General features: G+C 35.3%; 5 protein-coding genes, 1 long non-coding RNA gene and 2 pseudogenes across 11 annotated transcripts; 3 read left to right on the top strand and 5 right to left on the bottom strand.

The window, feature by feature from the left end:
• Window positions 1-11,538: 11,538 nt before the first annotated feature.
• LOC18423969 (Pentatricopeptide repeat (PPR-like) superfamily protein) lies at window positions 11,539-15,835 on the top strand. Of its 4 annotated transcripts, none has more exons than XM_020676545.2 (3): window positions 11,539-12,890; window positions 13,521-15,168; window positions 15,245-15,835. In XM_020676545.2, exons 1-3 carry the CDS (start codon window positions 12,515-12,517, stop codon window positions 15,276-15,278), a joined length of 2,058 nt encoding a protein of 685 aa, XP_020532204.1. In that variant the 5' UTR covers window positions 11,539-12,514; the 3' UTR covers window positions 15,279-15,835. The 4 variants fall into 4 exon arrangements, with proteins under 4 accessions (XP_020532204.1, XP_020532202.1, XP_020532203.1 ...); XM_088854761.1 differs by having other exon boundaries at window positions 12,173-12,890; window positions 13,516-15,168; XM_020676543.2 differs by having other exon boundaries at window positions 13,521-15,835.
• A 677-nt stretch (window positions 15,836-16,512) lies between these two features.
• Window positions 16,513-22,564, bottom strand: RAD51 (RAS associated with diabetes protein 51). 2 transcript variants are annotated; one of them, XM_020676199.2, is made up of 9 exons: window positions 22,282-22,564; window positions 20,609-20,753; window positions 20,399-20,509; window positions 20,194-20,285; window positions 19,731-19,825; window positions 19,532-19,645; window positions 18,554-18,683; window positions 17,899-18,020; window positions 16,513-17,042 (listed from the first exon to the last, which is right to left on the bottom strand). In XM_020676199.2, exons 1-9 carry the CDS (start codon window positions 22,387-22,389, stop codon window positions 17,036-17,038), a joined length of 924 nt encoding a protein of 307 aa, XP_020531858.1. In that variant the 5' UTR covers window positions 22,390-22,564; the 3' UTR covers window positions 16,513-17,035. The 2 variants fall into 2 exon arrangements, with proteins under 2 accessions (XP_020531858.1, XP_020531854.1); XM_020676195.2 differs by having other exon boundaries at window positions 16,513-17,110.
• Window positions 22,565-25,945: 3,381 nt separating this feature from the next.
• On the top strand, window positions 25,946-43,836 carry LOC18423967 (proteasome subunit alpha type-5). 2 transcript variants are annotated; one of them, XM_020676542.2, is made up of 10 exons: window positions 25,946-26,127; window positions 26,281-26,343; window positions 26,590-26,671; window positions 26,768-26,848; window positions 29,042-29,155; window positions 29,235-29,336; window positions 32,447-32,505; window positions 43,036-43,138; window positions 43,232-43,297; window positions 43,471-43,836. In XM_020676542.2, the coding sequence occupies exons 2-10, from the start codon at window positions 26,330-26,332 to the stop codon at window positions 43,561-43,563; spliced, it is 714 nt and encodes a 237-aa protein (XP_020532201.1). In that variant the 5' UTR covers window positions 25,946-26,127; window positions 26,281-26,329; the 3' UTR covers window positions 43,564-43,836. The 2 variants fall into 2 exon arrangements, with proteins under 2 accessions (XP_020532201.1, XP_006828624.1); XM_006828561.4 differs by having other exon boundaries at window positions 25,946-26,053.
• Window positions 43,837-47,611: 3,775 nt separating this feature from the next.
• LOC18423966 (alanine aminotransferase 2) lies at window positions 47,612-64,145 on the bottom strand. Its single transcript, XM_011630183.3, has 15 exons — window positions 63,918-64,145; window positions 62,523-62,573; window positions 60,928-60,978; window positions 60,440-60,505; window positions 60,288-60,349; window positions 55,872-55,950; window positions 55,653-55,757; window positions 55,226-55,336; window positions 54,088-54,225; window positions 53,586-53,660; window positions 53,326-53,446; window positions 49,162-49,316; window positions 48,891-48,965; window positions 48,411-48,614; window positions 47,612-47,909 (listed from the first exon to the last, which is right to left on the bottom strand). Exons 1-15 carry the CDS (start codon window positions 64,029-64,031, stop codon window positions 47,793-47,795), a joined length of 1,524 nt encoding a protein of 507 aa, XP_011628485.2. The 5' UTR covers window positions 64,032-64,145; the 3' UTR covers window positions 47,612-47,792.
• An 8,389-nt stretch (window positions 64,146-72,534) lies between these two features.
• On the bottom strand, window positions 72,535-73,014 carry LOC148778971 (3-ketoacyl-CoA synthase 6 pseudogene; annotated as a pseudogene).
• On the bottom strand, window positions 73,001-74,302 carry LOC18423960 (3-ketoacyl-CoA synthase 6 pseudogene; annotated as a pseudogene).
• A 6,422-nt stretch (window positions 74,303-80,724) lies between these two features.
• LOC148778972 (uncharacterized) lies at window positions 80,725-81,542 on the top strand. The gene is made up of 2 exons (XR_016046749.1): window positions 80,725-80,865; window positions 80,947-81,542. It is a non-coding gene; the product is annotated as an uncharacterized LOC148778972 (long non-coding RNA).
• A 47,632-nt stretch (window positions 81,543-129,174) lies between these two features.
• On the bottom strand, window positions 129,175-135,554 carry LOC18423935 (putative pectinesterase/pectinesterase inhibitor 35). The gene is made up of 2 exons (XM_006828550.4): window positions 134,147-135,554; window positions 129,175-130,430 (listed from the first exon to the last, which is right to left on the bottom strand). Exons 1-2 carry the CDS (start codon window positions 135,462-135,464, stop codon window positions 129,733-129,735), a joined length of 2,016 nt encoding a protein of 671 aa, XP_006828613.3. The 5' UTR covers window positions 135,465-135,554; the 3' UTR covers window positions 129,175-129,732.
• Window positions 135,555-144,179: the final 8,625 nt, after the last annotated feature.

The raw sequence follows: 144,179 nt of genomic DNA on the forward strand, positions 1-144,179 counted from the left end.
ATTATAAAATATATTATTATTAATACTTGAAATTCAAATTTTCTTTCGTGTTCATACATATTGAAGTAGAGATGATTAATTGGAGGGTTTTCTAATAACAAAATAACCTTTTCCGGAGAGTTTTGGGGTGCACCTTACTTATACAGTATAAGGTTGACACCTTATATAAACTTTTTTCTCCTACTGTGAATGCCCCTGGCCAATTCCAGTGTTTTTAAATCTCAGATAGGTGGGGTGGATCGTTCATCTATAGATCCTTGTTAGATTGTTGGATTAGCGATTTGGAATAGGTATAGATCGCTTTTCACTGGTGATCTAAAAAAATATTAAAAATAAATAAAATTAGAATTAAAATAGCAGCTTATAAGTTGGGGATATATAGGGGATCTAAAAATTATTAAATAAGTTATATATATATATATATATATATATATATATATATATATAGTAATGATCCTATGAACCCTCTCCCACTTAAGTGTGTAAGATTTAAAATGATCACCATTAAAGTTAGTACGAATCTCTAGAAATATTATCACATGGGTATGAGACTTGACTTTTCTACACATCCGTGTTAAATTTAGTGGTGATCTTTTAGGGTCGTACATACATGAGTGGGGGAGGGTCCTATAGGATCATTTCTTTTATATCTATATATATATATGAGAAAAAGATGGGATTAACCCACTAGCTCATATGAACATATGAGCCCAACGTTCCAGATTGATTTTGGGCCGATCTGACGATCATGAATGTTCTGTAGTATTTGAATTTTAGTTTTTTTTTCTACAAATCCAAATCACTTGAAATTTTAGGTGTGTATTCATCAAAAATAGGTGAATCGTAGAAAAATATCAAAAAAATATTTTACATGAAATAAATTGACCAAAATATCCCCAAAAAGTTTCGAGGGGTATTTTGATCCTTTTTTCGTGAATATTTTTTTATATTTTATTCGATGCTCCTTGATGAGAAGAACGCACACCTAAAATTTCAAGTGATTTGGATCTATAGAAAAAAAAAAAAAATTTAAGTACTATCGGACATCCGTGATCGTCAGATCAGCCCAGATTCAATTTGGGCCATTGGGCTCATAGGTTCATATGAGCTAGTGGGTTAATCCCATCTTTTCCCATATATATGAAAAGATGATATTAGCCCACCTAGCTCATATGAGCCCAACGTCTATATATATATATATATATATATATATATATATATATATATATGTGTGTGTGTGTGTGTGTGTGTGTGTGTGTGTGTGTGGGGGGGGGTTGGGGGTGGGTTAATGGTTCGATTCTGACCGATTCTCATTTTGCTTGGCAATCTGGATCGAAAGTCGTCCGGTGTTAAAACACTGGCTTTGGCCCATGAATCCATCTAAGTTTTTTTATAGATTGAGGAAGTAAGATACATTTGGACCACGTAAAATACACTTTTACCTTAGATTCCTCTTTTTGTAGCTCCAAAAATATTGCAAAATTGATGATGTGTAGAGAAGTAAAACGAAAGGTGCATTTCAAAAAATCTTTGTAAATTTAAAAAATTATTTACTTTTTATTTATATAAATGACCATCATTGTCGAGATTTTGAGCTCTTTAAATCTCAGATACCAAATCTATCTCTTAGACGAATTTGGACTACGAAGTTATAGCTTAAGACACTACCTCAACCGTTTGAATATTTAGAAGTTTACTAAATGGGTTTAAAATTTGGGAAATATAGCTTTTGCAATTATGAGGAACCAAGGGAAATCACCTTGAGATAGATAGTTTATAAACTAAATGAAATATGGTATAAATGATTGATGGCTATAATCAATAGAAATCATAAGGAATATCGATACATTTTTTATATTGTTAAGGGTAATTCTATATTAAATAAACATAATTCGTGTAACCACTCATAAGTGCTTAAGGAAAACATATGGTTCAATTTTAAACAAGAACTTCAATCAAGTGGCAGTTGTAAAAATTGGAAGCAAGTTCAAGCAACTTTGTGTCGTCTTCTCTATAAGAAATTTCTCTCATGGAAGTAACTTTGTTGTTCCTTATAAATCAAAAGTATATTTTCTTTCTAGATAGTGTAATATGAAACTATTTATTGTTGTTACAAGAAAGTCATCCCGCTTGATTTGAAATTGGTAGCTACTAACTAGGGGTATCTTACAAAAGTTTAATTTTTTCCATTTTTTAACTTTTTAGTGTGGTCAACAGCATTATGCCAACCTGTGTCTAAAAACTCTTATTGTATCCAAAATAAATGTGTATTATTTTCCATTTCAAACTTGTAGCTTATAAAAACGAAGCCGACGTAGTCTGAAAACATAGAGAAGAAACAATCAAACGGGAACGGGTCGGGGGTCAGGAAGCATGTAGGTGCCTCAACATCATGTTCTAGGTTCCATTTCCATTGTTAACATTTCAAAAGAAAAAATCAAACATAACTTTAGAGCAGTCAACTATAAATTAGTTTTCCTTCTAAAGTTATTTAGTTAGGACAACCACATGATAGCCCAAAATCCCATATGGTCAAGACTTGACTTATTTTTAATATTTATCTGTTTTAAACAAATAGCTCTACACCTATAATTTGCATTGCAAGTTCAACACTATGACCAACACTAATATTCCGCCAGATATTCGATCATTGAGTACAATAGTAGACGTTCCATGCTCATTATCTAATGGATTGGTTTGTATCAGGTTGACGCCCTAACCAATCCAAATAAGGCGTAATTTGTATCAGGTTTACGCCCTAACCAATCCAAATAAGGCGTACCTTCAAATAGTACCAAAACATATCGTTTTAGTATAACAAATCTTTGTAACAATATGAAAATTCATTTTCATCTTTAATTATAAAATTTAAAATTTAAAAAAATAGTGTAGATCGAGCATATCTACAAACACTTGAAAATCTTAAAAATTGTCAGTCTAGATATAATACATTACAATATGCACTATTTCCAAGTTTCTTTGTTTGATAACTTTTGGGATATATAGTAAATATCTTATATTTATATTTACATAGGTAATAATTTACATAGAAATATATAATATTTATAACATACTATAATATATGATATACTGTAATTTATATTTATTTTTAATATATATATAATATAAATATATATTTTATATAATATATATAACATAGTATAATATATAATATAGTGTATTTATTTTATTTTATTATATAATAGATATTATATAATAAAATATATTATATTACATAAATGTATATAATATATATATAACATAATAATGTATTTTTTATTTATTTTATTATATAATATATATTTATATAAAATAATTTAGTATATTGTACATTGTATTCTATATTTATTCTATTAATATATATTTTTATTATATAATATTATAAATATCTATTATATAAATAAATATATTATATATTATACCAAAAAAATATTATATATTATACAATAAAATATATACATATATCATATATAACATACTGTAAAATATAATATATAGTATTTTATATTTATTTTATTGATATATATTTTGTATTATATAAGATATATTATATAGTAAATTATTTTATTAATCTTTATTTTTTATTATATAATATACATAAAATAATATTATAATATATATAACATAATATTGTATTTTTTATTTATTTTATTATATAATATATATATATATTTAAATAAAAATAAAAGTATATATTATACGTTATATATATATTTATTATAAATATCTATTATATAAATATAATATAATATATATATCATGGACAAAATAAAAAGTTCCATTTTCAAGTTACATGGTTACCATGGAACTTTACTCAAACCTAAAAGGTGGAAACTTCAATAGTAAAAGGGAGTTTTCATTTTATCTTCCACTTTTTATCAAACACATAACATGAACAGTAATAGATAACGTTCCTTCTTTCTCTTCTAACTTCTTGTTATTAAACACGTTTTTAGTGAATCCTTGAGGTGCACCTTAATTTGATTATTTAAGATTTCTTAGGAAAATTGTTTAGTGCGTCCAAACAAACCTGCACCTGTTACTATGCAGGCTTAGATATCTACACCGTCTACCAAAATCGGGTCTCGTAACTAATAGTCCTTAAAAAAAAAGAAGTAAAATCAACTGTTTAAATATTTTCTCAAAAAAATATCATTTCTAGTTTTTAAAATTTATTACTTTTTACTATTCAATTTCAAAAATAATTATTAAGAGGCACGCATTCCTTCATGTGAGTATGTGGGCTTATAAAAAACTGTGTTTTTTTTCTTATCTAATAAAAGTGATGTCAATTGTATTTTTATATTCATTTTTCATATGCCATCTGCCATTGTCATAAAAGGCAAGGTCCTCTTAGTTTTTTTTTAAAAAAAGAAAAAGAAAAATGGCCGTTAATTCCGATCTCTTTGTGCACATATCTCTATGCTCCCTGTCATCATCTACTTTACTCACTCTCTTGAGAATTCAGACCTTTTTTTTTTCCTTCTTTTCCTTATTTTATTTATGTTTTTTTTATTAATATGGGGCCCACCACACCAATGTCTACACACGTGAGAGAAAAAGCAACGATGGAAAACGCATAAAGAACACACAGGTGTGATTCCATGCTCGTGTGAACGAGACGACTCAACCTCAGCCTCAACTTTGCACGTGAATGCCCTCTTGACTTCTTTTTGGCGCAAAAGATTTGGACGCGGGGGAGCGTGTTGGTAGGGGATCGGACGGCTGTGATTTGTAGATTGGGTCTTGGGGGAGAGATCGCGGGCGTTCACGTGTCTGTTCTTTTAATCGAATCGATGCGGAAACCACGGAGATTATTCAAAGGCGGTGGGAGAGTTTTGTTTCTAGAGGACTGTGGAATCATTGTTAGGAACATGGTTAGCGAGTTGTTTTTAAAAAAAACGATTTAAATTTTTTATTTTTTATTTTTTTTAATCTGTTAAGAGCTTCAAGTTTTTTAAAATATTTTTAAAAATAACACATTTTTTAATGGAACCGATATAAATATGTATTTTACTTTTTTTCAAATAAAATTTTCGAAAATATTTCTTCCCTATAACTTTATTTCTTTTACTTAATATTGTTGAATTTTAGATTAAAGAAAAATATATTAACAGTAAGAGTAAATTAAGAATATTGATTTAACAAAAAATTTTATAAAAAATTTAACCAATAAGTTCTTTTAAAAAAGTGTATGAAAAAATACGAGCAATATATTATTAGCGAAAAATTAAAAAATCAAGACAATCATATATCTCAAAATAATAAGTAGAGTTAGAAGACTAACTCAATGAAAAATCTTTTGTATATCTTTTAACTCATAATGCCTTTATAAAGAGAAAGAGAGAGAAACAATAATATTAAAGATTTAGGCAGCTAGGAATTCAATATGAGATTCGAATCTTCTTAAGCATTTTGTTGTTTTCTTTATGCATAAAGAAATTTTTTAATTTTATATTTTTATGTTTTATTTTATTGGTACATACAACATAACATTTTGTATGGACCACTATTTTACATATGGGATTGTCTACAATGAGACAATTTATATTTGGTACAGGGAGGCCACAATTACTTACACCATTCGATGTGAAATCTGATAATTTAGGTGTGTCACATGTGAGAAAATGTATTTATGTATAATTGGGCCTTAAGGGCCCATGAAGATGTATTATTGAGCTTATCAAAGATGTAAACAAGATCCCCAATTTATAGGGTTAAAAAGTTGTTTACAAATAAAGAAACTAGTATATGTAATGAACGATCTTCCTAATAGGGTACACATAAAAGGAAGAAAAATATTGTTCCTAAACATCCTATATTTTCCACATCACAAAGTTCCAGAAATTTATTTTGAAGTTTGAGCTTGGTCAATGACATAAATGCAGTCACTCAATTTCACATCCAACGGTCAAGATTAATTGTGACCACCTTTTACCAAAGATAAATTGTCTGGTTACATACTTTGCCTTTACATATTTGGGTCTTTTTGTTTGTTTTAATTAATTACAATCCTACACTGAGGATCTTTTTTGTTTTTTTCTTTGAACAATAATCCTATGAGATTCTATACAATGAGACAATTTACCTTTGATACAAGGTGATCACAATTCCTTGCAACCATTTGATGTGAAATTTGATAGCTTGGATATGTCACAAAGCTAAAAACAATTTATTTTGAAGTTTGAGCTTGGTCAATGGAATAATTGCAACCACCCAATTCACATCAAATGGTCAAGATTAATGTGACCACCTTGTATAAAACGTGAATGATCTCATTCTATATTTTCCCTAATCCTATACCTTGGTTTATAGTTCTTGTTATCTACAAGTTCTTGTTGTTTCATCTTATGCTCCCAATAAATCTATTATATGTTATGTATTGTGACAAATAGAACAATAATTGTTGCTGGATTAATTGAAAGTTTAGACAAAAATTATGAAGTATTACTCTAATGACACTAATTAAGGCCATAATATTATTGTTCAATAGCTTTAATGTATCTAAAATTAACTGCAAATCTCCTATATTGTGTCATCTTTATATACCTTATTTTTTCACATTGTATTTTTAGCTAAATCCTAAACATTCACGATTTTATTACTGGCCTCATTTTTTGGCGACCCATGTTGTTGATCTAATTTTTTCCTCCGACTTTTTAAAACAAAATTAAAGAAAAAAATTTCTCGTACACCCTGTTTTGAAAACCATTTCTCAAGAGACCTAATGTTTCAAAACTTTTCTAACTGCATGAAGGATTCAAATTCTTGTATCCCCATGCCGTCATGAAGGTTTTGAAGACTTGGGTCTCTTGAGGAATGGATTTTCAAAAGATGGTGTACGAAGAAATTTCCTCTTAAAATAAAGCCGATTTATTACTAATATTTTTGTTTACCAGTATATTATTATTCACTGACTTGCTAACTATAGTTGAGTTATGGTGAAGTCTCTCTCCCCCCCTCTATGTCCCTTTCCCTCACTCTCTCATGTACTTATAGTCTTGTTTCTTTTAGGATATAATTTTTATAAGCCCTAGGTTTTATATAAAAAAAAAAAAGTGAAGTCTCACTTTAAACTTTTATCAGAAAAATACTTTGCGTATAAAAAATATTTGTGATGGTTGTAAAATCAATTTCTACTATTAACTATGAAATTTGAAGCTTAAACATGAGTCCAGATCTTGCAGCTCATGGACGCTCTAAATAATATATTGTAATGTACATTATTTTTATGGTTTGAAATCCTTATTTTTACTAACAACCATAGTAGTCAAATTCGAGATGATTGATTTGAAAGTGAACTGCAATTTTCCGTAGTTTTGATGTGAGACTACACTTTTTCCCTTAAGGCCTAGGCCTTTTATGACCTTTTTCCTTTCCTAAATAAGAAAAAGATAATTTTCATATGGATAAAGTTTATTTAAAGCATCAACCTTATACTGTAGAAGTGAGACGCACTTCAAAAATCTATCAGGAAAGGGTATTTTGACATCGAGAAACCCTCAAACTGATCATCTTAACCTCGAGATGTGTGGATGTGAATAAAAAAGGATTTCAAGACCTAAAAATAACGTATTTTGTATTTCAAAATTTTAAAGTGTTTATAGGTCTGCTTGATCTGCATCAGTCTTAGAGGATAAAGATAGTTTTTTAGGCCTAAGGGTTTTCTCTTTTAACAAAATTCATAATTGTGCCTTGCATTGATTGTTATGCCATAATTTTTTTGTTAATTTTATATATTTTATATTTTATGCCATGATTTTTTTGTTAATTTTTGTTAATTTTTCTCCCCAAATTATCCCATTTCTGGTACGTGAAGTGAAGGAGTGCATCAAAATTTTAAGGGTGCAATTGCCATACGAATGCATCCATAGGTGTAGAGGTAAGGTGCACCTCCAAATTTTATCATGATGTATAATTTTGAAGTAAAATGTTATTAGGATTGTCTCAAAATCTATTTTATATCTAATTATAAAATTTTAAATTTAAAAAATAGTTAAAATCAAGTAGATCTATAAACATACAAAAATCTTGAAAACGGATGGTGTAGATAATATGTTGTAAAATGCACTATTTCTGATACTTGAAAAATTTTTATTTTTCAAAGTCATACATCTTGATGTCGAGATGATCAATCAAAGGGTTTTTCAACATTAAAACTACCTTTTCCGATGGATTTTTGAGGGGCATTCGTAGTTCTACATTATAAGGCTGCATCCTTATATAAACTTTTTCCAAATTTTAAAGGGAAGTTATAAGAAACCCCCAATTTAACTTTTAGGCAACCAAGCCCCCAACAGTTCTGATATCATACTTCCTCTACAGCATAGAAGATCTATGCTTCTCCTACCATCCAGCCATCCAATTTTGAGCAGGTGAGCCACTCATCGTTTGATCTTAGATCCAATGTCTCAAAGTATTTTATTTTTATTTTTTTATACAAATTGTATAAATATGAAATTTGGTACTTGTCATCTTCTCATTGGGGCGCACCTATAAAAATTATTAAAAATAATTTTTCGATAAAATATAATGACCAAAATACCTCTTGAAATTTTCTGAAGTTTTGGGTCATTTTATTTTATTGAAAATATTTTTTTTTATATTTTTCTCTAGTGCGAGTTTAATAGAAGATTGGACGTCCAAAATTTGGTATCATAATAGTTTATATATAAAAAAATAAAAATAAAATAGTGTAGAGACATGACATTGTGATTGAGGCATTCTTAACCCTTCATTCAGAATTGACGGTTGGATAAGGGGAAGTATATAAGTTTTATGTTGTAGGAAAAACATAAAAAGCTTGCCTTCCTATTTAAACCAGCACTATTTTTTTTTACAATCACCCTCAAATATAAAGTGAATTTTTCAAACCAAAATAACCCTCTAGCCCTATTTTTTTTGGAACCAAAATACCCTTTTTTTAGGCTACATTTTTTACTCTCTCTCCAAGAAAGCTTATGCCGGACATCAACCTCTGCTGGGCGTCACGTTTAAACCTACTTAGATAGAGAAAGTAGAAAATGTGGCCTAAAATAGGGTATTTTGGTTCCCAAAAAGTAGGACTTTGGGGTATGGTTGTAAATATAAAATGTTGAGCATGTATACTACGTTCCAGAGGGAGTAGATTGTGCATCTACTCTCTTGTCCAAAGCACCTATTTAGGAAAAAAATTTAGTCTAAAATTTTGCGAAGCAAATAAGAATTATTAGATGACTATTTTCAAAAAAAAAAATTGAATTTTGAGTTTTGTGACTTTTAGATATAGCCTTTCAAAAATTGGACGGTCTTGATTCAATCTTGAGGCATTAATTTTTTCACATCAAGATTGTATTTTGGAATTTTTTGAATTGAGATTAGTCTATAGAATGTAGAGATTACGTCCCCAAATTTTGAGACCTAAGAGGTATCCTTAGTATATGTTTTGCCCAATAGAGTAAATGGAGAGTATACTTTCATGAGAGTAGGAAGTCATTTGGCTAAAAAGTTTTGGGGTTATCTGTATGATTTACAATGTATTGAGGGGTGGCATGCCTAGAAAGTAGGCTCATGGGGTATCTATAATTGTTTCTAAAATTAAAAGAGTCCAGATAATTTTATAATTGTTTTTAAATTGGACACGGCTTGTATGGGTCTATGTAGAAATGAGTGCCCTCTTAAAATTATATTTTTGAGATGGATTTTTTGACCCAATTTTTAATAATATATAATGAACATGGAGATCATGAATTTGAAAAAATAAATAAATTAAAAAATTAAAAATAATGATTTTATGAAGAAAATATTTGGACTATTAATTTCAACTATTTTAAGATGGACCACTCATTTGCATCTATCTTTAAATGGAAACTTTATCTCTCGGGGAACGCAAATATAGAAATGCATCTCCCACTCTTGAAACAATTTTCCTTTTAAATTAAAAGAGTTAGAATAATTACCTCCTTTTTTTTAATATTCACAGATGTCATTTTATTTTTTTTCACAGATGTCATTTTATTTTTTTAACATTCACAGCTATCATTTTATTAATTATACTTGTATATAACAAGACATTTGAAGGTACAAAATAGAGTTTGTAGGGTAATTATCGCAAATATACCTATATTTTAGCTTAATTGGGAAAAAAAGTCAATTTAAAAAAACCTCGTCTATATCCTTTTTCTTCATTTTCAGTTTTTTTTTTTTACGAAAATGACCTTCACAATGGTCGTTTTACCATAATTTATATTAAGTTTTACGGTAATTAAAATACTGTAATAACTTGAAGTAGTATTACGGTACTTTGAGTACCGTAATAGATAACATTTTCTTTACTGCATTTTTTCTACCATAATTAAGCACCATGTATGGCTTCCTTCTCGACCAATGAGGGAGAGGCGAGAGAGATGAGACTTGAGAGAGAAATGGGTTTTACGTGTAAGAGAGAGATTTGAGAGAGAAGTGGTGTGGAGAGAAAGAGATAAAGTTTAGGAGCAGATGGAGATGAAATAGAGATAATGACCGGTAGGAAAGTTGAAAGGGATAGAGATGATTTGTTGGGAGAATTGAGAGAGGTAGAGGGAGAAAGTGTTGAGAAAGATGGGTATGTGGGATTAAAAGTGCTATATAAAATGAGTTAAACATTACGGTAGTTAAAGTACTGTATAAAATGGAAACATTAATTACGGTAAAACGACTACCGTGAAGATTATTTTCGTTAAAAAAAAAACCCTAAAATGAATAAAAATGGTGTACGCGAGATTTTTAAAAATTGGGGTTTTTTCCAATTAAACTAAAATATAAGATTTTTTTTTCCAATTAAGCTAAAATATAAATATATTTGCGATAATTACCCTACAAAATACAACACTTATTCATCCCACTTTCAATATCAACAGCTATACTCTCTAATACTCTTATTTACAATTAAATTTGGAATCATTACATCTCCAGCTAAAGCATCAGGTTCTTTGTTCTTCTATCTCAATTGCTCTCCCTCCCCACATTCTTGAAAGAGGTTTTAATCTCATAATGTGCTCCCTCACCAGCCCCACCTTCCCTCCATAAAAACCACGATAGTAACTTTATAAAGTAAAAGATTGATATGCTCCCATTCTTGTCGCCCCTCTCTACCCCCCACAAAGCATAATAAGAGTAATTTTATAAGGCAAAAGGTTTATATGGTCCTCCCAGTAAAAGCTCCCTGCATTGTTTTTATAAGGCAAAAGTTTGTATACTCCTCCCAGTGTAGTCCCTCTTTAGGTAGAAAGCCCTCTAGGAGTAGTTCTTGGACCCCGAATATGGCGGATGGAACCTCCTCAATTTAGTGACCAGCTTCAATTAAAAAAGTTAAAAGAAGTGTTGAAGTATTTTTTGCCTTAAAAAAGTATCCTCATAAGATTGAACAGACCTAATTTTCGAATGGTCGGATTTAAATGCTGAGAAACTCAAGTCATTTCTCTTTTATTCCAAAGTAAGTAACCATTTAATGATTGTAAAGTAAATCTCAAAATTTTACAGCTTATTTTTTCATTTCGAAAGTGAAGGATACAACCTTTTTTTTTTTTATACAATTGCTATTGTTGTACATTTGCCCACCTACAAAACAAACCTCACTAACCAATACTCGGTTAAATTATCATTTTTTAGGTTTATTCTATTGAACAAACTCAAAGTTTAAAAAAATATCTCGAATTTTATGATACACCCAAGTTATTAAATTTCACATCAAATGATTGTAAATAACTGTGACCTCCTCATACCAAAAGATAAATGGTCTCGTTGTATATAATCTCAATAAGTAATATTGCCTCGATATGAACCAGCCCTTGACTTACTATTAAAAAACCACAGGCCACACATCACACTCACTGGGAAGGTAGAGTAACACATCTCTCTCTTTAAAAAAAAAAAAAAGATGGTATAAAATGAGACTATTAACTTTTAATAAAAGGTGGTCACAATAATCTTGACCATTGGATGTAAAATTGAGTGGCTGTAATTATTCTATTGACCAAACTCAAACTTCAAAATAAATTTTCTCGAATTTTATGATACAAGCTATCAAATTTCACATTAAGTAGTTGTAGGATTTGTGACCACCCAATTTATTTCGTGTACAATAAAAAAAAAAATGGTGTCACAAACTTTATATCTATCCCTTTCGTCTACACACAAGTCAGTTTACAAAATTACTCTGAAAATCAAGAAAACATGGATAAAAATTGTAAAATCTTTTTTCCTGTTTTTTTAACCTTTTTGTGGAGCCTGTACCAAGTCCTGAAAGATTTTCCTAAGGGATAGCGATAGTTTTCCAAGAGGATAACATGAGTTGGGGTTGCTCTTCTTTTCATGTACATTAACTCCACTACCTAAATAGAAATCCATTTAACATATTTCCAAACCAACATTTTAGCAGTTGCTTGTACCTAAAATTCAAGTTTTGATCTCTTCACCAGCTTCCATTGGTACTCCAATTCCATTGTGTTTTGAAGAATGAAGCTCCATTTATAGGTCTTTCATCATAGACAATATAATGGAGATTTTACCTTTGCCTTTCAAGTCCCATACAATCAGAGACCTGCAACTAAACCAGTTGTGCAGTCAAGGCAAGCTCAAAGAAGCCATTAAAGCACTCAACTCCATCCCACAACATGCTTTGGACCCAAGTCCAAGCACCTACATTTCATTGCTCCAAGCTTGTATCGATGCGAATTCAGTCTCTCAAGGGAGAGATATTCATGCCCATATCCCTCTCTCTCTCAAAACCAATCTCTCTCTACAAACCAAGCTTGTTAGCATGTATGCAAAGTGTGGGAGCTTGGACGTGGCACGCCAAGTGTTTGATGAAATTGGAGACAAGAATAGTATTTTCTTGTGGTCGGCCATGATTGCAGGTTATGCGAGGGAAGGTACGTGTATACCTTCTCCTTTCCATTCTCATAAAATAAAATAAATGAATGAATTAAAAGGGCTTTGAATTGTTTAATTATGTTGTAAGTCATTGCTTTGAATTTGCGTTGGGTTTTGAAGAATTACATGCATATATCTAAATCTTTCTCGGACAGTGCATGATGTTTAGGAATGTATCCCATAATGATGGGGACATGGAGCCGATCCCAATTAATTGGAGAAAGGCTTTAATGATGATGACGATCCCGTACTACTACATTTTGATTTCAAATAATACCCTGCCATCTTCTTACCCAATTGAGGTCAGCAATGGACAATTGAGTGTCAATTCTCTGCTCAAAGTCCAACAAATTTATTCACAGGCTGCGAGCAATATTTATCAAACATCTTTCTCAACATTATGTGGTTGAGGAGAGTTAGGGTATTGTTTGAAACTATAGCAGTAGTATACTGACCCATTTCTGTAATGTCTTCCTTGCTCAATGTCCAGGCTTCCTTTTAAAACACAAGTTGCTTCCTTTCAAGAACCGATTTTTTATTTTTATTTTTATTTATTTTTTTGTCAATCTTCTGCTAGTTATCTTTCCCTGATATTATTTTTTCTGCTTTTTTCTTTGATGCAAGGGAAGGCATATGGGAAGAAGTTCTCATGCTTTCCGTCTCTATGCAACAACAAGGTGTCACTCCTGATTGGTTTCTTTTCCCAAAGATTCTACAGGCAATCAATAACTTGGGTCTTTTAGATAAAGGCAAAGAAACCCATTCTTCAGCTATCAGAAAAGGCCATATCCTATCAGTCCATGTAGCTAATTCTTTAGTAGCAATGTATGTAAAATGTGGTGAGTTAAGCTATGCTCGTAAACTCTTTGATGGCATGACTCAAAAAGATTTGGTATCATGGAACTCCATTATCTCTGGGCATTTTAAAAATGGTAATACTGAAGAAGCCATCAATCTCTTCAAGCAAATGCAGGTAGAAGGAATAAAACCAGGCGTAGTCACCTTTAACATTATGATCTCAAGCTATAATCAAATGGGAAACTGCGATTTAGCCTTTGATTTAATGGAAAAAATGCAGTTTTCAGGCATCATTCCTGATGTAGTCACCTGGACTTCGATGATCTCAGGGTTGTCTCAAAATGAAAGAGAAAACCAAGCTTTGCATCTATTTAGAGAGATGAGGTTTGAAGGAATCAAGCCTAATGGAGTCACAGTAGCAAGTGCTTTGAATGCTTGCTCTAATTTGAGATACATCAACTGGGGAGTTGAGATTCATTCTATGGCTGTGAAAGGCGGGTTTGCAGAGGAGTTATTAGTAGGTAATGCCCTGATAGATATGTACTGGAAATGCAGTGACCTAGAAGCTGCAAAGAGGGTTTTTGATAAACTAACTAGGAGAGATGTTTTCACTTATAATTCCATGATTGGAGGTTATGCGCAGTCTGGGTACTGTGGCAAAGCCCATGATCTCTTTATGGAAATGCAAAGCTCGAGTGTCAAGAGAAATACGGTAACATATAATACCATGATCTCAGGACATTTGAAGAATGGCGATGAAGATCAAGCTCTGCAACTCTTTCAGAGAATGGAACTGGAAGGGGTTCTGAGAAATACAGCTTCTTGGAATGCTTTGATTTCTGGGTTTTTGCTTAATGGTCACTGGGAAGAGGCCCTGGGAGTTTTCCGAAAGATGCAAGCTACTCAAATAAGACCCAATTCAGTCACAGTTCTAAGCGTATTGCCTGCTTGTGCCATTTTAATGGCAGCAAAGAAGTTAAGAGAGATTCACTGTTTTGTGATTAAACATCATCTAAAGGCTGAGATCTCTATTGTGAATGCTCTAATAGACACTTATGCCAAGTTGGGTGATATAACCTTTGCCCAAACGTTGTTTGATTCTATGCTAACAAAAGACATTATATCATATAATTCAATTATTTCAGGTTTGGTAATGAATGGCAAGGGCAGAAATGCTATAGACATATTTGAGCAGATGAAGTTACTTAGGATTGCACCAAACCAAAGAACAATTTTGAGTGTGATCAATGCATTTGGGCTAGAAAAGATGGTGCCTGAAGGTGAGAAGTTATTCTCTACCATGGCTGAGGAATTCCAGTTGTTTCCAACCATAGAACATTGCTCAGCCATGGTTGGCCTTTTGGGTAGGGCCCGTTTGCTCAGAGAAGCCATGGATTTCATTGATAATATGCCTCTTGAACCAGATGCCTCAATTTGGTCTGCTTTTCTTTCAGCCTGTAGATGTAATGGCAATATCAGGTTAGCCACCCATGCAATTAAAAAGCTTTTGGAATTAGAACCCGAAGACCCTTTGATTAATCGGATTTTGTCACAGATATATGATGGTTCGAGGTCAAGAAATCATGTGAAGAATCAAGCCATGGTTAAAGCATTCGGGCACACCTGGATTGAAGTAAAGAACTTGGTGCATGAATTTGTTGCAGGGATGGTATCCCTTCCATCCTCAGATTCTCTCTCTATTAAGTTGAAAAGCTTGGCAGAAATATACAAGAGTAAAGGACGCAAGCTTCCTGATGCAGGGTTTCTTCAATTGGAAGAGGAAGAGAAAGAGGAGATTATAGGCACCCACTGTGTGAAGCTGGCCATTACTTTTGGAATCATAAATATACATGCACCCCAAAGCATTCGAGTGGTTAAGAACATTCGGGTGTGTCAGGAGTGTCACGATTTTGCCAAATTTGTCTCCAGAAACTGCAGTCAAGAAATTCTTTTGAAGGATCCAAAGACCCTTCATTGTTTTAAAAATGGACAATGTTCTTGTAAAGACTATTGGTGAATCCAAAGCGTAAGGACTTAGGGCCAAAAGCATCCCATCACTCAAGGTGGTTGTGTTTCTTCGTATTCAATCAGCATATTTGTTACCGAGCAGTTACTCTCGCAGAAATATTTTAAGAATTTGATTTCAGTCTGATGTGACAAGGAACATAAATTGCAATAACTGAAAAGGATATCAATGTCCATAATGATAACATATGACATATTGGGGGCGTGACAATCAGACTTATATATTTATTCTGTTAATGTGAGATTTATAAGGTCATAAATATTGTGGATTTTTAGCATTTCGAAGAAAATTTACAGACATTAGGGTTGCACAAGGGAGAAAAATATTCAATTCTCATTGAATCTGAGAAGTTACTTTTAGAGAATGGAAGTGTTCAAATGGACTTTGAGAAAGAGGCGAGGCTCACAGTGCATTCGATATAGATTGTAATGAGGATGTGCTTCGATAAACTAAAGTTGTGAAATTAACAGAATTTAAAAAGGAATTAGTACTGGAAATGCACCAAAACAGGCAATGCTATTTAGACAGAGGAAAATATATTGTAATCCAATAGAATATAGAAAAAGAAAACCACAGTCCATAGTCTTTTGGGGTCATCAGCATCCAATGAAAGGACTAACAAAAATTGGGAGACTGGGACTCACCAGAAAAGATGAAAAGATGCGACTCTAATGGTGGGTCACACTTTCTCTTCATCTCCAAACATCAATGCATCAGATGGTGATAAACTTCACCGTAGATGTAATAAACTTGTATAGTACAAATAATGCCAAACGTCACTATTCAATATAACGACATTCACAAGCAGTATATTTTCCCATTCCAGATCATTTAATCACTAACAATCCAAAGGTTTAAATTGCTATCCTCTCAAGAGCCCCCATAAACATAAAACAAGCCACATTACGTTGCCACAATCTACACAAAAATCATGATTGTCATATCATTGACAAATATTTGCACTTTTATGAGTGCATTGGAATAAAACCAACAAAAACTTCAAAGCTGTCTGATACTTGACCAAACAAGAAAAAGAGCTACCAGAACCTTCCATTTCTAGAGCTTCTACGGGCAAAAACTGCCTTTCTTACCATGGATCAAAAGAAGTGCTCTATCATAAGTAACATAGCAACATAGCCACATGGAGACACCCAAATGTTTGGCTCTTGGCTGGTATATGAACCAATTAGGACTTGCAATAGACAGGTAAGAGCTTATATTGAAGCTAAGAAGGAAGCAACACTGGAAAATGGATTGATTTACTTGTGGGTTCAGTCCTTAACATCAACAACTCCTTCTGGTGAAATCTGAAAGCGTGCCTCAGCTTCTGCCAAGCAAGGAGAACTTATTACTTTACATATGCGTTCCTCCCCCCTTCCCTTGCGAAAAGCAAGCCTAAAATGAAATTAGAACATCACAACATGATTATAGGCACTAATTTCATTGTAATTACTCCAAAACTCAAACGTCTTTGCAAAGATTAGAATTATGGAAAAACCTTTGTTGTATATGGGTATTTGTGTCAGTGTCAGAAATGGGTATGCTTCATGCCATAAGTAGGATTCGGCATTGGGCAACACGGCTATATCACGAAAAGACAGCCAAATCCAAAAATGTTTTACTAACATTCCATTTCATGATGAGAGGCAAAAAATAATCAATTGTATATTATTGGGCTGGATCTCATATTTTCAAAGTCCCATTGATATTTTCAAAGTACATGTCCACTCAAAAAGAAAAAAAATATCGGCATTAAATGATTTGATCAATAGATTAATATAAAAGGAGAATCCAAAGAATCTGTGTTGGTATGTGTGTCAAAATGGTGTCCAACACGAGTATACTACCAAAACATAAGAATCCATGTGAAAATCAAACAAAAATAAAAGAGGAGATCCTGGGGAATAACCCATAGAAAATGAAATAAACCTCTCTCTCTCTCTCTCTCTCTCTCTCTCTCTCTCTCCTAACCATCAGTCATGCAAGTGTGAAAACATAAAACCATCATCCTGAGTTTTTCAGTGAGATTGATAGTTGAAGAAGCTGCTGAGTCATGTAACAATAAATCAAGACAAAGGTAACAAACAAGAAAAGGCAACTGAGGAAGGATTAGGAAGAAGTGAAAATTACAATCAGCATTGGCTCTGGAACCCAGAAAAATGCATATCAGACAAAGACAATACCTGGTGGTAGAAGCATGTGCCATTATATTCCCACCAATAGGCTTTATTTGTGGCCCAGCGAACATAGCAGACCCGTCCACTTGTGCAACAACTTGATTGGTAAGCACCACAGCTACACCAAACTACATTATACAAAATTATATTAAGATGGATGGAAGACTATTTTGGTGAAAAGTAAACTTAAAAAAAAAAAAAAACTCTCTTAGTTTATCTTGTAGGAAGATTATATTATAATCCAGTGGACACTTTAAAAAAAGGTTGGCCAATGGACTTCACCATCCAGTGAAATGATGGATGGTTATTGAGAAAGAATGCAACCCATCGGTAGAGGACTTATCGCAATGATAGTCCTACACTCCATCCCCATCCATCATTTCCTTGGACACTGATATCCCATGATATATGGTTTTTCCACATCGATTCAAATATAATGTACTTTATGTTTCCTGTTCTTGACCTAACTTATCTATATACTCTACAAGTACAGAGGAAATTCACTGTTTTATTGGAAATTCAGAGCAAAATTTGTATAAATGAAAGCTTGATAGCATCTTAAGGTTTTCCTCTAATCTTATGACAGAAGAAATTGGCCTGCAAGGTTATAAAACATAATTATTGATCAAAAGAAAAGGCTATAAAACAAATTTAAGGTTACCTCGTCTGCCAACTTTTGAAGGCTCCTGAGAAACTTTGCAAGATGCATCTGCCTGGCTGACAGCTCCCCCCTACCTGAGAAATCTGTTCTGTATAGAGCAGTAGCACTGTCCACTATCATAAGAGCAAACCTGTTTAATGTATAACAGTATGTTAAGAAACACATAAAGGACATATAACAGTATATTCAATAACACAGAAGTACATGCATAAAGATTATTTATAACAATATCATTTAAAGGAAAGGCCCAAATTCAGTGAATGCTTCAAAATATTGGCAGATTATTTATAACAATATCATTTAAAGGAAAGGCTCAAATTTAGCAAATGCTTCAAAATATTGGCAGATTCTAAATACCCTTGATATTAAACTTCCAGCCCAAATTTTTGGCAATTTCAACTTAAATTTCAAGTAATTTTTCATGTATTAGACTATCTCCAACATTTTGAACATTCTGAGCTGACTGCTTTATATTGCTTTAGATAGAATAAATATCGACTTTTTGGCAGCACACAAATATCAACTGACATTTTGGTCTCATCCAAGCCAAATTTAACTTGAACAGCATTGTAATGACAGTGATTAGCTCTTGTTTTTCATGCATACCAGGCAACAATAAAAGATATAGGAAAGGAACAATCAAGCCCTCTCATCCAAAACACCTACTTGGAGATGAAAATTGAATGGACAATTTCAGTCCTTGCAAATTTGTATCCAGCCAGTTATGCCATACATTTCTCAGCATTAATCTAATTACATTAATAACAAAAAAAAAATGAACGAGAAAACAGATCACAACTTTACCCGTTAACATGTCAAAAAGAAAAATGTGATATACAATAACTGCCAATCAAAAAAGAACCCTCAAATATCATTTTTACCGAAATGGTGAGTGGTTTAAATATATAGAGAGAAGGAAAGGTAAATCAGCACGTGTTGAAAACGAGTTATGGATACAACAAGATGGTGAATTTTCACCTGGCCTCAACCATCATTGAAGCCGCTTCCAGCAAAAGCCTTGATTGATGATCAGTATTATAGGCTCTAGCATAAGCAACATTCTCCAATACATCAGCACCATTCAAACCAAACCTGCAATTGTAAAAGCATATATCATCAGAAGTACTGGTGGCTTAATGCTCAGGATTCTTTGGCTTTAAATGCATGGTCATCAAACCTCTCTGCTATTTGTAGCAATCTCTGTGGCCTGAAAGTTCCCTCTGCATCAATATACATGGCTTTCCCTTCGCCACCTCCTTGATCCAAAGGAAGCTGAGAAGTTGATATCAAAGTGAGGAAAAGGTTTAATGGAGTGAGACTACATCACTCCATCTAAAGATTTATGAATGGAATCATGTCAACAAAAAAATAGAGGTAGAGAGGGAGGGATAGGAACAGAGAAAGATGGGGAGGTTCATAGCAAATTGGCATAGTGTTCTTCATCCCGAACTCTTAAAGAGTCTAGATTTTAGGGGTTTTGTCATTCAATATAAAAGAAAACAAAGAAGCTAATAAAAAAAAACTGAAAAAGAAGAAGCCACCTTAAAATACAAAATTCTATTCTGATAGCTTATATGTAATCTATGAGAATCATACAAGCACTCTAGAAACGAAGATGTGGTCACCTCGTTTGTACTTACCTGACAAGTAACACATAATGTGTGGCACAACTGTGTCTTTCCAGAGCGAAATTCACCATAAATTTCAGTTATAGATCCAGTTTCAATGCCTCCTGCCCAAGAGCCCATTACATTCGAGTAATTTATATAAAAAAAACAAACTGTCTAGTGCTATATCTGAATTTGTTTGAAGGCTCACATGATCTAAATAAATTTTCTGACTCACCCTCTAAGATCTTATCAAGTTCTCTTGATCCTGAAGTTATTTGAATGATCTCAAGCCGTTGTGCATGGAGTTGGCTGGCACTAGTGAAACCCAATGGAACAAGCTTTGAAGCTATCAAAATCAATTTTAAACAAAAAAAGAAATAAATAACAGTGACAAATCATAAAAATAACGTCGTAAATTACAAGTACACCAGCAACAAGAACATGCCTGCTTCAATAATCTTATCAACTTTTGCATCACTGATTCCTTTAATCTGCAGAAGATCCTTCCTGGGAGAGTAAGCCACAGATTCCACTGTGCATAAACCAGCATCCTTAAGCTTTTTCACATCCAAAGAAGCAATCCCAGATGCCTTGAACATGACAAGAGAAGGAAAAATTAGTTAGATACAGAGAACAAGTGGCAAACTTTGAATCATAAAAATAATAATGCAAATTTATCTGCGGATTAACCAACTTAAAGTGCCATAATTCAATGAAAATAAGACCAGACCCGTGAACCCCAAGGTAAGGTCATCCAAAAGTAAAAAACATCGAAAAAAAAAAAAAAAGAATATGTATTTAATTTTAAGCATCTCAAATTCCATGGAGTGTGGTGTAGACAAAAATTGGCTATATTGTTTTGGGTAAAAGTTTATAATTTTCCAAACAAAAATTGATACTGTAAGAGATAAAAAGGTCTTAAAGTATCATAATGGGGGAAAGCCTACAACATGTGAGCAGGATGCACAGCGCACATGCTCATCCATGGGAAGGAACAAACAGGTTCAAATGAATAAGCATGACTTAATATAAGTTCGTACATACACAAACCAAGACATCTTCTCTCTGTTACACGCAAGCATTCTCAGCCTAATAATTAACATATAAGACATGAGTATCGCATAAGTAGAACCAGAAACTCCCAGAGAATTGAGGAAAATGTATGTTTGAGCATTCCTGTATGATGGAGAAAAAACAATCTTAAAAATCCAAAATTAAAAGAAACCCAAGTGCCAAATGGGGAAAAGTTGAAGCGTATCAGTCCCACTTGAAATTTATGGAATCCATTCATCTCACTAGAAAAATGAAAACTGCAATAAAATGGGTTGCCTTTGTTAATATAATTTTTGGAAATAAGTGCTTGAAAGTGTAGGGAAAACACATGCCAAGTACTGGATCTAGAGCTAACCCCAATTCTTGAAAATGAAGAAATTAGAGAGAGAGGTAGAGATATAGGTCAAGATTAGTCCAGTATTTGAGAATGTAAGAGAAATCCACATCAAATACTTGAATCTGGCAAAACCCAATTCTTAAATATAAATAAATGAAGTAGAAAGAGAAAGAGCAAGCTTTACATCAAGATTAGTCCAGTATTTGGAAATGTGAGAATGACTCAGATCAAATAACGGAACCTGTGTCAGACCCAACTCGTGAATTTAAAGAAATGAAAAAGAAAGAAAGCGTAGAGAGAGAGAGAGAGAGGGAAAGAGACAAACAGAGAATTTTGGGACACGAATACTCCAGTATTTGGAATGTAATAATGATCCACATCAAATACTTGAATTAATTCGAAACCCAACTCTTGAATTTGAAGAAATGAAACACAAGAAGGGCTGAGAGATATAGAGAGAGAGAGAGAGAGAGAGTTTTAGGGAAAATTGGTCCAACATTTGGAATGTGAGAAAGACAGATGGAATACTGGACTCTAGGTCAAAACCCATTTGTTTAAATTGAAGAGAGAGAGAGAGAGAGAGAGAGAAGGAATTTTCAAGCGTTTGGGAATTTGGGAATGACCCAGATGACATACTTCAGCTTGGGTCAAAACCCATTACTGTAAAATTGAAAACAAAAAATGGGGGAGAGAGAGAGTGAGAGAGAAAGATGACAGAGGGGGGGCACCTGGAGCTGTTCAATGGGGAAAGGGCCATGCTGCATGTCTTCTGTTTCATCTGCTTGTTGCTCAGCGAACTTCTGCTGCTTCTGATGCATTTGCTCCATCGCTGCCATCAACAACAAGAGACCCTTTCTTCGCAAAATCCTCAGGAAATAAACACACGACACGATTTCAGACAGCGAGTGCTCCTCTGTGTTTACACTGCACTTTATAAGATGATGTGATATGATATGTGGGCGGGTTAGAGCTGACAGAGAGATTCAATTTTTTTTCAAAATGGACTGTGATGGCGCCAGAAGACATGTGCGCATGACACTTCCCGTGTAAGCTTGGACTGACATCTGGATTAGGGCTTGTTTGTTTTGTATGCAAACTTGCATCATGTTTTCAAGAGATTTGGATATGTCCGATACGGATCGGTTATCGTCATGGCTATTTCGGACCTGCAAATAAAATGGGATCCGGCCATATTGCTATAGTGAATCGCATGTATGACATCACGGATTAGCAAATCACCGAGTCCGTGAAACTAGGGTATTTTAAAAAGAATAATTAAAACTGAAGAAAGTAGCCTAAAAAAAATAGTGAGGATTGAGAATTAGAAAAGTGAAATATATGAATCAGGCCTTGCTCACTAAATGGTGGTGGAAATTAATGAGTGAAGATGGGATATTTTGAAAATATATTTTACAAGCCAAGTATGAGGTGGATAAACATAATTTATAGAGAGGTAATGGGGGAAGGGATAATTTTAAGTCACCGATTTGGAAGGGTATTCTCCAAAATAGGTTTTTCTTTATTGGTGGATGCAAGTGGATTTTGGGTGAAGCGGGGGAAGATATCTTTTTGGCATTGCAAGTGAGTTGGGGATTGCAGCTTGAAATTGGTATATCCGTTAGTGTTTGGGGCAACAAATCAGCAAAATATTTTGGTGTCGCAGTCTTTTGATAGGGAGACAAACGATTGGTCTATTAATTGCAGGTACAACATGGTACCTGATTCGCTATATTCTACATTGCTTAGGGATATCACTGATTTTAGGCCTCACAAGGAGAGTAAATATGAGTTGGTATGGGACGCTGAAAAAGACTGGCATTTTTTCAGTTAAATCAGCATACAATATGTTGTTCCATGACATGATCCGGTGGAGTAAGTTGTTGTTAAAGAGAATTTGGTGCTGGAATGTCTATTTCAAAATTCAAATATTCTTGTAGATTATTTTCCAAGGTAAATCGCTCACTGTTGACAATGTTATAAAAAGGGGGACGGTTTTAATGAATGTATGCATTCTATGTAAGGATAATGATAAAAATGGGGACCATCTTTTCCTTCATTATCCTTTCTCTTCTCATAGTTGGTGTTGGGCCTTTCAAATAATTGGACATATGGTAATAATGCCGAGCAGTCATATGAATATTTTGAGTAATATAGAGTTGGATTCCTTACCAAAGGTGGGCAAAATAATTTGGGAGATGGTAAAAGCAACTGTTATATGGGAGATATAGATAGAGCGTAATAGGATGACTTTTGATAACATAGCTTTGGAAGTAGATTTGGTCAAAATAAAAATCCTGCAATCGGTGTGGAGTTGGTTCTCTATAACAAATGAAGGGTTTGGAGTAACCAAAGTGGATGTGGAGATTAATCCGCATAACTTGATGCTTCATAATGTGTCAAAGGTCAAACCAAAAGGCAGATGGACCCCTCATGTTATCATGAGTATCAAACTTAATTTGGTGAGAGCTCTTAGGAAATCCAAACCGTTATAGGTTTGGAGGAATTTTGCGTGGTGCTGATGGAGAGGTGTTATTTTGTTTTGTTGGATCATGTGGGGAGGCAATGGCTAATGAGGTGGAATTGGCTACATTGGAATGTGGAATTTGGCTTCTACAGTAGAAAAACATCAGGATGCCATGTTTTGTGGAGGGAGATTCATTGAATGTGATTAATTGGCGTAAAAAGATGTCCAGGCCGTCTTGGAGGTTGAGGAGGAAACAACTAGATACTATGGATATGTGCAATGATCTACAAATATGTTTTCAATATGTGTATAGGGAAGCTAATGACATTGTTAACGGCTTGACAAAACGAGGGGGTTCTTTGCATCAGGTAGTTATTTCAGATGTTTTTCCTTTCTGGCTGGTTGTAACCTTTGATTGATTAATAAAGCATAAGTAACATTGTCAAAAAAAAAAAAAAAGTGTTGGAAAGCCTTTAAAACAATCATATTGTCGTTGTGGATGCGAAAACATTAGAATTTAGATCTCTAAAAATAGTGTCTATTGTAATATATTATCTAGACTATCTATGTTCATAGATCCACAAGTTCTATACCCTTTTTTGAGCTAAATTTTTTATAATCAAGTAGATTTTAGAGCCATGTTAGATATTCTTATAAAGGTGAGGCCCTAAACAATCAAATTAAGGTGTGCCTCATAAATTCGCTAGAAGGGGGTCTTTCAATACCCAAAAATCCTCACATCGATCATTTCAACTTTAAGATATATTAACATAAGAAAAAATAGATTTCAAGTATTGAAAATAATGCATATTGTAATGCAATTTTGGACAATCAATTTTCAAGTGTTCATAATTATGATAGATCTACACTATTTTTGAAGCTTTAAATTTTATAATTAGAGGTGATTCAGGCCATTATAAAATTTTATAGTACTGAAACGACATCGTCCGACACTATTTGAATGTGCGCCTTACTTTGATTGTTTAGGGCATCGGCCTTATACAAACCACAACCTATTTTTTTATGGAAAATGGTTTGATAGGGCTGCAGCCCTATCATAATAACTAAAACCTCACCTCATAATTCATCGAAAATTGCAATTCAAGTATTCAAAAACCTTTAAATTGATTATCTTAGATTGAATATTGTGGTTGTAAAAAACAATTAGGATTTCAAATTCTAAAAATACTATATATTGTAACAAATTATCTAGACTGTTTATTTTGCCCTAAAAAGGAGTGTTCAAAGATCCGTAAGATCTGTAATATTCTTTGAGTTTCAAAATTTATTATCGGTGTTGAAAATTGATTTTAAAGCAATTTCTGTTGCCGAATATGCTTTTCAGACAAAAATTTGAGATAAGACTTTATTTTGTTTTCATAAACCCTTGGGTTTATAGAAACAATTTTTTATACCTGAATTATTTTCCAAACAAGCTTTCGAGATGAAACTTTATTATTCCTTTTTTTTTTTTGGGTGCAGCTGGCATCAGATGCATCCGTAGGTGTAGAGGTAAGGTGCACCTTCAAATTTTATCATGGTATATAATTTTGATGTAAAATGTTATTAGGATTATCTCAAAACCTATTTTTATATTTAATTATAAAATTTTAAATATAAAAACTAGTTAAAATCAAATAGATCTATAAACATAAAAAAATCTTGAAAATAAATGGTGTAGATAATATGTTGTAAAATGGAGAGACAATCATTTAATTTTTCATAATCATACATCTCGACATCTCGATAATCAAACAATTTTTCAACATTAAAACTATCCTTTCCGATGGATTGTTTAGGGCATATGTAGTTCTACATTACAACGTTGCATCCATATATAAACTTTTTCCTTTTAACCTACGCGTGAAAGTAAAACCCCGGTCCCGTTCTTCAAGTCTTCAAACTCTCTCTCCCTTCTTCAAGTCTCAAAACGTAGAAAGGGCCTTTTCTCTTACCAACAAGCGAGAAAAAGAAAAGCCCTTTTTCTCTGTCTAACAGGCGAGAAAAAAACACTCTCCTCTTTGCTTGAATCACAAGTAAATCTCTCTCCCTCTCTTTCTAAGTTATTTTCATTACAATCCATTCTTTCTATTCATTACATCTCTTATCGGTAGGCACGCATTCTGGTTTCTCTGTATCTTCACCTATTCTTTTATTTTCAGATCTTCATTTACTTCCGATTGCTTGTTTCCCTGTTTGCTTTACTCGATGTCATGTTTTTTGAACTGGAATGAAATGTTATTGCGTGCTTGATCTTTTGCAGAGATCTGTGAGCCGAAATCCGTGGTTTTTCGGGTCTAAGAGAAGGCAATATGTTTCTTACCAGGCAAGTCATCTCTCTCTATATTATCCTCCATCTCCTTATTTTCTCTAACCCTATCTCTGGTTATTTTATATTTTTCCTGAACTTTATAAAGCGACTTCTGTTTTTGTAGGGGTTTTGGTGAAGGTCACTATCTTTACTCACTTATGATGGATACAATTGAATCATAGGAACAGTAGTTAATTTACTTAGAACTTATTTTTTAATTTTATTTTTTGTTTTTTATTTTGTTTTGGGCATAATTTTCAGGACTGAGTACGATAGAGGTGTCAACACCTTCTCCCCAGAAGGTAGATTATTTCAAGTTGAATATGCCATTGAAGCCATCAAGGTAGATTTGATCACGCTTGTCAGTTGCTACTTTGGTTTGTTGTTTTCTTTATTTATATTTATTTAATTGTTTATGTATGTATATTTCAATATGCAGTTAGGTTCGACGGCTATTGGGTTGAAGACAAAGGAGGGTGTTGTATTAGCAGTAGAGAAGCGCATCACCTCTCCATTATTGGTGAGTTTCTTCGCCCTCCCTTCCCTCCCCCCACCCCCCCCCCCTTCCAATTTGATTGGGTACTTCCATGCTGTCACATAAAACCGGCTTTAGTTCTCCATCTGTTTATGTTAGATACAATATTTTTTTGTGATTTTTTTTTTCTTTTAAGAGTGGACCGTGGATGAGTTATCTGCTACTATAATTCTGGTAAAATAGTTTAATTTGAATTGAAGTGAATATTAAATTGAACAACTCTTCACAAAGTCATGTATAGGGATACTGCATTGAATATTTCATTTGCTTATTTTGCTACTTGTGGACTTGTAATGGGTTTTATTGCTTGACTCCTTGATATCGATATGATTTTGTGTCTTTACCCTTTTTACTTGGAGTGATCGCCGCGTACCAATGAGGCTGAAGGGCAAATTCTATAGGATCGCGGTGAGACCAGATTTGTTCTATTGGGCGGATAAAAAATAATATACCCATAGAATGAGTGTAGCAGAGATGAGGATGTTGAGATGGATGAGTGACAAGACAAGTAGGGATAAAATTTGAAATGAATCTATTCGAGAGAATTTAGGTATGGCACCAATAGGCGATCAAATGAGAGAGAGTAGACTTAGGTAGGCTGGTCATGTGTGACACCAACCAAGTACATCACTTGTTAGGAGGTGTAAGTTAGTTCAAGTGGAAGGACTAAAAAGGGCAAGGGGTAGGCCAAAAAGGACGTGGTTGGAAGTAGTTCAAAAAGATATGGGGACTTATGGCCTTACTGACTATATAACCTTTAATAGAGGAGAATGACAAACTAAGATTCATGTAGCCGACCCCAATTAATTGGGAAAAGGCTAAAATGATGATGATGATGATAACCCTCTTTACTTGGAGAGAACATTGGATTCCTAAAAAAATCCATGTTATGAAAGTGCTTTTAATTGAATAGAAGTGTGTACTTGAATCAACAACCAGTTCAACTTAATCATGAGAATGGTTATTCAATCTTGCAATCATTTGCCTCAATCTAGTGCATGCATCTAGTTTTATTCTCTTCTCTGAGAATTGAGTTCAAGTTGTGTTGCATTTGACAACTGCAACAGGGAAGTCATTGGCGCAACCATCCTTCCAATTCTTCAGTGTACCACAATTATTGTTCTATGTGTTGAAGTGGATTGCTTTTCTGCTATATGGGTTAATAATTTTCATTATTAAAGGTCATCCGCATACTAGAGAAAGGCCATACAATTCTTTCATTGTGAAGTCAAGGAGGTGGTTATATATTTCATTTAGGGTAAAGACACCTTGAGGCACAGGGGCCCTGTACAAAAATCTCAAATCCCTTCTTGTTCATTATAAAAAAAAAGTCAGTATTATGCGTTATATTTCTCATACATCAGTGAGAATTTAAATTTTATATCAGTTGACTTTACTATTTTAAATAATTTTCTAATGTTTGGATCATTCCCACAATAACAACTTCTTTACTTGCTAATCCCTCTTTTTGTGCTACTGGAATACCATTCCTCTCATCTAGCAAACTGGCCATACCAAAGTGTTGCCTATGTGGATGTGGTTTTCCTAGAGTTTAGTAGGTTCTTGTTTATTTTAAGTTAAGGGAAAGGTTTCTATACTTCCCCTACAACATAGAAGATCTATGCTTTCCCTACCATCCAGCCGTTCAATTTTGATCAAGAGAGCCACTCAACGTTTGATCTTAGATCCGACGTCTCAAAGTATTTTATTTTTAGTTTTTTTTTATACAAATTGTATGAATATGAAATTTGGTACGTGCCATCTTCTCATTGGGACGCCCTATAAAAAATATTAAAAATATTTTTTTGATAAAATATAATGACCAAAATATCCCTTGAAACTTTCAGGGGTATTTTGGTCATTTTATTTTATTGAAAGTATTTTTTTTATATATTTTCACTAGTGCGAGTTTAATAGAGGATTGGACGTACAAAATTTGGTGTCAAAATAGTTTATAAAAAAAGTTAAAAATAAAATAGTATAGAGACGTGACATTGTGATTGAGGCAATCTTAGCCCTCCATTCAGGGTGGACGGTTGGATAAGGGGATGTATATAAGTTTTATGTTGTGGGGGAGCATAGAAAGCTTGCCCTTAAGTTAAATTGTGTGCTTTTCCTTGTACTCCTTGTAGATAGCAGTAATATGTATTTTCAAGTTGTCTTTTCCCCTTTTCACAGGAACCAAGCAGTGTTGAAAAAATTATGGAGATTGATGAGCACATAGGATGTGCAATGAGTGGTCTGATTGCTGATGCCCGCACTCTTGTTGAGCATGCACGCGTTGAAACTCAGGTACTCTATGTAGTTGCTGTTACTCATATTAATCTCACTTTATGGACTATTTAACGAATATGGAATGCCTCTATTACAGAATCACCGGTTCTCATATGGTGAACCAATGACCGTTGAATCAACTACCCAAGCTCTATGTGATCTTGCACTGCGATTTGGTGAAGGGGATGAAGAATCTATGGTAATCTTTGATATTTATTGAGTACTGACCAACTTTGCTTTTGTCATTGACATGTTGCCTAGAATTTTCTTCAACTGTTCTTTTTATACACATACATATGTATGTAATCACATGTTCTAATATTTGCAATTAGAAAAAACATGTCGTTTCTCCCAATTTGAGATTCTAAAATATACCATTAGAAGATAAATGTTCCTATTTTTAGGTTACTATGCATATTTTGAGTTATATACCAAGTATTGGCTTCTTATTTTTATTTACTGGTGATTTAATCCCGTTGTTGTTCTTGTTAGTGCTTTCTTTAAATAATTCCTTCAGTGGTATATGAGCATGTCTTACATCACACATACATGATGGTCAAGTATTGCTGAGAATAAAAACATACAGTAGGACAAGAGTTCAGAGATTGGTATGGAGTTTCTCAATGCCAATTCCTCCTCCTATTGCTGTCATAGCCATCTTGAGGTTAAACTTTATTAAGCTCTTTGAATGTAAAAAGAAAAAAAAAAAAACGAAAAAGAAAAAAGAAAAATGTTTTACGATCTAGTCTTTCTATTTAACTACTCTTCCCTGTGCAATTTAATGTCTCCAGGGAGTAGAAACAAGGTGATTGGATGTGCTATTTGACATTAAAAATATTTCCAAGTGAATATATTTTCAAATTGCCTCAATATTTTGAATTTTTCAATTTCATGTATCTTCGAATTTGATAAGGAATTTAATTAGCGCAGCTTTAATTTTTACTATCATGAAGCCTTGTTGTTATATTGTGGGAAGCATGTTTGCATCATAACAATTATAATAGGTATCAACCATATTTATAATCAGAGAACTGGCACATATTGTGTAATTGAACTCCCAATGAGGTACAACCAGATTAGATTAATTAGACTCATTAGTGAGATCAATCTAGCTCATGGCTCCTATCTATGTACATATATGCAAGGAACATGCCATTCCCAAGTAATGTGGGCTAAACGTAGAAACCTATAATAGTATGCAATCCAATGCCATGGTATTCTCTCTTATATACAGTACATATCTATGTATAGAATTATTTCTGGAGATTTATCACTTTTAATTTAAGTAGAAACTAGAATAATGGGGCCATGGAATTTCCTGAGAATTGTTTCATATGGCGTGATGCGCCTAGAATTATGCTCATAACTGATCGATGAATGCATGCCTGGCTTCTTATTTTATGTTTACACTTTTCAAAACTGGCTACCATTTAGATTCAAGTTCAAGTCATGCTGTCCTTTAAGGTTGGTGGCTATTTGATGCTGTTTTTTTATGCATATCAAGCAGATTGTTATCCGTCTAGTTTTAGTTTTTGGCAAGTATTACCTTTCTAGTTAAGGGCATAAAGAAAACTATCATTTCTCATAGCCTCGCACATGTGAAGTTGTTGGAATCCTTTCCCTTGTTCCCCTATGTAACTGGCATCACATTTGGTTGGCGATAACGGCTAGTACTTCCCCTCATTCTATATGGTTGCACACTTGCACTTTTGTGGGGTTCTGTGCCAATTGGAGCATCTTTTTTTTTTTTTTGAGAAATTGGAATGTCATTTCATTATGATTCCTATCTGCATCTAGTTGGGTAATTCACTGAGTGAATGGCTTCCTTTGCATAATTTGGATTTGCTAATTGGATCTTTTTTGAATGGAAAAAGGGTGCTTTGGATCTGGAGTCATTTGACTGATATTTACATGATAAACTTAATTTCATAGTTGCAAAAAAGCATAAAATGTTGCAGTCTTGTGGATGATGGTTTACTCCCATAATTCATCTAAGTTGTCTTTGGGCTGTAGATCTGTTTTGCTAAAGACCAGCGACATGATTCTAGAATAACTAGGGAAAATTGCAAATATCCCCCCAACTTGGACTTTCTAGACAACGTCCCCCCCAACCAATCTTTTTATCGCAATTTTTACCCCAAAACAAACTTTTCTAGCAAATCTCGTCCCCCCCCCCCCAGTCAAAAAGTCATCGTTTTTTTGACAAAAATGGCCCATCACATCCCCATAGGATGCTCAACGACTAGAAAGAATGCCAGATCGAGTGCACATACCGGACTGAGTGCACATTGTCACACAATAATTGCTGGATCGAATGGGGACATTGCCAGACGACACTTTGGGCCTATTGCCGGACCGCACGCGCCTGTTGCCAGATTGCATGGACCTATTGTCGGACCGCCCTTTGGCAGTGCTGGACCGCATGGGTGTATTGCTGGACCGCTCTTTGGCAGTGCCAGACCGCTTTGGGATATTGCCGAACTGCTTGTTTACATTGCCGGACCGCCTTTTGGTGTGTGTTATGGGAAAAGTTAAGTTGTGGGTGTTAGAAGAAAGGGCATTTTGGTCCTAAAAATTATGATTTTTTGACAAGGGGTATTTGCTAGAAAAGCTTGTTTTGGGGTAAAAGTTGCGATAAAAAGATTGGTTGGGGGGATGCTGTCTAGAAAGTCCACATTGGGGGGGGGGGGGGGGGGGGGGGGGTGGGGGCTATCTGCAATTCTCCTAACAACTATCTTAAAAATGGAGAGCACTCCTACCTTAAGGGGAGTCTATATGTGCCGGTTACCACTATATTATCTCATATTTGTTTTTTCTTTGACTTGATTGAGAAACATCTTAAGCGCTTAACCACCTTTGTTCAAAAAATAAACATCTTAAGCACTTAACCACTTAACCAAAGGATAAATGCCTGAATCTTCGTGGAGTTTTCCTGAATCTGATATTCCCTACCTCCTTGAGTTAAAGGTTGTTGCTCCTGTGAACTCTTGTATGCTGTGAATGTTCGACTTGGTTTGTTTCTGATTTTTCTTATGTGCTGTGGTTGCGGATTGGAACATGTTGTTTTTGATTATACTGTGTATGCTTAAATAATCAAGTCAAGGATATAAAGGAGCTATGAAGCTTGCAATCTTCGTGTGCCATTGCTTTCGTATGATTTGAAAGTTTTCGACCGATTTCTAGGATCTATTGCTATAAATATTAGTTATACATGTCTATCATGGTCTTACTTTTGTACTTTGTATACTTGATACTAGTGCGCACATCTATTCCTGCACTCTGATGGAATTTTAACTTCTATTTTTTCAGTCCCGACCTTTTGGCGTATCCCTTTTAATTGCCGGCCATGATGAGAATGGGCCCAGCTTGTAAGTAGTAATTGCTGTCTTTTACTTTTGAATTGTTTTTCTTGTATTTGGTTTTTAAAGTTATTACTTGGCTCATGTAAAATGTTTTCATTAGCTTAGTTTGTGAAATTTAATGAAGTCTGCTTCAATAAAGAATAGAGAAAATCAGATTTTTTTAATGAGGGATTGCAAGATGCTAATTGCTATATGGAATAATGGAATGACTGAATATATTCATATGGAAGTGATTTTTTGCTTTCAATCCAAATGGACATCTTGTTTAGCATAAGTTGCAATGCCATGGATTTTTGATGCATTTTTTGGGCTTTATATCGGGCCTGCGGTTTTATTTTGTTTTGACTGCCTTATGTTACTTGAATGCTATTTTAAGAATGCATTTTAATTTATCTCTGACATGCTCAAGAATATGACTTTCATCGTTGGACTTACCGTTACAAGGAATTGTGCTCATGGTTTGATTCGAAGGAAACTGTTTGAACTCCATTATTAGGATCAACTGTTTAATTTTACATGAGTTTTAGAGGTATTTGTTGTTGAAATATTTCTAATGCTTGGGATCATTAATGCCTCCTAAAATCTAAATATATCCCATAATGAACAATCTTTTGTACTATTTTCTTTTTCATCATTTTTTTTGTGATGGTTCCTATTTGTTGTATACTTTAGTTTTTATCTGCTCTAGTTGCAACTTGTGCATTTGTTGGTTGCTTAGCCTATGAAATGTTACTTGTGCCTCGACTAATAAAGACCCAAAATTAAATGGCTGGCGGTTTGCAATGAAAACACCGTCAGAACACTTATGTCGAGCCCAATGCACTCGAGTGTGCTAATGTCTCCTTTCGATACCTCTTCTCTGCCCATGTAGGCCCTCGGTCACGTTTAACTCCAGTTCTGCCCAATGGCTTGAAAGGCTTTTCTAAGCAAATTAAGTTTTTAATGCCATCTCAAGCTTGGCGAAGACAAGGCTCCTAGCCTTGATGGCTTCCACATTGCTTTCTTCTCCCATTTCTTGGAAATGTTGTCCCTTGATATTTTAGCCTTTGTTAACGAATTCTACCACAGAGTGATAGACGCATCATCAACAATGAAATGATCCACATTAATTGTCCTCATCCCAAAAGTCGAGACTGCTGATGACCTAAAGATTTTCAGAGCCATTAGTCTTCTCGATTCCGCCTATAAAGTTTTATCTAAATTATTTGCCTCCAGATTTAGGACTGTTCTTGGCCAACTCATTTCCCAGAATTAGAGTGGATTTGTTAACAACAGACAATAACTCGAGGCCACCCTGGTGGCTCATGAAGTGTTCCACTACAACACCAAATTAAAAAACGTGACCTCATTTGAAATTGGACCAGGAAGAGGCGTACGACCATGTTGATTGGTCTATCCTCTCACCAAAATGGATTTGGTCAGACTTGGAAGAAATGGATCCAGGATCGTATTTTTTCCACCTCTTTCTCTATGCTCTACAGTGGCTCTCCAGAAGAACTCTTCTCTCCCTTTGGTGGTCTTCGTCAGGGAGATCCCCTTTCCCCCTTCTTATTTGCCATTGTGGCAGAAATCTTCGGTAGATTGATTTGCAGGTTGTCCATAGCGTCACCATTTCTAGTTTCTAAACCTCTAGATTCGGACATGATATTGGTCATCTCTAATACATTGACAACACGTCGTTTTTTTTTCTGTGACGTCACCATCCCACAAGTGGGCATTGTTTGGTTGTTTCTAAGATGCTTTGAGTTGACTTCTGGCATGAAAATCAACATCTCTAAATTCAAATTCATGGGGCTGCATGTCTACGAGGATCAGCTGGGTCTTCTGGCTAACAGGCTAGGTTGTGGCACATACCGTCTCCCAACCATGTACCTTGGCCTTAGAGGTGGCAATGGGTCGGTTCTAGTTGTACTTGGACTTGAGCTAGACTATATGTACCTGGACCCAGATCCGAACCTGAACCCGATGGGTCTAAATTAAATGTACCCGTACCCATACTTGACGGGCAACCCGAGACCCGTACTCAACACTATCCAATAACAGAATTTGGAAATACGCCGTGCGTCATTGCCTCAAACATCCCAATGCCCCTGCATTTATAGATCTCAACCTACTTATTTCTTCCTACTCCCATCGATGTGGGACTAATCTTAATAGACAACAACCTCTCTCTCCTTATACTTTGTACTTCTTGCCTTCTTCGAAAAGGTCCACTTTTGCACCTGGGTGCATGCTGTATGCCCCTTCTTGGAAATGGTCCACTTTATACCTCTAATACCTGATCACAACCATACACATGGATTCAATTTTTGGTCAAGGCTCCCCCTTCCCTTGCTTAAAAGGATTCCCCAGACGTATCATTGAAAACAGTCTCACTTTCATTTCATGGACAGTTTCAGATCCATCCTTTATTGTTGGTGAAGATTATTGGGTTGTAGGCGGGAGGGGTTAGAGAGAGAGTGGTTGCTTTGTGGGCCGAGAAAATCTTTTAGTCTCACATCCAAGGATTTAGAAAGGTAATGTGAGAGGGTATCCTATAAAAATGAAGGGTAGGTTTCTAAACAAGTGGGAAACTTTGGGTCCTGGGTCGGGTATGGAAACGGGGGGGGGGGGGTTCCACTAGTACCCGGACTTGTATTCGAAAATCTTCGGGTCCAATATATGGAACCTGGACCCTATCCGTGGGTCCAAGGTTTGGACCCATACTCGGACTTGTGTCAGGTATAACCAGTGGGTCCTGGGTCTGGTCTGGGTCCATTGCCACAACCGTACTTGGCCTTCCTTTATGCATTGGGAACTCGAGAAAGGCTTTGTGGGATCCCATTGTGGAAAAATTCCTGAAATCTAGCCTCTTGGAAAGGTAGATTCCTCTCCCTCGGAGGGAGGATCACTCGTCTCAAGACCACCTTATCCAATATTCTTGTTTATACTTGGAATAAAGTTCGCCTGCCCAAAAGGGTAGCAGACTAAGCATGACTCGATCATTGTCCAATTTTTGTTTGTGAGATAGAAGTCGGAGGAAGGGAATTTTTCAGGTTTTCCTATGGATACGATAAAAGAAGCCTAATACAGTGCCACTTATTTTGCCATCTCACAATTGGTAAAAATGAAAGGAGTTATTGAAATTAAAGATGATGAATAAGATAATAGGAAGATTGCAAGGGAAGAAGAAATTTATCGAATAAAGAAGCATATTGAAAATCTTGAAGTCTTGGTCTCTACTCTAAAGAAGGAAATGAAGACCTTTGTAAATTCATTCAGGAAATTTTTTTTTTTTTTAAAAAAAGAAATTTTGTATCAAGGGGGAATGTTGAAAATGTGATGCAAAAGGTAGGAGTTGTGGTCCGTGTTTTTCTCATCTCTCTCTAATGGATTTGTGGGAAGTTATGAGTTGTGGGTACTTACGAGTTATCTTAGTGGGCAGTTATCTAATAAGAAGTTATAAGTTGTGGGGAGTTATCTACAGAAGTTGTGTCACGTAGCCTATAGCCCGTTTATGGGTAGTTTGATAACTGTTGTAAAGGCCTATAAATAAGCACTATGTATTGGAATGAATTGTACCTGTGTAGCACCTATAATACACATGTGAATGCACCTGTGGTGAGTCTTTTGAGCTTAGAATTACGTCTCCAAGTTTTCTGTTACTGTGTATTTCACCCAAGAGTAGCTGCGCATATAAGAGCTTTTCAAAATCCAACATGGTATCACCTTTCCTTTGAGTTTTGTCTTTGACCTACTGGTCCTAAATCTCTTTTCCAAGTAACAAATCTCCACGCCAATGCCTATCTCTTTGGCAACTTGTGCTCTCCAATGCTTATCTCGTTTTGGCAACCTGTGTGCTCTCCAATGCTTATCTTTTTTTGGCAACCTGTGCTTTCCAATGCTTATCGTTTTTTGGCAACCTGTGCCCTCCAATGCTTATCTTTTTTTTGGCAATCTGTGTTCTCCAATGCTTATCTTTTTTTTGGCAACTCTTGCTCTCCAATGCTTATCTTTTTTTGGGCAACGGTGCTTTCCAATACCCAACCTTTTGGCAGCTTGGGCTTTGATACCATGTTGGATTTTTTAGAAAAGCTCTATACGATATTGGATTTTTGAAGAGCTCTAAAATCACTGTTCTTTAAAATATGCGTAGCTACTATTGGGTTAGTGCATTACAGGTGCTACACATGTGCAATTCATTCCAATACATTGTGCCTATTTATAGGCCTTTACAATAATGATCAAACTACCTACAAACAAGCTATAGGCTATGCGACACAACTTCTTTAATTAACTACCCACAACCTATAACTTCCTTCTAGATAACTACCCACTAAGATAATTAATAACTACCCACTAAGATAATTAATAACTACCCACAACTCATAACTTCCCACAAATCTATTAAGAGAGAGAGATGAGAAAGATGCGGACCACAACGCTTACATTTTGCATCACATTTTCAACATTCCCCCTTGATGCAGAATTCTTTTTTTTTTTTTTATTTCCTGAATGAATTTATGAAGGTCCTCATTTTCTTTTTTTTGAGCAGGGACTAGGGCTTTAAGACTTTCAATATGCTTCTTCATTTGATAAATTTCTTCTTCCCTTGCAATCTTCATATTCTCTTCTTCATCATCTTAGTTTCAATGACTTCTTTCAATTTTGCCAATTGCGATATGGCAAAATAAGTTGCACCATGTTTGACTTCTTTTCTTGTATCTACAGGGAAACTTGAAAATTCTCTTCGTCCCAATTCCATCTCACAGATAAAAATCGGACAATGATTGGGTCCTCATTTTATAATTTTGTAAATTGGTTTTTCAATCTTTTGCTTTTGGCAAAATTCAATCTTTTTTTGGCAACTTATGTGCTCTGCAATGCTTATCATTTTTTTGGCAACATGTGTTCTCCAATGCTTATCTTTTTTTGGCAACCTGTGCTCTCCAATGCTTATCGTTTTTTGGCAACCTGTGCTCACCAATGCTTATCTTTTTTGGGCAACAGTGCTCTCCAATACTTGTCTTTTTGGCAACCTAGGCTCTGATACCATGATGGATTTTTTAAAAACGCTCAGATAAAGCTTTGATGACATTGTTGGTATCCTTAAAATATGCGTAGCTACTCTTGGGTTACTTTGAAATACGCAGTAACATAAAACTTGGAGAGAGAATTCTAAACTCAAAAGACTCACCGCAGGTGCATTACAGGTGCTACACAAGTGCAATTCATTCCAATACATTATACCTATTTATAGGCCTTTACAACAACTATCAAACTACCTACAAACAGGCTATAAGCTACGTGACACAACTTCTGTAGATAACTCCACAGAACCTATAACTTCCTACTAGATAACTACCCATTAAGATAACTCATAACTACCACAACTCATAACTTCCCTCAAATCCATTAGAGAAAGACATGGACCACAACTCTTACATTTTGCATTACAACAAATCCCATCACTCCTACAGAGTTGTTGGTAGTTATGACTTATGAGGTAGCTAATAGGAAGTTATAGGTTGTGGGAAGTTATCTACAGAAGTTGTGTCACGTAGCCTGTAGCCTGTTTGTGGGTGGTTTGATAACTGTTGTAAAGGCCTATAAAGAGACACAATGTATTGGAATGAATTGCAATCTCCCTGGCAGACTTATCATCTTTTCATGCTTTCCATTCATTTTAAAGTCAACTTAGGAGGTTGTTTTTAAGTCAACTCAGGAGAAAAGGTTTTCTTCTGGAAGCGCACTTGGATAGGCGACATGCTTTTTAAAATAAATGTGGCCTAATTTGTTTTCTATAGCCAGCAAGCTAGATGCCACTGTTGCCCAATATTTCGATCAAAACAGACACCCATTTTCGGAAGAGCTTCCAAGACCACAAACTAGATGATGACCTGCTCAACCTCCTGTGCCTTCTTGCCTTGAGCTTCATCAAAGTATCTGGTCTCAACAAGCCCATTTGGACCAAAAACCATACTGGAACTTTCTCAGTCTCATCTTTCTGCAGAATAATTGATCCCAACCATTCTTCCATTCCCACTGCACACATCAAAGCTTGGAGCACCCAAACTCCTAAAAATCCAAGTTTTGAATTGGCTGACCATTTCCAACAGAAACTTCGACTCTTGACCAACTCAAAAGGAGAGGTTTCAGCATTGCCAACAGACGCTCTGTGTTTGGACTGTGGGGAGGAAATAGAATCACACACTTTCCTTTTTCTCCATTGCAAACTTGCCAAAAAAAGTTTGGAACAAGCATCTTAGTGACTTTGATTGGCAATGGATCACCCCAATGTCAATCTAACAACTCTTCTCTACCTAGTGTTCTCCGTCGTTCACCTCGGCAAGCTGCTTTCTATCAAGAGCTTCCATCTAAGCTATACTGTGGTTCATATGGCGGGAACGTAATTTATGCATTTTCCGAGAATCCAAGAGTTGCACGATAGCAACAACAGATAAAGCTAGCTTGTTAGCGATCTTCTGGGTATATTCTGCTGCAAGCTACTAAAAGGCTTCTCACAAATCAGATCATGAACCAACTAGAATGAAATCTTACAAAACAAAATAATTAACTCTCACAATCCAATGTGGGCAAGCACTTTACTCAACGCTCTCAAGAGATTCAATCCTAGTTGGGGGAATCATTCTCTCGTAGGGGCGGACTCCAGGAATATCATATCATCCGCAACGAACGCATCACAACTTTCTTGTTGATAACCATATTTTCAAACATATTGCTCATTTATGGAGGCCACTTAGAATCGGCTTCCATCATACCTGGCAGGAGAGAAACTCATTCCTCAATCCTTAGCAAAATAGGCGCCGTTCTACCATTGACATCCATCCATGTGTGATTTTGACATGGTAATTTTTTTTTGGTTTTATTCTCTGTTTTCCAGTAGAACACACACACGCACGCACGCACGCATGGACATTCTTTTTTGTAAGCAGGGATTTTGTTTTATTGTATGCTTCTGAGCACCCGACATGTGGGATGCCGTCGTCATCCACACCTCATGGGCTTTTGTAAAACATAATTTACTATTTAATGTATATCGTCACCGCTTACTCAAGAAAATAAAATCAGAAAGTTTTAGGTGTCAAAGAAGATATCATGAGGTACATTTATTTGAATCAGGAGTTCAAGACTACTATGTAGTAAATGAGCTAGAAGCTACTGAAATTGCAGTCTTCATTGTTCCGCCACAGTTAAACTTCAATATCAATCTAAAACACCTTTTTGTTCCCCCCTTTTTGGTTTCATTGTTGGCAAAACAACTGTCTTTGAGGTTGATATGGAGATATTAAAAAAGTTATAGAATGAGCTCTGAGTTGCAATCTTTTTAGACCTGTCCCATTATATAGTGTGTTTTTTTTAATGGGCAGTAGTCCAGCCACTTTATGTAACCTCATGTGAGTTACACACCCTTTTACTGAGCTCGGCTATCCCATTATATAGTTTTTTATAAAATTCACTATAACTGTATAACTGAATAATAGAGTATACAAAAAAAGAGGTGACCAGGAAAGGGCACTCTATACATGACCCGTAGAGTCCAAAAATTCTTTACAATGAGAGAATTACAGATCAAAGAAGCGGGGAAAGAAAAGGGTGGCCGCAAAAGCCTAAGGCCCCATCAGGGAATTAGAATGGGCCCCCTCCCTAGCCAATCGATCTGCGTAGAGTTGGCTTCTCTAAAAGCATGGGACCATGAGATTCTGAAACCACGAGATAAGTGGGAAATCTTGGCGAATATGTTGTCTAGATGCCACGGCCAAGATGAGAGATTAGATGCCCATAACGTTGTTGGAATCCCCTTCCACCACCAGAGCGGGACTCCATGTGTGGTCAAACTTGCGAAGGCCCTCCAAGAGGGCTAGGGCCTTGGCAAGAGTGGAGTCCGCCATATCGATGGGGCAGGAATAGGATAACAAGGTGCATCAATTACTTGATTGAAAGACATCATCAATTCCGGATGCTCTAGGGTTGCCAAGGGAGCAACCATCGAAGTTAAGCTTAATGGATACCTGTTCTGGTGGTCTCCAAAGCGATGCCTGCAAGATCCAAGGATAGGCCAGATGCAGCAAATTCTGCTAATTGCTATGGAAATCAGTAAAGGAGAAGTCCTTGAAGAGCTTGTGGTTCATGGCCCAAAAGGCCACTAGGTTCTTGACTTTCTTGGCCAACACTGCCACCGTGGATCTATCCCATTATATAGTTGCAATAAATGGTTGGTTAATGGTACCTTAAGGTTAATGGTACCTTAGTCTGGTAGGTTATGAGTGGACGTGGAATATTAGGTATAAGTACATACATTATGAGAGAATTGCCTTCCTTGTTACATGACACAAAACTGAAAAATCATCGAATATATATAGTTTACTGTGCAAATAGGCAAATGCAATTTATTTTTTAAAGTATGGTAAGAATACTTCTAATATATGCAATATTGCAATTCAATGACATCCGGCCAATATGTAAGCACCTTCATAGAAATCAAGAAAGTGACTGGGTGACTTTCAATTGTCTATTCTTCCTCTTAGGAGCCCCATCTTGTTGAGGAAGGTGGGGCAAGATGCTTGGTTACAATTCAGTACTCAATTGGGTTGATAATATTGTGAATGTTCGAAGATTAAGGATCCTTTATACTTTAGCAGCTCTTTTTAATCAACTAGGATGGGCTTATTTTGTAATAATTATCAATGGACGAACGAGATACCGACAAACCAAAGAAGTAGCAGGTGTAGACCTGGAAATGTGAAAGGATAACATAATGAAGGTCAACTGCCGGATATAAGTAGTCTTACATAACTTAACAAATAATGTTTCGAACTGACGGTTTGTAATTTTCAAATTAAAGAGACTTGGAAAAGGAGAAGCTAAGCTACTAAAGGTGATCATTGCACGTTCCATTGGAGTTGGTTCCTATTGTTGCTTCCACTGATTGAGTGGCACCTCATAAGAGCTCCTTTTATAGGTAGAGGTAGTGCAGTCCCGAAGATTCAGTACTACCACAATGCATTCTCCCTCTCTTTCATATCTTGAGAAAACAGAATAGGATGGGAAGAAAGTTAACCAACATGACTCAATGGTAGATGGTAAAAGAGAGTTAATCAACACGGTGACAGGGGCGAAGGTAAAAGAGAAGGGAAAATAGATATGGTTCCATATGCAAACTTAACAGGAAGAACCATCTGTAAACTTAACAGGAACAGGAAGAACCATCTGTAAACTTAACAGGAACAGGTCTTGGGAATCTTGAGAATAGAGGAGATAAGAGATGACTCGACTTACCCTCGTTAGGGTCCTCCTAAGATCAAATGATTACAATAATTGGCTCTACTACTACACATTCTTGAGCCGATCAAGTCTTTACTCTGATGCCTGGATTGCTAGCCAATCCAGCATGCATCGGAAACAAGCCCTTTGCAATCACATACTGAGCGCCCTAACCCTAAATCTGATGTCTGTACTGAACTGCACCCTTACCTCACTTATGACCCCATCAACCCCTAAACCTTGTGCAATTATTTCAGATTCTTCACTCCCCACCCATGTTCGCTATAATTGTACTTAGATCACCGTGACCTGTCTCACAAAGATAGTTGGACCTGTGATGATCTGTAGCCTTGCAAACCTCATTCCACCTGATGTATGACTATGTTCGTCATCATGACCATTCATATTATTGACACAGTTGCAAAGTGGTTGGACCTTAGATATTCTATCATCTTTTGCCTCATCTGTGTGTAAGAAACAAGTCAATGTGAGACAATTTCATTGAACCAAGTGCGGAGAAGGGGTACATTTATGTTAGGCACACCATTGAAATGTATATGATGTCTTTTTTTTTATGACTCGGGTACTTTTCTTTCTTCTATTCCATTATTTGGTCATCATACAAGTACATGCAAAGAAAGCCTTGGTCATAATACTAGCTTCTATTCCATTATTTGGTCATTGTACAGTTGTATACAAAGAAAGCATTGTTCATAATACTAGCTTCATATACCGTGCATCAAATATGTTCTTGCTTGAATTGATGAAACAAATGGAGGTAGAATTACTGATCAAAAAATTAAAGTTTGGGGCTATATCTTATCATCTCCCTTCCATTTCCATCTGCATTTCATGAGTGGAGAGCATACTTAGTCAACCCTTCTGTAAACCCCAAAATTTAATTCTGATACTCCCTCTTAATATTGTTGCCATGTATATCTTTGTATTTTTGTGATGTGTAATTTAACTATCCTTAATCCTTGTATACATCATTCATAAAGTTCTTTCTTTTATCTATTACATTACATGTTTGTATACTACTTCTATAGCTTTCACCATCCATTTCAAATAATTTCCCTTGCAACTTGTACATACGCATTGCTACTGCTCAGACAGGTTAATGGGAAAACTGTGTGACACGCATATACACAGAGCCACCTGGGATGTGTCAGTGCATTTCATCTGCAATTCTATGTGCAATAGTGAATTGGGAGACATGGATTATAATGATTAGTTCTGCTAGTCAGTCTGACATTGTTTTGGCGTTTGCAGGTACTATACAGATCCTTCTGGCACATTCTGGCAATGCAATGCAAAAGCCATAGGGTCTGGCTCTGAAGGAGCTGACAGCTCTTTACAAGAGCAATATAACAAGGTTTTGTTTCCTAATCCGTAGTGCATCCATTTATTTAGGTCCGTGTCAAAATATTTAGAATCATGACTATGATTTGATGCATTACTGTTGCAGGAAATTACCCTCCAAGAAGCTGAAACCATTGCACTTTCCATCCTAAAGCAAGTAATGGAAGAAAAGGTTTGTTATCTCGCTGAATGGTTATCTTACCTTCTCTTTCATAATAAGAAATATGCAGTAAAAGTGTGAGAGTAAAGGGAGATACGACGTTTGCTGAACTGTGGTCATTGTCTCTCTCTCTCTGAATGTCATCATCATTGTCGTCGTCATTATGAATTGTGGGTTTTGGTCAGGTGACACCGAACAACGTCGATATTGCAAAGGTGGCCCCGACATACCAACTTTATACCCCTGCGGAGGTGGAGGCCGTCATAAATCGCCTATAGTTAGACCCACTTTTTACTGAACCAGTTTGAGTATTTCAAGGCTTCTCCCCATGATCTTCCATTCCCTTTTTCTTGTTTTCCCTTGACGGAACTTTCTATCGTGGATTTCTTTACTTGGTCAAAAATAGCCAGCCAGTTATCATTTTAATTTAAACTTGTCGCACTATTGTCTTCTGTTTTAAGATTTTAACTAGGGTTTGTTGGCATCTCGAAGGTTTACAGTCTTTCTATTGAGATTCTATACTACAAGGTCATTCGCTTTTGGTACAAAAATATCACAATTACATTTGGCCACTGGATGTAAAATCTCAGATGAAATTGTTTTACAACATCTGAGATTTTATTTAAAACTTCGCACCCAGTCAATGATGCATTCCCAAGCAAATCACACATCTAATGATAATGATCTCACATGTTTGATGATCAATAATGATTGTGATGTATATTTTCAAACTTATTTCTTTTATGACAAAAAAAAATTGAAACTTTTTGTCCATGCAAAATTATTAATGACAAATATCACCGATGAATTTATCGATATTTTTATCATGATAAAGTTTGTTTTGATAATAACTTTGGTAATATCTTGATAAAATCAATCGATCATGATATATTGGGCTTGCCTCCAAGATATGAGAAATACATGGTGTCTGAAAGCAAAATTAGCCACTTGCTTGCTTGCAAACGGTACTGAAATACGCGCATTGGAAACATGAAATTTCTGTTATATGTAGCATAGCAGCAAGTAGGCATTCAACATAACGCACCGCCAACCCCTGGTTGAGCCAACCATGATTTGGGCTTGTGTTGTCCCTAACAATTCGAAATTCAAAATATGTGATTTAACTAAATTTCTCGTTTAAATCTAAATAAGGGGAGGGGTTTGTTTTTTTTTGAGGAATGGACTTTTTATATTTTGGGTTTGAAATGCATTAAAATTATGAGAAAGACTTTATCATTTACGACATTTTGATCATATTCTGTTTTTTAAATTGTTCTAATTTGCATTTACTATTTCTAACACGTGTATTTCATAATGAATGATATGTTAATTCATTAGTCAGCTTTTGATAAGATCCTGATAAAAAAAGTGACACCAGATAATATCTCAATAAATTTCCTGGTAAAATTTCGAAAGGACATTATTCCAATAACTGAGGCCAAAAGATTTCAAACCTCATTGCGAGTATATTGTTACTCCCTTGGGCCAAAATACATGTTAGGGATGTTATTTAGATCTCAAAATTTGGGGATGTAATTTCTACAACCCATAGAATAGTCATAAAACAATTTTTTTATTTTTAAGTAACTTTGCGTACTAGAGAAAACTGATGCCTCAAGGTTGAATAGAAACCGTCCAAGTTTTGAAGGGCTAGATCTAGGTGTCACAAATTAAAAAATAGTCATCTAGTAGTTTTTATGTGGCTCCCCAAATTTTAGATTAAAAAAACCTCGTATATGGGTGTTTTGAGTAAGAGAGTCGATGAATAGTATGCTCTTGCGGGAGCGTAGTATATTCGCTCATGAGTCCCATCTATCTTCCAAAAGGTCTAGTTCTATTGATTGGTGGGAAGATGCTGCTTTAGAAACTTCATTCTATCCAAATATTGTAGTTTTCTCAACAAAGTTATTATTTAAAGGACACATTTCTGCATTTGCGTCCTTGAGGTATAACGCATCCATGTTAAATACGAACGAGAATGGATGGTTAATCTAGAAACAATTGAAACTAACAGTCCAAATATTTTCTTCATAAAATTAATATTTTTAATTTATAAAATTTATATACTTTTCGATATTTATGATCTCCATGTTAGAGATGACATGTCCTTTTAAAATTGGGTCACAAAATCCATCTCAAAAATAGATTTTTAAGAGAGGACTCATTTCTATATGGAGACATGGAAACGATGTCCTTAATTAAATTATTATAATGTGATTTTATTTTATTTGTTTAGTTTTTGTGAAGATATGTTTACTCTCTCCTAAAAACCTTGATATATGCTTTGAATAACACCCTTTACCTTTGGACGTGGCTGTTGGATATAATTCAAGGGACTAGGAGTCTTGCCATTAACCGGGTTTAAAGTGATTTTATTTTATTTGTTTAGTTTTTGTGAAGATCTGTTTACTCTCACCTAAAAACCTTGATATATGCTTTGAATAACACCCATTACCTTTGAACGTGGCCGTTGGATACAATTTTAAGGGATTAGGAGTCTTGCCATTTACCTTTGGATGTCGCCGTTGGCTCCACTTTCAATTTTTTTTTGTCATGTCTTTTGCGAGACAAATTTTTTGATTGACTTTCTGGCAAAAGGGGGAGCCTCTTTGTCTGCTTTAGCAATCTCCTCTGATATAATTTCTTTTTAGTAGATTTTATAAATAAAGTAAATAATATTTGTCAATTTTTTTTTTTTTTTTGTTTTGAGGATTTGTCACACATTTAAAGCGATTAGGTTTTATATTTAGGATTTGTTACACATTTTTTACATGAGCAACTAAAGGTGATTATGACCTTATACTATAAGTAAATGGAATCTTGAAATACATCCTTAAATATAAGTTTGTTATGTAATCACATTACGGTCACCCATCACCATCCTATAAATGGAATGGACGGTTGAGAGCGAGAGAGATCTAGTTGTGCCATATTCTCCTGGAGCAGCGCCACCACCCTGCATAATTGGTCGATGATAACCCTCGTTAGCACATATGATATGTGGTCTTAAACAAGTACATTTACATTATCCCATATCTAAAACTAATTCTCCTAGTCGGGCATATTAACGAGAAATTTCCTGTCTAAAACTACTTCAAATAGTTCTTTCAAATAACTACAGTTAATTTTATTCAAGAGTATGTATATCCCTCAGGAGCATAATTCACTTCTACTCCCTCGGTCAGTAGGTGGGAGATGATTATTCTCCCAAGAAATTCAATTTGAAATTTTGGAAACCACTTGGAATCACGAGATGATTATTCTCCAAAAGAAAAAAATTTGAAATTTGAGTTTTCTAACACTTATATCTCACCATCTAAAAACATCTAAAAATTAGATGGTATTTATTCAATCTCGAGATATTTTTTTTCAAGCGTATAAAAGGTACAACTAGAACCTTTTTGTATTGAGCTTAATCTATGAGTTGAAGATATTATATCCCAAAATTTGGAGGTCTTAAAATTAATTCTAGGTGGAGTTTTAACCGGAGTAAATATAATATCTTTTGGCTTTATTCAATTCCCAAAACGAAATAATGCTATCATCTAATTAATTTGATGTCTTACAGTTCCCTTGTGTCTTGTAATCTACTGATGATCTTAAAGTTCCCTTGTTCCTGGTGATCTTCTGATGATGTATATGCCTCAATATTTTTTTTTTCACTGCCGATCCCAAAAAGTTGGAAAAGAATTAGCCTTCTCAAATTCACTCTCAATTTCTCCAAGTTATGCCCTAAGATCTTCCTCTTTGAATGAAGGCAAATGATCTTGTGCTGTGGGAGCAAACAGTCCTTTTACTCCCTTGTACAAAATACAAACTAGAGTTTTAAGGGCACCAAATGATTTGTGCTCTTGCGGGATCAAACTATCAATTTACTCCCTTAGGACAAAATATTCTTTTTGGAGGCCAAATTTTGGGATTTTACCCTAGACTATCTAGAGACAAAACTCTAGAAAAGAGAAAAATTTAAATGCATTCTATGAGCCTAAAAAAGATATAAAATAAAGTCCCAAAAATGAACATCAATTTTTGGACAACAAGATCCAAGTGTTAAAAGAGATCAAAATCCAATATCTTTTTTTCTGTTTAAATAATCACATGACGATATTTAAATGGATCCCAAATTTTCAGATCCAAAACATTTTTCCAAGTACATTTTTTATCTTAGGAAGCAAATGAACAGTTTAATCCTGAGGGAGCATACTATATGCACTTGATAAATACTTGTCCAATAGGCAAAAAATATAATGTGAGTTCAATGAATAACTTATTGAAACACTTCCCATTCATCACACAGCAAATTCTCTCAAACTGGCTCCCAACACATGCTGTTAAAATCCTTTACCATGAAAAAAAAAGGGCTTTTCTTTTTTCGTTTTTCATGGACATAAAACTGGTTTTTTTGAGCTCAATGTTACATGATAGAAATACATTGAAACATCCATAGAAAGGAAAAACTATGGATGCAGATTTTATTGGATAACAAATTATAACTCTCCCCATATAATTAATCACGAAACTCGGCTATGAGTGCTTCATGAAAAGCTGTGAATTTGGAGACGACAGCTGCTATCTTATCCTCTTGGGGCAGAATTGTGTATCGAACATGCCAAGTGCCAGGGACCTGGTAACCAACAGAAGAATAAATCACAATTTTTTGAGAATTAATTATATGTTTCTTGGCTTTGATTCATAAATTCAATGAGTTCCATTTTATCAAATCAGAATTGGGGCTTTGTTTCCTGGATGGTATGTAAATCTACTACACTATGATCTTCGGTTCCACATGTTCAAATGATTTCACAAGTTATTAAAGCTAAGCAGTCAAGTTTTTAAGCAACTGGAGAAAGCAATGGGAAAAGACTGGAAGACAAAAATTTTAAGGATCAATACAAAGAACTAAACCAGAAAAGTCGGTAAAAAATACAGAAGGAAAGGTCTAATGAGAGAGGAGAACAAAGCAAAAAGTGCTCTAAAATGGGGGAAAAATGAAAATGCTGAAGGAAGAAAATCCAAAAAGAAAAAGAAAAAGCGTGCAAACGATAAAAACCCCTTTTTCGCTCGATTGATATGAGAGAGAGAGAGAGCTGTGTTAAGTTGTAAATGCACATTAAATGCAACTCACCTGCCCAAAACCAGATCCTGGAACGGCAACTATGCCAGTAGCGTCGAGTAGGCGGTGAGTATAATAAGCATCGGGAGCCACATTCAGAGCTTCTGCAGCTTTGATTGCTTTTGCAGGCAGGTGAAGGCGAGGGAAGAGATACATGGCACCCTCTGCTCTGTTGCAGGTTACACCTTCTAAACTGTTGAATGCCTTTTCCAGTGCCTGAAAACATCAAAATCGAGAAGTTCTGTATTGAATTCCTTTTTTTTTGTCATGAGAAAGTTAACTTTGTATTAAGGCATAGAATGTACATTTTTATCATAAAGTCAAGGATAATAGAAGGCAAGGTATATTAGAATTTACTGAATTTATCATCAAATAAATAAAATAATAATTTTATGCCTACAGAGAGAGAGAGAGAGAGTATAAACTCATATGGGTCAGAAGCATGATTTTCTTCTCCAAAGTTCAAATAAAAAAAGAGGTTCTTTTACTGACCTTGGCACGCCTTGCAAGAGAAGACAAAATACCATCTCTCTCTGCCGTAAAAGACTCGAAGGACTCGTCTCCAGGCTGCATAAAGTCAAGTTCATTTAGAATTTGATCATTTAAAGAATTAGTCCAGAAGTCAAACTCTCAACGCTTACGAGAAGACAGGAATCGGGTTTAGGCTTGTTTTCTTAGATATTTGACAATTGCCACACTGTCCCAAGTTCTATTCCTACTGCTGGAGACTACCAAAAAGGAAAACTCATAGCACAAAACATACCTTAGGAGGGCTCATTACGAGGCTGGCAAGAATTTGACCAGATATATTGGAACACAAGTTTACAGAGGCCACCTTGTAAATCTGCTCCTTAACATCACGGCTGAAACCAGTCACCTCCATGTAGCCTCCTCTCTTTCCACATTCCCCATAATACCCTAAGAATTTAGAGGAAGATATCTCCAAATCAAACACATTTAGAAATATAAAAGGGAGCGATTTAAGAGTCTCGAAATTCAGAAATAGAATGGCAGCTCGTAGGACCAGAGAGAACACTCCAGTAAAAATAAATGAGCAATAATATATTGAGTGCATATACTGTGCTCCTGTAGAAGTATATTGTACACTTATTCCCTTAGGTAAAATATTGACCTAGAAGGATTTCTTTCGAACTGAAATTTCACAAAACATCCTTGATTCATCATATAAACAACAAAAAAAAAAAAGAAAAAATGAAAGAAAAAAAGATTTAGTTCTGCTGGGGAAGTGGTGGTGGTGCTTTGCCACTCAACCCAACCACCTATGGCAGGTGGTATCGAGGCAGAAATACTATCTTGACCCCTTTGCTTGGCTCCCCTCTTCCCAAACAACCATGAGATAGTCGGGGGCAGGGCGTTCCATCATGACTAGCCAAAACATTCGGTTTTGTGCCAGGGGAGGAGGGTTAAATTCTGGCTTGACACCTGGAATGGATACATGACCTTGCAAACTCGGTACCCCTCATTTTTCCAATTAGCTGTAGACCAGGAGGGCAGGAGGCCACCATAGACCATTCATTTGAAATACTAGGAGAAACCAGAGTTATGGAGCCCCAGTTTAGGAGGCCACTTCCAGGCCATGAACTGGTGCCTTCGCTTCGTTACCGTTACTTCTAAGCAACATCCATCTCCCCCATCAGGTCCAGACCGCATAATTTGGTCTCCATCGGCTTTTGGTTTTTTCTCGGTTTTCTCCTTTCACAATATTTTGCATCAATCAACCACCCCACCTACCTACTACACTGTTGCTAGAAGAGCGTGGCTGACTCAAGTGCCACCTGAAATTCCGACTCTAGTGCCACCTGAAATTCAACCCTTCTGCTGAATAGCTATCCTTGTGAAGTCTCAGAGAGTGGACAAGCTGCAACGTAGAGGGCTCCCCATTCCTAACAGGTGCCCCATGTGCAACATGGTCGAAGAGAACAATGTCCACCTGTTTCTACACTGCAAGATGGCCTTGCTGCTATAATCTGAGCTGCCACAAAGTTTTCGGTGGCACAATGGTTTACCTCACAATTGATTCTTCAACTTTCTCAAGCCTTCTAACCACCTCCCTTCCCAGTGGCAGGCATTTTTCTGTGGCATCCATCAATTGCAGCAACCATTAGGACACTGTGGATCAAAAGAAATGTGAGAATGTTTTGAGGGTAGGGAGACCAATCCGAACAGCCTAAACAACTGCATCAAGTCCATGGTGATTGCTTCGCCCCAAAATCACTAAAATTTTTAAGGGTATTCGGACTACCAGCTTCCTCAGCAGCTGGCAACATATATTGGTAGCTAGAACTACTTGCGTTTCACGATCCTCGCTTTGGAGACCCCCCGGAGACCAATCAAAAAAAGCTTAACTTTAATGGTTGCTTCCTAGGCAACCCGGGTCAAGGAGCTTATGGAGGCTTATTCCAAGACCACAATAGCAACACTCTCCTCTCATATTCTCACATCAGCATTGCTGATTCCACCATGGCGGAAGCAATTGCAGTCTTGAGGGTATTAAGAGATACAACCGTGATTTGGGGGGACTTCGTGGTCATAGAGGGGATACTCATAAAAGGTTATAGCATGGGCCTCAGGTACCTCCACTTGGCCATTGCACCTTGAGCAGATCCTTGGAAAAATTTCTTTCCTCTGCCGGCATATTCACATCTCCTTCCAACATATGTGGCGATAGGCCAACTCTAGTGTGGATGCATTCACAAAAGGAGAGCTACAAAACTCATAGGCGGAACCCATCCAACAACTTTTTGAGCTTGGTTACCCAAGATTTTTTACAAGAAGAAAGGAGACGTACATAATTGTGCGAACTATTGAGGGATCAAACTTATGAGCTACACTACGAAGCTTTGGGAGAGAGTGCTTGAGCAACGACCAAAACATAAAACAAGTGCATCAGAAAATCAATTCGGTTTTACGCCAGGAAGGTCAACAACCAAGACGAAGGGAAAAGACCTCCACATGGTCTTTATTGATCTAGAGAAAGCTTATGATAGAGTACATCGAGATATGATGTAGTGGGTGTTGGAGAAAAAGGAATCTTCAAACACTACATCGACTTGGTAAGAGATATGTACGATGAAGCGCTACTTAGTGTATGAACAACTAGCGGAGAGACGAGTGAGTTTTCAGCAACAATAAGTCTACATCAAGGGTCAGCATTGAGCTTATACCTCTTTGTCTTAGTTATAGATGACTTAATTGAGTACCTACAAGATGAGGTTTCATGGTGCATGTTGTTCGCAGATGACATAATTTTGATCAATGAGACCCGAAACACAAAGAACTTTAGAGAGATGCTCTAGAATCTAAAGGTTTTAAAATTAGATGGACAAAGACGAAGCATATAGAATGCAAATTTAGTAATAATAGGAGTAGAGACGAGGAAGCAGTTAAGATCGATGACCAGGAAATACCAAAAAGAGCGCACTTTAGATATCTTGGGTTGATAATCTAGAAAAATGGGGAAGATGACGCACATAGAATCAGAGTTGGGTGGGCAAAGTGGATAGGTGCATCCATAATTTATGTGATCGCCACATACCAATGAAGCTGAAGTGCAAGTTCTATAGGATAACTGTGTGACCAGCTTTGCCCTATTAGGTAGAATGTTGGATGATCAAAATAATATACTAATAGAATGAATGTAGCAGAGATGAAGATGTTGAGATGGATGAGTGGTAAGACAAGAAAGGATAGAATTCGAAATAAATATATTCAAAAAAATTTAGGTGTGGCACAAATAAGCGATAAGATGAGAGAGAGTAGACTTAGGTGGGCTGGCCATGTAGCACAAATCCAGTACAAAACTTGTTAGGAGGTGCGAGTTAGTTCAAGTGGAAAGCTAAAAAACGACAAGAGGTAAACCCAAAAAGATATGGTTGGAAGTAGTGAGAAAATAGATGAGGACTTCAAGCCACATTGAGGGTATGACCCTTAATAGAGCAAAATGACAAACTATAATTCATATAGCCAACCCCAATTAGTTGGAAAAAGGCTTTGACGATGATGATTTCATATATGTATAGTGTGCTCTTCCTGAGTACCATTTTTTGTACATGATCTTCAAGTAAGCCACATTGTGTGCGCCAAATCATACGTTGTAGTTTTTGGGTACAGTAATACAAATATATCGTCAACATTTCCAAAAAAATTTAAAAAGAAAAAAAAGAAAAATAATTGAGTTCTTAGAAACCTAGATATGACCATTTAACAAATGGATGGTTTGTGTTCCCTGGTGAAGCGGGACATCATTTGGACAATTTTTAGTGTGAGATGAGGTTTTTTTTCCCATGGAAGCAAGTGCATATTTTGTTCCCATGGAATATATAGCCTTTTTCCATACTATTTGTCAAAATAGATTACTAATAAGGTTATACTGCATATGTAGCATTTTCAGAAGAAGTAAAAACACCTCAATGAACTCTAAACACAAAACTTCTACAAATGGTGATAAGTCGTATACTCCACTTTAGCCCATGAAGTGGAGAGAGAGAGAGAGAGAGAGAGAGAGAGAGAGAGAGAGAGAGAGAGAGAGAGAGAGAGAGAGAGAGAGAGAGAAGGGTGGGGAGGAGGGGGGGTGGTGGTGGTTTGGGTTTGGTCTATAAAATCTTATTTATTCAATGAAGAAATGGTAATTCTTTACTGATTCCTGTGGCACAAGTACACCAGTATTTCTTAACCATTGTTTTTTCAGATGGCTAGAAATGCATAAATTCATAAGTACCAAAGACCAAAGTCGAAAATTACTCAAAAAAGTTTGTAATCTTGCAAGAGTGCTTAAATCATTGTGAAGTAGGATTGAAAGTTTTCATGCCGATTGTTTCATCACCATGAACATTTTCAATAGGAGTTATCTAACGTTCTATCCCATTGAAAATGCGAAGCATTTTTGTAACGATCACTATACACATACCTTTAGAAACTGACTGAAAAGACACCAAAGCAATGTCTTCTTCTCCATATCCCATTGATCTAGAGATCTTCTTGAAAGAATCGAATTTTTTATCATCTACATAAATATTTTCCTGGTACACCTGTGATATCCAGCAATGAAAAATGGTAAAATCAAAAGTAATATACGAACCGAGACAACTGGGATTTATTGGGAACCTAATGATGACCAGATGATGATTGCGAATTTTTTACACTCCAGGAGATGAGTATAGCTCTTACCTCATCTGCAAGAAGAACAAGACCTTCTTTATGGCAAAATTCAACAATTTCTCGTTGATTAGCCTCTGCGAGAACCTATAGGTAAAATAAGAACATTTTAACAATCTTGTTTCAGTCATAACCCCACAAAAAGCAGAGAAGTATAGAGGATTTTATGGCCACAGAAACTGCATGACAAACAGAGATTCCACATTGAAAAATGCATCTCCTTTTCCTTTTTTCTTTCATATTTTTTCTCCAGTTGTTTACAAGTGAATTGCTCACTTTCTTTTCCTTATAATTACTTCATTGAAAAAAAACATTGGAATCTAATTCTTTTTATATTGCTTAATACATTTCAATGATGAAAGATCCAATAAAAATTAGGCAATAAACAGAGACTTCCCTTTACAATTAAATGTAGATCCAATTTCATAAAGTGAAACAAAACTGTCTATCCTAACCAATCGTCTAGCACACAGTATATTATAGCTTTCATAACTAAAAAAATACTCGAACTCACCTGCCCGGTTGGATTGCCCGGATTTATCACAACCAAAGCCCTAACAGTAATGCCTTTGGACTTAGCTTCCTCCAATTGTTTCTTGACCTCTGAAATCTCTAATCCCCACCCAGTTGCTTCATCCAGATAGTAAGGTACCTATACATCAAACAAGCCCAAGTTCCTCATATCATAATTGCCTTCTATTTTTGTATTTGAACAATTATTTCATGCGAGCTGGACCACATTTCTAAAATATGCGGTCCAGAGGTATAAAGCATCCATCTTAAAGATGTATGCAAATAGGTGGTCCATCTAAAAACAATTGTAACTAACGGTCCAAATGCTTTCTTAATATAATTATTATTTCTAGTTTTCAAAATTTATTTATTTTTTATGTTCATGATCTCCTGTTAAAAGATTATATATTCTCTAAAATTTAGGATTAAAAAATATATTTATTGCCAAGCTGCATTTCTACAATATGCAGGCTGGCCACATGCTAACTGCGTCCTTAACATTTTGGACTTGCACAAATCAATCATGAAACTGAACCTCATCTAACAAATGAAAAGCCAATGTCCTTTTAGAGACAATCAACTCCCAAATGGTAAAATCTGAGATACCCTACACATTATAAGACAATTGTAAATACCACATGCCTAAGCCCCAGATCCTTATGTAGGATGTTGAAGGCAATGAAGAAAACAAGCCCAAATAGTTATTGACAGAACGCCAAAGGGAAAATCAAAGATTAAATTTTCTACAAAAAAGTCCACCCCTATACCCTGTTTGGTATGCTTTACTTTGAGTTAAGGAGTTTGTGCATCAATTTATTGTCTAGCTTTTTATTTCCTCCAAAAACAGAATGAAAATCCAGAAAGGGAACATCCCCCCCAAAAAAGAAAAATTCAATACTGAATTGAACTGGACATTCTAGTATAATGCCAGGACCAATCTACCCAAAAAACTGAGTTCTTGCCACTGGTGTAGCCCTTTGAGTTGGTGCAAACCACGTGGTTAAGTTCAAGGGCTCCACCAGATTTATTCAAGGGGGCCCATCAGTTGGTGCAGAAAGATTTATTCAAGTGCGCTTATGGATCAATAAAATGCACAAAACAACCTTAAATCATCAAACCAGGAGACATGAGGTGCATACCAAAGTACCACCATGCAGGGCAATGGATGCTGAGTATAAAGGGTATTGAGGAATGGGACAAAGGATGCCATCCTTCTCGGACCTCAAAAGCAACTGCATCATCATATGGACCTGTGAATGACAAATAAAGATCAAATACGTTAGCTACGAGAAATGCTTACCGCAGAAACTAGAAAGAACAAACTTTCTAATGGCCGGTATAGCAATAGCACTATGGAGTATGGATACCTCACACCTCACTAGGGCATCCACCATCCTTTCCTACTGATGAACAGTGCTGATTAACAGTAGTGGGGCCGACCCAAGCGATCCCCCAGGTTCAGTTAATCTCCAACTTTCATCATTGGGAATGGGTGGTGGCTGTTACATTGATTCTACTTCTCCATTGGGATTAGGTATGTACTATGCAGACATTTATATCACATACCCCAGGGCTTGCTCCATCGGTCAAGAAAATGTCATCTGAATTGGCAGGAAAGCCATCACGTTCAGCAATTCCAGCTGCAATTGTGTCACGTAAACCTTTGATACCCTATGCAAAGTAAAACGCCTGACATTTATATCCACAATGATAAATGCGAAGCACTAGATAAATTGTCCAAGTTAGAAAATTAACGGTAACTATTGCAATTTGTTTTTGTAATACCTGGCTGTGACTATATGCACCTGTAGCTCTGCCTGGAATCTGTTCCAGAATTTTCCAGGCTCTATCTATGGCATCGGCACTTCAAAAGATAGATAAAGAAAATCGTTCAAAAATATGAAAATGAGCCCAATTCAAAACAAAAATTAATGCACAACCACAAGAATGGTAACTTTAATATATGCACAAGAATAAAATCCCGATATTGTAGCAATGAATTGTGCTTGTATCCCCGTATCATAAGGTCAAGACAGACATCTTCAGAAATTAAGACAGAAAAACCTATCCTACACAACTTCAATGTAAAACATGGCAGTTTATCATGGGATAAAACTCTCATCAAATACTAGAAAATGACTATCTTCACCCATCGTATATTTGTATCAAGGGTAGTTTCCATACTAGATAGAAAATCTTGAATTTTTTGATGGAAAAGGGGAGTTTCACACACTTCTTGCGGTACCTAATGAATTAGTGTCCAAAGCAATCTCTAAATAGGGCGTAACGGGCATGGCCTGGGCACAAGTGCCTATAGCGCCGGTCCTAGCCTGGCCAGCCGGAACAGGCCTAGGCCCAAGCATTGATGGTAGTGGTCTGGCCCTCTGGCCACTTTATGTGGCCCATGCCCTAGTTTTTCTAGGCATTATGTGGCCTGGCTCGTTGCAAGCCTCATGTCATGCCCCAGAAATTTGCTATGCCTTGTGCTAGCAATTCCTGGAAAACTAGGCACTTAGACCCATTCTTTGTAACATTTGGGCCCGGAAGGTTCTAGAGAACTCTAGGACATTCATGAGGGTTCTAGTAGGGTTCTAGATGAGTCCTAAAGGCTGGCTTGTGTAGAATACTCTAGAAATATTGTAAGGGTTCGAGGGTTCCAAGCAGTTGGATGTATGACATGTGGCTTAATCCTAACCGTCAATTGTAAGGCCTTGAGCCTACAAAAGGGGGAGGACCCCTTATTTGTAACTGAACCTCGAGAAGGTGTGGACTAGGTAAGGGTGTAAGACCTCAGAGGCATACTATTGCAATGCATTCTTTGGTTAGTGGATTGGTAAGGCCTTTGGCCAAACTCGTGTCCCTCTCTTGGTTGGTTTGGTTTCTATTGTGTGGGTGGTGCACACTAGTGCTAGACTAGGTTGGTGCACGGTTGTGCTAGTGTGGGAAGGTTGACTCGTCCTTAACAGACCAAGGAATGAGTGCCGCATAGTCGGAAGCGTGGGGCTTTAGTCTAAGGCCGTGACAAGTGGTATCAGAGCAAAGGTTCGAGGGAACCAGGAGGCTTGCTCGTGGGAGCAACATCTTGTGTTGGCAACTACTTATGGACTACTAGCTCTGGGCTAAGTAAGGGGCGACCATGACTCCTGAGGAAACCCAGGGTGACTTAACTTGTGGGTAAGGTCAGGGCGGCAAGACGAACAGGGGGAAGTCTCAAGACCCTTTGGCTGCCATGGAGAAGAGGGTGGCATGGCTTGAGATGGCCATGGGCGATGAGAAAGACCGATTTGGGGAGAACGGTCTGAGAATAGAGGGACTCGAGGCTAGACTTGAGGAACTTAGGAAGGGGATGTTATTGACCCTCAATGAGGCGATGGATACAAATCAGACGGAGAGGGTGGCTTTTGAGGACAAGGTGATGGCTATGTTGTCCAAGTTGTAGGATCAAGTGGAAGAACTGAAGGGCGACCTGACTCTTTGTACAAGAGCTGTGAGCAATGGGGTCTTGGTCACGATGTCCCTAAGGTACGTGTGCTTGAACCCAAAACTTTCAATGGGTCTAGGGATGCTAGAGAGTTGGATAATTTCTTGTGGCAAATAAAGAGATACTTCAAGGCCATGTCCTTGGTGGACAAAAGGGCCACGGTGCATACCGCCATGATGTACCTTACGGATGTAGCAACTTTGTGGGGCGGAGGCGCCATGCTGACATGGAACGCGATAGCTGCACCATCAACTCGTGGCATGACTTCAAAAGGGAAATCAAAAGGCAGTTAAGGCACACAAGGTCGATATCAGAACATGGAATACTTGGCCCGTAAGAACCTTAAGCAGTTAAGGCACACAAGGTCGATACGGGACTATGTAAAGGAATTCTCGACCCTCATGTTGGAAATCCTTGATATGGCCGAGAAGGACCTGTTCTTCAGCTTCATGGATGACTTGCAAACCTGGGCTGAACAGGAACTTAAAAGACTCGGGGTGTAAGACTTAGCATAAGCGATGGCGATGGCTGAGCAGCTAGTTGAGTATAGGGGAGAGAGTCCCTCAAGGCAACAACACTCTAAGGATGATGATGCAATGGTGGGGGAGACCATGATGAGGCCTTTAGCCCAAGGGGAGGGCGTGGCAAACCCTTAGGGTGGAGGAGCCACAAGGAAGAACCTGCTGAGCCCCTAGGTTGGAAGGGAGGCAGGGAAGGTCGAAGTGACAAGGGCCAACATGATGTGGCCCGTGGTCAAACACTATTGCAATGTGTGAAAGCGAGCACACCATATACGAGATTGCCCCAAGGTGAATATGGACAATGCACAAATGTAGAGTGCTTTATATGAAATGGGCCACATTGGGCATGGGATTGCCCCAAAAGGAAGGATCTTAATGCTCTAATAGCTGAGATGGAAGACCCTAAGGATGACACTCAGAGACTCAGGCCAATACAACTCTTCAATGGGATGAAGGCTGAGACAAGGAAACCCAAGGGCCCAAGCAAGAGTCTCATGTATGTAGATGCCCAAATCAATGGAAAGGCCACGAAGGCAATGATTGACACAGGAGCGACACATAATTTTGTCTCCAAGGATGAGGCGAACCGGCTTGGTTTGCGGTTTGCCAAGGAGACAGGATGGGCAAAGCAGCAAACTCAGAGGCCAAACCCAACCATGGCACGGCTCGAGGGGTGGACATACACCTTGGCCCATGGAGTGGCAAGGTCGATCTGTCCATAGTGCCCTTGGATGACTATCAAGTAGTCTTGGGGATGGACTTCCTGAGCAGGGCAAAGGTGGTGCCCATGCCTTTTGCAAACTCGGTGTGCATCATGGAAGGCAGACCTTGCATGGTGCCTGTGGTGCAAGGCGCCAAGACGGTTGGCAAAGCCTCCGTCGGCTATGCAGCTCACCATGGTGGTGAAGCTGCCTCATAAAGGTAAGGAAGAGGTGCCTCCAAGGGTCCAGGAAGCACCCAAGCTAGAGACTGCCTATGGCAAGCAGGTAAGGAAGGGAACGACTCAAATGAAAAACAACTCAAATGAAAGGTGGTTGGTTTAGCATGAATAGGTGGAACACCAGGCACGAACGGGAGAAGATGACCAAGGCGCCTGGCTGAGGCAAACCACCGACCAAGAGGTGCCCGGACGAGGTCATGTCGTGGGTATGAGGCCAGGCGTAGATTGACCGTCAGGAAGGCAAGATGGGAGAACGCACGAGTGTGGAGGCTACCCATGGTCGAGGATTCAGCATGGAAAGACTGCGACGAGGGCATCGCAGGATTGGGTGGGGGAGAATGTCATGCCCCAGAAATTTGCTATGCCTTGTGCTAGCAGTTCCTGGAAAACTAGGCACTTAAGCCCATTCTTTGTAACATTTGGGCCCGGAAGGTTCTAAAGAACTCTAGCACAGTCATGAGGGTTCTAGTAGGATTCTAGATGAGTCTTAGAGGCTGGCTTGTGTAGAATACTCTAGAAGCATTGTAATGGCTAGAGGTTTCCAAGATGTTCGATGCATGATATGTGCGCCAATCCCAACTGTCAGTTGTGAGGCCTTGAGCCTATAAAAGGGGAAGGACCCCTTATTTGTTAACTCAACCTGGAAAAGGTGTGGAACTGGGTAAAGGCGTAAGACCTCAGAGGTGTGAGGTATATATACTATTGCAAGGCACTCTTTGGTTGGTCGATTGATAAAGCTTTTGGCCAAACTCTCATGTCCCTCTCCTGGTTGGTTTGGTTTGTATTGTGTGCGTGGTGCATACACGTGGATTAGACTAGTGTGTGGGTGGTGCGCACTAGTACTAGACTAGGTCGGTGGATGGTTGTGCCAGTGTGGGAAGGTTGACCTGTCCTTAACGGACCAAGGAACGAGTGCCGCACGATCGGAAGTGTGGGGCTTCAGTCTAAGGCCGTGACACTTATCTCTAAACGTCTTTTGAGTTTTGCAAAGTATTGAGACCGTCCCAAAAATATAAAATTTCTAGTCTATTATAATATCGAACAATTTTTCTCATCTTAATGGCAAAATCAGGGTTCATCTTATTTATACTAGGACTTTATAAATTTCCATGAAATCAAGTTAATGTAGTTATATGACAATAGCAATCAGATTAGTCATGCACATGCATGCATAGGCATAATCATGCACACACCTGAACCCATACACATGCCCACATCAAGTTCAACTGTAATTTTACCCATCTAGAGTGGTCATGTACCTGAACAAGCCATGTGTCTCTTGTCTATCCAAGATTGAGGGATGATCACATAAAGCGAGAACCTGTGAGAGAGGATAAGATAAATAAGGGACACAATTGACAAACTACCTCGAAGTAAAATTTGCCAATTTCTAGAGTTTGTAGATAACAACCTCACGGAAGAAAGTGATCGGCTGCTGGGCTAAAGATTGTGGATTACCAATGTTGCAGTAAAGTATCTGCAAAATAAAAGCACAGCTGTTTAAGATGTCTCATATGCAAAATATCTAATGTAATTAAGGACAAAAAGCAATTATCGTGCAGAGAAATGCTATTTACATGCCTGCCTGCAACCAATCTAAATCAGTGACATTTCTGGAGATTCCATCAAAACACTTATAGAGAATAAACAAAGCTTTTGAAATTCCTGCTTTATTAGCTACCACTAATATATAGAGAATAATCAAAGCTTTTGAAGTTCCAAGCTGAGACATCCATAGAAATATAGGCACCGACATCAACTAAATAACCATTTAGTGTAAATCCCAAAAAAAAAAGAAAAAAAATGTGCAATTAATCAGTGGGTCATATCAACAAGCCTGTGCACAAGAATAAAAGCATGAAAACCACAATATCTAAATCAATAGATAAGGAAACACACCTCCTCAAATGGAAGAGAGGATGGATCTGTTTGTAATTGCTCTTGTAGTCGCTGCAAACCAGACATGAGAGATTATAATACAATATAGAGAAATTAAAATGTATTTCGACAAATTAATAGTTACAAACAAGGCCTCTTAGAATACAACAGAAAAATATGCATGAAGCTCGAATACACACAATTCTTAACAATAACATTGCTTTAAATATTATCCATAATCATCGTTTTCCATAGCATGTAAATGTGACAGTGGTAGTTACAGTAAGTCTGATGAGTTGGTAAAATAGACCGAGTTGAAAAACCCTAATCTGTTAACTACTACAGTTACATCCTGAAATAGAAAAATAATTAGGCAATCAAAAGACCTCCTGTCCACAAAGTTTTAAGGAAAACCCTTATCTGCATACATTTTAATAACAGAAATTAATAAGGGATTGTGTAAATTCTCTCAACTATAAAGGCAGAAATAACTGGAAGGGTGATATCCAGAACTATTGTGCATATTTGGCCATCGGTATCGCCATAATTTTTATTGTTATAGGTAAGAAAACATATAAACTTACCTGCTGTGAACTGTAAAACTTCCTCCAGAACAAACAAACATTCCACGGTTCTTGAAAGTTGAACCCACAATTCCGTAGTCATGCAGGAGCAGAACATCCTGAATTCTTACTAATCAGTGCTAAGAGTCATGCAACCCCTATCAGTCTAATATTAGCTTTTGAAGGCCTGCCGCCCTGTTTGACATGAAATGAGTTGACAGGGATGACAGGCAGCATCATGGCATGTAATGAAGATCCCTTGGGTAAGGCAATTTCATTTGCTAGTCGAGGCTCAAATAGCCTTTAACAAACGATGGATAATTTAGATTTTCATTATTTTGTGTGCAATGTTGAGAGAGATTGCCTTCATTAGAAGGATCATGGATTTCTGTAGTGCTAGGATGGTGCCCTTGACGTGATTAGAAATCTTAGGACTTCGGTGAATGGTTTATCAAATTTGATGTATGAGAAAGAGCAGCAATCAATGTGACTACCATCTTAAAATGAAAAATTGTAGAGGTCTATTGTAACACCCATAATAGATTTAATTGACATCACAGATGAATCTGATTTCATGGTTCCATCATATCTTTAAATTTCAAACAAATGTCTCGCTCAATTCTTTCATTTTGTGAGCCAATTTTTTCTTTTTTTTCATAAAACAAACAAGTTTCTTTTTTTTTGAGAAGAGTTGACTAACTGGTGACACACCCACATAATGACAATAATTGTCGAACTTTGGTACATTTCTTCATCATGTATGTTGGAGTACACCAAAAAGTCGTTATTATTGAGTGTTCATCTAAGACTCAGAACAAAACCTCATCGAACTAGTAAAACTGAATAGTTTGGGGCATCAGTGTCAAATACAGACAACTGCTCACAAGCAGGTCACTGCAAAATATATACCGCCATTCTTCCATATGAATCCTGTTTTGTTTTCTCTACAAAACACTTAACTGCTAGATTGTAAAGAAAACGAGAGGTCATTCACGACTTTATTTTCAAAATATTGATAGAGATAATCGTGGCCATTACTTAAGAAAGTAGTACCTGTGCATGGGTAACAATTGGACCACGGACAGCATACTCACATTTCAACACCTGAGGAAGAAAAAGGGTTGATCAAAATAATGATTTCAATAGCCATAGATAACCAAGCATGAACTAAAAGTAATGGAACATGAAGGATATAAACTGCAAGTTGTTACATATAAAGATTTTTTTTCAAAAATCTAATTCAATAAAATAAAGGTCTAAGAATATTCAGGGTATACATATCATGCATATCAGAGTCAAAGATGGGTGTCAATCCTGATAAGCCAAATACATGCATTTTATAAACAAGAAAATCCGTGCTTATTTAAAACACAGATACTTATCCTGTGAAAAGAAAGCATTTGGCCAAATATAGAAATCAAAAGGGAATTAGGTGAATCATGAAGCATGTTCTCTTCAAAGAATATGTGGAAGAACACAGCAGGGGTGTGTAATGTTTCAATCTTGACCACATGCATGCTCAAGAAATATCATGTTTTTGGCCTATATACTGCGTGACCTTCTAAATGAATAGGAATTAGAAAGTTCTGGTTGAGAGATCATTTAAAATCGATCTTCCGAGAACAAAAACGAATAAATTAAACAGCAGGTGTTCAGAAAACACAAGGAAGATGTTTGCTGCCTTGAATGCAATCAGATTTTACACCAAGAAAGTTATGTAAAAGCACTAAAAAAGTGGAAGCAGCCCATAAAGCAAGCCCCGCATACCAATTAATCTTCCTAAGCTCAAAACCATTATAAATATCAGTTTTTTTTTATCCAAATCGAAGAGCCCATATTCTTAAAGCTAAAAAAATTCAACAGAGTACCTGCATCAATTATAAAAGTAGGTCTGATACCAACCAACAAGAAAGAGTCATTTTTCTTCTTCTGTTTTTTTACTTAAATACCAGAAAGCAAGAGTTTTCCCCACATGAATTTGAATCGAAATTACAAATACTTCAATGCACAATTTCATCGATTTTGGCTGTATAATGCTCACAAAAGCCCTAACTTATCTCAACATACAATATTTAAAATATTGAAATTGTCAATCTCGACAACAAACATTACAGATTACATCCACCGGAGCATTTCATTCAAGCAACAAATATAAATATTGATAACAACGATAGCAAGGGTATTAAGAAAATTGATTACTCACCAGATCAAAAATTCCAATGAAGAAAAATAGCCAAAAAGAGAAAAAACCGACCCCAATCGACACAAAAAAAAAATTCAAAAAGAAAAAGCGCAGAAAAAGCAAAGCAGATTCGAGCAAAAACAAATCCAAATTCCAAAAAAAAGAAAAAGGAAAAAAAACAGAAACACAGGGATCAGAGAGAGAGAGCGCACAAAAGGAGCCACGAAGTGAGTTCGAGATTAGTGCGTTCAAACGAGGTTCGATACCTTGGGATTAATGTTCTGCAGCGATACAGGACTAGCAGGTCCATTCATAGAAGAAGAAGAAGGCGAAGGCGAAGGCGAAGGCGATGGAGAAGAAGCAGCAGCAGGTCCACCCATGGCTGAATTAGCGGAGGATGAATAAGGATGAGAGTAAGAAAAGGAAGAGAAACCTCCACAGAGAGAGCGACGCAAAGAGTTGACCGCAGTCGCTCTGGTTCTTCGATCAATGGCGAACCTCCGCATAACTGATCTCCCTTTTATCCTCTGCGATAAAAGAGAGGGAGAGAGATTTAGAGAGAGAAAGAGGGGAGAATTGGCGCCCACGGAAAGAGGTGGGGGAATTCAGCCGGTCACAAACAGGTTTAACCGGCGGCCGTACGGCTGGTTTCAAAAGTCTAAGGTCCCATTCACAAAAATTTGTAAATTTTGACGAAAGGAAGATGCCAAAGAAAAAAGAGAATAATTGATGTAAAAATTGATTTGAGAGGGAGGGTGAATTGGCTGTTTTCATGACGCACGCGTCCATGTCTTTAAACTACAAATTGCTTTTCACATAAACGGCAAGCGGCAGCCATTGACCTTTTGGTTTTTGTTGGGAAGAAAACGTACGTAGGGCTCGCAATAGACCCGCACCCGAGGGTAGTTGGGTCCAAAAATTGAACTCGATGGGTCTGGTCGGGTTCGTACTCAAATTCGGGTCTACGTCTAGGTTCCCCATCATTTTTCTCGGGTCGGAACTGGACTCGACCTGCTGCCACTCCTATCCATACATACATCAGGTGGAACGGTAGAAGGGTTGTAACTCTTAATTATATTATGATCAAAGTCAAACCGGTAGATTTGGTTGTATGATAAAAATTATAATGATTTATTCATTTTGTTTTTTATCCTGATTATTGTTTATTTATATATTGTGCTTGCATTTATGTATTTTTATAAATCATTTATTAAAAGGGTAGATAATAACAATTATTCCATACGTGATGCGTTTCTCTGCTCTTTTATCTCTGCTCTTTTATCTATCCAATGCTTCTTATAAATATTGCATTTAACCTAACTTAATCTATAAATGTCCAAAATTTGTTGAATAAAGTTATAAAATGCTCTATAGTTTGAGCAACCTAACCTAACCCATAAAATGATTAAAAAAATTTTAAATAAAAATTGCTAAAATACCGCTAAATTTATTTTGGTCAACATCTTTAATTTAAAATATTTTTTATTAATTTTATTCAATCTTTCTTATAAAAATGAACCTAAAACTAAAATTTCAAATTAATATTATTCATAAATAAACAATAAAAAATAATAGACGAGATTCATTATTAGCTCTTGGATGAGCACGGTTCAATCTGAACTATTAAAAGGTGCACCTTTTAAGATTTCACATGTTGTGGACGCAATACCAACCCTTTTGGGAAACGGTTGTATGCCTCGGGGATGCATTCTTATATTTGCATCCTCAGACACAATCTAAATATTTTTTATAAAATAATTATCTTCAAGCTTTTTTTGTTTTACACTTTATATATTCATGACCTATGGTATTATTTAAAAATTAAGTCCAAATCCATCTTGAAGATAGATTTTTAAGAGAGAACTCATTTTTAAATATAAATCTTGGGACTCGTAGAAACCGTGTCCTTTTTTGTCTTTGGTTTTCCAATTTATCAAACATTTGGTTTTCCAATTTATCAAATCTTATTCATAGGTATATTATTTAGGACTGCATGTGGTTTTTATGGGGCTTCAACTTCGAACAATCAAAGTAAGCATATATTAGGAATCGGGTTTGGGCTTGGGTTTGCGTGGTTAGCTGTTGACGTTAACTATTGAAAAAAAGATTGTATACAATGAGACCATTTACCTTTAGTTTAGGGAGGTCACAATTACTTGCAACCATCGGCTGTGAAATCTGCTAGTTTGGGTGTGTCATAAAGTTCGAAAAAATTTCTTTTGAACTTTGAGCTTGGTCAATGAAATAAATGCAGCCACCCAATTTTACATCCAATTGTCAAGATTAATGGTGTCACATACAAAAGGTAAATGGTCTCATCATATACTTTCCCATTGAAAAAATGCAAGGCGGAACTCTAAATCTCACTAAAAACTGCACTTCTCATGCTGAAGACCCTTATGAAGACTTGAAAATCTAGTTTGACCTCAAAAAATAATGTAGATCGTGCAGATCTTAAACATTTAAAATTTTATAGATATTTGTTTTGCTCAATCACAGTTAAGAATTTTGAATCAAATCTGGGCCGTTCATTGCAAACGCTATTGATAATCTTTTCAATGCAACTGTCAGTGTTGTTGCTCCACTATGATTATGGCCTGCGTAAGACACGATCTTTGATATTTATAGTTGATGTGAGTTTAGGCAGTGGTGTGTCAGTTGGGAGACGATATTGATAGTAGTGTTGGCGCTACTATTGGTATCTACTAGTTGAAATTTAGCTAATGATGGTTACTTTTTGCCGCCATCCGGTCATCTCGAGTTCTGACATTGGGTAGTGATTTTGACCAATCGGCAATTGTTGCTACTGATGCCTGTGTTGACGACAATATTGCCCTTGTAACTATAATGATTTTTTTTTTTTTTTCAGTTCAATTTGCACATTTCAATGTCGGGCAATTGGCTGCAATTTCAATTAATCAAAGATCCACATTACAAAGACTGGCATTAGTGCTAATACCACTATCGTTGCGGGCAAATGATGTTTTCCACATCCGCATTCCAAGGAGTCAGTGGATGCGCCAGTTTGGTGACTCGAGCCACTACCATTGAATGCTATTATGAATACCGTCGACAATGGTGACTCTTTAGTTAGGAAACTTTAATGAGGTTTTCCTTAGCCTTAGTGCCACCTTGTTGGCGTTGCTTTCAGACTGAACCCCTTTCCATCTTGGATTGTCTATTTCTGATTTTTTTCCTCGTCTCCGGGCCATTTTCGGCCTATCCGGGGTCCTTCAAGAGCTCTGAAATTAAGGTCGGGTCTCTATGAAAGGCTCTGCTAGGTGATATGGGTATTAGGGTGATGGCTTTGAGGATTTTGGGGCTTGGGTTGCTTCGATTTTTTAACTGTCCATTCGATCGGGATCGAGGTGTCCACAATGCGTGAGAACGAAAGCCTTGGATGAAAGAAACTGCTTTTTTGTGAGAGTGGAGGCTAGAGAGAGAGAGTAGCTCAAGAGCTTTGCTGGGGTGGAGGCGGCTGAGAGAAGAAGGAGATGGCCGATGAAAGTGACGCGCTACCATTTTTTCATGTGGCGTACTCTACACCACGCCAACTTACATAACTGCCGTTTCCAACCTTACCTCCTCATAGGCAGATGTTTTGTACTTTTAAACACTATTATTTAAAAAAAATAAAATATTTTTTTTTCAAAATATACCGAACTTTCCAAGAATTTGACTGTTTATCCCTTTTCAACTATGGGAAGGTTTCTATACTTCTCCTATAGCATAGAAGATCTCCCTTACCTTCCAACCGTCTAATTTTGATCAAGAGAGCCACTCACCGTTTGATCTCAGATCTGATGTCTTAAATTGTTTTTTTTTAAATTTTTTTTATACAAATTGCATGAGTATGAAATTTGGTATGTGCCATCTTCTCATTGAGGCGCACATATAAAAACTATTTAAAATATTTTTTCAATAAAATATAATGATCAAAATACCCCTTGAATCTTTCAGGGGTATTTTGATCATTTTATTTTATTAAAAATATTATTTTTATATTTTTCACTATTGCGAGTTTAATAGATGATTAGACGTCCAAAATTTGGTGTCAAAATACTTAATAGAAAAAAAATAAAAAATAAAATAGTGTAGAGACGTGACATTGTGTTTGAGACAATCTTAACCCTCCATTCAAAATGGACGGTTGAATAAGGGGAAATATATAAATTTTATGCTCTAGGGGAAGCCTAGAAAGCTTTCCCTTCAATTATTCTGATTCTTGGTCATGTGTAGTTTAATGGGTATTTTGAAATTAAATAAAAAAATGTGTAAAATGTTAAATAGTTCATCTTATGTGTATTTTGATAAAGGTCCCTCTAGGTCTTTGTGAGATATTGGCTTTAACAAGTACTAATATCTTAAGCGGTACTTAGACCGAGCTTATTGATATCAAAAGACTTGAGTATCTTTTTTTAAAAGAGAAAGTATATAATAAGATCATTTATTTTTAGTGCAAAGTTGTCACAATTAATCTCGATCATTAGATGTGAAATTGGGTGGCTGCATTTATTTCATTGACCAAGCTCAAAGTTCAAGAGAATTTTTTTCGAACTTCGTGACATACTAAAGCTATCAGATTTCACATCTGACGATTGTAAGTAATTGTGATCTTCTTGTACCAAAGATAAATAGTCTCATTATATCCAATCCCTTTTTAAAAACTATTTTAGAATAAAATTATATATTGTTCCTTCACCTTTTATAGTGTATATGTTAGTATTTTGGTACTTATAATAATTTTCGAAAGCTCTAATACCAATGGTAGAAAAAGCCAGCAACAAAATTGGATTAGGTAGAGAAACTCTTCCATTACTTTTAATTGTCTAATACAAAATACATCATCACTCATACACATAAACACCTCTCTCTACATACACATAAACACCTCTCTCTACATTGTCGCTCTTTCCCTTGTACAACTCACGTACATGCCCCAAACCACAAAACACCTCTCCACAATTTCTGTCTCTCTCCATTTTGTCTTCACTCACTCACAAGTCTACCACACCTCTCATTTGCACACCTTCCTTTCCTTTTATACCCCTACTTTCAACCTTTCACGCACACAAAATTCAAAGATGGTAGGCCACTGAATGTTGACTCTTCAGAATATATTTCATTAGTAATTTGAGTTTTTCAAAAGTAGGACAAGGCAATGAATAAAACATTAAATAGTGCACCTAGTTGGTATTTTTGATATTCTTTTTGTATTAAGCCACTAAACCAAACACTTATTTCTTTGAAGGAAAAAGTTTATACAAAGATGCAACCTTATAATCTAGAACTACGGATGCCCCTAAAAAATCCATCTGAAATACTGTATTTTACAACATATTATCTACATTGTCTATTTTTAAGATTTTCATATGTCTATAGATCTATTTGATTTTAACCATTTTTGAAATTTAAAATTTTATAATTTGATATAAAAATAGATTTTGAGATAATCCTAAGAACATTTTACATCAAAATTATATACCATGATAAAATTTCACCTTACCTCTACACCTACGGATGCATCCATATGCCAACTGTATCCTTCGCCAACTGCATCCTTCTTTGAATGGGGTTATTTTGTTGTACTATTTTTGGGTTGCGAGTTTTGATTAAGGTTGTTTTCCCATTACCATTAGGTGGACTATATGATAAAGCACATTTATATAAATTTTAAAATTTATTTTCTTTTGTCGGCAAGATCATTTATAATGTCTAATTACAAATAAAATCACTTTTGAAATAAATAAATAAAACCGGTTCTCACTTCCTACAACTTAAACATGAATCATTTATTCAATAAATAAAAACTTAACATGTTGCTTTATGAGAATAAAAGAGCACAACAAAAAAAATAAAATAAAGTAAGTAAAGTTGTCGAAAATTACCTCAACTGAGCTTAACCCCTCCTTCCAATGGTGCTTGGGATCAATGATTGATCTCGATTCTACTAAGTACCCTCCAAAAGCATATGGATATTATCTTGAACCAAATGCTAAGACCTCAATGCCTTAGCCTACCTTAAGCCCCCTTGGCTTAATCTAGAGAGATGAGAGAAAGAGAGATCCTCTAGGTGGGGTGTGCCCCTTTTACTTTCTATGAGAGAGACTTAGCAAGTGAGAGAGAGATATTCTATAATGGGGCATATATGCCCCTTGAGAGAGAGACCTAACTTGGTTGAGGCGTGCTCCCTTTAAAGAGAGAAAGAGAGAGCGTAGAGAGAAGAGAGAAGAGAGAAGAGGAAAGGTATAGAGATTTAAGGTAGACGGGATCCTTATTTATAGATTTTTTAGGCCTTAGGATTTGCCATATTTAGTAATATCAAATCTAGATCATTGATCTAATGTGACTTGTGGGGTGAGAGATATAATGCATCAATTCCTTAGATCCACCATCAAGATTCAATGGAAGGTGCTAGAACGTTATCTTTTATTTCCTAAATCTATTCTCATCAAATATTCAAATAAGAAACATATAGTCATACTTTCTCTTTTATGGATATTTATTGTTTATTTATTCAATCAAAATACCTTGATTCACAAGATATACCAAAAATTATTATCTTGATTCATAATGCATGAAAGCTTTGTATGAATTTGGAAACCCAACTAACATGGAGGCTTCACCCACACAATTTAGTAAGCCAAGCTCCTACAGGTGGGACGTGCCACCCTAGTTGGCCCCTCATGAGCCCTACTCAAATCTATCATGTGATATTAAATGGGCCCCCATACCATATGGTGGGTCCCTAATATTTAAATTAATTTTTAAAATATTAAAAATAGAATTGATTTCTCTCTGATTATTTAAAATATTGATTATTTTATAAACCTAAATGATAAAAATAAAATACCAACAGAATCATAAAAATTCAAATAATCATTCTAAAAATCATATGATATAAAATTAATTAAAACTAATTAATTTTGATGGGAATCATATTTATATAGCTCTAAAAATTATGAATCTACTGGAGCACTCCACCTGCAACTATGGACCACGATCCACACTAGCTTTATCAAATTGACTAAGAAGTTCCCACGACCCATAGTCCATTGCAGCGGCTCATGATTGGGTCAACAAAGTCAGCCAATAGGTTAGGGGATGTAATCCTAATTTATGGACTATATGTTCTTCCCTAGATATAAATTCATGGTCCCCCATACCATGATGCAACTACGGCTCCGTGGTGCATAGGGGTAATCTCTCGCACATGTACACGATTCACCCTCAATGGTTGATTGCTTTCTCGATACGGTTATCTATATACATATTGTGTGATGGTTCACCCTCAATGGTGGATTGCTTTTTCGATACAGGCTTCTATGTACATATCGTGTCATAGTACAGTGATGAGGCTTTGGCCCAGTCTCTAAAGGCCAACCATCACATAAAAGGGCAACACATTCCCTCGGCTCACTCATTCGGGCAACTCCGATCTCGTCAAGAGATGACATATTGGACCTTTTTTACTCTATGCCCAGGTACTTTGGGTTTTTCAACTCGACTCGTCTAGCACGTCGAGCCAAGTCTAAGTATCGACAAATAACATTTGCTTAGTATGGCCCACAAGAGGACCATACCCCCATTGAGTTTATGTTTCATTATATAAAATGTTTTATACAAGTTTTCAAAAGGTTTTTAATGGCTACATAAACCCAACAAGTACGTGGTGTTTGACTATCAACGTCAACTATTCTTAAGGGTTATAAATGGGTTATGTTCGGGTGCTTGGTGAACCATTGAACCCAATGGGTTGTATCTAGGGTCACTTTACCTAGATCCGACTAGGTCCAGTTGCAGTGCGGACTTGACCGGGTTAGGTTAGATCCTGGTTGGACTGAAAATTATATAATTTTGAGGAATTAATAGAAAAGTTCAATTTTATTATTAGAATTCACTCAAGTCTAGCTTTTGAGTAATTTTATTTTATTTATTCATCATATTAATTTATTATATATTTATTTTATTTTATTTATTCATTGGATTAAACTCAGAATTTGGTTATCCATACTTGCCACCATCACGCACATGCAAATCACATAAAAAATAAATATAAAATAAAATAACTAAAATACTAATTGAATTTTTAGGGAAAATGATGCATACCCCCTTCCCGCACTTTTATTTCTAGGAAAATCATCAGGTCAATGGAAAGCCTGTGGATCCTTTTTATTTATAAGGCCGAGGTTCTAAACAATCAAAGTAAAGCGCACCTTCAAATAGTATTGAGAAATATGGTTTCAATACTGGAAATCTTCGTGATAGCTTTAAAATATATTACATCGCTAATTATAAAATTTAAAGCTTAAAAAATAGTATAGATCGAGCAGATCTATAATAACTTGAAAATATCGAAAATTGACGGTCCAAAAATGCATTACAAGGTGCACTATTTCTAAAACTTGAAACCCATTACATCTTGAGATCGAGATGATAAATTTGAAGATATTTGGGCATCAAAACAACTTGTAGTAAAAATTTTGAGATGCGCGATTGATTTGATTGTTTAGAGCTTCACACTTATATAAATTTTTTTTTATTTAAAATATGATCAAGGGTGCCTTTCCTAATATTTTATAGTTACAAATTTACTAGATTTTTAATGCTAAGATGGTCCATCCTGCCGTGAGCCCCTCTCAATGTGAACCCCCTCTCCCTCCAAAGTGAATCTCTCTCTCTTTATCTGCCCCATCTTTTTCTCTCTCTTCATACTTTGGGACCTTCACCCAGGATATGATTACTACCATAATCTTTCCTTTGAATAAGCATTTTTGGGTTGGGTACCCGCGGGTCCAGATTGGCACTTGTTCTTTTATCTGTATCGGATACAAGTACATCAAAAATACCTTACAACACATGCAACATCAAATCTTACTGTACCTACCCTTTCAGATACACTGTCAATGATATGTACTTTCATTAAAAAAAGAGCATATCGGCAATGTACACAATCTAGAACTGCTGGAGCTTGACAACCTCCGGAATATGCATGGGGTACTGGTCAATGCGGTCCGCCCATGGCCCGTCGGCCTCCGCTTTGATGCTTCTATTGCACTTCCAAACCGCACTATTGCATTTAAACCCACCCCCAAACTTAATTTGCCAAACCCTATCTCCTTTTTTCATACTCCCTTTAGCCTCAATGTAACTCCTCTCATACCACAAACTACTCGATGATGCGTTCCCAAACCTATGAAGCGTCATCCTCGATGCCTCAACATGCTCAGGAGACAACTGCAAATTCTTTTCCATTTCATCGATCACCGCTCTCCCTCCAGCGGGTATGCAGAAATGCTCAAAAGCTTTTTTAAAATCAGGAATATAAGGCTTCAACTTCAGCTTAAATATCTTCCGAGCAATTAGAGAGACAAGGAAGAGCAGTTGTTCAGAAGCTGGCTAAACGAGGCGTCCCATAGTTGTGCTATTTGTTTTGAGGGCTTCACCTGCAATAACCACGAGATCTGATACGCAGACGATTCCTTGGGCGCCCTCCTCCTGGAAAATACAGCGGTAGGCGCGATCATCAGCACCTCAGTGGGTGCGCACAATATGCACCAAACCGTACTTTGTGCGGTGGCTATCACTGCGGCGGTTCGAGAGCAGAAGAGCGGCACCCCCCATCCGGAAGAGACAATTTGGGAGGAGCATGGACTGCTGATTGCCCGTGTACCAGTTGGGGATGATGATTTCCATGCTCACCACCACTGCATACGCATTTGCATGCACCTGAATAAACACCATCAGGGTTTTCAAAATCTGTTATGATGGCAGGGATAAGAATTTTGAGTAATCTAGCACAAAGAAAAAATAATTCTATGTAATAACTGAATTTCTTTTTAGGTTGCAGGAGTTTCAAGAACAATTGACGCATGTGTAGTTATTTTTCTTTACTAACCTACTCTAACTATAGAGAAGTTCATATTCTTCGGATTTTAGAAGAACCATGCCTGCAATAAATCACGAGCTAGATCGATAGCGATGGGGCTGGCAGTGCATCCCATTCCAGAGGTAGAAGCTCTTGATGTTGCTCCTCATCTTATATTTGTTGATCACTATGACAGAGAGCGAAGGAGCCGGTGAAAACTGGCTACAATTCACTATCAAGATATCAATATCTTTAGGCTGAACCCCAGTACGTTTAAATAATGCATCAATCTCAGAGAAGATAACGAGCTCAGCCTCAGCTCGAGCATTGGCCATGCTTGGGTCCGGCGGTATGTAATGGAGAGCAGGAGGCACGCACGTCATTTCCCCCAAACCAGAGCCCTCCAGAATTCGAAGCCGAAATTCTTTACTTTTTGGATCTAAGAAGGGCATGTGTCTAAAATGCTTTAGGATGGTAGACAATGCAACTGTCTGGTGCCTTAAAACATGTGTAATCAACCAAGTAAATGGGGCGAGGCTTGGAGGTAAAGTAGAGAGTAGCCATGAAAACGATGAAGAGAGAGGAACACAGTATTTGGACGAGGCCTAATTGGAGAGAGTGGCACTGGCGGAGGATCTCTTCCGGACTCGTGCGTAAAAGCTCAATGGCAGCTGCAGCCATTATAGGGACTAAGAGAAAGGAGAGAAGGAGGTTTACAAGGTACTGGTAACCAAGTTTCACGTATTTGAGCCTAACTGAGCTTCGGAAATTAGAGGCTGGCATGGCTGATTTCCCTTTGTGTTTGTGGGATTCTCTCTAGTTTTTCTGGGTATTGTACCGGAGAACTCTGGTAAAGGGGAGAGTTTTGGAAAGGGGCGGGGCAATGAATGGGGGCATAAATGAAGGTTTATTTGAGCACCGACCGGTAGCTCACCTCCATTTTTCTACTTCATGTTATTACCATACGTAGTATTATTCAGGTAGACTTTTCAAAAATATGCTGCAAATAGGCTTCTCTTTTATTGCTTATTCCTGGTTGAAGCCTTAGACATTCTTATCTAATAAAAATACGAAACAATAATTTATTTTTGGTACAAGGTAGTCACAATTAATAATGTTACATTTACGTTTTCATAATACATTTTTTGGTACAAGGTAGTCACAATTAATAATGTTACACTTGTGTTTTCATAATACGGTTCAAATGAAGTTTTCCTTTGTATTTCTTGCAAAGAAATTTTGTTTTTGAAAGCTATGTACCTTTTTACGTTTTTTTTGAAATTCTATGTTTATCTAACCTAAAAAGTGGTTTTTATTTTTTTTCAAAAAAGTACATTCCTTGACAAAAAATTTGTTTCCCCAAGTATCGGGTTTATCCTTGGCTCTACCAGGGCTTATCTTGTGCAAAATAAACTTTATCCCAAGTATTCTTCTTCAAAGTTGTTGTTGCATACTGATGGTATGCATTTTTCTAAAAGAAAATAAAAAATAAAAGTATGGTTTTTTTCATTGACTATATTTGCAGATTTCAGTAGTTATTGTGAAAAATAACTATGTAAAAAATAAAGTTACGGTCATACCACTGTTGGAAAATCAGCCGTTCTAACCGGTAACCGCCGGTTTAGATTGCAGTCAGTCTGGTTCGGTTTTGGTATCCGACCGGGTATTTTAAAAAAAATATTAAAAACTTATATAAAATCACAAAAAATAAGGGATTTTGTTTACAAGTATTTTTTAATGTTTTTATCATTATGGCAAAAATTGAAAATTATTTTGTCCATTAATATTTATTTTTTTATTTTTCCATCTTTTTTGAAAAATTTAAAAAATGCTTATAGGCACAAATTATTATTTAAAATTCAATTTTTTTTCAATAATTTTCAACTTAATTTGAATGTGCTTTGTTTAATTATTCTTTAAAGGGAAAAGTTTATATAAGGTTGCAACCTTAAAATGTAGAATCACAGATGCACCTAAAAAATCTATCAGAAAAGCTGTTTTAATGTTGAAAACCCTCTAATTGATCATCTCGACATCGAGATTTATGAATATTTCAAAAAAAAGTTTTTGAGTCCCAAAATAGCGCATCTTGCAACACATTATCTAGACCATCCATTTTTAAGATTTTCATATGTTATAGATCTACTTGATTTTAACCATTTTTGGAGTTTAAAAGTTTATTGTTAGATATGAAAATAGTTTTTAAGATAATCCTAAAAACTTTTTACAACAAAATTACAAGTTATGATAAAATTTGGAGGCACGCCTTAATTGGATTGTTTAAGGTTGCAACCTTATAGAAACCGCACCCTTCTTTAAATATACATTTCATATTTTTTATTAGATTATTTTTTTGTATTTTTTTAATATTTTTTTAACCTTTCAAGATTTGCCTGGTTAAAACGGTTGAACTGCCGATTTACCGATTAGGCTACTTATACCGTTTCCAGGCTCATGTCTGGTTAACCGTTCCGTTTTCATTTTTCCAACCATGGGACATGCTCCAGATTGTTTTTTTGGCACAACTATGAATGCACTTTCATATATATGCCAGGTATACATACCTCTCAGCTCGTCTAGACCGTTCCTCTATGAGAATGGACGGGGGATGGTCACAATGCACGCAAATTTCATATAATTATAGTCCTTTCTCTAATATATTATTTCCATTCCTAAATGCTCCCTGTCTTTGCACCTAATGACCAAAATATACAACACACAACTCTCTCATTCGCTTTCGCTAGCCACGCTCAGGGGTATTGTCGACATTTCCGGATTTTGAAGAGCGCATTCCCGCTCTTTCCGAGTCCTAGCTCAAATGATTTGGTCGTTCAGCCAATTTCGGAAACTTTCAATGTATTTTATAAATAAAAATTAAAAAAAAATTGTTTTATACGGGCTGGATTGCATTTCTACATATATGGCCTAAAAAGTGTAAAGCATTCATCTTAAAGATAAGTAGGCGTTCTATTTAAAAACAATGGAAACTAACGGTCCCAATGCTTTCTTACTAGAATTTTCAAGTTTTTAAAATTTGTTCATTTATTCATATTTATGATCTCCATATTAAAGATTACAGGTCCTTAAAAATTAATTCCTAAAATCCATCTCAAAAATAAATTTATTAAGAGGCCCGCATTTCCACATATCGGGCCTGGCCGAATTGAAACCAGATCCAAAATTTATTTCCGTTTTTATTCTTTTTTAATTTTCAGAAAAAACCGGTTCCATGAAAATTGTAAAAAAACATTTATTTAAATAAAAAATTATTATTATTTAATACTAATTTCCTGTTTTTTTTTTCATTGAACAGTAGAAACAGATGAAAAAAACAAGAATTACATACTAACTAATCCTGAAAAAACCAGCAGAAAACAAAAAACATATCTCTTAGCTAACAGTTGCGAAATAATATTCAGTTCTGTCGCCAGCGCTCCTGCTTTTGCTAAAGCATCTGTCTCCATATTGCACTCCCTAAACACATGTACAAAAACACATTCCATGTTCAAGCAACATTCCATTATCTCTCTTATAAACCTCTGCAATTTCCATGGATACTCTGCCTCCCTATTTAAGGATTCACCTTCAAATTCCACAGGTTTATTAAACCTCTTTGCGATCTTAACACCTTCCAACAAAGCACAAACTTCTGCTTCATTTACAGAAGTTTCAATAGGACTCTTCCTTCACTGTCTTGGATAATGCCTCCCATTAGTGTATTTTTAGGATTTCCTAATGAGCTCCCATTAAAATTTACTTTAATCCATCCCTCTGCTGGGCACTTCTAGATACCAATACGTTTTTCTTTTGGAAGTCTTTCCATAACTAAAATATCAAGGTTATACATCAGATCCAATTTTGATACCCCACTAATTTTTGTTAATAGCTAACCATTCAGCTATTGTGAATCCGATTTTATCTTTCATCTCTTCTACTGATCTCCCAATTCCTTCAAAACATCTCCTATCGCGTTCTTTTCTAGTTTCCCAAACCATAACAGATTTTACTACTTAACAAACAATCCTTCCTTTTGTTCCAAAACCCACTCTCAACCAATCTCCAAACAACTCTTCTATATGCACAGGTATATCATCATTATTAACTCCAATCATCCCCACACACCACTGCCAAATAGATCTTGTAAAGCTATAATTCATAAAGAGATGATCAGTGTTTTCTTCGTGCTGTTTACAAAATATACAAATATTATCAATTATTATACCTCTCTTTAGGAGCATATCAATAGTTAAAAATCCTTCTAAGTTTAAGTAACCATAAAAAAGCTTTAACTTTTAATGGTATACGCCATTTCTATATTTTACTAGCCTCCACATCTGACCACCTAATACGATCATTGAATAACAGTTTATAAGCAGAACTAACAGTGAATAAACCATTCCTACTTAGTTCCCATAAAAATTTATCTTGAAGATCTGGACTGTAAAACTGTTGATCAAGCAACTCCAAACAATGAATATACTCATCAATAACATTCGGATTTACCCTTCTATAAGAAATGCTAATGTCCCAAATAGCTTCATAAACTTCACCCTCCACCATATCACTCACCATTTTGCTTTTAGAATTAACTTTAGCGAACAGATTTGGAAACTGATACTTTAAGGGAGACCCCCCGCACCATTTCATGTCAAAATCTAATGTTATCCCTTTTACCAATCAAACAACGCATGTTACTAAAAAAAAAAAAAGTTCTATAACCAAGAATCCCCTTCTATAATATAGAAATCCCCTTTTTATTTCTGTCATTTGCTACAATACTATGCTCTTTGTCTTCTCCATATTTTTCTGCTAATAACTTTTCAATAGTTGATCTTTTTCTCTAGCACATCTTCACCACCACTCTGTCAATAAGGCACTATTCATGATCTTAAGTTTTTAAATACCCATACCTCCAAGACTTATGGGTGTACACGCTTTATCCCATTTTACTTAGCTGATTCTCTTTTTTTCCTCACTTTCTCCCCAAAAATATTTCCTCATAAGAGTTTCAATTCTGTTAACCACATTACTAGGCATTTTGTAAAGTGACGTAGTATATGGGAAGATTTGCTAAGGATGCTTTTATCAAAGGCAATCTTCCTCCCAAAGACAGCAATTTGTATTTCCATATATCCAATTTATACTGGAAACACTGAATCAAAGGATCCCATAAGCCTGCAGCCCTATTATTATCAATTAAAGGTAATCCCAAGTATTAAAAAATTTGTGTTATTCTCATATTATCTTTTTGTTCAGTCATCACTTCAAAACATCTCAAAAATATTTTTAGAGTTATTAATTTTCTATTTTTAGGGGACGTCACTTAGTGTGATGGTAAAAAGCCTGCATACCTAGCGTAAGAGCGAGCGTTCAAGTCCTGAGAGTGGTCACTTTGTGCACAAGCCAAAGATTAAGACCGTTTCTAACCCACCCCCTCATGAGACCCTGATTAGGCAGGACCAACACTGAGTTATGTCCCTATTGCTAATTTTCCTCTTTTTAAGTTTCTTCTTTTTGAAAACCTAATCCAAGAAGGCTTCCTCATAGTTAAGCCGCCGCTCTGCACCTATAAATTTAGGGTTTTCTCTCTTCGTTTACCAATAAAAAGTATAGGACTTAGAGACAGAAAGGGGAAGAGAGACAGAGGGGAGGGAGAAAGAGGAAGAGAGAGAGAGAGTAGTATTAAACTCGTGAATCTCTTTCTTCTATACATAGTTTGAGGAGATGTAGATTGGTTTTGTATTCTTGAATTCGTTTCTATATTGACGCGAGAGACCCGAGTCAGCTCTTTTTCTCACTCTCAACCAGTATAGGAAAAATTTAACTAGAACGGTTAATAGGACATGAGCTTGGAAGTGGTTCAACCAGCCTAACTGGTAAATTGGCCTGTTCAACTGTTATAAGCAGTCAAGTCTCGGGTGGTAAAAAAAATGTTAACTTTTTTAAAAATACAAAAAAATCTAATAAAATATGAAAAATATATTTAAAGAATGATTAAATAAAGCACATCCAAATAAAGTTGAAAAATAATGAAAAAAATAGTTTTCAATTGTGCCTAGGGGTATTTTTGAATTTTTCAAAAGAAAAAAATGTAAAAACATGTATTCATGTCCAAAACAATATACAATGTTTGCCATGATGATGAATTTTCTTTTTAAAAAAATTCATTACAAATAAAATCTCTTATATTTGGGATCTTATATAATTATTTTTAATTTTTTTAAAAATACTCGATCGGTCACCAAAACCGGTTTTAGAATGCTGATTTTTCCTTCAATGGTCTCAAGCAACTAGGTTGTTTCTAAACCGGCTTTTCTCGATTGGGTAATTATCCCCATTTATTCTTTTTCTCTTCCCATTTCTGATGCATCATCTCCTGTTCCTTTTAGTGTTTTCTTGTTTTCTTCTTTACTATACATTTACTCTGTTTTTTTTTGTTTCTTGAATTTATTTTCTGATTCTTTTTTGCTGATTCTTTGATTTTCAGACATCTCATTCACCTTTAATTCTTCTTTCTTTTTCCCCTTATTATATCATTGACATTTCTCTCTTATTTCTCGTTGTTTCTTTTACGGATCATGCAAGTCCTTTTACTTTGTTTTTTTTCATTTTTTTAACGGAAACTTATAAATATCTCCAAAATCAATTTTCTACCCATCCTACCTACCATACTTTTTATATTACACAGTAAATCCCAACACTATTTTTCTTTATATTTAACTCCCCAGTCAAATGGTCAATTCATTTGGGATAGAATTACTCTTTTTTTCTCTCTTCCTCTTTTTTCTCTCTTTTTTCTTTTTAATCATGTGACCTGTTTCTCTCACTATCTCTATATTTCTACCCTCCCTCATAGTTTCTCCATTTTTTTTGGTTCGACAAGCATTATACTGGACCCCATTACGTGAGAAGCTTACTGTAATTTATGCTGTTGCAAGAATGAATTTTTTTTCGCCATTCGATACCTTTTTGTTTTTCAGACCGCAAAAAAAAATTGGGTATACCAATTTTTTTGTGCAAAAAGGAATTTCGGTCCAGTAAGGAATATGCCTGGCTAGAACCCATAAATTCTAATAAGCTTTATCCCTATATAAAGCTTATTGTGGTCCCTTATTGTGGTCCGGCACATTGCTTGCTGGATCGAATTTTTCTTTGTGGTCGTGCCGGACCGCAATAAAAATTTCAAAAAAAAGAGAGCTATTGACTCCTATCTCGGCCACTAATTCCTTACAAGTCCGCTCTCTCGCTCTCTGTCATTCATTCAGATGCTTCAATGCAGTTGCATAACTCTCTCATCCTCCCACGATTTTCCTTTCCCCGATTCTCTCTAAGGTGTTGAATTATAGGTAATTGTTCCCCTCTTCTTCATCATTATGGGCACATATTAAGTTGTGACATCGTGCTCCCTTTCTCCCTTATGTTCACAGGCGACGCAATCTCAGCCATTGATTCCCCAGCCTTTTGCATCAAAGCATGCTCTATAGCCCACCCTTGGAAATCGCCATCATGTGGCCAGAAAAATTAGGAGGTCTGAGCTCAAACTGAGATCTACGTTGTTGCATTTTTTTCTTTCCCTGTAAATTTTGTATTTTGGGGTGGTCGATTTTAGAAACAGAAAAGGTGAGGTGGGGTTAAAAGGAAGAAAGAAGATAGGTGGTGGCCTGAAACAGGGATCTTGCTGGAATATTAAGACGGGATATGTGGATTTTGGCTCGGAATTTTGAGATTCAGGTGTAGATAGAAATGGTGATTTTTTGGGGAGAGACGGGAACAAAGGGGTGGAGAGAGAAATAGCGAGGGAGGGTAGGGAAAAAAAGAGAGAGAAAGAGAGAGAGGATAGGTGGAGAGAGGTAGACAGAGCAAGTAAGGAAGTGGATGACGTGATTAAAATAAAACTAAGAGAAAAAAGAGAGAGAGAAAAAGAACAATTTTGTACATTGATTATTTGACCAGTGTAAATATAAAAAAAAATAGCAGCGAAAATTATAAAAAAAACCCCAAGACTCACTCTCTATGCAACTTACCCTCGACTTAATGTTTTCTCATACTTTTTTCTCAAAAAATACCCCTACCCAAATAAAACATAAAAAAATGCCTAAGTGCCAGTTTGAATGTACCCAAAATTGGAATAAAATATTGTGAAACCTACTTTGACCGTTTGGATAACTACACGCTTTTGCTATATTTTTAAATTGAAAGAAAAAAAAAAAAAAAATCATATCAAGGCAAAAATTACCATCCAAAAATATTCAAATTAGACTTAATTTTTTTGCTTCAGTCACGATTCTCGCATCTCTCTCTAAACTTCATGCCATGGCTTGAGACGCATTTCTTGGCATCTCTCCCTAACCCTCACTCTCTTCGCTCTCTTTCTTGCTTTTCTTTCGTCTCCTTATGCTCTCTCTCATACACGTGAAAAAAAGCATTTGCCGGAGAGGCACACAGAGAAGGGAGAGACACCGAGTCTTAAGCGGGTAGAGAGAGGAGGAAGAAACCCTACAAGAGCTTCTTCGTGCCTCTCTGTATTTTTTTTTCTCTCTCTCTCTCTCTCTTACATGGACACATAGCATCTACAGTAAGGGCTCCTGCGCATGACTCTGTTCTGTGTCCTGCACGCAAGAAGTGTTTTGGAATTTTGAGACTTGTCATGAACAAAGCTTGATTTTGCTTCGTTTATGTACCGAAAAGGGCGATAAATTGTGATATTTCTTGTAGATCTTTGCTTTGGTCGTGCTTTTTGCTTGGAAATTAGGGTTTTCTGGAGCATTTAATGGATAAAGCTTAGGTAGAAGCTTCGAAGACTGATTTTCTTTTTTTTCCTGGTTTCTTCTCTGTTTTTGACTGATTTATTGAGAATGAAATTTGGATTGAAGGAGTTGGAAGGAAACATGAGTTTATTTGCTTTATGTGTTATCATTTTAGCACTTCATTTTATTTTCAGCAATAGATCTTCGAGTTATTTGATGGAAATAAAGTGGAAATTAGGGCTTGAATGAACAGAAGAACAAAGTCCAAGGAGCTTTTATTTGATGCCTTTAGGTGTTGTAGATTTAGATTCTTGAAGGTTTTGATGAATATTAAGTGGAAATTTTTTGATTAAACTAGAAAGAGATGAAGAGGACATTGCATTTCTTTTTTTTTTTTGAGTTTTTGAGTGCTTCTCATTGCTTTGCTATTGAAGGTTTGAGGCAATTGTGGTGGAAAAGCTAGAAAGAGCATTGATAGTGTCAGAAAGACATCGGTGTTTGCTTCTTACTGTTTGTACACCTCTTCTTTGATGTTATGCTATTGTATTGTTGGGAGCTTTTTATCTAGTTTGTGTTTTCTTAAGTTTGATAGAAGTATAATACATGATGAGGAAAAGAATTATTGAAAAGGGCACAGAGGACAAACTTACCTGCCATGTTTATGTAATGCTAATATTAGCAAAGGAGCCAGAGTGTTTATCTGTAGCAATTGATGTGTTTGGAATTGTTTTACGAAGGTGAAGAACAATACAAAAGAGGTTCAACGAGCAAATAAGAGCAAGGACGCTAGAAAAGAGTAATGATCCTATGAGACCCTCTCACACCCATGTGTGTAGGACCCCAAAAGATCACCATTAAATTTGGCACAGATCTATATAAAAGTTAAGTCCCACACACATGTGATAACTTTTATAGAGATCTGTGCCAAATTTAATGGTGATCCTTTGAGGTTCTACACACATGGGTGTGGGAGGGTCTCACAAGGTCATTTCCCATAAGAAAAATACGAATTCAGAATTTATTGCAACGCATCCAAATTGACATATTTGACAAATAAAATTTTCTTCTCATACTTTAATAGACATCCAAACAGTCTACTAACACAATAAAATAAAACGATAATGTTTCTCAATTGAGGAGGAAAAAAATTGCATTTTTTTTTTAATGTGAATGTTTTTTTCTTTGACATCCAAGCTGGGCCTAAACTACCTTCCTTTACTTTTATGTTACCCATGCCTCTCTCTCCTCTATCCCACCAAAATAGGCCTCCGACACTATGTAAATGCGCCCATGCACAAAGTGTTGTCTAACAATTGAAAAGGGTGGTCCGGTAGTTGCAAATAGTGGTCCGGTAGTTGCAAAGGGTGGTCCAATAGTAGATGTTATTGGATTTCAGGGATCGGGCACTATGTAAAGGGCGGTCCAGTAGTACTCAGTTTCGGTCCGATAGTTGTCTTAGGGAGGTCCGGTAATTGTTTCGGTCCGATAGTTGTCTTAGGGAGGTCCGGTACTTGTTAAAGAGATCAACTAAGTCTTAATATGTATCGGGTTCCTTTGAGGGATATAATTACTGAGGGGTACTCACAATTAAAGCTACACAGCTCCAACTGTCTCTGCTCTCAAAGTTAAGTGATCATCACGATATTAATACTAGTGGCATATAAATACAGAGGGTTGCTTTGAGGCATATAAATACGGAGGGTTGCTTTGAGGCATATAAATACAAGTGGTGTGTAAGAGAACACACATGAGCATGTCTGTGAAGAGAATGTGACCGTCAATCAACAAGGTGTGTACAAGTGATGTGTAAGAGGACACACAGGTGCGTGTCTGTGAAGAGAATGTGACAGTCAATCAACATGTACTATCAGAGGGAAATGAGCACCAAATACATTTCGAAGATAGAGGGACAAATTCGTATGGAACAACTTCTAAGGAGGGGCTATGTTGCTGTTTTTTTTTTTTTTTTTAATTTTTTTAATTTTTGTCCATTACCGATTATTTGACAATGGGCTGTACTAATGATCTTTATATGAACAATTTTGTTATTGAATGGATTACCCTATTTAGCAGGTAGTTGATGAATTGTATGTAATATTGCAGTTATCAAATGCAATGTATTATCATTATGGCAATAATTTGTCAACTTGTTTTTTGAAAGGTTTTTAAATGAGTAGAATGTATGCCAAATTGTTATCAGATGCTATATATTATCACTAGCGAGAGAGAGAGATGGACGTGTAAATATGTAGCTTTCAATTGTTATCGAGTTCTCGATTTTTTCATGGCCTCATTGGAGATAATACGCCGTGGGCAATGGAATTTCTACAGGAACATAAAGTTTCCTCATTAATTAGTGGAATCATGTTGTCCATTACCGATTACATGATTACATGATTTCTTTTGCAGTTTAATATACTAACTATATTACCAAACAAGATGGAGAATGAACATCTAAATAATGTGGGAAGTTTAGAGCTGTGAAGACCGTGCTGTTACCATTTCAAGAACTCTACTATGTTAATTGAATATTTGCCTCCAAAAGAAGATAGTTTGGAGGTAGACAAGGGAATGAATGAAAAAATCTAATCCCCTTAAGCTTAATGCGCACAAAAGAGAGAGAGATGCGGCAAAGGGGGGCACACAAACATCATTCCAAGTTGATGGATTAAGATTTAAGTGAGAGAGGCAGTTAAACCCACGCATATTGGAACCACAGGGTTCACATTGTGATGAAGATAGAAGAAGGCCACAACAAATTGAATCTCTTTGTAGTTAGTAGCATCTCTGATTCATATATCATATTCCTAAATTTTTTGAGTCGGCAAAATGCGTGTGCAATTTGATAACTTTTGTGGCAACGAATTGGCCATGCTAATTAGGAATATGATATATGGATTCAAAATTAAACTAAGAGAAGTTGAATTTGTCATGCAAACATAAACATCAGCACAAATTTGAGGTGTTAGAAACAAACATCCATGAGGACAAATAAAGAAATTCCATAACAGGAACAAGATTGAATTAAGCACAAAAGATGATAACTAGAATGGCAATGAAAAGAACCTCTCCCTTTGACATTGGTATTCCAGCTTTGTCATAGTATCAGACAGCCTCTCATTAATACAGTAACCCTTGAGGGAGAGAGAGAGATTCAAACCACTTAAGAATATTTGATGTCTGAGAGAGAGATAGAGAGATATTTCTAAATGACATTAATGTACAAATATACTAAATTGAACATTGTTGTTCCATTGAGGATAGAGAAAAATTAAATGCCTATTGTAGTTATCGTGTGTCTTTGATATAAACACACGCATCTGACCACATCTTGGTTTACATTTACAAGCCCTTGGAGGGAATTGGTTGTCGATATCCATTCTATAAAGAAGTCAAAATGAATATATTAAAAACTTCATCACCACAACTATTCTTAATCCATTTGTCTGAGATGGTTAACAACGGGTAACGCACCTAATAGAAATCATAAAATTCATCTGGAAGAAGGAAAAGCAGTTTTCATTCTTGTCAAATTCAGTGAAATTGAATCTTTAGAGTTTCAATATTAGATAGTACAGAAAAGAAAAGATGTTATTGGGAATCCATAAAAAATATTCCATCTAAAAAGGGGAATGAGCTCTTTTGTTAATTAAAGAACCAAACTGCACATTTGTGTTTACGTAGCGACAATATGACCACAATTCACATTAGCTAAAAGGATTTTGCATTTCCAGCAAACTTCACATAATATGAGTCGTGATAAAAGCAATAATAATATAAAGACTTGGATTTGATGGCATACAAAGGTTAACAACCCTATCAGCAAGACGAGGAATATGTCTGAAAGAAATTCGCCAATATCAGAAGTCTCATTCTATTTTCAATATCAGCAAGACTAGGAATATGAGCATAAGACACCAAATCAAGAAAAACAAACTTCTAAATTAATGAATATGAGCTGTCTCTCCTCCTTCCCCCCCCTCTGGCATAGACACAAGAACCAGAGTGTGTACTATGAGATGAATCCCAATCCAAAGAAGAAGAAAGAATCTTAGAGAGAGACAATAAGATATCAGAAATATCAGGTCAAGTACCCAAATCTTGTGATAGGCAGGTCTTAGCCTGCTGAGCCATGGTGAGTGCCAAATCCAAGGGGTAATCCTTTCCCAAATTGGGATCCATCAGGCTCCTAAGCTTCTCTCTGGCATCTTCGCTCTCTAGCAATGGCACCACGACTGTTGACAAAAGCACATCCTTTTCTCTCTCTTCATCCTTCTCCAAAATTACTCTATAATCTGAGCTAAAATCATTGGTAGCCTTCTGCAAATCCTCAAACCTATACACTGTAACTGAATGGACTGCAGAGTAAAGACCCTTTGAAAACTCAAATTTGAGTAATTATCAAATGCCACTTTCTTGACAGGAAGTAGGGTATGATCATTGTTACCCAAAATTTCAGTTTTCTTATCCATGGGGGTTCTTTTTCGTCGAGCCAGGAACAAAACCAGAAGCCAGCAAATGGAGTCCGAATCTTCCTATCGATTTCCTTATACCCAAAAAACATGAAAAACATCCAACCACAATGAAACACCAATTCCTTCCCTGAGCAAATAAATTCAAATCTTCCCATTAGGGTGCACAAATATGGTTTTAGAAAGTGAAGCTACTGCTGAAAATTAGGGCTCTTTTGTATACAGAGAGCTCCATTGGACCAATGGGTATTTTGCAAATAGGGTGCACAAATATAAACCCAATTTTTACTATAAATCTAAGTAAAATACAAAGAGAGGGCATACCTTTAAAGATGAGTGAGCTGTAGAGAGGCACAGTGAAGTCGAGTGGCCTCCTTGGAGCGAGGGGTAAGACAGTGGCAGGAAGCCTGGGTTTCGTCTCATCAGCTAGCAGGGACAAGAGTGGAAGGGAGAGAGGGGTTCTTCTCAACAGTGAGGAGGGATGAGGGGAGAGAGAGTGGTGGGGAGAGAGGACTTCTTTGCAGTAGCCAGGAGGGGAAAACCAAGAGAGAGAGAGAGAGAGAGAGGGTGTTTACATTTGGGGGAGAGAGGCAAACCCCTTCGTTGTTTATTTAAAACAGAGAGAGAGGCCTTCGTTCAGCTTTGGAAGAGAGAGATTCATGGTTTTTTAAAAAGTGAAGAGAGTGAAAGCGTTAGGCTGCTAGTATGCCTGCAGACAATGTTAGCTATCCATTAAAAAATCCTGCATTTTCGCCCCCCTTTCCTACTGCCTCACGGACTGTCCATTTAGCAATCCTTCATCGAGACCATTGGGCGCAGATGAAGCACATGCGCGAGCGGGCGAGCCCCATCCTTTCCCTATATATATATATATATATATATATATATATAGGGAAAGGATGGGGCTCGCCCGCTCGCGCATGTGCTTCATCTGCGCCCAATGGTCTCGATGATAGTGATATACATTTTGAACTATATGATGAAGATCAAACGACTAGTATTCTACATATATTACTATTCATTATAACTGCCTGCTATTGTAAGTTTTTTTTTTTTTCCTGTATATATATATATATATATATGGAAGATACTGTAAAACACCTATAGGCGACAAATGAACAATGATTTCACCTACCCTTATCACCATCCAAACTCCATCGCATGGTCACAATTGTCCGGTAGTATTTTAATTTTTATTTTTTTACTAATCGGAATGATTTGAAATTTGGAGCATATGTACATTTTAGTGAGGCGCACCTAATAAAAATATGGAAACAATAATTCGTAAAATATAAATTGACTAAAATACCCCCAAAATTTACAGGGGTTTTTCGTTCAATTTATATTTTACGAATTATTTTTTTCATATTTTTATTAGGTGCGCTTCACTAAGATGTATACACGCTCCATATTCCAAGTAATTTAGATTTGTAATAAAAAAATAAAAATTGAAACACTACTAGGAAACTGTGACCGTACGATGAAGTTTGGATGGTGATGAGGATAGGCAAAATCACTATTCATTTTCACTTTGATCATTTTTGCTTATAGGCTTTGAGAAGACTTTTCCAAATATATATATATATATATATATATATATATATATATATATAGAGGAAGATGCTACAAAATTCCTATAGGTGAAAATGAATAGTGATTTTTCCTACCCTCATCATCGTCTAAAGTTCATCGTACGGTCATGATTGTCCAATAATATTTTATTTTTCATTTTTTTTCTACAAATTGGAATGACCTGAAATCTAGAAAATATGTTCATAAAAAGTAAGAAAATAAATGAAAAATATCAAAAGAATATTTTATATGAAAAATTGACCAAAATACCCTCGAAAATTTCGGGGTATTTTAGTCAATTTTTTTTTACGAACTATTTTTTCTTTTTATTTTTCTTAGATTTTCCTATTTTTTGTGTGCTCACATTTCAAATTTCAAGTCATTCTGATTTACAAAAACAAAATGAAAAATGAAACACTATCGGATAATCGTCACTCAGCGATGAACTTTGGACAGTGATGAGGGTAAGCGAAATCACTGTTCTTTTTTGCCTATAGACATTGGGAAAAATTTTTCATATATATATATATATATATATATATATATATATATATATATATATATATATATATATATATATATATAATCTAGGTTCATATGGTAGACTAATGCTATGCTTTTTCCTTTCCCAAAAGCATGTCAGATTCACATGGTAGACTAATGTAAGTATTTGAAATTCAGCGATGTCAGGTTCAGATGTATAAGTAGGAATGGCGACATGATCAGCTGTTCTTTTGACTCTTTGTAATTGTAAGTCTGAAGATGTTTTGGTATCAGAGCCAACAGTAAAAATAGTAAACTGTTACGTAAAAGTTACAATATTACTGTAGAAACCTATTTAAATTTACATCTAAGAAAGTTGCTCCGAGAGTTAAGGGAAGAGACGAAAGGAAAAGTCTAGGCAAAGTACCCGCTAAGGCCAGGAAGAGCCGCTTAGGGGAACACGCTGGACCCTTGATCATCCAGATTGTCATTATCCGCAACCTACAGATGACAAATTTAATTAGGAATCTTAAAGGTAATACTGCAACTCAATCTCAAACTTTAAGAGTTAAAAATAAAGAGGAGATCATCATAAATGATATTGAACATCACATCCAAAATTGGAATATTCCTAAAGTACCAATAAAAGATATTTATCAGAAAGGATCATTCAAATTCAAATTAGGTTATGCTATTAAAACAGTAGAAGAAAGTCTATCTGTAACTCAAAACCAGGAAGACTTTCAATTATTATCAAGAAAAATTATTGAAAAACATAAAGAAAATAATTATAAATATTTGCACATTGGATTAATCCAAATAGCCATTAAACCTTTAATCCGTCTAGGGTTAAACACTTCAGTGCTTGTATGCCTAAGAGATACAAGACACAATAAGTTCTCAGATTCACTCCTAGGCATGGTAGAATCCAGCCTATGTAGTGGATCCATATATTTTAATTGCTTTCCAAATTTTTCTGTTTCTTTAACAGACCCAAATATATTAGGTATATTAACTATAAATTTGAAAACTCATGGATTTAACATAATACATGGTTTTCAAAATTTAGCAATAGTATACAGAATTTATTATAAGGTAATGAATACTCTCTGTCCAAATATTATGCAAGCTGATAAAAAGAATCAAACTATATTATTTCAAACAAATATAGAAAAATCAAATACGATTATACCAAAAACCATTACTTGGTCCGATATTATTCTACCTCAATCATGGGCATTGCAAAATGCACACCAGCCTAGGGAAGTACCTGTGAATAATATTCCAAACCAAATAATAGAACATCGGGATGGAAATAATGAAATAAAATTCCAACAGCCTATAGTACAGGATGATATAGATATTAATAGAAAAAAAAATAAAAACCTAGTACTACCTGCTAGAAAATCTTGTCATACTACTCCCGATGTTATCATACTTCCTTCTCATACAATACCTACAACATCTTCAGACTTCCAATTACAAGGAGTCAAAAGAACAGCTGATCATGTCGTCATTCCTACATATACATCTGAACCTGACATCGTTGAATTTCAAATACTTACATTACAAATAGAAGATGATATAGAAGAAGATATAAATAAAAATAATGCATATGATGCATATATAACAACATATTTAGCTGCTAAATTAGAATGAAAAAAGAGAAAAATCGATATTAATTATCTAAAAAAAGATTATCTTTCTCCAGAAAATTAAGGTATTAGGGAATTGTATCTTCAAACTTTCCAACCTAAGTTAATAGAATTATTGCATCAAAAATATAATAAATTTTTGAAAAAAGAAAGAGAAAAAAAAGGAATTTTTATATGGTTACAAGAAATATGTACTCAATATAAAATAAACATTCCTCCATTTAATACTCTTCAAACCATAGAAGAAAAAACATGTTTTAGTACGGATGGTACTACTATGGCTAGTACACACCCTCCTGCAAAAAGTATAATACTCAAAGGTGCCATAACCTCATTAAGCAATCTCTATATGATATTATAGCAACACCATATAAAGTCTTACCTAAAGAAATAGGTAAAAAACAGGAACTAATACCTCATATCGTGGAACAAAACAATTATACTAATTTATATATGCAATCTTTAGGAAAACAAGCCGAACGTATAGAACGATTAGTTACTCCTCAAACTAAGGGAATAACTTCTAAAGTAGTTTTGTTTAAACCACCTCCAGAACTCAATAAAAATAAATTCTATATCGGTGAAAATAATAAAACCTTAATGGATCAGTTAATATCCAACTTAGCCCGATTAGATATTACAGGAATCCCTTCTCCTAAACTCAGTATTCCTACACCAATACTCAATATACCTGAATCTTCAGATAAGGGAAAAACAAAAATACCAGAGCATGAAACAATGATGCTCCAAGAAGAGGAACCAGTTATAGAAGATACCATACAAAACCAAGAATCTGCTTTTATGGATACTACACCTATTGATATAAATAAAATCGCCTATGGTAAAACATGGAAACCAATCAGAGCTTTACCATATTATAAGAGACCTACACCTGTTGATGTACAGTTTGAAGAAGATGCCATACAACAAGCTATTTCCTATTTAGGAAGATCAATAGTTAATTGGACAACAGATGGTTTATCTGAATTAAAATATTAGATGTCATGAGACATATGAACATGTTTGCTTCAGCAAACAAAATGGCAGGCAATCCAGACCAAGAGGTTGCCAAAGCAATAGTAAATGGATTTACTGGCTGGTTAAGAGGCTGGTGGGATTTCTATGTTGATGATATTAACATTTATATTTTAGTATTTCTTGTAAAATTTTGTAAAAGTTTAGACAAAATAGAATTATGCAGATGAAATGTAGGATTGATATATCTATCACTAACCACTGTGTGTGTTTGAAATCCCCTATTTTAAAACTGAACACTATGTTATATTGCATAACATCAATATTTCATTCTTATATAAATTTGTACAGGTACATCGAAAAGAGACTATAACATTACAAATTACGGACTGTATACAAACAACTATCTATAAAGAAACTTTCCGTAAACAAACTGTAAAATGAAACTATCTGTAAGCAAACTGTAAAATGAAACTATCTGTAAACAAACTGTAAAATATCACACTTACTGTTTACATATACAATAACTGGAAAATAGTTTCCTGTGTTGAGGGCAATAGGAAGGAAGAGAGTGAAGATTACAATCACACATGCTAGGTATAAAGGAAAGGAGGAAAGATAGAATCTGGTAATCAAAGTGAACTATTGTGACCTGGTATTCATGAGCTATGAGGTCAGGATAGCTGTTGTATAGCATAGTGTCTTCGGGGAGAGAGAGAGAGAGAGCAGAGAAGTAGAGATGGGAAGAGATGAGAGAGAGAGCTTGAGAAGTGAAGGGAGCATGTTTTGCGACCTGATATTCTGAAGGCTGAAGGTGGCTTATATAGGCGAAGTGAGGAAGCTTAAGGACGAAGCAAAGAAAAAAGGAGATGACCTTGATGGGATAGAAAGAGGAGAGACAAGATATAAAGTAAAAGGACAAGACAAAAGAGCAAAAACAAAAACAAAAACAAAAAGCAAAAGCCAATAGTGTTTTTTGTGGGGAATAGAACAAAATGGCATCTTGCAATAGTATCTTTTTTGTCTTCTTGTGTCAGTTGGGCTTTGTCGTTTTTCTTGAGTGGCTATAGTCTTCTTTGTCTCATATGTCGGTGTGCACAGTGATGGTATCCTGGAATGGTAATTGTTTGTCGTTTGTATCGGTGAAGAGCATCTTGGCATAGTCTGATTTTGTCGTATGTCGGTGGAGAGTATAGTGACAGTACTGAATCATGGTCGTTGACTGAATTCGTCTGGATCATCTTCTTCTTTGGGGTCTGTTTCTTCCAGAGGAAAATATCTATTGTTGTGTGCTGGGGAGGGTTGTACGGTTTCATCTGATGAGACCGATTTTCTTTCTGCTTCTGCAAAGATTTCCTTCATTTGTTGTTCCAAGGTTTCTTTGGAAGCATTCGGGCTTGATTGGAGCATATTTCGTAAATATGTGGGGAAGTCAAAAGAAGTATTGGCTGTATTATGTTCACTTGGACTTGGGTTATATATAGGTGTTTGTGGAGGTATTCTTTTGGGAACTATAGTTGTTGGATCCATATTAAAGATGTCCCACCATTTAACTGAGATGGTTTTGCCCAGTCTTGGATTATAGGTATGGTCGGCTGTATTATTGATAGAGATTGAGTATTCCCATTTCATAATCCATGGGAGTTGGTATAGTGCAACAAAATATAAGTGATTGTTTGTATTGTTATCATTATTATTGAATACCACGAATTGTTCCTGCACTTTTTGGAAAGCAGGAGGTAAAATTGCAGTAGTTGATCCCCAAACTAAAAACCAATTTTTAAACCAGTTGGGGAATCTTTCGAAAACGGTTAAACGAAACTGAATATACCAACTATGAGTATTGTTTGGATTTTGGTAATAAAACATTTTATGCCATGCTTCTATGTATTCGGCATACTTTTAGTATTTGTACGAAAAATCAAGATTGTGTAGTTTTTTGCCTTGAGCAGGATTGCAACCCCACTCATCATAAGAAAGTAATTTTTTGATCTGGATTTTTGAATATACAATTACTCTAGTATTTTGTTGATAATAATAGACAACAGAGATGGATCCTGTTTCCATAAGGATTGCTTCATAGTACTCTCGGGTTTTAACTCCATTGGTTGGATTCAAATGGTTTATCATGTATAATAGAGCAAGTTTGATAGGGTCCATATTCGTATGGTGATCATCGATGGTGATATCCATAAGATATGCTCTTTCAATACATGCGGATCGAGGAAAATTAGGTGTTTGGTTTGGCTTTGATTGCGCTGGAGTATAGGCGGGAGTGGATGTATTAGTCTCTAGGTAAGTGATTTGGTGAATAGGAGAAATGGAAGGTGAAAGGGTAGCCAAAGGTGGGTTCGCACCTTCAACTGGTATTATTGTCAGAGGGCGTTTATCATTACGAGAAGAATTACTACGAGAGCCCATGAGGGTAGGTGGATTAGACAGAGTATTATTTTTCTTTGCTGCAAAGAGCTGTAGTGCAAGTGATAGTGGTGAATCGTCGTTGGCGTCAGTGTTGCCCCCCTGCAAAAATTCACAGGTGAGAAAATCAGGAAGAGAATTAGAAGACCCGGGAAGGTGTTCAATAGTAAAATCAAAAGCGGACAGGATGGCATGCCAGCGGGCAAATATTTGTTTGGCAACAAGATTTTGAACATCTTTTTGCAGAATATCTTTAGCGGCTTTGCAATCAGTTCGAATAAGAAACTGTTGATTGAGAATATCACTTTGAAATTTAGTAACACAATGGACTATGGCAAGTAATTCTTTTTTTACCATAGAATAGTTTTATTGGGTTGGATTCCAAGCTTTAGAGGTATACCTGAGTAGTTGTTCATGACTTTCAACGTGTTGTTTGAGAATACCTCCCAATCCCAATTCGAATGCGTCACATTCAATTATTTTGAAAGCAGTAGGATGGGGAAGAAAAAGGCAAACTAGGGTTTTCACTTTTTGTTTGATTAGTTGAACTGCTTTAGTATGAATATCCGTCCAAGGTGAAGGATTCTTTCTTAATCTATTATGTAAAGGCTTAACGTCTATAGCAAGATTAGGATAAAAATCACTAACATAATTTAAACATCCTAAGAACCTTTGAAGTTCTTTCTTGTCTAGTATTTGATCAGGAAATTTATCAGCAAATTGTATGGATCGAGCTATAGGAATAATAGTGCCATGATAAATATTGTGTCCTAGAAACCTAATATTGGTTTTGAATAAAGTAATCTTTCTTGCCGATACAACTAATCTGGCATTCTGGACTGCATGAATAAAAGTATTAATATGTTTAATATGTTCATCTATAGATTCAGAAAAGATTAAGTCATCATCAATATAAACTATCATAAATTGATAATAAGCATTAAAGACATCATTCATTGTTTTCTGGAATTCTGATGGAGCATTTTTTAGGCCAAATAGCATTACATTCTATTCATATTGTCCAAAAGGTACATTAAATGCTGTTTTATATTTATCTGTTTCTTGAATTTGTATTTGCCAATATCCTGATTTCATATCAAATTTGGAAAAGATACAAGCATTGACTACTCTATCTAATAAATCCTTTTTATTAGGATTAGAATATCTAATCCATTGTAATACTTTATTGAGGGGTTTATAATGACTAATCGAGGAACTTCTCATTTTTTTTCAGCATTTTTATTGACATAGAAAGCTGCACAACTCCATGGTGATGCGCTTGGTCTTATTAGCTTTTTTGTTTGGAGGTCAGTAATTTCTTTTCTACACATATCTAATAAAGTAGTATTCATTTGTATTGGTCTAGCTTTAGTAGGTATGTGTTTTTCATCAAATCCAGGTTCATATGGTAGACTAATGCTATGCTTTTTCCTTTCCCAAAAAGCATTGGGATGCTCACTACATATAGAGGTTTCGATTTATTGTTGAATTGATTGAATCTTTTGTTGGATCAAAGGATTCTGTATTTGTTCTTCTATATATTTATATTTAATTTCTTGTTTTAAAGTACAAAGAAAATTTTCTTTATTGTGTAATTGACTTTTGACATTATTGATTTCCTTTAATCTCGGTTTATGAATAAAATCAAAATGCATTGGTACATTTTGATAATTCGAAGATATTCTTGTTTGATCGATTGATAAGGGATATAGTATTGTAAGAAATGGGACTCCAAGTATAACCGCTTGGCTGAGTCCTTTGACCATAATAAATGGTGTATTGATACATTGGTGATTATTACAAACAGAAGCATTAGATAATTTATAATTGATAAAGAGTCTACTGTCATCTGCAGTATTTAGGATCTGAGTTGTTTTGACAAAATATTTTGACGGTACTAATCCTTCATTGATGCAATTGAGGTCAGCACCTGAGTATATTAAAGCGGATGTTTGAAAACGATAATCTTCTGCTACTATTATAGTGACTTGAACAAACTATTTTTGAATCATAATTTATCTATCAGATTTACCGAAGGAATTGTTATCAGAAGTGATTTAGCTTCTGAGGTTTCTAGTATATCTTCCGGTGGATCAGGACTATATGTTGTAATCAGATGATTGAATTCTAATTCATATGTATCGGACTCTTGATGAGATAAATTTTGTAACTCTAGAGCTTTAATTCTACTTTTTAATTGGTGAACCTCTTTTTTGACTTCTTTAATCTCATGTTTTAATTCTGAAATAGAAGGTTCTTTTTGTTTTGTAATGTGTTGTTCGCTCACTCTTATCATAATAGAGGCAAAATTTTATTCATCCGGTATTTTATTAATATAAGGTGTTTTTGCTTTTGTTTTAGTTAAAGTAATAAATTTGGTGATGACATATCTTTTTTCTTCTGGATCTATAATTTTCTCAATAAGATCTAAGATCAGATTATCTTCTTGGGTAAGCATATGAAGATTATGTGTAGGTATAGGGCAAGTGCAATTAGATTCTTCCATTAGATGAGATGATTCTGTATCTGTAAAAGAATATGAAGAATCAGATGATTCTGTCCATAAAAAGTTGTCATCTTGAATATTTCCTATATGTGATTCAGTAGAATCTGAAGATATGGAATCATAATTTATTATATTATATAATTTTGATTTGATTGATTCATATAGGTGTAATGATTCTATTTTCTTTTTTAATTTGCATTGGTGTTTGTAATGACCAACTTTTCCACATTTATAACATACTGGAAGTTTCCTTTTATTTTTAGTATTTGGAGAGAATTTGTTTATAAATTTTTGTTTAGACATTTTACATTGTTTATGTGCTTTATTGGATTTAGATTTATATTTGTCTTTTTTGTATTTTTTATTTTTCTTATATAACTTTTCAGGTTTATTTTTTCTATATAAATGGTATCCAAATTGTTCACAGAAATCACCAAGTTCTTTACGCTTGGTAATTTGCTGTTTATTTAACTGTCTTTTGAGTTTTAGATCAGTACATAAAGCTAATCCTTCAGCATATATTTCTGCTGATAGTTCTCCAAGTGTATATGCCGAGTATACTATAACTCCATTATGTTTCTTTCTCAGTCTATCTTTGACTTTTTCTTCAAATAAGTATGGTAGACCAGCAATAAATTTTTCTTTCCAATGGTCTAATTGACAATCTTCTCGTATTAGTAATCTTGAGAAAAAGATATCCTCGTACCGTTTATAATGGGATAATGTAGGACAACGAAGATTGGATAGCAGATCTTCTAATCTTGCTGCTAATAGGGAAGTACTTCCTACAAAATGTAGTGTAATAGTACATATTAAGGTGTTTACTGCATCACTTTCAATATAAATTATTTCTTCATTTTGTTCATTTGTGGCGGTCCATTGTCTTGTATTGGTGAGGATTCAATTTTTGGTTTCATCATCAACATAGAAATCCCACCAACCTCTTAACCAGCCAGTAAATCCATTTACTATTGCTTTGGCAAACCTCTTGTTCTGGATTGCCTCCCATTTTGTTTGCTGAAGCAAATATGGTCATATGTCTCATGACATCTAATATTTTTAATTCAGATAAACCATCTATTGTCCAATTAACTATTGATCTTCCTGAATAGGAAACAACTGGTTGTATGGCATCTTCTTCAAGCTGTACATCAACAGGTGTAGGTCTCTTATAATATAGTAAAGCTGTGATTGGTTTCCATGTTTTACCATAGGCGATTTTGTTTATATCAATAGGTGTAGTATCCATAAAAGCAGATTCTTGGTTTTGTATAGTATCTTCTATAACTGGTTCCTCTTCTTGGAGCATCATTGTTTCATGCTCTAGTATTTTTTTTTTTCCCTTATCTGAAGATTCAGATATATTGGGTATTGGTGTAGGAATACTGAGTTTAAGAGAAGGGATTCGTTTAATATCTAATTGGGCTAATTTGGATATTAACTGATCCATTAAGGTTTTATTATTTTCACCGATGTGGAATTTATTTTTATTGAGCTCTGGAGGTGGTTTAAACAAAACTGCTTTAGGAGTTATTCCCTTAGTTTGAGGAGTAACTAATCGTTCTATACGTTCGGCTTGTTTTCCTAAAGATTGCATATATAAATTAATATAATTGTTTTGTTCCATGATATGAGGCATTAGTTCCTGTTTTTTACCTATTTCTTTAGGTAAGACTTTATATGGTGTTGCTATAATATCATATAGAGATTGTGGTGGTTCTTCTTTGCTTAATGGGGTTATGGCACCTTTGAGTATTATACTTTTTTCAGGAGGGTGTATACTAGCCGTAGCAGTACCATCCGTACTAATATATGTTTTTTCTTCTATGGTTTGAAGAGTATTAAATGGATGAATGTTTATTTTATATTGAGTACATATTTCTTGTAACCATATAAAAAATCCTTTTGTTTCTCTTTTTTCAAAAATTTATTATATTTTTGATGGAATAATTCTATTAACCTAGGTTGGAAAGTTTGAAGATACCATTCCCTAATATCTTGATTTTCTGGAGAAAGATAATCTTTTTTGAGATAATTAATATCGATTTTTCTCTTTTTTCGTTCAAATTTGGCAGCTAAATATGTTGCTATATATGCATCATATGCATTATTTTTATTTATATCTTCTTCTATATCATCTTCTATTTGTAATGTAAGTATTTGAAATTCAGCGATGTCAGGTTCAGATGTATATGTAGGAATGACGACATGATCAGCTGTTCTTTTGACTCCTTGTAATTGGAAGTCTGAAGATGTTGTAGGTATTGTAGGAGAAGAAACTATGATAACATCGTGAGTAGTATGACAAGATTTTCTAACAGGTAGTAATGGGTTTTTATTTCTTTTTCTATTAATCTCTATATCTACCTGTACTTCGGGAGTAGTATGACAAGATTTTCTAGCAGGTAGTAATGAGTTTTTATTTCTTTTTCTATTAATCTCTATATCTACATGTATTATAGGCTGTTGGAATTTTATTTAAATATTTTCTTCTTGATGTTCTATTATTTGGTTTGGAATATTATTCACAGGTACTTCCCTGGACTGGTTTGCATTTTGCAATGCCCATGATTGAGGTAGAATAATATCGGACCAAGTAATGGTTTTTGGTATAATCGTATTTGATTTTTCTATATTTGTTTGAAATAATATCGTTTGATCCTTTTTTTCAGCTTGCATAATATTAGGGCAGAAAGTATTCATTACCTTATAATAAATTCTGTATACTGTTGCTAAATTTTGAAAACCATGTGTCATATTAAATCCATGAATTTTCAAAATTATAACTAATAATTATAAATATTTGCACATTGGATTAATCCAAATAGCCATTAAACATTTAACCCGTCTAGGGTTAAACACTTCAGTGCTTGTATGCTTAAGAGATATAAGACACAATTAGTTCTCAGATTCACTTCTAGGCATGGTAGAATCCAGCCTATGTGGTGGACCCATATATTTTAATTGCTTTCCAAATTTTTCTGTTTCTTTAACAGACCCAAATATAAGGTATAGGGAAAGTGCAATTAGATTCCTCCATTGGATGAGATGATTCTGTATCTGTAGAAGAATCTGAAGAATCAGATGATTCTATCCATAAAAGGTCGTCATCTTGAATATTTCCTATATGTGATTCAGTAAAATCTGAAGATATGGAATCATAATTTACTATTTTATATAATTTTGATTTGATTGATTCATCTAGGTGTAATGATTATATTTTCTTTTTTAATTTGCATTGGTGTTTGTAATGACCAACTTTTCCACATTTATAACATACTGGAAGTTTCTTTTTATTTTTAGTATTTGAAGAGAATTTGTTTATAAATTTTTGTTTAGACTTTTTATATTGTTTATGTGCTTTATTGGATTTAGATTTATATTTGTCTTTTTTTCTATTTTTTCTTTTTCTTATATAATTTTTCAGGTTTATTTTTTCTATCTAAATGGTATCCAAATTGTTCACAGAAATCACCAAGTTCTTTACGCTTGGTAATTTGCTGTTTATCTAACTGTCTTTTGAGTTTAAGATCAGTACATAAAGCTAATCCTTCAGCACATATTTATGCTGATAGTTCTCCAAGTGTATATGCCGAGTATACTATAACTTTATTATGTTACTTTCTCAGTCTATCTTTGACTTTTTTTGCAAATATGTATGGTAGACCAGCAATAAATTTTTCTTTTCAATGGTCTAATTGACAATCTTCTAGTATTAGTAATCTTGAGAAAAAGACATCCTTGTACCATTTATAATGGGATAATGTAGGACAACGAAGATTGGATAGCAGATCTTCTGATCTTGCTACCAATAAGGCAATACTTCCTATAAAATGTAGTGTAATAGTATATATTAAGGTGTTTACTGCATCACTTTTAGTATAAAATATTTCTTGATTTTGTTCATTTGTGGCGGTCCATTGTCTTGTATTGGTAAGGATTCTATTTTTGGTTTCATCATCAACATAGAAATCCCACCAGCCTCTTAACCAGCCAGTAAATCCATTTACTATTGCTTTGGCAACCTCTTGGTCTGGATTGTCTGCCATTTTGTTTGCTGAAGCAAACATGGTCATATGTCTCATGAAATCTAATATTTTTAATTCAGATAAACCATCTATTGTCCAATTAACTATTGATCTTCCTGAATAGGAAACAGCTTGTTGTATGACATCTTCTTCAAGCTGTACATCAACAGGTGTAGGTTTCTTATAATATGGTAAAGCTGTGATTGGTTTCCATGTTTTACCATAGGCGATTTTGTTTATATCAATAGGTGTAGTATCTATAAAAGCAGATTCTTGGTTTTGTATGGTATCTTCTATAACTGGCTCCTTTTCTTGGAGCATCAGTGTTTAATGCTCTGGTATTTTTGCTTTTCCCTTATCTGAAAATTTAGGTATATTGGGTATTGGTGTAGGAATACTGAGTTTAGGAGAATGGATTCTTTTAATATCTAATTGGGCTAATTTGGATATTAGCTGATCCATTAAGGTGTTTTCCGTTCGGCTTGTTTTCCTAAAGATTGCATATATAAATTAGTATAATTGTTTTGTTCCACGATACGAGGTATTAGTTCCTGTTTTTTACCTATTTCTTTAGGTAGGAATTTATATATTTGTTTGGCAACAAGATTTTGAACATCTTTTTACAGAATATCTTTAACGGCTTTGCAATCAGTTCAAATAAGAAACTGTTGATTGAGAATATCACTTTGAAATTTACTAACACATTGGACTATGGCAAGTAATTCTTTTTTGACCATATAATAGTTTTGTTGGGTTGGATTCCAAGCTTTAGAGGTATACCTTAGTAGTTGTTCATGACCTTCAATGCGTTGTTTGAGAATACCTCCCAATCCCAATTCAGATGCGTCACATTCAATTATTTTGAAAGCAGTAGGATGGAGAAGAGAAAGGCAAACTAGGGTTTTCACTTTTTGTTTGATTAGTTGAACTACTTTAGTATGAATGTCCGTCCAAGGTGAATGATTCTTTCCTTGGGCTGGTTTGCATTTTGCAATGCCCATGATTAAGGTAGAACAATATCGGACCAAGTAATGGTTTTTGATATAATCGTAGTTAAATTTTCTATATTTGTTTGAAATAATATAGTTTGATCCTTTTTATCAGCTTGCATAATATTAGGACAGTGAGTATTCATTACCTTATAATAAATTCTGTATACTATTATTAAATTCTGAGAACCATGTATCATATTAAATCCATGAGTTTTCAAATTTATAGTTAATATATCTAATATATTTGGGTCTGTTAAAGAAACAGAAAAATTTGGAAAGCAATTAAAATATATGGATCCACTACATAGGTTGGATTCTACCATGCCTAGGACTGAATCTGAGAACTTATTGTGTCTTGTATCTCTTAGGCATACAGGCACTGAAGTGTTTAACCCTAGACGGGTTAAAGGTTTAATGGTTATTTGGATTAATCCAATGTGCAAATATTTATAATTATTTTCTTTATGTTTTTCAATAATTTTTCTTGATAATAATTGAAAGTCTTCCTGGTTTTGAGTTACAGATAGACTTTCTTCTACTGTTTTAATAGCATAACCTAATTTGAATTTGAATGATCCTTTCTGATAAATATCTTTTATTGGTACTTTAGGAATATTCCAATTTTGGATATGATGTTCAATATCATTTATGATGATCTCTTCTTTATTTTTAACTCTTAAAGTTTGAGATTGAGTTGCAGTATTACCTTTAAGATTCCTAATTAAATTTGCCATCTGTAGGTCGCGGATAATGACAATCTGGACGATCAAGGGTCCAACGTGTTCCCCTAAGCGACTCTTCCTGGCCTTGGCAAGTACTTTGCCTAGACTTTTCCTTTCGTCTCTTGCCTTAACTCTCGGACCAACTTTCTTAGATGTAAATTTAAATAGGTTTCTACAGTAATTTTGTAACTTTTTATTATTAACAGTTTACTATTTTTACTGTTTGCTCTGATACCAAAACACGTCGGGATCTACAGTAAAAACATTATATATTGTTTATAGTAAGTATGTGAATATTAAACTGTTATATTTTAGTATTTCTTGTAAAATTTTGTAAAAGTTTAGACAAAATAGAATTATGCAGATGAAAGGTAGGATTGATATATCTATCACTAACCACTGTGTGTGGTTGAAATCCCCTATTTTAAAACAAAACACTATTTTAAATTTCATAACATCAATATTTCATTCTTATATAAATTTGTACAGGTACATCGAAAAGAGACTATAACATTACAAATTACGGACTGTAAACAAACAACTATCTATAAAGAAAATATCTGTAAACAAACTGTAAAATGAAACTATTTGTACACAAACTGTAAAATATCACACTTACTGTTTACATTTGTAATAATTGGAAAATAGTTTCCAGTGTTAAGGGCAATAGGAAGGAAGAGAGTGAAGATTACAATCACACGTGCTAGGTATAAAGGAAATGAGGAAAGATAGAACCTGAAAATCAAAGTGAACTATTGTGACCTGGTATTCATAGTAAGTATGTGAATATTAAACTTTTATATTTTAGTATTTCTTGTAAAATTTTGTAGAAGTTTAGACAAAATAAAATTATGCAGATGAAAGGTAGGATTGATATATCTTTCACTAACAACTGTGTGTGGTTGAAATCCCCTATTTTAAAAACTAAACACTATTTTAAATTGCATAACATCAATATTTCATTCTTATATAAATTTGTACAGGTACATCGAAAAGAGACTATAACATTACAAATTACGGACTGTGTACAAACAACTATTTATAAAGAAACTATCTGTAAACAAATTGTAAAATGAAACTATCTGTAAACAAACTGTAAAATATCACACTTACTGTTTACATATGCAATAACTGGAAAATAGTTTACAGTGTTGAGGGCAATAGGAAGGAAGAGAGTGAAGATTACAATCACACATGCTAGGTATAAAGGAAAGGAGGAAAGATAGAACCTGGAAATCAAAGTGAACTATTGTGACCTGGTATTCATGAGCTATGAGGTCAGGATAGCTGTTGTATAGCGGAGTGTCTTCGGCGAGAGAGAGAGAGAGAGAGAGAGCAGAGAAGCAGAGAAGGGAAGAGATGAGAGAGAGAGCTTGAGAAGAGAAGGGAGCTTGTTTTGCGACCTGATATTGTGAAGGCCTAAGGTAGCTTATATAGGCTAAGTGAGGAAGCTTAAGGACGAAGCAAAGAAAAAGGGAAATGACCTTGATGGGACAGAAAGATGAGAGACAAGATATAAAGTAAAAGGACAAGAAAAAAAAGAAAAAACAAAAACAAAAAGAAAAAGCCAATAGTTTTTTTTGTCGGGAATAGGACAAAATGGCATCTTGCAATAGTATCTTTTTTGTCTTCATGTGTCGGTTAGGCTTTGTCGTTTTTCTTGAGTGGCTATAGTCTTCTTTGTCTCATATGTCAGTGTGCATAATGATGGTATCCTGGAATAGTAATTGTTTGTCGTTTGTGTCGGCGAAGAGCATCTTGGCATAGTCTGATTTTGTCGTATGTCGGTGGAGAGTATAGTGACAGTACTGAATCATGGTCATTGACTGAATTCGTCTGGATCATCTTCTTCTTCGGAGTCTGTTTCTTCCAGAGGAAAATATCTATTGTTGTGTGCTGGGGAGGATTGTACGGTTTCATCTGATGAGACCGATTTTCTTTCTGCTTCTGCAAAGATTTCCTTCATTTGTTGTTCCAAGGTTTCTTTGGAAGCATTCGGGTTTGATTGGAGCATATTTCGTAAATATGTGGAGAAGTCAAAAGAAGTATTGGCTGTATTATGTTCACTTGGACTTGGGTTATATATGGGTGTTTGTGGAGGTATTCTTTTGGGAACTATGGTTGTGGGATCCATATTAAAGATGTCCCACCATTTAACTGAGATGGTTTTGCCCAGTCTTGGAATATAGGTATGATCGGCTGTATTATTGACAGAGATTGAGTATTCCCATTTCATAATCCATGGGAGTTGGTATAGTGCAACAAAGTATAAGTGATTGTCTGTATTATTATCACTATTGTTGAATACCACGAATTGTTCCTGCACTTTTTGGAAAGCAGGAGGTAAAATTGCAGTAGTTGATCCCCAAACTAAAAACCAATTTTTAAACCAGTTGGGGAATCTTTCGAAAACGGTTAAACGAAACTGAATATACCAACTATGAGTATTGTTTGGATTTTGGTAATAAAACATTTTATGCCATGCTTCTATGTATTCGGGTTAAATTATTTCTTGATTTTGTTCATTTCTGACAGTCCATTGTCTTGTATTGGTGAGGATTCTATTTTTGGTTTCATCATCAACATAGAAATCCCACCAGCCACTTAACCAGCCAGTAAATCCATTTACTATTGCTTTGGCAACCTCTTGGTCTGGATTGTCTGCCATTTTGTTTGCTGAAGCAAACATGGTCATATGTCTCCTGACATCTAATATTTTTAATTCAAATAAACTATCTATTGTCCAATTAACTATTGATCTTCCTGAATAGGAAACAACTTGTTGTATGACATCTTCTTCAAGCTGTACATCAACAGGTGTAGGTCTCTTATAATATGGTAAAGCTCTGATTGGTTTCCATGTTTTACCATAGGCGATTTTGTTTATATCAATAGGTGTAGTATCCATAAAAGCAGATTCTTGGTTTTGTATGGTATCTTCTATAACTGGTTCCTCTTCTTGGAGCATCATTGTTTCATGCTCTGGTATTTTTGTTTTTCCCTTATCTGAAGATTCAGGTATATTGGGTATTGGTGTAGGAATATTGAGTTTAGGAGAAGGGATTCCTTTAATATCTAATTGGGCTAATTTGGATATTAATTGATTCATTAAGGTTTTATTATTTTCACCGATATGGAATTTATTTTTATTGAGTTCTGGAGGTGGTTTAAACAAAATTGCTTTAGTAGTTATTCCCTTAGTTTGAGGAGCAACTAATCGTTCTATACGTTCGGCTTGTTTTCCTAAAGATTGCATATATAAATTAATATAATTGTTTTGTTCCACGATATGAGGTATTAGTTCCTGTTTTTTACCTATTTATTTAGGTAAGACTTTATATGGTGTTGCTATAATATCATATAGAAATTGTGGTGGTTCTTCTTTGCTTAATGGGGTTATGGCACCTTTGAGTATTATACTTTTTTCAGGAGGGTGTATACTAGCCGTAGCAGTACCATCCGTACTAATATATGTTTTTTCTTCTATGGTTTGAAGAGTATTAAATGGATGAATGTTTATTTTATATTGAGTACATATTTCTTGTAACCATATAAAAAATCCTTTTGTTTCTCTTTCTTTTTTAAAAAATTTATTATATTTTTGATGGAATAGTTCTATTAACCTAGGTTGGAAAGTTTGAAGATACCATTCCCTAATACTTTGATTTTCTAGAGAAAGATAATTTTTTTTGAGATAATTAATATCGATTTTTCTCTTTTTTCGTTCAAATTTAGCAGCTAAATTTGTTGCTATATATGCATCATATGCATTATTTTTATTTATATCTTCTTCTATATCATCTTCTATTTGTAATGTAAGTATTTGAAATTTAGCGATGTCAGGTTCAGATGTATATGTAGGAATGACGACATGATCAGCTGTTCTTTTGACTCCTTCTAATTGGAAGTCTGAAGATGTTGTAGGTATTGTAGGAGAAGGAAGTATGATAACATGGGGAGTAGTATGACAAGATTTTCTAGCAGGTAGTAATGGGTTTTTATTTCGTTTCCTATTAATATCTATATCATCCTGTACTATAGGCTGTTGGAATTTTATTTCAATATTTCCATCCTGATGTTCTATTATTTGGTTTGGAATATATGTATAGGTATAGGGCAAGTGCAATTAGATTCTTCCATTGGATGAGATGATTCTGTATCTGTAGATGAATATGAAGAATCAGATGATTCTGTCCATAAAAAGTCGTCATCTTGAATATTTCCTATATGTGATTCAGTAGAATCTGAAGATATGGAATCATAATTTATTATAGTATATAATTTTGATTTGATTGATTCATCTAGGTGTAATGATTCTATTTTCTTTTTTAATTTGCATTGGTGTTTGTAATGACCAACTTTTCCACATTTATAACATACTGGAAGTTTCCTTTTATTTTTAGTATTTGGAGAGAATTTGTTTATAAATTTTGGTTAGACTTTTTATATTGTTTATGTGCTTTATTGGATTTAGATTTATATTTGTCTTTTTTGTATTTTTTCTTTTTCTTATATAACTTCTCAGGTTTATTTTTTCTATATAAATGGTATCCAAATTGTTCACAGAAATCACCAAGTTCTTTACGCTTGGTAATTTGCTGTTTATCTAACTGTCTTTTGAGTTTAAGATCAGTACATAAAACTAATCCTTCAGCACATATTTCTGCTGATAGTTCTCCAAGTGTATATGTCGAGTATACTATAACTCCATTATGTTTCTTTCTCAGTCTATCTTTGACTTTTTCTGCAAATAAGTATGGTAGACTAGCAATAAATTTTTCTTTTCAATGGTCTAATTGACAATCTTCTCGTATTAGTAATCTTGAGAAAAAGACATCCTTGTATCATTTATAATGGGATAATGTAGGACAACAAAGATTGGATAGCAGATCTTCTGATCTTGTTGCCAATAGGGCAGTACTTCTTACAAAATGTATTGTAATAGTATATATTAAGGTGTTTACTGCATCACTTTAAGTATAAATTATTTCTTGATTTTGTTCATTTGTGGCGGTCCATTGTCTTGTATTGGTGAGGATTCTATTTTTGGTTTCATCATCAACATAGAAATCCCACCAGCCTCTTAACCAGCCAGTAAATCCATTTACTATTGATTTGGCAACCTCTTGGTCTGGATTGTCTGCCATTTTGTTTGCTGAAGCAAACATGGTCATATGTCTCCTGACATCTAATATTTTTAATTCAAATAAACTATCTATTGTCCAATTAACTATTGATCTTCCTGAATAGGAAACAACTTGTTGTATGACATCTTCTTCAAGCTGTACATCAACAGGTGTAGGTCTCTTATAATATGGTAAAGCTCTGATTGGTTTCTATGTTTTACCATAGGCGATTTTGTTTATATCAATAGGTGTAGTATCCATAAAAGCAGATTCTTGGTTTTGTATGGTATCTTCTATAACTGGTTCCTCTTCTTGGAGCATCATTGTTTCATGCTCTGGTATTTTTGTTTTTCCCTTATCTGAAAATTCAGGTATATTGGGTATTGGTGTAGGAATACTGAGTTTAAGAGAAGGGATTCCTTTAATATCTAATTGGGATAATTTGGATATTAACTGATTCATTAAGGTTTTATTATTTTCACCGATATGGAATTTATTTTTATTGAGTTTTGGAGGTGATTTAAACAAAACTGCTTTCATAGTTATTCCCTTAGTTTGAGGAGTAACTAATCGTTCTATACGTTCGGCTTGTTTTCCTAAAGATTGCATATATAAATTAATATAATTGTTTTGTTCTACGATATGAGGTATTAGTTCCTGTTTTTTACCTATTTATTTAGGTAAGACTTTATATGGTGTTGCTATAATATCATATAGAGATTGTGGTGGTTCTTCTTTGCTTAATGCGGTTATGGCACCTTTGAGTATTATACTTTTTTCAAGAGGGTGTATACTAGCCGTAGCAGTACCATCCGTACTAATATATGTTTTTCTTCGATGGTTTGAAGAGTATTAAATGGAAGAATGTTTATTTTATATTGAGTACATATTTCTTGTAACCATATAAAAAATCCTTTTATTTCTCTTCTTTTTTCAAAAATTTATTATATTTTTGATGGAATAATTCTATTAACCTAGATTGGAAAGTTTGAAGATACCATTCCCTAATACCTTGATTTTCTGGAGAAAGATAATCTTTTTTGAGATAATTAATATCGATTTTTCTCTTTTTTCGTTCAAATTTAGCAGCTAAATATGTTGCTATATATGCATCATATGCATTATTTTTATTTATATCTTCTTCTATATCATCTATTTGTAATGTAAGTATTTGAAATTCAGCGATGTCAGGTTCAGATGTATATGTAGGAATGACGACATGATCAGCTGTTCTTTTGACTCCTTGTAATTGGAACTCTAAAGATGTTGAAGGTATTGTAGGAGAAGGAAGTATGATAACATGGAGAGTAGTATGACAAGATTTTCTAGCAGGTAGTAATGGGCGTTTTGGTATCAGTCCTATTGTTTGATTCTTAGTTTTCTAAGAATGATATGACATGTATTTGTAAAAAGTATATAACATGCGTTTGTAGTCAAACTGATCTAGGCTAGAGTAAATATGTAAATAAGAGGCTATTATATTTAACAAGTTCTTGTAGGATTTTGTAATAGTTAAGGATAAAAAGGAGTATGCAAAGTAAAGGAATAATAGAGATATCAATCACGAACCATTGAGCATAAGATAACTCGCCAATCTTTATACTGAATAAAATTTTAAACTGCATTTTAGGCACATCATAATATAACAACTTTTATAACAACAGAGCAACTGTATAATGTTTACAGCAACAGAGAAACGGAAATAATACAACTATAATTATTACCACTCTTAAAGAAAAGAAAAAGACAAGATGGAAATCTTACTGTGTACAAATACAATAACTGGAAAATAGTTTCCAGTGTTGTGGACAGTATGAAGGGAGAGATTTTAGATTGCAGTCACACATAATGGATATAGAAAGAAAGGTGAAGGATAAAACCTGATCATATGCTTAAAATATGATGAGCTATGAAGGTCAGGATAGCTCTGATGTTTGATGCAATATTCCGAACTCAGAAGAGTGGTAATGAACTGAGCAGGAATAGACTCAGAGAGAGAGTAGATAAACGCAGAGAGACTTTAGAGAGAAATAGAAGAAAGAGATAATTCAGAGAGAGATCTCAGAGAGAGAGAACTCAGAGAGAGAACTTAGAGAGAGAAGGCAGCAGGGAGTAGGAAGAGGATGGTTGAGGTTGCTGAGTTCGACCTTCTTCAAATGAGGAGAGGTCCTTCCTTTTTATAAGCGAGGGAGGTTGCTTCGAGACGAAGCAAAGTGACACGTCAAAAGGAAAAGAAGAGGTTCCTTTGTCGGGAAGTAAAAAGTGAAAGGGAAGAGACAAAAGAAAAAAGAGAAAAGACAAAACATAAAAGCATTATGTACAGTGCTCTATTTGTTTGTTTCCCAAGTGGCTACATGTCACACCCCAAGAATTTACAATACTGTTATTCCTGAGATGTGACGGACAAAACATATATACATCTATTGATAGGACAAATTTACAGTGGCGAGGTCTTACATACTAAATAAAGAAAGCTAGCACAACAATAGTATCTTCCAAGGTTGATCTTGACTAGCACTCAAAATGAATTCGTAGTTATCCTGAAAAAATGTTTACCATAGTTTGATGAGTTTGGCTACTCAGTAAGTGATCATCATAATCCTAAAAATAATCATGATTGAAAGATATCAATATTTTCCAAAATGAGATCTATTAACAGAAATGCATCAACAGTTTCACTTTCAATAAATGCATAATTAAGTATAATCCGAGTAATTGAAATGCTTATAACACTTTTAACGGCAGTACATAATTCAAAGGATTTCACAAAATACCCTACTGGCGTCCCAAGTAGGTCACCTATATACCCCATCAGCGTCCTGATGGGTCCACTTAATCCCTATCGGCGTCCCAGATAGGTCCACTTAATCCCTGCAGGTCCACTTATACCTCACCGGCGTACCGGATGAGTCCACTTAATCCCTACCGACGTCCCAGATAGGTCCACTTATACCTCACCGGCGAACCGGATGAGTCCACTTGCATACTTAAATTATTTCTAAATCTCTTTAAACATTCGAAAGCAGCAATATCATGTACTCAACATATCACTGAAACCATTAATATGAATTTCAATTAAACCATTAATAACAATCACTCTCTATAACATTTCAAAAATAACCAATCAAATATTTTGGGCTCAAATTTAGAAAGGTAGCGGTTTGTAAAGGCATTCTAGCATAATTGCCAATTTAATATGTATAGAAAAACGCTTATAAAAATTCAAGAATACGGAATTATCACAATTTATGGAATATCAATTCACAAATAAACATTTTACAACAATACTATAATCAATTGGAAAAATGTCAATTTTTAAATAATACGGCAGTCATTTGCACATGAATTTTACAATGTCTAAATATTCAAAACAGTAGAAAGAAATATCACAATTTTACTAAAAGCAGAAATATCACATTTATTTCTAACAATAGACAAGAAAAATAAATAAATTTATTTTTCTAATTTACAGCATTCAAAATTTCTAACATAGATAAAATATCACAATTTTTATTAAAAAGATTGTTTTTCAAGATAATGAGGTCACGTGCGCATAAAATTTATCGCGCCTAAAATTCATGATAATAAATAGAAATAATTATTTCATTTCATTTTTAAAAAGAATGGATTATTTTTCGAAACAATGGGGTCACTTACACACACAACTTATAAAATAAAAATCCTGGACGGAAATATCACTAGTTATTAAAAACAGACTATTTTTCAGGAAGACGATGTCACTTACACACAAAACTGATAAAATAAAGATCCTAGACGGAAATATCACTATTTATTAAAAATATACTATTTTTCAGGAAGACGATATCACTTACACACAAAACTTATAAAATAAAGATCCTAGACGGAAATATCACTATTTATTAAAAACATACTATTTTTCAGGAAGACGATATCACTTACACACAAAACTTATAAAATAAAGATCCTAGACGGAAATATCACTATTTATTAAAAATATACTATTTTTCAAGAAGACGATATCACTTACACAAAAAACTTATAAAATAAAGATCCTAGATGGAAATATCACTATTTATTAAAAATATACTATTTTTCAAGAAGACGATGTCACTTACACACAAAACTTATAAAATAAAGATCCTAGACGGAAATATCACTATTTATTAAAAATATACTATTTTTCAGGAAGACGATATCACTTACCCACAAATACTTGAGAAGGAGCTTCCGATAAAAATTTGGCTAGAGAGAGGAGTTCACTGTGTTTCGACCAGAGAGAAAAATCTCATAAGTTTTCTAAGGTAGGAGTCCTCATCTCTCTGAATTTAAATTCTACTAATATATTATTTTATTCTTTTATTACGTTACAGGTGTGAGCGTTAGGTTACGCTTTAAACGACTAAAGCCCACGTCCTTTAGTGGACGTGGCAAGCGTAAAGAAGCAACAAAGCTTTTAAACGAAAAGCTTTGAAAAGTAGAGATGGTCCCTAAGGACCATCATGTTCAAACGAATCATCACGTATTAAAAGTTTATTTTCTTCTTTTTTTTTTTTTTTTTGTTTCAAAAGTTTAGGATTGTTATACTACAGTAAGCGCATCTTGGTACAGTGCTTCTTGTCGGGGACGTGGCCATATGGAATAGTGTCTTCTTGTCGTATATGATAGTGGATACAGTGCTTCGAATCTTGAAACAATCTTTTTGTCGTTTTCTGTCGGCAGGGTTTTGTTTCTTATGGAGCTGGAGACTGTTCCTTTTTTGGATTATTGGTGGTGATGTCGGTAGAGACTTTTTCCTATTCACGGTCGTTGACTGAATTCGTCTGGATCGTCTTCTTCTGGATCTGTCTCTTCTTCTGGATCAGCTTCACTCAATTGAAGGTATCTATTGGTGTGAAGTGGAGAAGACTGTACAGTTTCTTCGGATTCTTCCAGCCTCAGCAAAGATTTCTTTCATTTGTTTTTCTAGTTCTTCCTTGGATGCATTGGGATTGGTTTGCAACATATTTCGTAAGTAGGTTGGAAAGTCAAAAGAGGTATTGGTTATAGCTGGACTGTATTTAGGTGTTTGTTGGGGTATTCTTTTTGGTGTAGTGGTGGTGAGATCCATTTTGAAAATATCCCACCATTTAACAGAGATGGTTTTCCCTAATCGAGGAATATAGGTGAAATCGGCTGTATTATTTACAGAGATAGTATAATCCCATTTCATGATCCATGGGATCTGATATAATGTCATGAAATATAGGTGAGTGTCAATTGTATTGTCACTATTATTGTAGTGCACAAATTGTTCCTGCATGTTTTTGAAAGCAGGAGGTAGAACCAAAGATGTTGAACCCCACACCAAGAATCAATTTTGAAACCATGTGGGGAATCTTTCGAAAACAGGTAGCCGGAACTGAAGGTACCAGCTCTGTGTGTTATTTGGATTTTGATAATAAAAGAATTTATGCCAGGCCTCTATGTATTCGGCATATTTATAGTATTTATACGAGAAATCTGGGTTGTGCAATTTCTTTCCCTGTGCGGGATTGCAACCCCACTCGTCATAGGAAATTAGCTTTTTTATTTGAACCTTAGAATAAGCAATTATTCTGGTATTCTGCTGGTAATAATGGACTACAGAGATGGATCCTGTTTCCATGAGTATAGCCTCATAATATTCTCTGATTTTTACCCCATTGGTAGGGTTGAGATGGTTTAATAAATATAATGGTGCAAGTTTGATGGGATCTGTATGGATATGTTGTTCATCTATGGTAATATCCATAAGATAGGCTCTTTCGATATATGCAGATCTGGGTGTATTGGGTATTGAAGCAGACTTGGATTGGGCTGGTGAATATATAGGATTAGAAGCATGTGCTTCTGGATAGGTGATTTGATGAATGGGTGAGTGTGAAGGTGAACGTATTGCCAAAGGCGAGGGTTCCCCTTCATATGGAATTATATTTCTCATGGGTTGTTTATCTCGACGAGAAGTGCCTCGAGAACCCATTTGATTTGATAAAGGTGCGAATAAAATATTAGTATTATTCTTATTCTCCTCGAACAGCTGTAAAGCAAGGGATAATGGTGAATCGTCGTTGGAGTCAGTGTTGCCCCCTGCAAAAATTCACGGGTTAAAAAATCAGGAAGAGAATTGGAAGACCCGGGAAGGTGTTCGATGGAAAAATCAAAGGCGGACAAGATAGCCTACCATCGTGCAAATATTTGTTTGGAAACCAAATTTTGAACATCTTTTTGTAAAATATCTTTGGCTGCTTTGCAGTCAGTGTGTATTAAGAAATGTTGATTTAAAATATCACTTTGGAATTTAGAAACACAATGAACTATGGCTAAGAGTTCTTTCTTGACCATGGAATAATTAAGTTGAGTGGGATTCCAAGCTTTGAAAGTATAACGAAGTAATTGTTCTTGAGAATCAATTTTTTGTTTAAGAATGCCTCCGAAACCTTTGTCAGAAGCATCACATTCTATAATTTTGAAAGCAGTTGGATGAGGAAGGGATAGACATTCTAGAGTCTTTACCTTGCGTTTAATTACCTGTACTGCTTGAGTATGAATATTTGTCCATGGTGGAGGATTCTTTTTGAGTCTATCATATAAAGGTTTAGAATCTAAAGCAATGTTAGGATAGAAATCACTAACATAATTTAAACATCCTAAGAACCTTTGAAGTTCCTTTTTATCAAGTATTTGATTAGGGAACTTATAAGCAAATTGTATTGATCTATCTATAGGAATAATGGTTCCATGATGGATCATATGTCCTAAAAATTTAATATTGGTTTTGAATAAGGTTATCTTTTTGGCTGAAATAACTAGTCCAGCAGTTTGGATAGCATGTATAAAAGTATTAATGTGTTTAATATGTTGCTCTATAGATTCAGAGAACATTAAAACATCATCAATATAAACAATCATGAAATGATGATAGGCATTAAAAACATCATTCATTATTTTCTGAAATTCTGATGGAGCGTTCTTTAAGCCAAATGGCATAACGTTCCATTCATATTGCCCAAATGGGACATTAAATGCTGTTTTATATTTATCTTGTTCTTGAATTTGTATTTGCCAATATCTAGACTTCATATCAAATTTAGAAAAGATGCAAGCTTGAGCAACTCTGTCTAATAAATCTTTTTTATTGAGGATCGAATATCTGATCCATTTTAATACTTTATTAAGGGGTTTATAATTAATAACAAGGCGAGGAACTCCTCGTTCTTTTTCAGCATTTTTATTTACATAAAAGGCTGCACAGCTCCAAGGTGAGGACCTTGGTCGTATTAATTTTTTCTGTTGGAGATCTGCGATCTCTTTGCGGCACATATCAAGTAGGATAGTATTCATCTGTATTGGTCGAGCTTTTGTAGGTATTTGTTTTTCATCAAAACCTTGTTCATAGGGTAGACTTATACTATGCTTTTTTCTTTCTCAAAAAGCATTAGGATGTTCACTACATATAGTAGTTTCTATTTGTTTTTGTATTGATTGAATCTTTTGTTGTATTGAAGGAGTATTTATTTGTTCTTCAATGGATTTATATTTGATTTCTTGTTTTAAGGTACAAAGAAATCTTTCTTTGTTTTGTAACTGACTTTTAACACTATTTAATTCTTTTAATTTTGGTTTTTGTATAAAATTAAAATGTATTGAAATATTCTGAATGGTTGAAGATATTCTTGTTTCATCTATGGTTAAAGGATATAGTAAAGTAAGGAATGGGACTCCCAGTATTACAGCTTGGCTTAATCCTTTTACCATAATAAATGGTGTATCAAGACATTGATAGTTGTTACAAACTGAAGCATTAGATAATTTGTATTTAATAAATAATCTACTTCCATCTGCTGTATTTAGTATTGGAGTAGTTTTATCAAAATATTTTGAAGGTACAAGTCCTTCATTGATACAATTCAGGTCAGCTCCAGAATCAATTAGAGCTGATGTTTCAAAGCTATAATCTTTTGCAACAATAATCTTAACTTGTATAAACCATTTTTGTATTACTATTTTGTCTATTAAATTGACAGAAGGAATAGTTACTATTTGTGGCTTTGCTTCTGAAGATTCAGGAATATCTGATGATGGATTTGGTTCATATGTCATCATTTGATTGAATTCTATTTCATCTGTTTCTGAATCTTGTTGAGATAGTTGTTGTAGTTCTAAGGATTTAATCCTATTTTTTAATTGAACTATTTCAGTTTTTATTTCTTTAATTTCTTTTTTGAGGTCTGAAATTGTGGGTTCTTTTTGTTGAGAAGTGTGTTGTTCACTTACTCTTTTCATTATTGAAGCAAAATTATATTCATCAGGAGATTTATTTATTGGAAGTGATTTTGCTTTATTTTTTGTGATAGAAATAAATTGAGTAATGACAGCGCTTTTTTCATTTGGATCAATAATTTTGTCATTTATATCTAAGATGAAATGATCTTCTTGAGTGAGTATCTGTACGTTATGTGTTGGTATAGGGCAACTACAATCATTATCTTTTATTGAACCGGATGATTCTGTATCGGAAACATTAGTGGAATCAGAAGAGTCTGTCCACATAAGATCATCATCTTGGATTTGATCTATATGAGAATTAGTAGAAGTAGAGGACGAGGAATCATAATTGATTATATTATATAATTTTGATTTTATTGTTTCATCTAAATGTAATGATTCAATTTTCTTTTTTAATTTACATTGATGTTTATAATGTCCTACTTTACCACACTTATAACATACTGGTAACTTTCTTTTTCCCTTTGTATGGGGGGAAAACTTATCAATTAGTGTTCTTTTAGATTTTTTATAGTATTTTTTCTTATCTTTATTTTTGATCTGTATTTTTCCTTTTTATATTTTTTCTTTTTCTTATAGAAATTGTCAGGCATATTTTTCTTATCAAAATAATATCCGAATTGTTCACAAAAGTCACCAAGTTCTTTTCGCTTAGTGATTTTTTATTTATCTAATTGTCGTTTGAGTTTCATATCTGTGCATAAGGCTAATCCCTCAGCACATATTTCTGCAGAGAGTTCTCCTAATGTATATGATGAATATACTATAATTCCATTATATTTCTTTCGCAGTCTTTCTTTGACTTTTTCTGCGAATAAATATGGTAGACCAGCTATAAATTTCTCTTTCCAGTGGTCTAGCTGACAGTTTTCTCTTATGAGTAATCTTGAAAAAAATACATCTTTATACCATTTATAATGAGATAGGGTAGGACAACGTAAATTGGATAGCAGATCTTCTGATCTAGCTGCTAATAATGCTGTACTGCCTACAAAATGAAGTGTAATGGTATAGATGAGAGTATTCACAGCATCACTCTCTGTATAAATTATTTCTTGGTTTTGTTTATTTCTGGCGGTCCATTGTCTAGTATTATTGAGGATTCTTTGTTTGGTTTCATCATCGACATAAAAATCCCACCAGCCTCGTAACCAGCCAGTAAACCCATTAACTATTGCTTTTGCAACCTCTTGATTAGGGTTGCCTGCCATTTTATTTTCAGAGGCATACATTGTCATATGTCGCATAACATCTAATATTTTTAATTCTGATAATCCATCTATTTGCCAGTTTACTATGGATCTGTCTGAGTATGATACTGCCTGTTGTATAGCATCTTCTTCCATTTGTATATCAACAGGTGTAGGTCTCTTGTGATATGGTAAAGCTGTTATGGGTTTCCAATTCTTTCCATAAGCTATTCTATTGAGATCTATGGGAGTAGTATCCATAAATGCATTTTCTTGATTTTGGATAATATCTTTTATAATGGGTTCTTCCTGGAGCATCATTGTTTCATGCTCAGGTAATTTTGCTTTTCCTTTATCAGAAGACTCAGGAAGTGAACTAATAATAGTTGGAGAAGGTATTCTTTTAATATCTAGTTGAGATAATTTTGATATTAATTGATCCATTAGGGATTTATTATTATCTCCAATATGGAATTTATTTTTATTTAATTCTGGAGGTGGTTTGAACAAAACTGCCTTTGGTATAGGTGTAGCAGAAGGTTGTTTTGTTGAAACAAGTCTTTCTATTCTTTCTGCTTGTTTTCCTAGAGATTGCATATATAAATTAGTATAATTATTCTGTTCCACAATATGAGGAATTAATTCCTGCTTCTTACCAATTTCCTTAGGTAAGATTTTATATGGAGTGGCAATAATATCATATAATGATTGTGGTTGTGCTGGCTCATCCTTAACTGGGATGGCTGCTTTTAGTATTATACTCTTCTCAGGTGGATGAGTACTAGCAGTGGTTGTACCATCTGTACTGTTATAAGTTTTCTCTTCTAATGTTTGAATATTATCAAATGAAGGAATAGTAATATTATATTGAGTACATACTTCTCTTAACCATATAAAAAATCCTTGGTTTAATCTTTCTTTTTTAAGAAATTTATTATATTTTTTATGCATTAATGTTATTAATCTAGGTTGAAATGTTTTTAAATACCATTCTCGAATATGTTTGTTTTCTTCAGATAAATAATCTTTTCTGATATATTCTTTATTAACTTTTCTTCGTTTCCTTTCTAGCTTGGTTGCTAAATATGCTGCCATATATTCGTCAGTATATTGATCATATGGATTGATTTCTTCTTCTATATCATCTTCTATTTGCAAAGTTAATATTTGAAAATCTTCTATACTAGGTTCAGGAGTATTTGCTATACTTGATTCAGGAGTATAGGTAGGAATAACAACATGATCAGTTGTTCTTCTTATTCCTTGGAAGTGTAAATCTGACTGTGGTATTGATTGTATAGATGAAGAAGATTGGGTAGGAGGAGGTAGTATTATAACATCAGGATTGGTAGAATAAGATTTTCTACTTGGTATTTTATTTTTTATATTCCTTTTTCTATTAATATTAATATCATCCTGTACTTGTAATTGTTGGAATTTTATTTCAATATTGCCATCTGGATGTTCAATTATTTGATTTGAAATACTATTTTTTGGTACTTCTTGGGGCTGATTTGCATGTTGTAATGCCCATGACTGTGGGAGTATAATATCTGACCATTTAATTGTTTTTGGTACCATCATGTTGGATTTTTCCATATTTGTTTGGAATAGTATGGTTTGATCTTTTTGATCAATTTTCATGATATTTGGACATAAAGTATTCATGACTTTGTAATATATTCTATATACTATTGTTAGATTTTGAGAACCATGGATCATGTTAAAACCATGAGTTTTTAAATTTATTGTTAGTATATCTAGAATATTTGGATCAGTTAAAGAGACTGAAAAATTTGGAAAACAATTAAAACATATTGGACCACTACAAAGGCTGGATTAAACCATGCCAAGTAGCGAGTCTGTGAAGATATTGTGTCTTGTATCTCTTAGGCATACAAGCACAGAAGTGTTCAACCTTAGTCGGGTCAAAGGTTTTACTGCTATGTGTATAAGGCCAATGTATATTTGTAATTATTTTCTTTATGTTTTTCAATAACTTTTCTGGATAGTAGTTGAAAGTCTTCTTGATTTTGAGTGACAGATAAACTTTCTTCTACTGTCTTGATGGCATATCCCGTCTTGAATTTAAATGATCCCTTATGGTAAATGTCATGTATTGGTACCTTAGGAATATTCCAATTTTGAATATTTTCTTCAATGTCATTTATAATAATTTGTTCTTTGTTTTTTACTCTAAGTGTTTGAGATGAAGTTGCATTCTTACTTGTAAGATTTCTAATTAAATTTGCCATCCTTAGGTTGCGGATATTGACAATCTGGACGATCAAGATCCAACGTTTTCCCTAAGCGGCTCTTCTTGGCCTTGGCGGTACTTTGCAATAGATCTTTCGTCTCTTGCCTTAACTCTCGGACCATATACACACACACACACACACACACACACACACATATATATATATATATATATATATATATATATATATATATATATATATATATACATATATATGAAAATGCTGAGATTAGCCCTAGCTCATATGAACATAAGTGTTCATATGAGCCCAATGGCCCAAATTGAATCTGGGCCGATTTGACGGTCACGGCCTCAATTTTAATTTTAATTTTAATTCTTTCTACGAATCCAAATAACTTAAAATTTTACAAATCTATTCTTCAAAAATAGGATAATCTAATAAAAATAGCAAAAAAATATTTTGCAAAAAATAAATTGACCAAAAAACCCCTGAAACGTTTCAGGGGTATTTGGTTAATTTATTTCTTGCAAACTATTTTTAAAATATTTGATTAGGTGCGCTTTGATAAGAAGAATCATACTTAAAATTTTAAATTATTTGGATTCGTAAAAAATAAATTAAAATTCAAATACAAAATGAGGCCGTGACCGCCAGATCGGCCCAGATTCAATAAATAAATAAATAAATATAAAAATATATTTTAAAACGATCACAAAGATTTCCCATGTTAAAACAACATTTCTCGATACTATTTGAAGGCAGGCTCTAATTTGACTGCTTAGAGCCTAGGCTCTATACAAACCATACCTATATATATATATATATATATATACGTGTGTGTGTGCGTGTGTTTCAAATTCATCTTTTCTAGTGTTTTGGATACACACATCATAGGCTGAAAATGAAACACATTACCTAACCTATCTTTCAAAATCGTGAAATCTATTACTTGACCCAAGAGCTGAAAAATGCATTACGGTATAGACTGCATTACGGTATAGACGGGTAATATGAAGGACCCACCGCAAAACATAAAATGGACCTTATAAATTTGAGGTCCATGTAGAAGTGTGACTCATTCCATAGTGCTCCTCTTTCATTTTCTGTATTTAAAATGTTCACAGATTTTATGGCGAAATGTGTGGCACGAATCTGCCTCCTTTTTGTATGTGTTTTCTGCAAATTTATATGGAAAGTATTGGTTCTTTCTTCACAATAGACATGTCCTCATAACATTGTCGTTATGTGAAGATGAGCGTTGTAATGGGTTTTCTATTTAGGTTTAATTGATGTCTTTCTTAGAAAAATGAAAAATATTAAGAGTTGTAAAAAAAACACATTACTATACCTAAAGTTTATGCAATATTTTGAAGCCAAAATGAGGCTAATATATTTCTCATATTTCTTTCGAACATAACCAAACAACAACAATGTATGTCCCAGGTTGCATCTAATGCTACCAAAACAATAAAAACACATTTCCAAATAATGTATTATGCCAGTAATGTATTTTACAACAATATATTTTTAGATACCCAAACAGCCCCCTACTTTTAGCTATGTGCGTGGAGTAGTCTCTCCACGATAATAGCTCTCCATTGTTTTGGGGCAAAAATGTGGAGAGCCATCTCCACAAGAATGGCCAGTCCGCCTAGCTTAGTGCAAGCCAAATAGCAGATTTTGGCATAATACATGGACATGCTTCTCTTAGAAAGATCTCTCTAGGTTCCTAAAAAGGGCTTAAGGGGCTTTTTGAATCAATAATAATAATAAAAAAAATCAAATAAATGAGGGATGCAAACACTTGCTTATCTTGCAGTGTATTTGCATCTTGATGTATGTCAATGCCCTCTTTTTTTCGACGAGTTAGTGGGGAGAGGACCCCTATCCTTGGTTGCAATTGAGCCTAGGATGTAGCGTTCAATGCCCTTTGGTAAGGGTTAATATATGCTATGTAATTATTTATGTTGGGGAGAGTGTGGCCATTAAAGGCCTTATGAGTGCTTGTAAAATAAAAATATATAGTAGAACATGAACTCAGTGGGAGTGCGGTCCCATATGGACCATACTAAGCAAGTGATGTTTGTTGATACTGGACTGTGCTTGACGTGCTAGGTTAGTCTGGTTGGGAAAAACCCAAGGTAGCTAGGCATAGAGATATAACCGATGAGGGTTTAGTGGGTTAGCCTATGATGAGGTCGGAGTATGCTTGGATGAGAGCCATGGGACTGTGTGATCTTTGTGTATAATGGAAGCGATGGGCTAAAGCCTCATCATTTGTATCATCACACGATATGCACATTGATAACCGTTTATGAGAAAGCGTGGCACGTTTCGGGATGAAGCGTGCGCATATGCGAGAGATACCCCCTGTGCACCATCGAGCTATGGATTACATCAGGTCAAGATGGCATTGGTTTAGTCTCCAAGGGAAAACTTGAAATCTATATAGTGGGACTATGACCCCTTGGCCATTGGTTGGACTTTGGTGACCCACTAATAATCCCCTGTATGAACTGTGGGTCATGGACAACACTGGATCGATTTGGAAAAACATGTGTGGTTCGTAGTTAGTGATTGGACATGGAGGGCTGTGGATATTTATTCCTAGACTATGTGGGATCATTTGCACATCTAAGTTTTTTTATTTTGTTTATTTTAATAATATATTATTTTTAGAATTGTTATTTGAAATTTACTGAATCTTTAGATATGTTATTTATCAAATTTGGATTTATAAAAACATATATATTGATTTTATAATGATTTAAATATTTAAATAATGATTTTGTGTTTTTTTAAAATTATAAAAATTATATAATTGCATGGGAGGCCCAATAGATCTTTTGGGCTCACCATTGCATATTGAGTGGGGCCCATTATGTGCCCAAATAGGTGGCATGCCCCACCTAGAGATCAAGCTTTATGCTTGAGAGATAAGTTTGTGTTGTTTTAAGCAAGCTTGAGCCTTGATGAAATTTTGAATGATATTTTAGTATGTATGAGAAGACTTATGCATAAAGTAAGAGAGGATAATATTATGATATATTAATTTATTATTGATTTAATTGATGGGAAAATGGTTTAGGAAGTGGGGGTTAATGGTCTAGTACCTTCAATATGATGTTGATGACCCATCTATGGAATGAAGTGCTCAAATCTCTCACCCCACAAGTCACCTAAGATCAATAATGCACATTTAATCTCATATGAGTGGCAAGCCAAGGAAAACCCTAAAAAACCCTAATCTTGATCAAGTACAATAAAAAAGGTATTGTTTCTATCCAAAATCTCTACACCTTATCTTTCTATCTCTCTTCTCTTAACCTATCAAAGGGGGCGCACCCCACTTAGAATGTGTCTCTCTCTCTCTTAAGAAAATTTGTCTCTCTTATGAAAGCCTAAAGGGTGCACGCCCCACTCTCTCATCTTTGTGATCTCTCTCTCCCACATTGTGAAAGAACCAAAGAGGTTTAGGCTATTTAGAGTTGTCATCTCTCTCATGGTGTCTCTCATATTCTCTCATGATCTCTCATTTCTTTTTGGGGTTTTGTACTATAGGGTTGTAGTAGACAAAAGAAGCGCCTCTCTCTTAAACTAAGTTGCTAAGGAGATTCACTTTGGTTTTGAGTTTGTAATCAAAAGGGTTCATGTTCCATTGGTGTGACTCTTCCAAGCATGCTTTCCCGGTTGAGATTGATGGTTGACTATTAGATCCTATGCTATCGGAAGGTGTTAACTCGGTGTGGGGTGTTAAAAGCTCGGTTGAGGTAATCTCTGGCACCTTCTTTTGTTTCTTTTATATTTATTTATTATATATTTTATTTCTAAACGAAGGTTGTGCCTTTTTTTTGTTAATAAAAAGTGTGGATTTGAATGGCTTCAAGTTCTTGAGATCTTATTGCATTATTTTATTTTATTTTATTTTATTTTATTTGAAATTGTTATATTGTAAAAAGACTTCTTGTGAGTAATCTAGACTGTGAAGAAAAAAAAAGAATTGAAAAAAAAAATTAAATTTATTACATACTCCGGCTAGATCCCACGTGTCCTTTCACTTTATACCGAATGAAGAAATTTAAAATATTTACATAGATATAGTGAATTGGCATAGAGTAAAGACTCGATTAAAGAAATGAAAAGTAGAAACTGTGGTCAATAGGGTAATCAATCACTTATGCCAAAGAGAATTACAAAGAAAAGCACGGATAAAGTTGTAACAAATCGATCCTTCAAAATCCATTTTTTTTTCATTAATTTTTAACATCATGTAGAAGGCCTTTGTTTAATCATGTTTTAAATATAATTTTCATATTTTATTAGATTTTGTTTGTTTTTTTTTTAGCACTTTTTTGACCTCCCGGGACTTGCCTAGTTGGGCCGGTAACCGGTTAGGCCGGTTGAACTGCTTCCGGCCCCATGTCCGGTTAACCATTCCAATTCGATTATTCATTCAGTGGTCGGGCCTGGGTCCAAAGTTTTGACCCAAACACTATTTAGATCCGGGTCTGGTCAAGTCCAGATCCGGTAATATTTTTCGGGTCGCAATGTATCAAATATATTTAAAAATAGTTAAATACATAAATATTTTTAATTTTTGTATCGAGCTCAATTGGGTTTGGGTTTCATATCATTTTTTTGGGTTCAGGTTCGGATCCCGTCCCGTATCATTTTTCAAGTGCGGATCCGGCCGACCTGACTCGTTGCCCCCTAGGGCCCTAAATGGGGTTGATCTTACGTGGGTTTGGGGTTTCTTTTGGGTGTAAAAATAGATGAGATATTTAGAAAAGGGGAAAGAAGAAGAAGGGGAAAACAAGTACCTATAGGATCCCTTCTAGTGAGAATTTCCTAATTTGGGAAAAAGGAAGAAACAAAAGGAAGCCAACCTCACGCTAAAGAAAGCAGAGTCTGGGAAGATGTTTTGTAAGTTCCTTTTCTTATAGTTTAGTGGGTTTCATTTTTCCTGTGATATTTACCATCTTGAGTATCACTTTCTCTTTTTCACTTTGTTCTTCTGTGTATTGCTCGTCTGTCTTAAATATCTTGCTGTGGTTTCTCTAGTTGATTTGCCCTATTTTGTATTTTTAAAAGGAAAATTGTTTCATGCGAGCTGGACTGCATTTCTATATATGCGGTCTAGAAAGTGTAAAGCATCCATCTTAAAGATGGATGCAAGTAGGAGTTCCATCTAAAAACAATGAAAACTAACGGTCCAAATGTTTTTTTATTAGAATTGTTATTTATAATTTTTAAAATTTATTTACTTTTTTCATATTCATGAACCCCATGTTAGAGATTACATGTCCTTAAAAATGAAGCCCTAAAATCCATCTCAAAAAGATATTTATTAAGAGACCCCCATTTTGACTGCATGGAAACCAGGTCCTTTCAAAAAGCCGATCATATAAAAAAGGTTACTTAGAATTCAAAGTACTGAGTCTCGCGAGATTGTGTTCATGTGTCCAATGCCATTCAACAAACGGATAGTTGGAGCGTGTGATTTATTTTGTCGCACCCCAACCATCCATTATTGGATTTCAATGGCTTGAGAGGTGCTAGCAAAATGTAGGAAACGTATGCGCTAGCGTACAACACTTCCCTTTTTCAAAACAACCAGGTTTTGGTTTTCGATTAAGAGAAAGTACCCAATGTGCTCAATTAAGTGTCCTACGGTACCTTAATCGCCCATGCTGTAAGATTTCGAGAAGGGACGGCTGGGGTGAAGTGGAGGAATTGATGGAATCAAGTAAATAAAACTACAGGACAAAGCAATATACCGGGTAAGTTTGATAGAAAACAAGTGAAATATATAGTTTATATAGAGCCGAGGCTCTAAACAATCAAATTAGAGCCGATATCAAAACTTTCACTAGAAGAGTTGTTTTAATGCTCAAATATCTTCAAATTGATCATCTCGTCATCAAGATGCATGGACATGAGAAAAAAATGGATTTTAAGTTTTGGAAATAGTGTATTTTATAACGCATTTTTGGACCGTCAATTTTCAAGATTTTCATAGACCTATTGCTTTGTAGTATTTTTGAAGCTTTAAAATTTATAAATAAAAACGAAAATATATTTTAAGGCTATCAGAAATATTTCTAGATTTGAAATCACATTCTCGATACTATTTAAAGGCAGGCTTTAATTTGATTGTTTAGATCCTAAGCACTATACAAACCGCACCCTATAACAAAAACATGAAGTCGAAGAAGAGAGATAGGTGCTACAGCACAAAATTAAAAATTTTGAATCCAAAGGGAAGTTGCCTGTGAAATGGCAGGTTGCAGTTGTTCTTCAGTGGACTTTTAGTTGGGCTAGCAGATTAAACCTTTCAATCCAAAGGGAGCGTGTTTACGCTTTTTAACATTTGGAATCTGTTGAAAGAAGGCTTTAAAACATTTGAATTGGAATCTAAGTTGCCAACGGATCGATGCCGATTCACCTGATCCGGCTCAGGTGATTACCGAGTCAAGTTAGTGCATGGGTAAAATACACGATAAAAAAAATTTAAACATTAGCAGGAATCGAGGCTCCTAATACCGGATTGCCCACCCGCAGGTTCCGTGCCGAATGGGGAGACTGCTGTTTAGCTTGGCAAGTTTAAGACCTTGATTAGAAGCTCATAAGCATGAACCTTGATTCGGATAACATACAGTCCGGTCAAGGTTAGGCTATTTTAAATAATAAGATAATTTTGTTCCTCATTAAGTAGACCATTATCATTTCACCTTTTCATTGTTAGGCTATTTTAAATAATAAGATACTTTTGTTCCTCATAAAGTAGATCATTATCATTTCACCTTTTCATTGTGGATTTGGTCTTTTCTCCACTGTTTCTCAAAGGTCTTTTCCTAGCAGTTGAGCTGTCATATACACAAGGTGAAAGAAAAAGATTTATTTGAAGCTGGTGGATCAAATTTCATACCATAGAGAACCTCGTGTAATGCAATTAGCATTTTAATCCAGTGATTAAGCGATTTAATACAGCCCATTTATGGCTCATGTTTAAGAGTAACCCCTCAGATTGTGCAAATTTATATTTATCTTTCTCTCCTCTTACTTTTTCTATTTTTATTTTTATTTTATCTTGCAAATATATTGTTCTTCTACAATATCATAAGCAAATGTTAGCCCAACCCCATGCATTAAGGATCACCTCCATAATTATGGACTATACTTGTATTAGTTGACTCTCACATCAATCTTAATTATTTGTCAATCTTCTATATTATTCTCACATATTTAGGGGTTGGTTGATATCTCTTTTTCAATCTTCTAAGTGATGCCTGCTTCTAGCTAACTTGACAATAATCTCAGCCAAGAATTGTGGTATGAATTTGCCTTAGAGATGAGTGAGTAGCCATTGCCCACCAAGTGGTATGGAATGGAGGTGAAGCCAGGGTGCTCGCAAAGCCTAACTTGAAAATGGCATGCCTTTGAAAAGTACAAACTATTCGTCAAAACTATCAAAGCCATGGATTATTTGGAACGTTAGAAGATGCATTATTTTTAGAATATAGTTTGGATTTATTAGAAGATACATTATTTTTAAGACTTGAATTTTTTTTTTTTATATCCATAAATCACTAGGTCAAGATGATTAATTGAAAGGTTTTACAACTTTGCAACGCTTCTGTTTACTGAATGTTTGAGGTGCACATTACTCTATAGTAGAAGGTTGCATCTTCATATAAACCTTTTCCTTTATTTATATAGGACATATGGCAATTGCACATGTATTTTCTTCCTACATAGAATTTCCCATAAACTCACATGTTTTTCTTTTTTTAAAACATAAAGAGATAATTTTGTGAACAGAAGTTAGTTAGAATCGAGACATGATGCAGTGACTGTATATGGGCCTCAGCCTCATCGGTTAGTTGTTGCAAGAATTAAATCCCAAGTGTCATTTCTATACCTGAGCTAACCAAAAAGAAAATAAACTAATTAGAATTGAGGAACTGATGCGATGACTGCATATATAGGTGAGATGAGGGTATGGGACTTTGTAGCACAATGATTTTGCCCTTATAAATTTTCAGTGGTTTTAATATTAGTCTCGAATTGAATTAAAATATATGACTTAAGAACAAAGAATATGAATAAATTAACCAGATTGAGAATAAACATGTAGAATAAGGCGTTGTTTCAATGTTCCCTTGTTTAGCCCTAAGACAACCTTGTAGCGGCACTTGATTAGGCGGTGTGCTAGTTTGGCTCGTCACTGTTCATAAGCCAAATGAATGATAGAATCTTGCTTATTAGGGGAAAAAAAGAAAAGCAAACCTCTTGTATCATGATCACTAAAAACTTGATCGATATATTAAGGAGCTTATTTTTAGGACTATTGATAAAGTTAACTAAAGATAGACATGGATATGGCCGCAAGATGTCTAAATGAGGCCTTTAACTAAAGGCTACATTCTTTATTGGAACAGTAGGATTGCTTCAGATTTGTTGTTTTCATGGGTCACACTTAAATAAATGCTTTCCCATTAAAAAAAACCTAAAACCCACCAAAAAATTGATATGGCTACAAGATGTTTAAATAAGGCCTTCAACTAAAGGATCAATTCAGATTTGTTGGGTTGATGGGTCACACTTAAATAAATGATTTCACATTAAAAAAACATAAATGGTCCATTCTAACCTACCATAAAAGCTCGCTTAGTCTATCCAAACTGATATTTTTCAATACCTTGAAGACTTTGGAGTAAAGTTGATCAAGTCAATGAATGAAGAGGCCCACGCTTTCCACATATGACCAAAACATAGTAACCCCAACGAAGAGTTTTCAACAATCATTTTACGTTTCTGCAAAATGATTGTTTGTTCATACCGTGGCTATGGCAGCCATCGGGCCCGCCAGGCCTGGCAGGATCGGCATGTCTGAAGTAGTTGACCCTAGGGATGGGAAAGCAAGACCCCTAATTAGGACCTTGGGCCAAGGCCCTTTAGCCCGGTCTAAGCAGGGATAGGCCTCTAGCGATCACTAGGCTAGGATTGGCCTTGCGTGTTGCTTGATTAGTTAGTTATTGACTATTGTAACATTGCATATACCACACACTTTCGAAATTAGGGGTCGAAAATCAAGAAAAATGAAAAGATTGAATAAGATGTTGCATATTGGGTGGGCGAAGTAGAAGTGTACCTAGAGTTTTATATAATTACCGCATATATTAATGAAGTTGTAGGGGAAGTTCACTAGGACAACTATGAGACCAGCTTTGTTTTATGGGGCTGAATGTTGGGTGATCAAGAAACAACATGATGAATGTAGTTGAGATGAGGATTGTTGAGATAGATAAGTGATGAGACAAGAAAGGGATGGAATTTGGATTCAAAATTTTAGCAATAGTTATAAATTTGAAAAATTATATAATTAAAAAATAATACTTTTTTTTTTTAGGTTAACCATTTAACTGACTTCCGTAGTATCTCCACTATTTTTTTTTGGGATATGTGAACAGTGGGAATGGATCCAAAATAAAACTACATTTCAAGTGTTTCGAGTCTTCTAGATCTTGTATCCATAGAAAACCTTAGTGGATTCATGAAACTGGACACTTGCAGTAGACTTCTCCTTTTTATGATTTTTATCTTTTATTTGTCCTTATGAGAGATCAATGAAAAATTCCACATTAAGAAACGAGATTGTATATAATGAGGCTGCATACATTTAATGCAAGAAGGTCAAAATTACTTAGAACCATCCGATGTAAAGTATGGTAGTTTTGGTATGTTACAAAGTTCAATAACATATCTTTTGAACTTTGAGCTTGGTCCATAGGATAAGGAAATATTTAATATAAGTATGAGGTTCTAAACAATCAAATTAACGCACATCTAAAAAATTTCACTAGAAGAAATATTTTGATGCTCAACTATCCTCAAATTGGTCATATCGATCTCGAGATGTATGGACATTTAAAAAAAAAAAAAAAAAAAAAGGATTTCAAGTTTTAGAAATTGAACCATCAATTTTTAGGATTTTCATGTTTTCATAGATCTGCTCGATCTATATTATTTTTGAAACTTTAATTTTTATAGTTAGAGACGAAAATTTTATTTTAAGGCTATCACAAAAATGTCCAATATTGAAATCACATTTCTCGATACTATTTGAAGGTGTGGTTTACTTTAATTGTTTAGAGCCTCAACCTTATACAAACTACACCCATAAAATAAATGCAGCCACTTAATTCCATATCCAATGGCCAAGATTATGTGTGACCATTTACACCAGAAGTCAATCATCTCATTGTATACCTTTCCTTCAGATTAATATCTTATATAAGATTGACACTTGAAAATGTACAATTATCATTGACATCTAATTATTGGTAGCAGAAAAAATCAACTACAAATTTGGGTTTTGAATCCCAAAAATAACACAAATACCCTCCCAATCACAGCTAACATACATCAGAGGACAAACAAACTTGGTCTTCTCAGTTCTGAAGAAAGACTAAAATACCCCCCATAACCATGACCCAATTTCCAAGTCCCACTCATCAATTCCACTAGGGGCATTTCTGTCTTTCAAAAGCCAGAGAATTACCAACCCAAAAAAGTGAAAATTCTTTCTTTTTCACTAGAAAACTACGTGCACACGTAACCCAGTCTATCAACATGCGACCCTACACGTGTCTAACATGCACACGAGGAATGCAAACGCAAGGGATAATAAGCCAAAAAAGCAAGGTTATAAGTCCCAATAACCAAAACAAATTCCCGAATCCCCATCTCCGAATAAAGCGTGAAGCAAAGTTGAAGCCTAAGCAATGAGCCCCGAGTCTAAGGATACCCCAGTTGCAGCCTAAGCAATGAGCCCCGAGTCGAAGGATACGCCAGTTGCAGGTAACCAAGAATTCCCAGATATGAATTGAGCCACAGTAAATTTGGTTGCATCATCAACAGTCAGCTCCCCTTTGTACCCCGGCCACCGGACCCGGTCTGACAGACCGGCGCCCGGCCCCTTGTTCATGTACTCCCCATAGTACAAACTTTTAAGAGCGAAATTTCCGGACCACTCTAGCCATCCGGCTGGCCTTATTAAATCATCTAAAAAGGATTGCATTATTACTGTTCTCGAAAATTCTTGCCATGGCCGGCCGAGATATGTAGGAATACTGCTTTTTACTGGGACAAGGTCGGAGGCTGCCGTGATCTTACAATTGTGTATTGAAAATCCGGTATTCTGATTTGGGTCTTTGCGGCCTTGGGCCGTGTATGTTATCCTTTGGTCAGACATAGGCTTTCTTGCATAGAGGTTGCAACTTTGGAAGACCGCCGCTGCATTTCCGAAGATGAAGTCAACAGTGCCATAGATGTCGGTCTCTCTGTAGAATTGACGGTTCGAGTGAGCGTAAAGTGTGTCTTGGTACCCGACGATACTGCAGCGGTAGATGACGGAGCGGTCGGACCCCAACCGGAGGGCCACACCTTGGTGCTTGGCGGGTCCTGCTGTGTTCTCGAATGTTATATCCCTTGCCATGAACCCTGGTCCAGTCGCCGCTGTAAAGAAGGTGAAAAGATCTCGTAATTCCTTCAACACTTATCTTAAGGGTGTTTTGATATTCAATGGATGATGGGACTCAAATAAGCCGTTTTGGTCCCTTCTATGGAGCCATGATGATGTAAGGTGAATATGGAATGGGCCGTGATGTATACTTTTATTTCTTTATTTTAGTTTTGAGTAATATATGTATGGACACAAAAAATTAGGAAAATATAAAATAAGCTAATTTTGGGTGAAAATTATGTGGAGGATCATTAAATTTTATTTTTTTTGTTAAAAAAAAATTACCCCTCTATTCAAGGATAATATCTAGTTAATTTTTTTTAGACTTGCTGTAAGTAGGGTAGTGCCCAGATTGAGTGGCCATGACCGGTCCAAAAGGCCGTTTGAGGTTGACATCATTGAACCGTCTTATTTCTTAAGATACAAATGAGGTACGAGATGCATAAAATAAAATTTGAGATACATTGATCTGTTATCCCTTATTCCCGGCTCTGTAATAAACATATGTCGACTTATGTGAGGCCCTCGGCTTGAACTCTTAAAGTTTGTCAAACATTTTTTAACGAAGACTTAGTGAGAGATACATTTTACGTGTGGGAGGTGGGGGGTTTGGACCTTTGCAATTTCCAAGAAAGCCCAAATGTGCGGACCTAGCCTTGACGGAGTTCCTTTTCTGCCTGGTGGAAAAATGAGCCGGACTTGGCCTAGGGCAGCCATGCCCCTTGTCCCTAGAAGGCCAGCGTAAGCCTAGCCTAGTCTAGACCGAAGAGGCCCAGGCACAACCATAGCCTAGTCCAGATCGAAGAGACCCGGGCACAATCTAGGCCCAGCCCTTTCTAGGACCGGCTAATAGATTGAAAGAAAAAAAAAAAAAATTTGAAAAAAAAAAAAATAAAAAGAAAAAAAGCAAAGGGCAAAAAGGGTTTGGGCAATGTCATGTTTCTACATTATTTTATTTTTAATTTTTTTCTATAAACTATTTAGACACTAAATTTTGGACGTCCAATCCTCTATTAAACTCGCACTAGAGAAAAATATTAAAAAAATATTTTCAATAAAATAAAATGATCAAAAAATACCCCTGAAAGTTTTAAGGGGTATTTTGGTCATTATATTTTATCGAAAATTTATTTTTAATATTTTTTATATGTACGCCCCAATGAGAAGATTGTACGTACCAAATTTCATATTCATACAATTTGTATAAAAATTGTATACAATTTCATATTCATACCCCTGAAACTTGGTCGGAAAATGTCACTGCCTATCGACGACTACCACTTGAGGTTTGAGTGTCGAAAGAGAGAAGGTATTGAATAATATACAGGGAAAATTATAGATACCTCTTCCTTTTTTTCCTTAAACCTCCTCCTTTTCTCCCTTAATTTCTTTTTTATGAAAAATCTCAATTATTGTTATTTTTATTTTTTCCTTTGTATACATTTAATAGGATGAAAACAAAGAAAAAGAAAATTATAGATACCTCTAAAATAAACTTTCCAAACATCCAACCCCCAATATTATTTGTATTATATCCTAAACCCCAACACTGTTTGTTCTTTTATTTATCTCCAAACCATAAATTCAATAAATTTGAGATGAAAATATCCTTTCCATCTCTCTTCCCCTAATTTTTTTAGTCACGTGCTATTGGCAACAATTTCTCTTTCCTCTCTCTACCCGCCCTATCTCTCACTCTCTCTACCTCTCTCTCACCCGCCCTCTCTCTCTCCCTCTCTCAACACCCATCATCTCTCTCTACTCGCCCTCTCTCTCCTCAAAATCACACTAAAGCATGTTCAAGAAGAGAACACTCGCAATTCTTGTTAGATTGCTCTGAAAATTTCCTTAACCAAACCAGAGAGTCCCTGCCCCTAACAAAGCCTAGTGCAAATCACCCTTTTAACCTATTGATATGTTCCTTAACCTCCTTATTAATCCAATCAAAGCCTCGATAAGCATGGCCAAGGAGGATCCCACCAAGAAAAAATAGAGCCAACCACCATTAAAAACATTGGGTTATTAGCAAAAAAGCACTTAGAAATTGGGCCTTCAGGCCTCAAAGTAGCTATTGTAGCCCTAATTCCAGGTGGGTAATTCTTGAGTCCATTAAAAATGTTAATTCGTTTTTCCAATATGTTGCAAAGGTTTTTAATGTGAATTCATATAGAAAACTAGTATCCCCAATTCTTGAATTCCTCAAGACCAACTTTTGTAACCTTCTTGAAATCCCCTACTATATTCACGATTTCATGGTTTCGCTATAAAATCAATAGCTTCCCATTTGATTTCTCTGCGTGTTGCTTGAGTTTTTCTAAGAAATAAAGGAGCATCAGCTCCTCTCCTCCTCTGTAAGTATATTGCCGAGCTGAACAACCATGGAGTTGACTGCAATCCATTGATCGTTTTCATCGATGATTGGAGCCATTTTCATAACTTGTTTAGCCTTTTTGGAGATCGTCATGGAAGTTTCCAACTGCTAGCAAGTGACGTTGAGATAGGTATGTGAATTTTTATTGTTGTTGGGTACAGAGAGAGAAAGAGAGAGATAACGAAATGGGTTGAGATTTCAAGTAGAGAGAAAGATAGGGTGGGTAGAAAGAGATACCTGTGATAGAGAGAGGGCAGGTAGAAAGAGAGAGAGAAAGAGAGAAAGTGGGTTTTAGTAGAGTTTTTTCGATAGAACAAGAGCGAGTTTGAGTAGAGAGAGAGTGAAATGGGTCTCTTTTACTTTGGGAGAAAGAGAGTGTGGGGAGAGAGAGAAAAAGTTTGGGCATAGAGGTAGAGAGTAGAGGCCCAATGTCATTTGACCCTAAAATAGAGGAGAAGAGAGAGAGAGTAAGGGTATTTTTATCTTAGATTTATTGATTTTTTGAGTTGGGGATAAATATTTTAAGATGGGATACAAAATGTTTTGGGGGTAGGATATCTCGAAAGTTGATTTTGGGGATTATCTATAATTTTTGAAAAAAAGAAAAGAAACCCCTCATAGACTTTTTTTTCTTATAAAACATGTAAAAAATGGACGCAAAAAATGTCTTTCTATGCTCCAAATTTGGACTTGTTATAGGTTCACTTTAGGCCTGGTAGACTGGTCAGTCTAGTAATTGTACCGGCTAGTTCGCCAGCTCAACGCAACTCAAATCCCATCCCGGCTCATTGGTTGAACCGTATAGAAAAAGGTATTGTTTCACCTATTCACCGGTTGAATCGCTTGGTCCTCTTTGACTATATATATTTGAAAAAAACAAAAGAAAAAAAAAAAGAACAATGTATGATCCAGTAAGCCTAACTTATTGCTCAACTCCCGAAATAACCGCACCGTCCCTAACATAAATTTTGGTGCCAACAAGTTTTTTCTTTTTTGGAGTAATTCAGTGGGGAAAGACAACCACTACCCAATTTAGTAGATTAGGAGTTACATGTTTGAAGGTATTAGTGAATTGTTATCGGTAAGACTAAGTGTGGGGATGCTACCGCCATCACCCGAGCCCTTTCCTCGGTGCCGACAAGTTGGGCCTAGGTAGTTGCTTTAACTCAAAAAGTAACGGCAATCCCATAACGTAAATTTCGGTAGTCTCATTCAAAAGAATGATATCTCACCCGAAATTTATAGCCAAAACATTTAAAGAGCAACCTATTAGATTTCTGTGCAATCAACGAAATCAAACGAAATTCGAAGCTGAAATAAAGATTGAAGCGGACTCACCAAAAGTTGCCGACTGAAAAGTTGTCCACCCATCCTCGGCGTTATGATTGCTGGTTATGATCGTTTTCCCCTTCCCATCTCCCACCAACATAACGTTACTATGCGACCTTGGAATTTTTATGGTTTCCTTATATACCCCTGTCTTCATATAAATGACCTGCCGGCCCGACCCACCGGGAACGGCTTTCAAGGCTTGAGCCAAGCTCATGTGGGTCCCGCTCCCATCCAATGCCACCACGGCTTGGGGCTTTATCTCCTCTCTAGAAGCTTCTAGAAGCCTCCGCTCTGCGACTGACACCCACTCCGGAAATCCGCCTTTCGATTGGGCCTCATACACATTTTCATTAGTTTCTTTCTTATGAGTACTAGCACCAACAATATTAGTACTAATGTTATTAGAGGGTAAATTAGATGATGAACTTGTAAAGGAAACTAATTTTCGAAATTCCCCACCCATATTATGAGGTTTATTATCATCACCAATGTTTTTAATACTATTGCTATCATGGCCTTTACTATTATTACTAATAAGGATTCTATCCCTAAGATCACTACTGGAAAACAATTTAAAAGCCCATTTTGAAAAAAACCCATTATAAACATTATCATCATCATCACCATTATTATCAGTGATTGATAGCAATCTACGAGTTTTGGGTGGTGTAAATTTTCTCCAAGAATACTTGTAAAGAGCCAAAGTGTTACTTATATCCTGCATGAGACCAAGGGCCCTAGCATCCATTAAGTCCTTCAAGGCCTTGATTTTCAGTTTTTCTAGACCTTCAAGGCAAGTAGCTTGATTTGTTAGAGCTGAACTAAGCCAAGTATGAATATCATCGGGACTCGGCCTTTTTCGCTCATCAAGTGAGTCGAAAAGTTGGCCTATACTGTCCTCTAAAAGCTCCAAGCAATCATTCATACCCGAATATGTGAACTTTCCGTGCACCATTCCTGTATTTGTCAAATTCAAAGCGAGGTCCCTAGCCGAGACAGCTCGGTCCATGGCGTACCGAACTGAGTGCTCGAAGAGGCGAACGGGGTTCGATGTGTGTTGAGCGAAGCTAGCCATCGATGATTCACAGGCAATGGGGTAAAGTGTGGTTTTGCAAGCTGAGATTCTGGCTTTTGAAACTGCATTAATGTGAGGAATTGGGTGTTGGTTCTTGGGGCTAGAGAGCTTAACTGTGGCAACAATGGATGCTGTCATAATGAGAAGGATTAGAAGGAACATCATTGAGTAATGGAAAGCTGGTTTTTTCTCATGGCTTGTTGGACTGAAGCGGAGCAACTTGTAAAGCCAGAGGCCCTCTAGAGACATTTTTGAAGGAAAAGAGTGGGTTCAAGTTATGGGTTGCCCTAATATGTCCCCCTTTATATAGAGGGAAAGTAGGGTTTTCTTTTTATTTTTTTTGGAACTGGGTGGTTGTTACCATCTCCTTTTTTAAAGTCTCTAATCCGTTTTGGTGCTTTAATTTTTTGTTTTGAGAAATATACAAGTAAAAAAAAGACACAATCATCCATCATCTAATGAAACCAATGTTTTAAAAATTGGATCAAATTATGCTATTTTTTATCTCACCCTCTCTAAATTATTGCTCTAATCAAATCACTGGCAAATCATGATGGTAAAGTATACAAAAAAATCATTTATTCACAATCACTCAATCACTCTTATCTTTTAGATTTTAAATGACGTGGTTGTGACTATGCCATTAACTAGATTCAAAGTTCACATAAATTTTCTCTAACGTTGTGACACACCCCATGCCATCCAATTTGACATTTAATGGATAGGAGTAATTCTATCATCCTTGTAAGAAAGTAAATGGTCATCATTATCTATAATCCCTTATTTTAATGTAATATTATTATTATTATTTTCTTATTTGAATATTTTGAGAATTCTGAACTTTGTTTAAAGTTTTTAAACCTTGTTTACATTTTCTTTTAGAATGGCTGAGTCGACTTAGTTGGCTTGTTGATTCAGCCGCTTCGACTCGAACCAATAACTTATTGGTTTTGTTTATTTTATTTTATTTTAGTTTTAATATTGTGCAAAATCAAATACGCAGACTTGGCTAGGGGGTACCAATTATCCTAAAAGTCCCAAAAAATTTTCCCAGACATTCTAGTTTAGTGCTTAAGGGTCTTTGACCTTTTTGTATGAAGGTAACTGTCTCAGTGTATATAATCCCATTCGTGTTTTGAAAGAGACTACTATCAATGCTATTAAGCTGGCACCTAATTTAAAAGCCACAAAGAAGTACTATTTTTTTAATCTTTTTAATGCCCCAATTTTGGCTTTAAAATTGGCAAAATTAGTGTCCAATCCTGTTTTTTGCAGACTTGACATAATGCAGGTGAGCTATTGGTTAGTAGGCCCCTTTTCCTATTCAGCATAATTTAACCCCATTATTGTTCGACCAATACGGTGGGGACTGGCAATGGAGCGGATGTGAACGAAGGTGGTGAGAAGATGGAGAGTAACATGGCCATGAATGTCACATCGTGAGAGACAAAGGATTACCAAAGGATCATAACAACATTTTTTTACCTAGAGGTCGGAAAGATGCTTAAAAAAGCCCGAGGTGACAGCAACTCATGAGAGACAACGAGAACTGAACAAAACATTTTCCGCCAAGCCAAAAAGATGCATGTGAGTGTAAGAGGGAAGCTGCCGGGTGACAGTTCGTAATACCGAGTAGATGCATGTGAGCATAAGAGGGAGGCTGCTCGGTGACCCTATGTAATACCAAGTTACATCAATTTCGGTTTGAAGACTCTGAAAACATTTCGGTGAAATTTTGCACTGGCCATATGACATTTCACCAAAATATCGGTTTACTACATTAATTCATATACATATATAATTTCAAAGAGTAACTGAAATTTATGAAAACACCACAAAGAAAGGACAAAAAATGTGGTCGAAAACAAGCACAAGAAAAAAAAAAAAAAAATAATAATAATAATTAACAGGTATAGGTTAACAGAAGAAAAAGAAGAAGAAGATGGTGAAACCATGAGTAACTAACTGAAAATATTGTTGTTTCTTTGAGAGATCTAAGCTGTAAACTTGTTTAATATAAATTTACAAGAAGCCAATTATGGATGGTCAAATTGCTAAAAGAACCATCAAAAGCTAGGTGGACTGGGAATGGGGCTGGGTCACGGCGGTAGCATTACATGATCCTCAGTTAAAAGCCATGGCCTCTATTCTCATTAACACTAAAAAAATTTGACTCTTTCCAAAATGGGTAGGGACCTGTAATCTTTACTGATCTACAAATAAAATAAAATAAAATAAAATAAAATAAAAAAAAAAAAATTTGAAGCAAGAGACTAGCAAATAATCCTTTTGGTTAGGGGTGGCAATGGGTCTGGAGTCTGATTGGAAGCCTGATTTCTAGTCTTGCTTTCTGGATGGAGCCGCTGCCTTCTCTAAACCAATGGGTTTTTTCATATATATATACATATATTTTAATGAATTTAGAGAAAGAAATAATATCTAGGGGTCCGCCCTGTCCGATACCGTCAACAGGGCTGGGCCGAGCCACTTCGCCGAAGAGTAAGCCACGGCCCGGTTCCTTTTGCCCTGGCCTATATCTTGCGTTCCACCCTTATGGGGGATCAAATCGTGATTCGCAGTCATATTTGGAAAATATAGGACATGTTAATACATTAAAAAAATTGGTTTAACAAAATTCTGTTTTAGTTTCCCCTTATTTTTACAAAGGCATTATTTTAACAATAGAAATTTTAATGGAAAATCCATATTTTGTAATTATATCCAATTTTATCCTAATTTTGGAAATATATGAAACTAGCGCAGTGTTATTTTACTTGCCAAATGCATCTATGTGGATAATCTTCAACGACCTCCTAGCTTGATACTTTGCCATCGATAAGCCTCGCCGAACCAACAGCCTTCATGTACCATATCCGGTCTCGACTTCTAACTGAGGAAGTTCCCTTACCTAGATAGTAGAGTGATTTACGCACGGACCCTAAGATATTTTTTAAAATATGAAATGCTCTATTTATAGGCAGAAATTATGAAGAAGGTTGGTCAACCTATATTTTTTTTATTGTTTCTAAAATTGCCTCTCAAGTTTGAAGATGTCCTCGGTCCTAATTTTAAATTTTTTTTGTTAGTAGGAAAATTCCCTACTAACAAAAAAACTAAAAACAAAAATTAAATTTCAGTCCAAGGATGTTCTCGGATCGGGGTAATTTTGAAAAAATAAAAAAAAATAGGTTGACCGATTTTCCTTGTAATTTCCATCTATAAATAGAACACTTTGTATTTTAGAAAAAAATTTAGGGTCCGCACGTAAATCACTCTAGAAAAAATTCTCCATAATCGATTGGTCTAACGTCTTTAGATTTCAATATACTGTGACATTATCGGCGCCAAACACGCCGAAGTTTCGTCATATTAGCTTTGGAGTCTTTTCTGGTTTGATCCAATTTAGTGCTTCGGCAGACTCAGAGAATGACTTCATAATGCCCGAAGCAAGCCAAAGCAAATACACTCAATCTTCGCTTCTCTTCGATCTACCCCGAATAATTCGGCCGAATTAAAACGAATCCAACAACATTGCCTTAAATTCTGTTAACGGACGGCCCAATCTACTGCAACCACGTGTCTCTCTCTTTCTATCTAAGTTCCAATCACGTCCAGTTTCCTTCTCTAAAGCAAACTCTAATGATGTCTGGCTGGCAATCGTAAGATGGGTTATTGATAGAATGGCACTTTCAACAACCAAACTTTTTATGGCGCTCAAGACTCCATCAGCCATTATCTTAGCATTCAGAGCCTCATGGCCCTACCCAAACGTCAATAAGAGCTGCAAATTTTTGCCATTGTAAAGGGTCCTACCAATACTTTGACACAGGACATGACATAAACCCACGTTCTCTCTCTGAATATGGACGAATTTGTGCGTCTTTCTCCCTTGAAGTGGTCCGGACAAAAGTGTGGAGTTCACCTTAGCAATGGATGAGATATAGGTTAAGCATAAATGTTAATGCATCAATGGGGGGGGGGGGGGGAGAAAACGCGCCCCAAGAATGGACTCCGGCCCATATAACCACGAACCAGTTTGGGTAATCGGTCCTAAGTCTCCTGTCTGCGCAGGCTGCAGGTCTCGGCCAGGTTAAAAAGGGTTAATTTTTTTTTTTAAATCTCAAAAATTATGTTTTAAGTATAATTAAAAAAAAGATGAAGTTTCTATAAGGCCTAGGTTTTATGAAAACAAAATAAAACTTCACCTCTATTCCCCATCTAGAAAGCACTTTCGACAACGAAAATCTTCATGACGGCTCTAAAATCAATTTTCAATACGGACAATAAAATTTGAAACTAAAAAAAAAGTAGATCTATAAACACTTATTTTTAGGGTGAAATGGACGATCTAGATAGTTTGTTATGATCACTCATTTTTTTACAACCCTAACGTTTAAACCAAGATAATCATCGGTGTAAAGGTTTATCGATGCTTGAATTGTAATTTTTGATGAGTAATGAGGCGAGGCTGTACTTAATTTGGTAGGACGGCAGCCCTATCAAACCATTATCCTTAAACGAAAATACATCCAAATGAGATTAAAAATTTAGTTAAAAAATAGATTTTAAGAAAATTAATTTGTGTCAAAGGGTATTATTAAAAATAATCCAAAAAAAAAGAAAATGTGAAAATAATTATTATTACTAAAATAATTCCCAATATTTTCTAAAACAATAGAAAACATTACAAAACCTATTACAAACAAATTTCTTATTTTTTTTTGGATATTTATAATCTTTTTGAAATTTTTTGTTTTAAAGTTCGTGGCTTGACTATCCTAACCAGCCAAAATAGACTACGGCCAATGACTAGTTATGGATAAGCCAGCCGGGTCTAGGTCGTACGGGCCGGTTTTGCGAAGAGAGAGAGATGCTAGGCAAAAATGTAAATGCGTATCAGGAGGAGCATTCCTTCTCAACGAATTCTACGCAAAAACCATTTCGTAGAACTTGAAGTCGTACACATCTAGAATGTCTGGTGGTGGAGTGGACTAGGGACCACCATGGATCTTTATGCCAGCCCTTTACGTGGTTTCATCTCTCTCACTCTCTCTTCCACTGATTGGATGGCACTATGGCTAATATCAGCCATAAAAACCATTTCTTTTGTTCTTTGCTTTTACTTGTAATCTCATTCACTCAATAAATTCACAAAAAAAAAAAACAAAACCAACCAAGTCTTTTCGATATTTGACTTCTTGGCTATAAATGGTCTCTCTCTCTCTCTCTCTCTTGGCTCAAATATATGTCTCTCTCAAGCCTGTCACGGAATGGGGACCCCTCTCTCTCTCTCTAGGCTCAAATATGTGCTGTCCCTCACTCACTCTCTCTCAAGCACAAGAAATATGGAACCCGAAGGCGAATGTGGCCATTAGCACCTTTTTCTTAGATTTCAAACGCACCCCCTCTATCTAGCCAAAAGATTTAACATTCCCTTGGAAGTATCCTATCTATCTACTCCCTCGGGCAAAACAATGTTTTGGAGTATTGTTATGATCTCTAAATTTTGGGATGTAACCTCTTCAATTTACGGACCGACTTCATTTAAAAAAAACCATTCTATTATGCATTTGAAAAAAAATAACGTCTCAAGATTGAATACATTCCCTCCAATTTGAGAATGAGATTTATGAGTTTCAAAACTCAAATTTCAAACTTTTCATCTTAAAATTAATCGATTGGGTGGTTTTCAAAATTTTAGATCTAGAAAAATCTCCCGTTTAAATCTTCTAATTGAGGAAGTAAATGTCTAGTATTGCTCCCGAATGACATAGCATACATGCTCCTCTCTCTAAATCAACCACCTTGACAATAGGGTTTGCATAGAATGAGACCATTTATCGTTGGTACAAGGAAGCCACACTTACTTATAATACTTTTGATATGAAATTTGATAGCTTGGGTGTGAATATCTTTTGAACGTTGAGATTCTTCAATGGAATAAATACAGCCAACCAATTTCATATCCAATGATCAAGATTAATTGTGCCCACTTTATACCAAGGTTAAATAGTCATACTGTATAATTTTTGTTAACTACATTGATAATCCTTCCAAACTAAAGGTGGCAACAAGGGATAGCCAAAAAAAACAAAAATCGAAAAAAACAGAGAGCCAAGTTAGGCCAATCGTGCCGGGTAAGGCTAGTAATGGTCCTGGCCCAAACCTTAAGCCAAAATTTGTATACTGGTTTTTTAGGGCCAGGCCAACCGGACTGAGCCGCCGGTCATTGGCCGTCCTATTCCAACAGGTTATGTTAAGGCGTACTCGCAGAAAATTTACACGAACCAAAACATCCAATGGATTGGGATGTGAAGTGCCCGTATAATTGTCCTCCTTACTTTTCACTTCATGCAAGCTGGCACTTTCCACTTCATGCAAGCTGGGAATACAAGTACATGTGTGGCACGAAATGCACTTTTATTAGGACCAGGGTCCCACTTTTATTAGGACAAGGGTCCCAACATGATTAATAAAGCAACCAAATTAGATACCTCCATCTTAGGATGGGTCCTCCAGCCCATCCAAAGAAAGCTAGGTATTTCCATTCAAAAACATACAACTTCCATAAGGATAAAGACTTGTATTGAATTTCGGACCATGCGACCTTATCAGTGTTTGAAAAATCGAACCTGACAAGGGTTGGGTCCGAGTAAACAGTAAACCGGCCTACCTACGCATATGTCCCCGGTGGTCCAACAAATGAAAATACAAAAAAAGTCCAAAAATATTTGAAAATATATTTAAAACATGATTAAACAAAGCACATTCAAATGAAGTCGAAAAATAGTGAAAAAAATGGATTTTAAAAAATCGATTTGTGCTTTGGAGTATTTATAAAATTTTTTGAAAAGATGGAAACAATGTAAAATAAAATAAGTATTTATGTCAAAACACTTTCCAATCTTTATCAAAATAATAAAAATATATTAAAAAACACATTACAAACAATTCCCTTAATTTTTGGAATTTTTTTAAAATACTTGGCCGGACCACCGAAACTAATAAAAACCGGATCGACCAGTGCCCGGGTCCAGTTTGACCTGCCTGTTTTGAGTTGGACCGGCTGAGTTTGCAAACGCTGGACCTTATTGAAGATTCCACTAAGCTTTAAGTACATTAGGTTTAGGTATGCTCCAAAGGGTGTGTATGCTATGCTTCTTGTGATTATATGGTAGATAGAGGGTGGAGATTAGACAAGGTTCTTTTGAGCATGATGGTGCACTCTATGGGTTAAACTACGGCTCATCTAGAATGTCATTGGGCCGGGTTGTGCTCAAAGTAGGGCTGCTAGTGGGCCCAAGCTGGCCTGTGGGTTTCCGGGCTGGGTAGGGTCCATGTTGAGGCCCATGAGCCCTGCCCTTAGGAAGCCCAAAATACAATTGGCCAGATCTCGGGGGCCAGACTTGGCTCGAGTCCATCCGAATTTTTTTTAAGTATATGTATGTGTGTGTGAGAACGTGCGTGCATGTGTGCATGTATATATTTATATTGCATTTATTAAATAAATTTTTTTCCTCATTTATATAGGGTCCATCCTGACGTGATTTTTGGGATTAGTCTGATTTAGGGCCTCACTACCATGAATTTGAGTCAGGCTCAGGCCCCGAACAACTTTTTTGGCCCAAGACCTAGCTCATGCCTAACAAACACTGTTTTGGGCGGAGATTGGGCCAAGGTACGCCCGGCCGGATCCAGGCCCGTTAACACGCTAGCTCAAATGCACGCCATCTTGATTATGTAGTCACGCCAACTTAACTTGAAACCAGCGTTTTAAAAAACGCCGAGTCGAACCGGACTCGCCCGATTCGACTCGGAATTCGCGAAAAGGGACCGGATCGGTTGAAAAATCGAAAATCGTCCGGTTCTAGAGAGAACCGGACGGTTCCGTATAGAGACTTGCCGATTCACTGTACGGAATCGGCGAGTCCGAACAGTGAATCGGCGAGTCTGTACGGATTTTTTTTTTTTTTTTTTTTTTTTTTTTTTTTTGTAATTTGTAATCCATGATAGATTTTTTTGTAATACTTGATCGATTTTTTTGTAATCCATGATCGAATTGTTTTTGTTTTTTTGTAATCCATGATCGAATTTTTTGGTTTTTTGTAACCCATAATAGAATTTTTTGTAATCTATGATCGAAATGTTTGTTTTCTTTTCTTGTAATCCATGATCGCTTTTTTTGTTTTTTTTTTTTTTTTGTAACCCATGATAGAATTTTTTGTAATCTATGATCGAATGTTTTGTAATACATGATCGAAATGTTTGTTTTTTTTTTGTAATCCATGATCGAAATGTTTGTTTTTTTTTTTTAATCCATGATTGAATTTTTTGTTTTTTGCTTTTTTTGTAACCCATGATAGAGTTTTTTGTAATCCATGATTGAATTTTTTGTAATCCATGATCGAACTGTTTTTTTCTTTTTTTGTAATCCACGATTGAATTTTTTGTTTTTTTTTGTTTGTTTTTTTTTGTAATCCATGATCGAATTTTATGTAATCCATGATCGAATTTTATGTAATCCATGATCGAATTTTATGTAATCCATGATTGAATTTTTTGAAAATTTGTCATTTTTTTTTTTAAATCCATGATCGAATTTTTTTTTGTAATCCATGATAGAATTTTTTGAAAATTTGTGATTTATTTTTTAATCCATGATCGATTGTTTTGAAAATTTGTTATTTTTTTTTTTAATCCATATTATTCAAAGAAAAATGAGAGAGATGATGATTCTGAGGCCACCCTATCCCAGCCATATTATTCACATATCGAGTCCCAACAGCAACAGTGTAGGGATGAGCACGAAATACTGTAAATTAAATGCTGAATGGCGGTTCATGCAGGGAAAGAACATATCAATATTCGCATATTCATTCAAAAACATGAAATTCTTAATGGAATACCCTCATTTTTTATTGAATTCCTAAAAAACAATATTTATAATGAATTTTAATAAATTTT

Source organism: Amborella trichopoda, chromosome 13, assembly GCF_054954075.1.
Source record: "Amborella trichopoda isolate Santa Cruz 75 chromosome 13, AtrichopodaSantaCruz75HAP2 v2.0, whole genome shotgun sequence".
Lineage (NCBI taxonomy): Eukaryota > Viridiplantae > Streptophyta > Magnoliopsida > Amborellales > Amborellaceae > Amborella > Amborella trichopoda.

Bases quoted from the DNA above. Each gene is read 5' to 3' on its own strand.
- LOC18423969 (XM_020676543.2), top strand. From the start codon at position 12,515: ATGGAGATTTTACCTTTGCCTTTCAAGTCCCATACAATCAGAGACCTG. The intron at 12,891-13,520 runs GTACGTGTATAC...ATGCAAGGGAAG, and splicing joins TGCAGGTTATGCGAGGGAAG to GCATATGGGAAGAAGTTCTC.
- LOC18423966 (XM_011630183.3), bottom strand. From the start codon at position 64,031: ATGGGTGGACCTGCTGCTGCTTCTTCTCCATCGCCTTCGCCTTCGCCT. The intron at 60,506-60,927 runs GTGTGTTTCCTT...TTTATTTTGCAG, and splicing joins CCTCTCTTCCATTTGAGGAG to ATACTTTACTGCAACATTGG. The intron at 48,615-48,890 runs GTCAGTAAAAGA...TGATGTTTTCAG, and splicing joins CTCTTGCAAGGCGTGCCAAG to GCACTGGAAAAGGCATTCAA.
- RAD51 (XM_020676195.2), bottom strand. From the start codon at position 22,389: ATGGCAGCGATGGAGCAAATGCATCAGAAGCAGCAGAAGTTCGCTGAG. The intron at 20,510-20,608 runs GCATGTTCTTGT...TGATTTTGATAG, and splicing joins TGATAAGATTATTGAAGCAG to CTTCAAAGCTTGTTCCATTG. The intron at 17,111-17,898 runs GTATTGTCTTTG...ATTTCATTTTAG, and splicing joins GCACATGCTTCTACCACCAG to GCTTGCTTTTCGCAAGGGAA.
- LOC18423967 (XM_020676542.2), top strand. The intron at 29,156-29,234 runs GTACTCTATGTA...CCTCTATTACAG, and splicing joins ATGCACGCGTTGAAACTCAG to AATCACCGGTTCTCATATGG. The intron at 32,506-43,035 runs GTAAGTAGTAAT...TGGCGTTTGCAG, and splicing joins GATGAGAATGGGCCCAGCTT to GTACTATACAGATCCTTCTG.
- LOC18423935 (XM_006828550.4), bottom strand. From the start codon at position 135,464: ATGTCTCTAGAGGGCCTCTGGCTTTACAAGTTGCTCCGCTTCAGTCCA. The intron at 130,431-134,146 runs GTGAGTCCGCTT...CCTTCTTTACAG, and splicing joins TTTTCAGTCGGCAACTTTTG to CGGCGACTGGACCAGGGTTC.